This window comes from Calidris pugnax, unplaced genomic scaffold (assembly GCF_001431845.1).
Source record: "Calidris pugnax isolate Ruff unplaced genomic scaffold, ASM143184v1 scaffold17, whole genome shotgun sequence".
In the NCBI taxonomy this organism is placed as follows: domain Eukaryota; kingdom Metazoa; phylum Chordata; class Aves; order Charadriiformes; family Scolopacidae; genus Calidris; species Calidris pugnax.
This window is the reverse complement of record NW_015090794.1, coordinates 1,398,735-1,510,177: the sequence shown is the minus strand read 5'-3', so window position 1 is coordinate 1,510,177 and position 111,443 is coordinate 1,398,735. Positions and strand designations below refer to the sequence as shown.

General features: G+C 53.1%; 8 protein-coding genes across 20 annotated transcripts in view; 4 read left to right on the top strand and 4 right to left on the bottom strand.

Annotated features, from left to right (window-relative positions):
- Window positions 1–17,104: 17,104 nt before the first annotated feature.
- Window positions 17,105–22,743, top strand: GRAP (GRB2-related adaptor protein). Of its 2 annotated transcripts, none has more exons than XM_014936266.1 (5): window positions 17,105–17,182; window positions 18,366–18,463; window positions 20,956–21,124; window positions 21,190–21,191; window positions 22,020–22,743. In XM_014936266.1, the coding sequence occupies exons 1-5, from the start codon at window positions 17,105–17,107 to the stop codon at window positions 22,195–22,197; spliced, it is 525 nt and encodes a 174-aa protein (XP_014791752.1). In that variant the 3' UTR covers window positions 22,198–22,743. The 2 variants fall into 2 exon arrangements, with proteins under 2 accessions (XP_014791752.1, XP_014791751.1); XM_014936265.1 differs by lacking the exon at window positions 21,190–21,191 and adding an exon at window positions 19,722–19,844 and having other exon boundaries at window positions 22,012–22,743.
- Window positions 22,744–23,301: 558 nt separating this feature from the next.
- On the bottom strand, window positions 23,302–66,285 carry SLC5A10 (solute carrier family 5 (sodium/sugar cotransporter), member 10). Of its 3 annotated transcripts, XM_014936229.1 has the most exons (15): window positions 66,156–66,285; window positions 65,371–65,442; window positions 64,493–64,597; window positions 63,827–63,886; window positions 63,539–63,643; window positions 57,396–57,501; window positions 55,714–55,794; window positions 51,526–51,731; window positions 48,835–48,970; window positions 27,356–27,463; window positions 26,813–26,963; window positions 24,578–24,746; window positions 23,910–24,125; window positions 23,645–23,730; window positions 23,302–23,398 (listed from the first exon to the last, which is right to left on the bottom strand). In XM_014936229.1, exons 1-15 carry the CDS (start codon window positions 66,264–66,266, stop codon window positions 23,302–23,304), a joined length of 1,809 nt encoding a protein of 602 aa, XP_014791715.1. In that variant the 5' UTR covers window positions 66,267–66,285. The 3 variants fall into 3 exon arrangements, with proteins under 3 accessions (XP_014791715.1, XP_014791717.1, XP_014791716.1); XM_014936231.1 differs by lacking the exon at window positions 27,356–27,463; XM_014936230.1 differs by lacking the exon at window positions 55,714–55,794.
- Window positions 33,757–51,576, top strand: FAM83G (family with sequence similarity 83 member G). Its single transcript, XM_014936228.1, has 5 exons — window positions 33,757–34,251; window positions 40,801–40,968; window positions 44,860–44,984; window positions 45,774–47,217; window positions 51,002–51,576. The coding sequence occupies exons 1-5, from the start codon at window positions 33,757–33,759 to the stop codon at window positions 51,419–51,421; spliced, it is 2,652 nt and encodes an 883-aa protein (XP_014791714.1). The 3' UTR covers window positions 51,422–51,576.
- Window positions 66,286–68,651: 2,366 nt separating the features above from the next.
- Window positions 68,652–90,244, bottom strand: PRPSAP2 (phosphoribosyl pyrophosphate synthetase-associated protein 2). Of its 8 annotated transcripts, none has more exons than XM_014936574.1 (16): window positions 89,077–90,244; window positions 87,948–88,058; window positions 87,104–87,248; window positions 85,906–85,956; window positions 85,245–85,342; window positions 82,050–82,169; window positions 81,280–81,430; window positions 79,808–79,860; window positions 79,620–79,686; window positions 78,523–78,695; window positions 77,184–77,299; window positions 73,763–73,818; window positions 71,269–71,417; window positions 70,456–70,526; window positions 69,872–70,018; window positions 68,652–69,355 (listed from the first exon to the last, which is right to left on the bottom strand). In XM_014936574.1, the coding sequence occupies exons 7-16, from the start codon at window positions 81,396–81,398 to the stop codon at window positions 69,197–69,199; spliced, it is 1,110 nt and encodes a 369-aa protein (XP_014792060.1). In that variant the 5' UTR covers window positions 81,399–81,430; window positions 82,050–82,169; window positions 85,245–85,342; window positions 85,906–85,956; window positions 87,104–87,248; window positions 87,948–88,058; window positions 89,077–90,244; the 3' UTR covers window positions 68,652–69,196. The 8 variants fall into 8 exon arrangements, with proteins under 8 accessions (XP_014792060.1, XP_014792061.1, XP_014792064.1 ...); XM_014936575.1 differs by having other exon boundaries at window positions 87,104–87,171; XM_014936578.1 differs by lacking the exon at window positions 82,050–82,169.
- Window positions 90,245–92,494: 2,250 nt separating this feature from the next.
- On the bottom strand, window positions 92,495–95,676 carry LOC106884716 (chemokine-like receptor 1). The gene is made up of 2 exons (XM_014936247.1): window positions 95,246–95,676; window positions 92,495–94,825 (listed from the first exon to the last, which is right to left on the bottom strand). The coding sequence occupies exon 2, from the start codon at window positions 94,729–94,731 to the stop codon at window positions 93,646–93,648; it is 1,086 nt and encodes a 361-aa protein (XP_014791733.1). The 5' UTR covers window positions 94,732–94,825; window positions 95,246–95,676; the 3' UTR covers window positions 92,495–93,645.
- Window positions 95,677–95,993: 317 nt separating this feature from the next.
- On the top strand, window positions 95,994–102,864 carry SHMT1 (serine hydroxymethyltransferase 1 (soluble)). Of its 2 annotated transcripts, none has more exons than XM_014936355.1 (12): window positions 95,994–96,071; window positions 97,528–97,652; window positions 98,210–98,355; window positions 98,674–98,789; window positions 98,878–99,038; window positions 99,207–99,288; window positions 99,535–99,747; window positions 100,023–100,139; window positions 100,497–100,619; window positions 100,943–101,059; window positions 101,245–101,355; window positions 101,891–102,863. In XM_014936355.1, exons 2-12 carry the CDS (start codon window positions 97,551–97,553, stop codon window positions 102,058–102,060), a joined length of 1,458 nt encoding a protein of 485 aa, XP_014791841.1. In that variant the 5' UTR covers window positions 95,994–96,071; window positions 97,528–97,550; the 3' UTR covers window positions 102,061–102,863. The 2 variants fall into 2 exon arrangements, with proteins under 2 accessions (XP_014791841.1, XP_014791842.1); XM_014936356.1 differs by having other exon boundaries at window positions 96,020–96,075; window positions 101,891–102,864.
- A 4,286-nt stretch (window positions 102,865–107,150) lies between these two features.
- SMCR8 (Smith-Magenis syndrome chromosome region, candidate 8) overlaps window positions 107,151–111,443 on the bottom strand; it is an 8,642-nt gene continuing 4,349 nt past the window's right edge. Inside the window, exons 2-3 of one of the 2 annotated variants that reach the window (XM_014936352.1) lie at window positions 110,119–110,756; window positions 107,151–107,864 (exon numbers count right to left, since the gene is read on the bottom strand). In XM_014936352.1, the coding sequence (XP_014791838.1) occupies window positions 107,411–107,864; window positions 110,119–110,756 (1,092 nt within the window). In that variant the 3' untranslated portion in view covers window positions 107,151–107,410. The remainder of the gene's footprint in view (window positions 107,865–110,118; window positions 110,757–111,443) is intronic. The other variant, XM_014936353.1, reaches the window with a different exon arrangement.
- Window positions 111,222–111,443, top strand: part of TOP3A (topoisomerase (DNA) III alpha) — an 18,520-nt gene continuing 18,298 nt past the window's right edge. The window contains exon 1 of the mRNA XM_014936351.1: window positions 111,222–111,261. The gene's annotated coding sequence lies outside the window, so the exon portion shown is untranslated. The remainder of the gene's footprint in view (window positions 111,262–111,443) is intronic.

Sequence of the window (111,443 nt, the reverse complement as noted above, 5' to 3'; positions counted from 1 at the left end):
GGGGGGAGGAACGGCGGCCTCCGCCCGGGCGGCACGGCACGGCACGGCACGGTCCGATCCCGGCACCGCTGCCCGCTGAGGGGACAGCTGAGTCCCCTCCCGCCTCACAGCCCGGCCCGGTCTCCTCACAACCAGGCCCGCGGCCCTCCCGGCCGAGGAAGGGTTCGGGGCAGGCACCAGCGGGGAATAAGGCAGGATCTGCCCTGCTCGGGCCCGTTGGCACATCTAATGGAAGGAAAACGCTCGGGAAGCCAAAGGGAGCCCTTCTCCTCGCTCTCCTCCCCAAGGGGAAACCGCTGACCGGGTGGGGAAGCCCCGTTTCGCCGGGATCCCCTCAAAAAGCTGGGCCCCGGGTGGGCGGCCGGGCCCCGGAGCAGCCGCCATTGCCTCAGGGCTGTGCGGTTACTGCGCCGTTCCCCCTCCCGCCAAAGCCACCCATACAAAATAACAGAATATAGGGATGGGGGGACACTTTGGGAGAGTGGTTTCTGGTCGCCGCAACTTGTGATCTTCTAGAAGGGGAGGCAGAGGGGCACGAAGTGGTTAGGAGGAGCCGGGCGGTCTGGGTGGGTGGGAGCCCGCGTCCTTCCCCTCTGGGGATAATGACGGATAATGACTAAACCTGTGTCCGGCGTTGCAGGTTGGAGGAGCCTCGTGGTCTCATTGTCTTTTCTCCCTGGATATATTTGTTCCCTTCGTAAAAAGCCTGAGACAATTGAAGGAAATGGGACATGGCTGGTGGGGAGACGGCCGGGGTCGGTGCGGGTCAGGGGAGAAGCTGGCTCACAGGGCCTTACAGCTGGCTCTGGCTAGTGCTACTGGTCATTTAAACCCCCAAATTCCTGAGTAATCTTGCCGTACTAAAGCATAACAAAACAAAAGGAAACTGGGAGCAAAATCCAGTTTGTAAGATGCCGCTTTTCAAGTGGAAAGGAAGGTCGGGCCGAGCGCTGCAAACTTAACAGCCCGGCCCTTTTCTCCTGTGGAGTCAGTAGCAAAATTCCCGCTGACCTCAATAGGAGACGGATTGAGGTTGAAACACAGAAGAACGGGGACTGCGGTGAAACAGTGAGTAAGCTGCATTAAAAGCAACTTGTTTAGAAATGCTGCAAGTTCAAATGCTTTGAATACCATCTGGTAGCTGGGAAGCCAAGTCTTCTGCCGCTAGCTGCGATGCTGGCTTAGCTGTTAACCTTGAGCTAGGAAGAATTAAATTCTGGGAGGGAAAAAAAATAAAAGGATCGGAACGCATCTGACGCTATCAGCAGGAGCTGAAAGAATACTTCCCTCTTTTCTTCTTTAGAGGAGAACAGCAATGATGGAAACCTAATGTTTCTGTGCACGTTCATTAATCCTAATGATTAGGTGCTGACAGCTCTAAAGAACGAGAAGAAAGCTCTTGTGTAAAATAAAATGGGAAGAACAAGATTGTTCCTGCTGCCTTCTCTCCTGCCTGCCTGCTTTCCAGGTCTGGGCAGACGACTCTCCGAAGCAGGAGGCGGCTTCCTCTCCATTCCCAGCTCCATCCCAGGTGTCTCCGTCTACTGCATCAAGTGTACGGATCAACAAACCCAGCAAAGAGCTCCTGCAGCTGGCATGCCTGTGTCAACAAAACTGTATTTTCTATCAACCAGATCAAGCTACTTAGTGCAAGCAAAACAAGCCAGCCAAGTAAAATTACACGCTTTTTTTTTTTTTTTTTTTTTTATTACACCCGTATTAATGCCTTAAATCGCAGTGTTCTTGTGATACCGGCCCGACTGACACAGCTGCACCAGCAGAGATTTGCCCAGGCTGCAAAGGGACGATCCCATCTGGTGGTCCCCTGAGGATGTCCCCATTGAGAGGGGACTTGTGGCAGTGGATCCCTGGCCCTTGTTTCATATGAGCAACAGCAGGTCACTGCTGTTCATACGGCGATTTTAAACCTAGGAGCTAACGTAGAAACCTTCCCACCCCAGCACTTGCCCCATCCCTCTTTCCATCTGGCTGGACCACACCTTGGATGTTGACCCGAGCCGCTCTATCAAATTGTTCCCAGCCCACAACATTTCAGCTGCGTTGGCAGAGCCAGAGTTCAAGGCCATTATTTGCCGTAGGAGTTCGGCACCAGAAGCCGATAGCCCTGGCACCTCCCCGGGAGCCGCGGAGGAGGAGGAGGATGGTGGCAGTAAATCCAGCGAGTGGGAGTAAGAGGGGCTGTTGCGTGGCAGGGAGGAGGAGGAAGAGGACGAGCAGCGCTGCAGTGCCATGTCTGGTATGGAAGAGACTCTCCCGGCACGGACGAGGCAGACGCAGCCTCCCCCCGGCTCTGCCCGGCCACAGCTGCCCTCCCAACTAACCTAGCGAAGAACGGCTGCCAGGAAGCCACAGGAGGGCCTGTTCCACAGCCATAATGTGAATATCGCCCACACAGCGACTACCGCCACGTGGGGCTGAGCATACCACTAATTAGCTAATGAGTTTGTTCCAAATGTCTGGCCACGGTGTGAGCGACAACAGGAACAGCGCTTGAAAAGCACCAAACAATGACACGTACATTTGTCTCTTCTCGCTGACCCCAGCCCCGCATTAACAAATAGGTCACAAACAACGGTGCTTTACAGTGATCTAATCCTCCAGCCATATGTCGGCTGGCCGAAAAAATACAGAAGGGGGGGGGGAAAAAAAAAAAAAAAAAAAAAAAAGAAGCAAGCTGCACAGAGAACACCAAAAGGCCCTGCAAAATTTCTAAGGAAAACTTGATAAATATATCCCTGCAGTTTGAAATTTGATTTCCTCACTCTATTGTTTCTCATTTCCTGAGAGCTGGCCTGGTGGATCACATTTTCTGCTTCTGTCTCCAGTGCTTGTAACCAAACAAGCCTGAATCTCATTACCCTGATGCACGGCTCTAGCTGTATGCAATCCGAGCTCTAAATCACAGTCATTTTTGCTCCATTACCGGTTTTCCTTCCCACCCCTAACCTATAGGTCTTCAAAGGAATCAATTCAAAAATAGAGACTAGCATCATCTAATGAAGGTGTGTTTCGTGTTCGGCACTTAAGTCCATATTAAGTAGCCAAGTAAGAACCTGCCTTGTGTGTCTCAGGAGGTTGGGCACCCTCTTCGGTGGGAGCTGGCATTTCTCAGCCTCCCTGGGAAGCCACATGCTTTCATATGGGGTAAATAGGGACTTAGGTCCTTGAGTGCCCAATTTTGGAAATCTGCTAATTAAATGAGAATCTGGGCAAAGGCAATCATTATTGTCCTCAGAGCCAAAGCAGCGAGACATTTCTCAACAAGCACAGGCCCGCTTCTGAATTTTCTGAGCCATATGCATGTTGCTGACAGTGATACAGAATATATTCAGATTCATACAAAGTGATGTTCACCCCAGGTTATTCCCTCCTGGATTCATGAATATTTCATTGAAATATGCAAAGTCTGAGTTACGGTCTTGTCTGCTTTGGTTAGACACAGGGATCCACAGGGTCTGCAGCCCTACCACTCATCCAGGATTTACCTACAAGCCGAGGACAACTGAAATAAAAGTTTAGTTCCCATCATATTTAATTTGGTTTAAGTCACTTCTTCAAATGTCCTTAAACAAATGTAGTTACAAGGAACAAAATCCGAAAAGATGATGAATGGGGGAAGAGTACAGCCCAGTAATCCTGTGCCTGAGTTCAGCTGGAAATGACCCAAGTTTAATCAGAACAGAGCACGCTTACCGCTGGCGTGTGGGTTTTAGTTTCATTTGTGATGCAGGCAAACTTGTAGAACTGTTTCCAATGCAAATGTTCCTTGTGACAAGTTCAAAATTAATACACCTCTAATACGGGCTTTCAAAACAGACCTTTCCCAAACACGTTAGCAGATTCATGAAAAGAGGAGAGAGAATGCAAGCCCAGCACATTCTGCCTTTCTCAGAATGAATACGCACTGACAGTGCAAGAGGCAGTGACGTTTGAAATGTGCTTCGTTCTAGTAATTATGAAGTGTTGTGTTTCTTTAGAAGTTAGAGCAGTTCTCATCTGCGGGCACCTTCCCTCATTCCTGTCTCCTTACTGCTCTGTAGGTACAGTTTCTCCCCATGCCACATCGAGAAGCCAAGGCTACTGTGTTGCTTACATTAAATCCCACTGAAGCCTTGGGGTGAAATTCCACAACAGTTTTAATTGACCTAAGTCAGCGTGTTGTGGTTCCTGCCCTTCCTCCTCCACCACCCCCAGCCACCCATTCCCTCCCTACCACCAGCACCAGCTTATACCATCTGTGGTGAAGACTAATCACTTTTTTTTTGGGGGGGAGGGTTACTTCTCAGCCAGTTTAGCTCCCTGAACCAGCTCCCCAGAAGGTCAGATGAGCACCAACATCAGCAGAAAGGAGGACACAGGCCCACTGCAGGGCCCCACTGACCAATGAGGGACTATTTTTCTTGTTTAATAAGATTCAATCAGCACATTTGACCTAACGAGCCTGGCTTTGCTGCCTGTTCCTGAGCTGGGAGCACTCACACGTTGGGACCATCTGTATGGGTTTGAGTGGCAGACTCGGGCCCAGAGTAGTGAAGATGGGTTCCTTTAGTGTTACCATCTGGTTCCCCAAAGCAAGTTGCCAAGTCAGAGCCCGTACTGGAGGACAAGGGTTCTCTTGCGGTTGGTACAGTTTGTACCATCCCTCTTGACTTCCTCCTTGCCGTGATGAGAGGACTTCCTGCCAGGAAGGAGCTGATGGACAACATCACCCATCACAGTTCCTCTTCATCATTCCTGCAGTCACTCAAAGAATGTCACCCAAAGAGTCAGGTCCTCCCTTTTGCCCTGGGCCCATCCTCTGACCAATCAAGGCTTCATAACAACAGCCAAACCTCAGGGTGACTTGTGTTGTTGCACAAGGATCTCACGTGGCCAGGAATTATCCTCACTCCTCCCAGCTGTGTCTCACCTGGAGGGAATCTGCCCTGTGGGGCTCACAATGAGGAAAGTATCAGGAGAGCAAGAGTAGCTGTGCTCCTGGCTCTGTGACATCATCTGGAAGTTGGATCTCCTCTCCTCCTGGTGGGCTGGGACAGTGACTGAGACTGGTCCTATCTGGCTAGAGAGGGAGGCAAAAGACTTTGTACACGAATTGAAGAGAGGGAGGGGAAAAGTGAAGCGTACCTAAAACCGAGCAGCCAACCCATGATCACTGCTGTCAGAGGACATGGGACACCCAAGAACAAGGAACTTCATTTTTAAGCACAAAAATTCAGGGCCCATGAGAAAAGCACCACCTTGCCCAAAAGAGCTGAGTGCAGTGATTCATCCACCTCTTACCTGGGGTGAATCAGGGGTACCAAGACTGCAATCAGCATTATCTCACCGGTGTGGTGCTCATAAACATGGAGACTTGGGACATCATCTGGTCAACAGGAGCTTCCTTCACGCGTGCTCTGCTCCCAGGGCATAAGCCTGGAAAGCACAGGCTGTCTGGGAAGCTGCCTCTGTTTATAACCCTGGGAGCTGTGTAGCTACCATGTATGGCTACAAACATTTTTAACTCAAAAAATTCATAATATTGCTCTCAGTCACGGTAGCAAGATGGGAGCCCCGAAGTAGATCAAAGTACTAGAAGCCACAAGCGTTTTGAGGTCTGTGTCTTTTAAACCAAGGGACTGGTAGCACTGTGCTGCCGTGTCCCCACATGGCAGCTGGATGCCCATCACTGATTAGCACAGCTGAAAAGCCGGTAGTTTTTCCCTTTCACAAATGAAAACTGAGGGCTGTCTATTTGGTTTGTGTTTGCACAGCACCCAGCCAGTCGCTTAATTACTTGGCCCAATTTCTAGGTTTCTGATTCCCACTTCTGCAAGCGACTTCCTCCATTCCCAGGCTCACAAATCCAGTTGCAACTTTCAGATCTGCATTCACAGTCACAGCTCCAAGCTCATCGCTGCTGCTGCTGCTCCGTCACAAAGAGCATCTCATCCTCAACAGGGCTTCCCAGGTGTTTTCATAATGCAGAAAACCTAAGCAACAGTGCAGAGCTGTAAATACACGGTCCCTGTGTAATCAACAGGCAGATTAAAAAAAAAAAAAATCACCAGCTGGGCTGGAAGAGATTCATGACAAGCCATCAGGGCTCCACGAAGCAAACAAACTGCACAGCACTGCAGGCAGGAGTTTCTCAGGAATATGTTCAATTTTAACACTATCTGACCAAGCTACTCCACGGATCAATCCTGCTGGACAACTGCTCGGTGAGCTCCTCAAAACCATAAGGCTTTCTTGGTTAAAGAAAAATGTCCATCTTAAACAACAGCAGGTTTCAGTAGCCATTTGAGCACCTTGGCTAGTCAAACAGGTTATAATTGGCTGTAATTAATACTCCTACAAGCTTCCACATTCTTATGGACTGAATGAGATGGAGAAATATAGGATTGCTCCCTGACCTTGCAAACATCAGAGGAAGTCAAAGGAATCTGTTCCCTTCTGATCTTCAGAAATCAAACATCTCTGCGATCAGAGAAGGTAGAAGGCAAACACCAGTGCTGCTGGGAACCGGCTGTGCACAGCCTGGGTTCTTCTGGGGCACAAACCGCAACGGCCTCAACCTCAATCAAAAATAACTGCAAAGCGAGTTGCTACACACAATAGGTTTCCTCTGTCCCTCAAGAAGGCTCTTTTCATCCTTGCACGTCACTCAGCGTGTTGGGGGGGTGCAAACCGTGGTGCAGCCACAATAGATTTGAGCAATACTGAAAGTGGCCTCCAGTGAGACACGTAAACTGAATAACCCAATCAGGAAGGTTGAAAACCAAATAAGCCTAAACTGTCTGATGTATTGAAAAAACCCCCCATCTGTCACCGGTGGGCCAGAAGAACAGCTCGTGACACCTGCACAGCTAGGCTTAAAAGTGTTTTACACTCAGCAGGATCTTAACCACTTGGAAAGGAGCGGCTGTGTGATACAGATGATTTCCTCTGCTGAAGCCACCAACCTGACCCTCAAAAGAAAATTGAGACGTGCTTCCTCGTGAACACCCTGTGGCTCTTGCTCTGTTATTCTGCTTGCAGTCCTCCATCACAGGCGTGTTGCGAGGAGCAGGTCTGTATCAGCTTTTCCAGTTTGTGCTTGGTTATCAAGAGCAAGAAACATGAGTTTTTTCCAGTGTTTTCCGGTGTTTTCCCTCCAGGCATGGCAAAAGCTCTGCTTTTGCTCTGAGATCCGAGCCTGGGGGCAGTCAGGAGGCTGGAGGAGCTGTCATTCATGGGTGCCTCTTTCAAGATAACATCTTGCAGACACAACTCTGGTTCAGGAGGTGCCCAAGCCCCACACTGCTGGGTCCTGGGAGAACACAACAAGGAAATGTGTGTCTGCTTACCTGTTTCTAGTTCTTCTCCTCCAGCGTTCATTGTGGACCACTGCTGGTGTTGGGGTTCTGGATTGGACACCTTTGGTTTTAAACAGGATGGATGCGCTTATCTTCTGACATGCTGGCTCCCAGCTCTCCACCACTTCAGACCTGCACGTGTATCATATCTCTTTGAGAGCAAAGGCCAAGTGCAGCACTCACGTGCTGTTTCTCGGCTTTCCTTAAAGGGCTATCAGACTTCTCCTGAAAGCTCCATCTCTGTTTGCCTTTCCCCAGACTCTCCATTAACTGACATGTTTTACAGCCTCAAGGCTAAATCCTTTATTAAGCCCTGTAGACTGGTGGCAGGCTTTTTAAGCCCTCAGCACTCAGGGATGCTCAGAGCCTGTCCTACACATATAGATTTAAACATATGCTAAAATGATTTACGGAACCAGTAAGTGTCTCTGCCCTGGGGAGCCAAGAACAGCACAGATGGAAACCGCTGGAGGCTGCATTGCTGGTCCCAGCTGAGGAGGCAGCAAACAGATATCAGGTGGGGCTGCAGATCTTGAGTTAATCCCCTGGTCTCCTAGAGGGAGACAATGCAGGTGCCCAGGCTGGAGAGGGGCTGTAGCCATTTCCTGAGCTGGTTTTGGGGGTCTCCCAGGAGTGACTCCAGCCCTTTGTGCCCTGTGCTCTCAGTCCTGGCCCTCCAGGTCACCTGAGCTCCTCCAGCCATCTCAAAAGTGCCTCCTCTTCCTCTACAGCACTGCCAGCAAGGGCAGGAACCAGCCCCACTCTCCTGTACACTGGCCCTCCGTTCTGCCTGATCTGCTTGGAGCTGGAGCTTGCCCAAGATCAAGCTCTTGCCCTAATTGCTCATCTAAGCCTTTTTAAAGAGTCAGGTGCCCCATGGTGCCTCCAACCCCATGCTTCCAGGCAAGTCCAGAGAGAGTGAAATCCCAGTCCCTGCAGGTGGGAGGACCAACAGAGCCATTCAGCATGATGCACTCAGGAGCCCCCACCCAAATGCTCCTCTAGCCCAGCAGGACACCATCATGGAACATTAATATAACAAGACAACATGTGGACAGAACACACCACTACATCCTGCTGACACCTAATCGTTAGCTCCACAAGCTGGCAAGGTGCTCAGACATGCAAAGCCTGTAATGACCACGACTGTCAGCCAGCCACAGCTCCCCAGCAAAACCCACAAGCCAGCAAAACCCAAACCCAGTTCCTCTTTCAGCCTGAGAGGAGAAGAGAGGGAAGGAAGGAGGGAAAGTAGATAACAAACCTGCATTTCACATGCTTGCTGGCTGTGAGCTGGAAGGAGCACTTCATACAAACACAGACATACAACAGAGTATTTCGTTATATGCTTTGCTAGATATTGCAAGTGCATCTATACGTATGCGTGTGCCCACCTACATGGGAAAGGTTTTTACTACCTGTGCTAATGTTAATGCCATACATCACACAACCCATGAGCCCTGCTGGAGCTGCAGGTTGAGCCCAGCCACGCTCTTCCCTTGCCATCAGCTTCACAGGGAGGTGGCCCAGGTCCCCAGTTTCCTGGGGATCTCATAAACTCTTCCATTGAAACAAATGCTGTAGCTTTCAGCACTGCAGGAACGTTTCTAAAGAAAGCAGTGCCTCAACTTTCCATTTAAACTGACGAATTGCCTTGTAGGAGTGCTGCATTTGCTAAGAGAGGCAGGAAGAAAGAGCACGCATCTTGGAGCTATCCCCTGGGCAGTTTTTCTTTAAAACAGTCAGGCCAACTCCTGGTCTCATTTACTCAGGCAGATATCTGGAGAGGCTTTAGTGAAATTACCCTGGATTTCCACAGCTGACATGTCAGAAATCACAATCCAACACAGCCCCAGGGAAGAATCCATCAGTTTTATTGTGGCCTCCCAAAAAAAAAATCTTTGCTCACACTTTCCTCTTGCCTTGCACAGGCAAAAGCACCACTCAGGAAAACAGCATGAGAGACTGCTGTGCCACCAAAGCAATGGCAGCAGCTTTATTTAGCTTGGTTTTCTGAAGAAGGGAAGCAGATGCAGGAGCACTGTGTGGGTAGGGATGGGCAAGGCCACGCGTGTGAATTCCCTCTCGTAACCTTTGAGGCTGTTTGCTCATTTCAGACCAAGATGATGACAGGCTGGGCAGATTTCTCACAGCTACTTAGTTTCTAAACATTTCCTGAAGATGAGCAGCTGGGGAGGAGAGAGGTTATACTAAGCAGGAACAACTCAACCCTGTATCAGACTTCAGAGAATCCACACAGACCGGCCACCTCAAGGCTCAGCTCTATAGGAAAAAAAGCTGCACCAGACACTGTGGCAGCAGAAATAAATCAGAGTGAAAGCAGAGCCGGGAGCTCTGGGAGCCCATGGGGATTCCTGAGTGCATCTCCTCCTTCCCCGCAGGAACGGGCGTTGCGGAGCAGCCGGAGCATCCGGGGAATCTGCAGCTGCACCTGCATCCGTCACCGGCCGGACACAGAGGGCTTCAGTGCTCCATCTTCCCTCAGCTTCCTCCCTCTTGTCCTCCCCATCTCTCCCTTGAATAGGCGGTTTCAGGAGGAGCACAGTGCCCGGATTCTCTCGGATTTCACAGCGCATCCGGCTCTCCATGCATTATCCCAGCGGGCCCGGCTCCAGCAGCCTCCCTGCCTCCTCCCCGCTGCCCGGCGCATCGCCAGCCTGGCCGGGATGCAGCAACACGCACATCCTCAGCCCGGGGAAGCTGCAGGCCAGCGAGCCTCCTCCCTCCGGCCACTGGTCCTCCACCCCGGGCTGTCCCCATGGCTGACTCACACCATCTGCCCTGGCACTGGCCAAAAACCTGCCACGCGGGGCTCCTCTTCTGCACACCCGCTCCCCTCAGCGCCGTGAGCTCAGCCAAAGGGAGCCAAACGCACCACGGCCGAGTCCCAAATCACTGGTGGTCCCCCACATCCCTGCCTGAGAAGTGTCTCCCCATGGGGTATGTCCCCCAGAGCAGCCCAGCAGTGACAAAGAACCTGCCCAGATCAGCCCCCCACACTCCTCCGACCAGCTACAACGGGGCCGAGCTGGCCAAAGGAACAGGGTGGGTACAGCACCGAAGAAGGAACCACAAACGCTCTTGCCACACTTACAGAGGAAGGCATGACGTGAGCTCTGGCTTAATTGGTTATTAATAACTTCTTTGTTAACAAGCCAGCCCTAAGGAGGAACCAAAATTCAACCGCTCCTCTGGTGGAGAGCTCAGCCACCCCTCCTCGAGTGATCATTCACAATTTCTCCCTACATCCTTTTTGTTCTCAGAAATCGCAGACCTCCCCGGTGAGTCACGGCGGTGACAGCATGGTCCCCTCACCTACGCACGCGCCGCAAGGCTTCTTGGTTGCTTTTTTTTCCTTTTTAAATCCTAGAAAAATAACAGATGTCGTTGTTGAGGGGGAGCTTCTCAGAATCTGTTCGAGCACCAGGCTGTGTCTGGGCATGACCAAACTCACAGTTCCCCTTAAACAAGCCCTTTGGGAGCTGCAGAGCTCCCCTGCCCATGGGTGGTTACTCCTGCCACCCCGTGCTGCCTGCTCAGGGTGAGGAGCCTTCCTCCATGGCAAACACTGACAGCAAATAGCCTCCACACCCAGCTTCCAGTTAAAGGGATCCTTCTGATTTCTCTTCTGTGCAAATTAAAGTGGTGGTGTGACCCTCTCCACCTCCATGCTATGCTCACAGCATGCAGCGTGGTGGGCTTCCAGCCCCAGTTGTCTGAGGATGGTTCCTGAGGACCCACAAGAGATGGCAGAGAAATCCCTACCCACCCATCCATACATTCTGCAGCACCAATCTACCCAGTTAATGTTGGTACAGGGACCTCACCTTCCCCATAACCCATGCAGGCCACCCAACACCAAGGAGGAAGATCAGATGCCACAGCAGCTTCTCACCCCAGAAGCCTCCATCAGACATTTCCAGAGCAGCACTCAGCCAAAAACATTACTCAAAGAGCTTAAAACAGACCTCTCTTGATTGAGACCACCCAGCAGGTCTCAGAGTTACCCTGAGATATGTCAATAACCACAGGAAGGTCCTAGGGCAGAGGCCAAAGACCAGCATGTCACATCCATGGAGCACACAACAAAATCTGCTTCCAGCCAGGCACTGAGTGCATGTTCCAGGTAGAGCTGCAGCACAGCTCAGTCCTTTCCAGGTCACACACAGAGAAGACACAGCCAGCTGGAGGGAGAAGACCTTACAGACAGAGGGACAGTCCACCTCCTGCTCTTGGGGTGTCCCAGACTTCCAAGGAGAACCACCCCAGGGATCTCAGGAGCATCTCCCAGACCCAGTAAAGAACACCCCTACCCTCCTCATCAGACCAAGCCCAGCTAGTGGCCTCCATTTTCTTTTATAGGGCCCAGGGAGACGAATAGCCTTCAGCAGTTGCCAGCCCTGATGATTAACTCATTAACAGTTAACATATCTGTAAATGATCCTCACCTGAGTGTCCCTCACAGCTGTGTCCCTGAGCCAAAACGGAGGCAGCAGGTGTAACTCATTAACAGTTAACATATCTGTAAATGGTCCTCACCTGAGTCTCTATCACAGCTGTGTCCCTGAGCCAAACAGAGGCAGCGCATGACCCCAGAGCCAGCCACCAGCACTGCTCACACCCATCAGCCCAAAACTGAGTCCCAGGGCACTGCGGGAAGCGGTCAGTGTCAGTGTCCCTAAGGCTGCTGCTCGCTGTGTCTGGGCATTACCTCTTCACCAACATGGTGTTTGGCCCTTTCCCAGGAGGCTGGTCCCAGCTGTACACCCCTTGAGGAGGCTCTTGGATATGACCTGCCTCCTCAGTGACCCATTCCTGCAGGCTTGAGGTTGAATTCCACACCTGAGACTTCAAGAATTCTAGTCCTTTTCCAGATCCATCATCAGGCCCAAGTGCTGAAAGTGAGGTCCCACCACCAGCCTCTTGCCCTCAGGCCCCGCATGAGCTAAGGAGCTCAGTCCTGCTTCCCATCCCACCCACACCACAGGCAAGTGGGACCCACTCTGATTTACAAGCCCAGAAACCCTAATATCAGCTCCAACTACTGATGGAGACCCCAAGGAGATGCAGCTCCATGGTTGGAGGCCACTGGTGCCTCAAAGGGCCTCTCGTGGTTGCGTTGGACTGAGTGTGGCCAACTGGCTCTGGGTTTGCTGGCTGACCCTTCTGTAAATGTTTTCCTATGGGTCCTGTGGGCTGATGAGAGGTTCAGAGAGGTCTGATCCTCCCAGTGCTGGCCATGCTCCGCACTCGGTTACACCAGGGTGTAACAGAGCCACAAGTTCCTCTGTGGGAGCTGGGCTTTACCAAGAAGTAGGGTTACACACAGGGACAAGCCTGATGCTCAGGAGTTACCAACATGGCTTCTGCTACAAGAGGGAAAGTGCTGACTCTGAAATCCCCTTTATGGGCACTGACGTGACGTTTTCTAACCCAGGATGTTGCTTCCTCTCCGTGTGGGGCCTCAACGAGGTACCCACTTCCTGGAGAGGCAGAAGATCCCCACCACATCCTGTGCCCAGTCATGGGTCAGTACCGGTCCCCAGCCGCCGTGACATCTCCATACGATGCCTGCATCAGCAGTGCTGGCTGCTGGCCCGTGTCCCTGGCTTTATCCACATGCAGCCCCACAGCAGTGAGCTTAAAGCCAGGCTGAATCCCCACAACCACCCCTGGGCCAGCCCCACTGCCGGGGTGCATCACCCCATCACCTTGTTCTCCATGCCCTGGCATTGCTGGCACCCTGGGGGAGCAGCCAGTTCCCAACAAACAGCCTGGGACCAGCTTTCCCACTCTGCCCCCGCTCACTGTGCTGGTACAGAGCATTTATTCTGGTCTCCAGGGGGGTAGCTGGTGGCCGGTGTGATGGATCGGTGATGAGTGATCGTTCTCCTCCCTTCTTCACCTGATCTTCTCTCCCTTTTCCTCCAAACCACCTCATCTTTCTGGCTCCATCCCCAGCCAAACACAGACCCAGCAGTGCCGTTCGCTGCTGGGGCAGGCAGAGCCAGAGGGGAATGGGTTTCTTCTCAGGAAAACTGCCCGTAAGTGTCACCCCAGTCCCCTTTCTCTGTGGATGGCTCTGGGTGGTGTCACACCGTGGGTTTCCTTGCTGTGCCACGTTCCTGATCTCTGGGCACAGCGTTGTGTGAAGGGGCAGCATCCATCCCTCTTTCTGGAGCAAAGCCACTGTACCCACCGGGGTCTGTGGTATGAGCCACCTCACATTGTCCAGCCCTGCCACCATCCAGGCCCTGCCCACAGCCCCTCCATGGAGGCAAAGCCAGGCTTGAGACACCCCCTCCTCTCCCGTCCTGCGAGGAGCTGCAGGGGACACCGGCCGGAGAGGAGCAGGGGAGCCCGGGATCATCTCCTTAACAAAGTTCCCCAGGCACCGCAGCGGAAAGGGAAGAGGCTCCCCTCCCTCCTCTTCCTCCCTCCTGTGCGAGGATTTTGCAGCCAGGTAAACACAGGATGTTGATGAAACAGGCTTGGGCTCAGCAGATTGGGCAACCCGGGAGGTGCCAGGAGCTCCCAGCAGCTCTCAGCATCTGACACTGCAGCCCAGGGGTGGCCGTACGGACGGGAAGGGTGATTCCAGAGCTCACTGCACCCTCCTCTGCCAGTCCCCAGGGTCACAAAACTCCCCTGCGTGGTGGACAAGGCAGCGTGGGCTGGTGGTCAAACCTTGGGCAGGGTGGGCTCCCTCCCACCCACTGCTGTGCATCCTCAGATGAGCCACCACACACCCTTGGGGTCTCCTTGCAAGCCGGGCTGATGCTCACAGCGTGTAGCACCGAGCACCCTGCTTTGACACCCAACCAACAGCAAGCACATGGACATCTCCTGCGTCCCTCAACACCGGGGAGATGCAGGGCACAGGGAGGGGGCTACGGACCCCCCAGGATCCCACCCTGCCAGGCACCAGCTCCGCACCCACCGCTCACGGCTGGCACTGCAGGGACAGGCTCTTCCCTGCTTCGGTACAGCGTGTGCCGTACAAAACATGGCTGCTTGACAAGGCACAAGAGGGAAGATGGGGGGAAAAAAACCCAACAAGCTTGTTTTGATTTTCCTTGGATGCCTCAGCCGTTGGCTCCCGGGCTGAGCCTGGCAGGGCTCTGCAGTACAGCCTCATGGCTGGCAGCTGGGTATCAGGGGGTTCCCAGGCTTCTTCTGAGGGCTCTGCTGAGCACGGGATGGGAAGGGGCAGATTTTGGGCTGCTCATGAGCAGGCAGAAGGGTTTTCCCAAGGAATAAAGCAACTAGAGGACAGGAGGTGACAGGCACCTCCAGTTTTGCGGTACCAGGATGGCCCCTTCGAGGGGTTCCCTGGAAGCAGCATAATGCTGTTTGGGTTCCTCCTGGGATCAGGGCACCCCATCCCGTCCATGGCAGAGAGTTGGGATGGGACATCCAGAAACTGGCTGAATGCAGGAGCGTTTGGCTCCCAACCCAGAAATGGGGCTGCAACCTGCTCCAGCATCCAGCCCAGCTCACTCCTGGGGTGTGGGTGTTGCTGTCACCCCTGCGTGGTGACCACCTCTCCTCAGCCAGAAGCCAGGAACAGCAAAACACCAGTGTGAGCGAGCTGCTAGCAAGCAGAAGGGACCCAGCCCCTGGGCAGGGATGGTGGCCAAGGCAGCAGGAAGGAGCCAGGCAAGGGAAGGGGTGATGAGGAGTAGGATGTGGTGCTGGAGGTGGCCGGGCAGGGATGCCACAGGGACTGCTGGCATGTGGCACTGTCCCCAGTGTCCCCCGTGTCCCCCTGGGCACTGCTGCCATCTGCTGGCAGGACCCAATCCTGCTCCGGTCCTGAGTCTGGCCACTGCACCACGGCCTGGGGACACTGTCCTGCACCCCACTCTCTGGCACACAAGACAGCGTGTCACCACGCGTGGCTTCGAGCTCCCAAGGAGCTCCCCAAGCCTCCCTGCCGTGAGCCCAAGGATGCTGGGCCCCAAAACTGTTCACAGTATCCATCTGAGTCACAGCAGGTTGTCACCCCACGCTAACCTGCTTCCTGGGCTGCAGATGTCTCCCATCCCGACCCCCTCCCAGTGCTCAGACACCTCCGTGCCCAGCTCACCCCACCACCGCCTTGTTCTATGCCCATTGCAAGCAGGACCCCTGCCTGGGAGCCCAGCATCGTCCAGTTTGTGCTGGTGGACGCAGGGACAGGATCAGTCCCTTGGCTGGCAGCAAGCTGAGAGCTGGAGGTTTCTCCAGGGAGTGTCCAGCTCCGCTTCTCGCCAAGGCTGCCGAGCAGCAGAGGAAGCTCACCCCAAGACAGTCATCTTCCTGCTGCAGTCCTGTCCCCTGGGTCTGGCCAGGCTGCAGAGATTTGCTGAGTCCCATCCTCCTCGTGACAGGCGTGCACATACCGAGCCTATTCCCACGCCCCCCCCTGCCCTCCCCGCCATTCCCAGCATTTCCTCTTCCCCTGGGACCAGCAAGTCCCGGGGCTGTGCTGGGGATAACCGTTGGGAACTGGGGCATCACTGGGTGTGGGGCCACCCGGGGCCACCCTGCACGTCCCTCTCCTTTTTCCATGGGCACCGAGACCCTGAAAATGGCCTCAGTGGGGTGATACATGGCGTTTGCTTTTCGGATTCACTCGGGAAGCAGGGTTAAGGTTTGGAGGAGGTGATTCACGGAGCCAGTGTCCCCCCAGAGGGCCTTTGAGCGCTCCAGCTCGTCCCATCCTGGGGCAGATGGCAGTGGCGTCCTGCTCCTCGCTGGAAAATGCCCAAGTCCATGGGCAGGGATTGAGCTGCAGCTGTCACTGGTTTAATTCCTCGCAGCGAAGCAAAACCAGCATCCGGCGGATTTTGTGTGTGCTTCATGCCACGGCCCACACACACGATGAGAAGGCTGCACAGCACTGGGGACCTTCCCATTGGGAACGAATCCCTGTGTGTGAGCCCTGCAGACTTAGTGCCCAACGCCCACAAGGGCTGCAGGAAGTTGTTTTAAGTCTAAAAGGGATTTTTTTTTTCCCCTTAGCTTTACAAAAAACCAAAAAGATGGAAAAAACCAACACCCAAAGGGCTACAATGCAAATAGCAGGGAACAGCTATGCTGACACCACGCTGTTGGGAGCTTGGACCTTGCAGGTGGCTTTTGGTCTGATTTCCAAAGAAACCAGGTGTGTGCATCCACCCCACCTCCCTGCGCCTCCAGCCATCCCACCCTCCGTGATTTATTTCTGTCGAAACGACCATTCCCACCAGGCCTCCTTTTGATGGCTGTGCCAGCAGCTCAGCCTTTACAAGACATCAGAGACTCCCCCATCAGCACAACTGACCTTCTCGTGCTCTCTGGGCACCCTTTGCCCACATCCTCAACCTGTGCGTTCCATCCCATCGCCATCCTGCTTCCTTCCAAAACCCCGTGGCCACCTGCTGCTGCTGCCCACCGTGAAGGTGATGCCGAATGGGGCCACCAGCCGATGGGTCCCTGGCATCCAGGTGGGCTGGCACAGCTCCCTCCCCCTCCCAGCACATCTGGGCAGCTGTGCCCTCCGGCAGCCTCCTGCGTGGTGCTCACCGTTTCGCCCCGGCAGCGCACTGACATCAGTGCAGCTTCCTGCCCTCCAGCACCGCTGCGCCGTGCACTCGCCCCATACCCACACAGCCCCACAGCCGTGGGGCGGCGAGCCCCAGGCAACCCCGTGCCCCTGGCACAGTGAGCCCCCCCGGGACCCCTGGGGGACAGCCAGCGCCATGGAGTCGGTGGCTCTGTACAGCTTCCAGGCGACGGAGAAGGACGAGCTGCCCTTCCAGAAAGGGGACACCCTGAAGGTACGGGGGGCAGGGGTGTCACCAGCTATGGGGGTCACCAGCCGTAGGGGGGTTAGATGTTGCTGCTTTGGGGGACAGAGTCAACACATGGCATGGGGTGACACTGTCATTTTCGTTGCCCCTGGCTTTGTTGCCTCTTTGGGGCTTTCCTGGGGGGAGAAGGAGGCATCTTTGAGGTTTTTGAGGTGTGGAGCTGCGTCCCCAGCAGTGGTGGGTTCCGCTTGTCTGTGCCACCAGCCACATCTCCAGAGAGATCCCAGCTGGGATGAGGCATGGGGACGTCAGTGCCACCAGCTGTGCTTTGTGCCATCCTCCTGGGGCCGGAACACATTTTCCCTGCCCCACAGAGACATTGGGGACCTCAGGGATATGACAGGAGGGGGCATGTGCCCAAATCCCCACCGAGTCACTGGCATCAGGACGGGCTCTTGGATGCCACCCTGGCATCCCAAAAAGCTTCTGAGGGGTGGGAGGGGACTCAAAACTGGGGGTTGCCACCCTGCCACATGGGGACCAGGGCACCCTGCCACTCTGCCTGGCCACTCGCCCTTCTCTGACGATGCTGGCAGCTCCTCTCGGACCCCCAGCACCCAGCGGTGCCCCCCTCACCCCCAGTGGGTGCAGCCAGCCCTGGGGAGGGCAGGGGCACGGCCCAGCTGTAACCCAGGGCCCCAGACTCGCCGTTCCTGTCCCTGGCGTGTTTTCCCCGCGTCCCCGGCGCCGTGCCCCCGGGGTTTCGGATCCTGTTTGCACAGCTGTGCTGGCCCCCCCCCGGGCCCCTGCGTGGGAGGCTGGAAAATGGTGTTGCACGGAAGCGGGTGTCAGCACCCCCGCTCGCACCAGGGCGCTTCCTCCCACGGAGCAACCCGGCTGCCACCTCCCCGCAGGGACACGGCGGGTCTGGCTGCCACCTCGGCTCCTCCACGGACAGATTTTACCCTTTTCCCTGGTTGGGGGGTGTGGGGCACCCCCCCCAGCTTCCAGCACCCGCAGTGAGCCAGGCCCACCATGAGCTGAGGAGGGAGCAGCCAGCTCTGTTGCTCCCAAACACCCCCAAAGCATGTCAGAGTCCCCTTTTCCCCAGGTTTTGGTGGGGGACAAGGGGGTCTGTGGGTCACACTAAACCCCTCTCCCAGGGAAATGGTGGCCGGGCTGATGCCTCCCTGCTCCTCTCCCACTGTAGATCCTCAACATGGAAGATGACCAGAACTGGTACAAGGCTGAGCTGTTTGGCTGCGAGGGCTTCGTCCCCAAAAACTACATCAAAGTCAAGCCACACCCGTAAGTACCATCCCACCACAGGGAGAAGAGGGGCTCAAAGCCCCTCTCTTTGGGCAGCATCCACCAGCACCAGGACATCCTCTCCCACCACCCAGGCAGTGATCCCAAGGGTGCATCCCAAAGGTCCTCCACGAGCCAGGGTAGTCCCACGCATGGGGAAACTGAGTCACAGAGTGATGGGGCCTGCCTGCTGGGCCAGTCTGCCCTTACCACCCCAGCCAGATGGCACGGGAGGCAGCAGCATGCCCACGTACCCCCAACACACAGAAATTCATCCCTCACACCGGGCTGCCCGCTAAATAAATGATAATTGGGGAACAACAAAGCATTATGGGATTACGCTTTAGACATTACGCATTAGACACAATCCTATTACCGTGTTATTAAAGCCCAGCCTAATCCATCCCTGTTTTAACCTGTGTTTTATGTATCATTATCCCCTGGTAAATCACATTTAAATGCCATAGCAAAACCTGCTCGGGGCTGTGGCTGGGGAGCAGGAACGCGTGGGCTCAGGGCAGCCTGGGGCTGATCCCGTGGCCTCTCCGGCTTCGGTTAAACCGGGACGGGTGAGACGCAGCCTCTTCCAAGCAGCACCTGGGAGATGCTCTGTGCTAAAATCCATGGCTCATCATTAGTGGGGCAATTATAACAGGTGGCAGAGGGTCTCCGTTGCCTGGGGATCCCAAATTCGCAGACGGAGCCTCGGCAGGGATGGGAGATGGGGACTCCTCCAACTCCTTTCAGCAGCTGCTGGCAATGCAGGCAGGAAGGGTTTCATCCTGGCACGGGGGGGTTTTCTGCTCTGCAAACACCCGCCCCCGTAGCACCTGGCAGGGCTGTTCCCATGGGGGGGCCACGGGACGCGGGGGTGAGCAGTAGGGACAGGCAGCAAAGTGGAGGAGGAGGAGGAGGAGGCACGTGACGTGACAGGATGCGGTCGTGGCTGTCGGCGACGCTGCACGAACCCTGCATGGAAGAAAGAGGCAGTGCACGGGGACACCTCTGCACCCACAGCACCCTGTGCTCCCTTCCTCTGCAAAAGTGCTGTGACAGATCGGGGTTGGGGGGGGAGGAAACCAAAGGGAGAAACTAATGGTGGTGGTGGGTCCCAGCCCTATGAGGAGCTCAATGGGGACCCTGCTCCTGGTGGCAAGCGGGGCTCTCGCTGCCTCCATCCTGTGGGGTGGGATGCGGTGCTGGGGTGTCCCCGGGTCTTGAGGGGTGCCCACGCAGCTGAACCCGGTGCCCCTCGCAGGTGGTACGCAGGGAGGATCTCCCGGCACCTGGCAGAGGAGCGGCTCCTCAAGTGCAAGCACCCGGGAGCTTTCCTGATCCGCGACAGCGAGAGCTCTCCGGGGGAGTTCTCCATCTCCGTCAAGTAAGTGGCAGCAGGATGGGCAGAGGTCCCACACAGCCCCCTGCTTTGGGGACTGAGAGCATCAGGCCACCCTCCCCACCGTGGTACTGGAGAAGGGGTGAGCACCCTGCCCTGCCCAGGACACCCCAAAGGGGCTGGGGGCTGTTGAGCTGTACTCACCCTGCATCCAGGAGCAGCTTCACACAGGGTCTTCCTCCTTCCTCCCCTCTGCAGCCTCGTGCTCTGCCATGGTCCCTGCTCCTCTCTGCTCCCTCCCTGCACCGCTGCCTCGCCCAGGGTCCCTCACTGGGGTGCCCCTAAATACAGCCGTGTGGGTGATGGCAGTGCTGGGACCAAGCGGCAAGCACAGCCCGGGTGACGTGACCTGGAGGAAGAAGTTGCCCAGAGCATCCCCACAGATGAAGGGCAGCAGCATCTCGATGCTGTGGGGCCAACGGTTTCGGCACTGGCAGCCAGGGCTGTGTGAAGGCAGCGTGCCAACGGGCAGAGCCTGCCCCCGGGACACTCACCCCATCGCTGCCCCTTCCCTGCCCGGGGCCAGGGTAGCAGGAGCCAGCCCCAGGCCAGCCAGGCACTTTCTCACGCTGCTAAACTCTAATTAAGCATTTAAGGAGTTTCTTGCCCATAATGAAAGGGAGCTGTGTTCTGCCATGCGTCACCAGCGTGGCCAAGGCCCTGCCCCTGCCTGGGGGACCTGGCAGTGGTAGGTCCCTGCAGCAGCCCCATGCCAGCCCTGTGGTGTGGGCACCCCAACCTGCCATCCCCCAGGTCCTCACCGAGGGGGTGACAACATGCAGGGCTGGTGAGGGAAGCCCCAGCCTGCCATGTCCTCCCATGGCTTGGGTGTCCCTGGGGGCACAGAGGATTTGGGAGCCCGAGCCCAGCCTTTGCAGTCTCCTCCTGGTATGTGCTGAGCTGAGCCAGCGAGACCAGGAGTGACCCCGGTGCCACTGTCACCCCTGGCCATGGCAGGATGGTTGTGGTGGGACCCACGGGTGCAGCCACATCCTGCACAGCCTGACCAGCCCAACAAGCAGCCCATGATGCCAGGAGGGGGTCTGGGTGCTGCCAGTGTCCCAGGGCCAGGGTAACATCTATTCTTCTCCCACAGCTATGGGCAGCACGTCCAGCACTTCAAGGTGCTCAGGGAGAGGAACGGCAAATATTTCCTCTGGGAGGAAAAATTCAACTCCCTCAACGAGCTGGTGGATTTCTACAGGACGACCACCATTGCCAAAAAGCAGCAGATCTTCCTCCGGGATGAGGACCAGACCCAGGAGGTACCTTCAGGGGATGGGGACATGGGGATGTGCAGGGCTGGGGTGTGGAGTGACAGCACAGTGAGCAGTAGGGACAGGTTGGGAGCTGTGTCTGACCCGCTTTGGGATCCCCCATCACTCCTCTGGTAGCAGGGCTGCCACTCCCTGGCTATGACCCATGGGGAAACTGAGGCACAGGGTGGGCCCATGCTCTTGCTTCACCCCAGACTGTGCTCATGAGGAGGCGTCCTGGTGGACGGGGATTTCCTCCTGCCTGAACTTCTGCTCCTCCCTTGCTGCCATGGGACACTGGCAACGGCCAGGAAACAGTAGAGAAAGACAAAACCGAGGAAAGCAAACCGAGGTTGTGGAGGTGGCGAAACTGGTCCCTGCAAGCTGGGCTGGGGGCAGCTCTGCCACCCAGAGGGCCTCGGGAGGGAGAGGGGTGCCAGCTGCCTCCGAGGTGTAATGTCCCCTGGGCACCCATCTCAGCTCTCCCAGGAAGCAGGAACAGGGAGCTCTGTGCCCTGGGGTGCTCCCCTGCACCCCAGACTCTTCCCTGCATCCTAAGGTGCTCCCTGCACCCCAGGCTCTGGCTGCAGCCTGGGGTGGTCCCCAGCTTCCCAGGCTCTGCTCCCCCAAGCTGGGGAGCTTCCCCAGCTCCCATGCACCCGGAGCTGCCCCCAGTACTCCAGCTCTTCCCATGGCAGGATTTCCCTAGCTCCCATCCCTTGTCCTCAAAGTGGACACCCCAGGTACCCCCATAACCCATATGCTCTGGACCCCCAGGCTGGTCCTCACCACGTGGTGGCATGGGGGCTCAGGCAGTACAACCCAGTGGAGAGGGGCTGGCAGATGGGGGGGGCACCTCTCCCCCCACCCACCCCTTCCCCTCGACTTTCCTCCAGGTGAGGAGACCCAAATTTGTGCAAGCCCAGTTCGACTTCTCAGCCCACGACGGCTCCCAGCTGCCCTTCCTCCGCGGGGACATCATCGAGGTCCTGGACTGCCCAGACCCCAACTGGTGGCAGGGGAAGATCTACGGCCGCGTCGGCCTCTTCCCCCGCAACTACGTCCACCCCATCCGCAAGTGAGCTGCTGCGGGCGAGCGGGGAGGACTGTGGCCCCCGCTGCCCCCCACTCACCGGAGCTGCTTTGTGCCTGCTTCGTCCCCACGGATGGTGCCTGTCCCCTTGGATGGTGCCTGTCCCCACAGATGGTGCCTGTCCCCACGCTGGGCTGCCAACACATGACATCCCAGTGCCACACGTGCTGTGGTGAAGGTAGAGGCCAGGCTGGCGGTGATCCCCATCCAGGAGCTGCCCTGAAACATCTGCCATGGTTCTCCCTGCTCCCCCGACCCAGGAGACCTTCATCACCCCCAGCCTGGACATCGCCTCTCGCTGCGGGCTGGCAGTGGTGGTCCCCCAGGAGTACCAGGGCCATAAAAACTTCTCCAGAGCCACAACCTGGTGGGGTGACAGCAACGGGGGGAAAGAGCACGTGTGCCCCAAACCTTCACTCCTCTCCAGACCCTGTAAGCGAAGCCCCGACTCCAAGGAGGGCTGGGATGCGGCCAGGTAATGCCATGGAGGGTGCCAGGGCTCGGGGTGCCAGGGAAGGCTGGGCTGGGGGGGGTTCAGTCCCGTAGGTGCTGTTCATAGCTGCAAAATGGGGCTTCTTTTTTATTTTTTTAATTATTGTTTTATTTAGAGATAGTAAAATGTGTTTGGGTGACACCCTTCAGTGTGGACGTGCCTTTTCCACCACCACCACAGTGGCCCCACGGCCACATTCGTGTGCCCACTGTCTCCCTGTGGTTTTTCTTCCCCTGCAGCCCCAACTCACCCACCCCAATACCTCTAACCAGACCCCCTCCCCAGATACTTGCTGCCCCCACAAACAAGCCCCTGTGGTTTTTCTTCCCCTGCAGCCCCAACTCGCCCACCCCAATACCTCTCCCAGACACCCTCCCCAGATACTCGCTGCCCCCACAAACGAGCCCCTCACCTCACAGCCCCCCCCGGGATGCACTCAGGGTCCACGGTGCTGAGAACGCCCACCTCATTGCACCTGTGGCCCTAAAGATCCCATGTCCCAAATACAACAAATAAAAAATATCACCTGAATCCTCATTTCTGCCCACCCCCCCTGCCCCAAGCCCTTGTTCCCCCCCAACCCCGGGGGCTGGCAGGCCCCTAGGCAAAATAGGCATAGCAGAAAATATTAATGCACATCAGGATGATGGCGTTGACGCCGCAGACACGGGCCCAGAAGGGGGGCTCCATGGCATCCCTGAGGGCTGCGGACGGGGATCCCTCGGCCTTTGCTGGCTGCTGGGTGCCTGAGGTGGCTGAGGGGGAACCTGGCACAGAAAGATGGTGAGCGTGGAGGACAGGGTGCCCTGGGGACTGGCCACCTCCTGGCAGGTGGCCTGACCCTGGGGAAACTGAGGCACGGGGCATCCACGCCATCCTGCTGCTCATTACGAGCAGGGAGCGCTGAAGGTGCCTCCACTGCCAGACACCCCCAAAGACACACTCACCATCAAGGTGTCCCCGGGATGGGAGGTCCACAGAGGGCTGAGGGGGCTCCCGTGAGAGGGTCCACCAGGTGAGATCCTTTAGCTGGAAAGCAGAGCGAGATTTGGTGAGAAAACACCCCTGGGGCCAGACTCCCCCCACGGGGACCCCCCGGGCCGAGCTCGGGGTGCACTTGGGTGACACCAACGTCTCTGGCCAAGGAGGTCCGGTGGGTGGCCGCAGCCGTGGGGGCTGGGGTGAGGGGTCCCGGGTGCTCTGCTCACCCGTGCTGGAGGTGGAGGGGGAGTCAGCAGGCTGCCCCCCACCACGACAGCCCCCGTGGCAGCACAGAGCAGTATGGCGAAGTGCAGGTAGTGGATGTCAGCGAGCAGCCAGGGCCGACGGTCGGGGACCCCGCAGTGGGGCACGGGGTACGCCAGCTCCAGCCCCATCCTGGCCAGCCCCAGCGCCAGCCCCACCATCAGACCCCAGAAAGCTCCCTGCAAAGCAAAGGTCCACAGGGGGTGGCCAGAAAGGGACAGATGCCCCACAATGGGGACAGTCACCCCTGGAGAGCCACTCTCTCTGGCCAGCCCTGGGAGAGGGTTGAGCAGCCACTCGCACCCCAGCCAGCCAAGCCAGGGTGCCCAAACCTGCCCAAACCTGCACCCCCTCGGCAGGGGATGTCCTCTGCCAGCCCCATTGGCTGTGCCACATGTAGCAGGCCGTGTATGGCAACATCTGCCTCCTCTTCCTCTTCCTCTTCATACCATCCACCCACCATTTCCCCAGGAAAACACCGGTGAGGCTCAGTTCCTTTCTCCAGCCCCTCCAACGTTGCCTCCCTCTTTCCTCCTCCCGACCCCCCAAGCCCCTCTGGGTCTCCAGGAACAGGACATGCAGGGAGGTGTTGGCATCAGCCCGTGTCCCCAAGCCATCCCCAGGCATGTACCTGCTCATTAGCTCGAGGCCAGAAGACAGCCAGGACGAAGACGGCGGTGACGGGGGGTGCCAGGTAGCTGGTGACAGCCTGGATGTAGACGTAGAGCTGGCCACCACTGGAGCTCTGCAGGATGGGGATCCAGACCACGCTGAGGGCCACCAGCACCACCGTGACCACCCTGCGAGCGGCAGCAACGTGGTGTGGGGTGATGCTTCTGTCCCACCTACACCTCTTTGTACCGGTGGCATCAGTAGGGTGTCCCCAGAGTCAAGGGTTGGGTCACAACACCCGTGCAGGAGAGCTGCCCGGGGGATGCTGGAGGATCAGTGGGAGGATGCTTATCTCCAGGTGACACCCCTGGGGCCACAGAGGATGTTAATTGTGCCAGTGCTGGCTCTATCCTGGGCAGGTAAGCACTTCCCAGGCCACTGCCCAGCTCCAGGGGCTGCTAAGTTGGACACCCCCATGGGGAAACACTGGGCAATGAGCACTTTTGCTATGAAAACCCCCCCAGCCATGGAGGCTGGGTGCTCTGGGTGCTCTGCAGATCTGGGTGATGTTCTTGGCACCCTTGAATCCATCCAAAGCACCAAGCTGAGAGCCAGGGACATGGGCTGAGCTGCAACAGAGGGGTACATCTTTCCCCCAGCACCACTCTGTCCCCACATCCCAAAAGGTGCCATATTTATAGCTCAGCCCAGCTTTGCAGAATTACCTACATCTCCATCTCGAAAAGTGGAAGTAGGAAAAAATGAAAGGAAAACAAGCAATGAAAGCATCTCTAGATGGACTCTGCCCTGCCTGCCTGGCACACTGGAAAGAGAAAGCAGCCCCGGGCACAAAACACAGACCCTGGCCCACGGGGTAGGAGGAAAAACCCCACGTTCGGTACATCTTTAAGCAACAGATGATGCTAAAAGGTCACGGGAAACATGGAGGAGGGTCTGAGCGTGGAGGTGAGCTGGGGGGCACCGGGTGGCTGTGGCCCCCTCCCCAGATTGGGGTCCAGGTGGAGGGGAGGATCGAGTGTTCTCGTCACCGCAGCATCACCTGGGCACAGAGCACCCATCACACACCAGCGGGGATTTCCAGCCAGGCAGCACAGCCACAGCAAGAGCTCAAACCCCCAGGTCCAGGAACTGGGAGCTTTCCCTTGTCCCACAAGGAAATCCCTTCCCACCCCATGCTGAGCCAGATGGGGCATCCAGGGGGTGGCTGAGACCCCCCAGTATCTGCTCAGAAGCAGCCCCGAGCCTCATGTGCTGACAGGCAGGAAAACCTCAAACTCGCAGCTTAAAGAGCTGCTTTTTTTTTTTCTCTCTCCAAAACGTTTATTATTTGCTATATCCCCGTGGGGCTGTACGGCGGCGGCGATTTGCAGCGCCCTGCTCCCACTAATTGCCCCATGCGCTAACGAATTGCCCGGGATCAACTGCAGCAGCGACTCCCGCCCTGGGCGGGCAAAGCCCTTCAACAAACACTCATTAACTGTCCTCGGGAAAGCTCTCGGGTGTTATTACACCCCTTGTCACCGGCACCAAAGCCAGTGTCAGAGAAGGGCGAGGCAGTCCCGAGACAAGCACCCCGGTTCCTATAGGGGAGCCGTGCGGGACTGCGGTTCCCCGGGATCATACCCATCCCCTTTCCACCCTCCGGAGATGGAGGATGCTAAGAAAGAGCTTGCTCCCGGAGCTGTGGGACCAGCCAACCATCCCTGCAGCCCCACAGCAGCCCAGCCAGAGCCCTGACCCAGATTCCCTCCTTGTTATTGTCTGCCCTGAGCCCGAGACACTCCCTCGCACCCCGGCACCGCGCCGGGGCATTCCCCAGCACTGACTCTGCCGCCCCAAGCACTGCACCGCCGGCAGGTTCCGGGGCTCCCCGCTGTCCCCCGTCATCTCCCCAGGGCAGCTGGGGCATGTGCTCCCCTTTACTGCCCAGAGAAGGTCCCTCATGCACTTTGCTTGGGACCTCAGCAGGGAGCAGCCACCGGCTTTTCCCGGGGAACGGGTTGCGGGCAGCGAGGGAGAGGATTCACACCGGGCACAGCCCTGCCCCTCCAAACGCCCCGAACGCCCCGTCTGCCTTTCCGGTGCTTTCATACATAAAATAATCCAAGGGCTTGTTTTCCTTTCATAAACCAGGCTGAAGGCAGGCACTTTGATGGCTTCCAGGCACTAAAGGCAGATCACAGAGGGCCAGACCAGCCCCACCGGTCTCCTCCCCGAAACCCATGGTCCCTACCTGCCCACCAAGAGCAGCTCTCGCTCGCCAGCCCCCGGCCTCAGCTTCCTCCAGATGTCCATGGTGAAGAGGGTGCTGCTGCTGTTGAATATGGAGGTCAGGGATGACATGAGTGCAGCCATCATCACCGCAATCATCAGACCCCGCAGCCCTGGGGAAGAGAGGGACCATCAGGGAGCAGCTGAGCCAGAGGGGATGGGATGGGATGGGATGGGATGGGATGGGATGGGATGGCCCCAATGCTTCACCCAGGGGTAATGCCTCCCCCTCTGCAAGCACATGCTGGGGTCTCCCCTGGGGCAAAGATGAGGTTTGGGGACACCCAGCTGTACCCCAGGATGCTGGGACCCTGCGCTGCCCCAGGGTTACCCACATCCCCTGACCTCACTTCTGGAGTCACCCTCGGAGGGGCTACATGGGCCGTCCCACACACGAACCCACCCAGACCATCCATGGGGACCCCCCCAACATCCAACACATGATGCAGCCCCGGGGTACAGCAAATCCCGGTGGAGATGGAGGTGCACCCTCCCACCCACCTACCGCTGGGCATCAGCTCGACCACCAGCTTGGGGTAGGCGATGTTGGAGCAGCCCACAGCAGCCCCACACACACGGGTGCACTCCTCAGGGTCCACGCAGGCCACAGCATCTGGGGGACAGAGAAGGTGATATGCCAGGACCCCTTGTGGGGCAGGGTCCAGCTGAGAACCCCTTCCCTCCCCCAGCAACCCCCCTCACCAGGCTGGATATTGGCCCTTCCCTACGGCCACGGTGCCCAGACCTCAGCAGAGAACCAGGTGGAGAAGCAGAGAGCACAACCCACATGGAGATCCACCCATGCTTCCCTCCAGCCTTGCTCCCCACCATCAGCCTCAACGCTGGTAGGACCTGTCCCAGCATCATCACCCTCACCTCCCGCTGCCCTGCACCCAGCCCAGCTCCGTTGGAGGTACCCCCACTGAGCCCTCCCCGCATCAAAGGCAGCAACAGCCACCCCGAGGGGGGACCTCCAGAGCTGGGATGGGACCCACCAGGACCTGAGGCTTTGGATGGAGGCAGCAGAGCCCAGCAGGCAGGCGCTGCCCATCCCCGTGCGTGGGGCCAGGCGGGTTCATGCACCGTTGTGGCAATTACCTCGGCATGGGCAGCTCCCCGGGACGCGTGTGGCAGCTCGCCAGGACCATCAACACCCAATTACTCCTCTGTCTCAACGAGCGCTCAACCCTTTTTGTTTTTTTTTATTGTCACGCTCATAAAATATTGAAATGGATGGAAATTAACGTCAGCCATAAATATGGATGGGCTGCCTGGCTCTCCGGTCTGCATCCACAGGGAGGAGCACCAGTGATTCCCACACAAAACTGGGAGCATCACCCTGGTCCTCCTCCACGGTGACCCCCACCGAAGCCCCCCAGCAACAGCGGCTGGGGAAGGGACGTACCAGCTGGTGACACCTTGGGGCTTCCAGTAGAGGACTGTGGGGCACAATGTGGGTTGCAATGGGGATGTGCAACACGGGGTGTGGGCAACGAACCACAGGCAACGCTCCACACGTCCCAAGGACGCTGAAAAAGCCCAGCCTGGGCCACTTTTCCCCAGGGTTAGAGTCAGCGCCAGGGCTCCAGTGACTCTGTCCTCCAGCAGCTGTGAGTAAAGCTGCTGTCACCTTCCCCCCCCCCCCTCTAAAACACCACGTTGTGCGCGGCTCCATGCAAATGGCTGGCGGGTGGAAGACACTCCAGAGGGCAAAGCAGCGTCTGGGTGTCACAGCCCAACCAAAACATCAGCCTGAGGGCTCAGCTCTGCTGCCAAACCCCTCGGTGGGACCCAGGAATATGTGGAAAGCGGGAGCCAAGCCCAGCGGGGCAACCAGAGCCCCCAAGCCGGGAGCAGAGCCCAGCATCATACCCCGCTTCCTCGCTTTATCATTAGGCCCTCTGCTAGAGATGGGAAATTAATTAGGAGCTTGTAATTAACGCTTCCATCTGCAGCCGGGAGGAGCCGGTGCCTGGGCTGGGCACTGCCTGTTCAGCTGGGTCAGCCCGGGGCAGCCAAACGGGGACACCTGTAATGGTGGGGACCAACCTGCTCGGCCACAGTGACCTGTCCCTGCAAGCAGGCAGGGGATTAAAAAGAAGATGCAATTCAGGTGGTGAATTCCCCATACGGAGTGAACACACCTGGGTCCCAGGACTGGGAATGGGGGATTCAGGCATCTTTGCCCCACCTGGGGGTCTGTGGATGCTCCAGGTGTGGGGCTCTGTGGTCCCAATTCCCCCCCTCCAACGTGGCTGTAGGAGCCAGCACATTGCACCGCCAGTGGGATGCTGTGTTTACACCGCTGTGTAATAAATCATAAGCACACACACACCCCGCTAAAGAGACCATAAATCTCCTTGCACAATAAAAACGGAGCCAGGGCAGCAGGCGGTGGCTGAGGTGGGTACAACCACAGCACACTCCACACGCCACGCCACGCCATGCTCGGCTCTGTCACATTTGCAGTCCCAAGTGCAACTCCATCAGCAAAGGGGCCACCACTGCTTGTTCAGCAGGGCTGGGTTTTCACCCAAAATACCCAGTTTTGCTTCCAGCATCCTCAGCCTCCCCTGCGCCCCTCACTGCCCAGGTCACAGCACGGAGGTGATGTCCCACCACTGGGAAATCACCACAGGGTCGGTGCAGCCTTTCCATAAAGCCATCAGCTCCATCTGAAATACCTCCTAAGTCAATATTTGGTGGGAGCTGAATGCTTCCTTCCTCCTCATGTCCTGATCCCAACACACGGCTGTCACATCCCTGCATCCCCACATCCCCTGTCCCCATTTGCCACCTCCTGCACACGACAGACCAGAGCTGAGCACAACCCAGCTTTGAGAAAGCCCCACTGCAGTTTCTCCCTTTTCTGCTTGTTTCCAACTCATTTTTCCTCCCAAATCCTCCCTGAGCTCAGCATTTTGCCACAACGCAAGCCCTGGCTGGGGCGAGGACATCCAGGATGTGGCACGGCCACTCTGGCTACAGAAAGGAGCGCTTTGATGGCCAAGCACTTTGATGGCAGACGGGTGGCTTCGCCTTGGGAGATTGACTCAAGCGGGGCTCTCATTTACCCGGCTGCAAATCCAGATGAGCTGCTCCAACGCGAGGGAGCGAGACGCAGCCCCTGGCACTTTCCTTTTTTGCATCGGCGCAAGAATCTGACCCCGATTCTTGAAATTCACCTTTTATCCGAGTTTCCACGTAGAAAGCTCTGGGCTTCTGGCTTGGGAGCACCAACTGATGAATTCAGGGTGTGGTTTTTTGCCCATCTGCCAGTTATTAAGGCAATCTGCCAGAGCAAGGTCAAGTGCCACGACCATGTCCCTGCTGCAAACCTCATCCAGAGAAGGGGATAGGATAGGATAGGATAGGATAGGATAGGATAGGATAGGATAGGATAGGATAGGATAGGATATTTCAGTTGGAAGAGACAACAAGATAGGATAGGATATTTCAGTTGGAAGAGACTTACAACAATCATCTAGTCCAACTCCCCGACCACTTCAGGGCTGACCAAAAGTTAAAGCATGTTATTAAGGGCACTGTCCAAATGCCTCTTAAACACTGACAGGTTTTGGGGCATCGACCACCTCTCCAGGAAGCCTGTTCCAGTGTCTGACCACCCTCTGGGTAAATAAATGCTTCCTAATGTCCAGTCCAAACGCCTTGGTGCAGCTTTGAACCAGTGCTGCCCCCCAGGACCCACCTGGGCTCCGAGTTCCCACACTCAGCGCAGAAGGGGTTAACCACAAGGCAGAGCTGCTCTCCTGGAAAATATTGATTTACCAGCCGGAAAACTGGGAAAGGGGGAGATTTCAGGGGAGATCAGATATTTTTTAAGACAAACACCCAAACCGTTGCCCGGCCACCCACCCACCTCCCGCACCCCACGGTCCCGGGGGGACTCTGGGGCCGGGCAGAGGTGTGAGGACAAAATCAGCCGAAAGAGTTAAGCGCAGGCAGGGCCGGGAATGTTTGAAGGCAGCATGTGACTGCAGGTGGGGCAGGGCGGAGCCATGAATCACTCTTTTGCTTTTCCTCTTTTCACTTCTTGCTGTTACCTGTCCGGTCCCGGCACTGCTCGCTGGCAGGAGCCCCAAATAATCGCCCTGCCAGCCAGGGCGATGCGCCGGAGCCTGGCGGAGACATTTTCTGCCGCAAAACCCACCGGCTGACCCAGTTCTCCAGGAACGATAACCAGGGAGGGCATTGGGGGGGCCCAGAAATCCGGGGACACCTGTAATGGTGGGGACCAACCTGCTCGGCCACAGTGACCTGTCCCTGCAAGCAGGCAGGGGATTAAAAAGAAGATGCAATTCAGGTGGTGAATTCCCCATACGGAGTGAACACACCTGGGTCCCAGGACTGGGAATGGGGGATTCAGGCATCTTTGCCCCACCTGGGGGTCTGTGGATGCTCCAGGTGTGGGGCTCTGTGGTCCCAATTCCCCCCCTCCAACGTGGCTGTAGGAGCCAGCACATTGCACCGCCAGTGGGATGCTGTGTTTACACCGCTGTGTAATAAATCATAAGCACACACACACCCCGCTAAAGAGACCATAAATCTCCTTGCACAATAAAAACGGAGCCAGGGCAGCAGGCGGTGGCTGAGGTGGGTACAACCACAGCACACTCCACACGCCACGCCACGCCATGCTCGGCTCTGTCACATTTGCAGTCCCAAGTGCAACTCCATCAGCAAAGGGGCCACCACTGCTTGTTCAGCAGGGCTGGGTTTTCACCCAAAATACCCAGTTTTGCTTCCAGCATCCTCAGCCTCCCCTGCGCCCCTCACTGCCCAGGTCACAGCACGGAGGTGATGTCCCACCACTGGGAAATCACCACAGGGTCGGTGCAGCCTTTCCATAAAGCCATCAGCTCCATCTGAAATACCTCCTAAGTCAATATTTGGTGGGAGCTGAATGCTTCCTTCCTCCTCATGTCCTGATCCCAACACACGGCTGTCACATCCCTGCATCCCCACGTCCCCTGTCCCCATTTGCCACCTCCTGCACACGACAGACCAGAGCTGAGCACAACCCAGCTTTGAGAAAGCCCCACTGCAGTTTCTCCCTTTTCTGCTTGTTTCCAACTCATTTTTCCTCCCAAATCCTCCCTGAGCTCAGCATTTTGCCACAACGCAAGCCCTGGCTGGGGCGAGGACATCCAGGATGTGGCACGGCCACTCTGGCTACAGAAAGGAGCGCTTTGATGGCCAAGCACTTTGATGGCAGACGGGTGGCTTCGCCTTGGGAGATTGACTCAAGCGGGGCTCTCATTTACCCGGCTGCAAATCCAGATGAGCTGCTCCAACGCGAGGGAGCGAGACGCAGCCCCTGGCACTTTCCTTTTTTGCATCGGCGCAAGAATCTGACCCCGATTCTTGAAATTCACCTTTTATCCGAGTTTCCACGTAGAAAGCTCTGGGCTTCTGGCTTGGGAGCACCAACTGATGAATTCAGGGTGTGGTTTTTTGCCCATCTGCCAGTTATTAAGGCAATCTGCCAGAGCAAGGTCAAGTGCCACGACCATGTCCCTGCTGCAAACCTCATCCAGAGAAGGGAAGGGGATGGGATGGGATGGGATGGGATGGGATAGGATAGGATAGGATAGGATAGGATAGGATAGGATAGGATATTTCAGTTGGAAGAGACTTACAACAATCATCTAGTCCAACTCCCCGACCACTTCAGGGCTGACCAAAAGTTAAAGCATGTTATTAAGGGCACTGTCCAAATGCCTCTTAAACACTGACAGGTTTTGGGGCATCGACCACCTCTCCAGGAAGCCTGTTCCAGTGTCTGACCACCCTCTGGGTAAATAAATGCTTCCTAATGTCCAGTCCAAACGCCTTGGTGCAGCTTTGAACCAGTGCTGCCCCCCAGGACCCACCTGGGCTCCGAGTTCCCACACTCAGCGCAGAAGGGGTTAACCACAAGGCAGAGCTGCTCTCCTGGAAAATATTGATTTACCAGCCGGAAAACTGGGAAAGGGGGAGATTTCAGGGGAGATCAGATATTTTTTAAGACAAACACCCAAACTGTTGCCCGGCCGCCCACCCACATCCCGCACCCCACGGTCCCGGGGGGACTCTGGGGCCGGGCAGAGGTGTGAGGACAAAATCAGCCGAAAGAGTTAAGCGCAGGCAGGGCCGGGAATGTTTGAAGGCAGCATGTGACTGCAGGTGGGGCAGGGCGGAGCCATGAATCACTCTTTTGCTTTTCCTCTTTTCACTTCTTGCTGTTACCTGTCCGGTCCCGGCACTGCTCGCTGGCAGGAGCCCCAAATAATCGCCCTGCCAGCCAGGGCGATGCGCCGGAGCCTGGCGGAGACATTTTCTGCCGCAAAACCCACCGGCTGACCCAGTTCTCCAGGAACGATAACCAGGGAGGGCATTGGGGGGGCCCAGAAATCCTGCCTTTTTTCTCTGCCTTTTTTTTTTTTGGTTTGTTTGTTTTTTGGGCTGCTCTTTTCATTCATTCGTTTCCCACTTTTCCTTCTACCCGGTATTATCGTCGCCTTGAAAGGGTGGAGGATGAGAAGAGCGTGGACCCGGAGGTAGAGGACCTTCCTGGTGGTGCACGTGTTCCCGGGGCCGTGTCGCAGCCAGCCCCGGCCGTGGGAAGCTCCGGGTTTTCCTTGCCCGGAGCCCTCTCTCCACGCAGAGCCGGGAGCAAACAAGAAACCGAATCCTCCTCCCTGGCGGAGAAGATCTCCAGCCCGGCAGGAGCCGGCGGAGAAGGGAGCGGCGTGTTTCCTGCGCGTTGAGCCAGGGAAGGCGAAACGAAGCGAATCGTGCGTTTAAAGACTGGGGAATAATTAATTCCGTATTTATTGCCGACATCCGGCGCTCGCTGGGGGCACAGAGCTCCCTTCGGAGAGGCTAGCGGCGCGCCTGGTCACCATGGCTTTCTCCCAGGTGCAGTGTCTGGACGACAGCCACGTCAACTGGAGGTCCAGCGAGTCCAAGCCAGAGTTCTTCTACAGCGAGGAGCAACGCCTGGCCCTGGAGGCACTGGCCTCCCGCGGCCCTGATGCCTTCTACGAGGTCCTGAAGAAGGAGAACATCAGGGATTTCCTTTCTGAGCTGGAGCTAAAGAAGATCCTGGACACGTTGGAGACCTACGACCCCGGTTCTGAGTACATCCCGCGCCACGGCAGCAGCACGGGAGAGAGTGAAGGTGATCACAACAGCCAAGGGGATGAGCAGGACGTGGCCCCCTCCCTGGAGTACTGGCCCCAGAGGTCTGACCGCTCCATCCCCCAGCTGGACCTCGGCTGGCCCGAGACCATCGCCTACCGCGGGGTCACCCGCGCCACCGTCTACATGCAGCCACCCATCGAGGGGCAAGCGCACGTCAAGGAGGTGGTGCGGAAGATGATCTGCCAGGCTCAGAAGGTGAGGTGCGCCGCGGGGACAGGACAGGATTTGCCCCGGGGCTGTTCTGCCGAGGGTAGATCCTAAAGTCCTGTGGGGAACCCTGCCAAAGCAAAGGCTGTGGGGTCAAGCGTTGGGGTTTTTCCATGTTCGTTCAGTGTAACCGGTATTTGGTGATCAGATGTCACTGAGGATGCTGTTAGCCTTGGTCCAACATTCCCTGGGAGCAACACGATCCTTCCCATGATCCGTATGGCAGCATCATTAACAAACATTAACAAACCCCTTCAGGGCTGTGGGGAAAAACACCAGGGAGAAAAATGGGTTCAGCTGCTTCCCAGCTCATGGTCCCAGGCATCCCGCCATCGTTATTCCCAGAGCCCTGTGTGACTGCATGTGGCAACACGCAGGAACCGGAGGAGCCAAACGCAGCCCTGGGGCAAAGCAGCCAAAGCCACCGGTCTGGCGCTGACGTATACGAAGGTCAAGCTTGGCCTGAGCTTGCCATGGCACTCCAAGCCGGTCTCCTCCTGGCTTTAAGAGGAAAACGATGAGCTGATGTGCAGGACAAGGCTGGGGAGATGCCAAGGGGTAGCACAGCTAAGGGCAGCCCACCCTCGTTGGGGTTGGGGTTTGGGTTGAGACTTGTCCTCCCTGTGGCATGAAACCAAGGAGTTGGAGCAGATGAGCAGTGGGGTCAGGCTGGTGTTGTGAGGAGGAGGACGAGGGAAGGAGGGAGATGATGGTGTGTGTTGAAGGCTCGTGGTGGTGGGCAGAGGTTGCTGGTATTTCCCAGTCATTCAGCTCCAGCTGGAAAAAGCACAGGACAGGTCAGTACCTGCTGGTTTCGTGGTGCTGGTTGTTGAAGTCCTTTTAGCTCTGCGTGTCCACTCCCTTGAGAAATCCAGCTCCAAGGGAGCAACATCCCAATCCCTGGGATGCTCCAGCTGGAAAATGGAAACTCTGCCCAGGTGGCTGTGGAGCATGGAGAGACAGGCTGGGATGCGTCATGTCCACCTGGCTCTGGAGACCTCTCTGCTGGGACCAGGGGTGGTGCTGGGGTTCACAGACCCTGGCAGGAGAGAGGGAAACCTGGTGGCAACAACGAGCCCCATCTCAGGCAGGAAAACTGATCTCCCAGTGCATCCAAGCCACCTGGCTCACAGCGATGGCCAATGCTGGGAACCGGGGCTGCCTGGTGCAGATGGGAGTCATCTTTGGCCACTGCCAAAAGCCAAGGTGACTTGTCCGTACCTGTGATGTTTTCCCCACCAAAGGGCTTTGCAGTGAGGGCAAAGCGAAGGGAGGGCTGAAATCCCACGGGATGGAGGATGGGAGAACTCCCCCACTACAAATAATGTCTCATCTTCGGGTCTTTCCGGCTGTGTCTCACCCCGGGCTTGCAGCTCCTGCCTGGCTTTGCCTACTCATCGCTTCCCGCCTGCTCCCCCCCCAAAAAACCCAGCATCTCCTGAGTCATCCTGCCACCCCCCTCCTGTTCAGCAGAGCCAGGCGGTTGAGTCAGGCAGCTGCCAGGCCCTGCTGCCTGCACCATCCCCACCTCTCCTTGGAGCCTCTCCAAGCCGCAGGGATGTGGCCGCGGTTGATGCTGCCACGCTTGTCACTCCTCCCTTGATGTCCCATGAGTAGGGCTGGGCTCCGCCTCCTGGTCTGAGTTGTCCTTGCCGGTGGGATGAGATGCGGTGACACCACTGGTGACATGCAGGAGCCTGCTTGGAGCTTATGGCACACTGGGAAACGTAGAGATGGGCACATCCTTCAAACCTGCAGTCTGCAGGGTCTGGGGATAGCAGGAGTTAGAAGATCTGACAAGTTGGCTTCCTCCAGAGGTCTCCCACCCCGTACACGAGGACCACAGTTACTGCAGCTGAACCTGCTATCACGCAGCTGAGCCCAGGTGACCACTGGTGACCACTGCTCCTAAGCATGGGGGTGCTGGGCTAGACCACCCTCCTCTGCACCTGGAGATTTCAGCCGAGGCTTAAGGTCTTCACAGCAGCTCGGAGGTGAAAGAGTTTGGCTGAGGAAGCCAAGAGTGGACAGAGGGATGGTCTGGCAGCTACTTCATCAGATGTCATGTAGGTTAGCCACATGGCTGTCCTTCCTGCAGTGTCCCTTGGGCCACCCTGTGGAAATCCTGGCCAAATTGTCCCATGCATGTCCCGTTGCCATGCAACGGTGGTGCTCTTCATCTGCTTGTGAAGGAGCATGGGCTCGGGAGAGCTTCAGTAGTGGATCCTGAAGGATGACCCTTGCTCCTGCTGTTGTCAGAGACACTTGGGCTGAAATGCTCCCAGACGTCAAACACCAAACACCGCCACGTGGCTTGCTATCTCATCCCCAGAAGAGCAAAGTCCACCCAAGAGACAGTATGTCTGAGGAAAGTTCAGAGCCCGTGTGAGCGTTGCTGATGCTGGGTGGGCTCAGGACAGCTCAGAGCTGGGGCGAGGAAGCCAAGAGCTGAGATACAAGGTCCCTTTGACGGGGCAGATAAATGTACTTGCTTGCAGGAACAAGGCCAAATGCTCCTGAGTTCAGAGATTTTGCTTTGCTCCGTAGAGAGGAAAACCCAGGCGAGGTGGAACAGGGGATGCAAATGATCCCCTCCTCTTTCTGGGAATAAATGGGAGAGAAGAGAGGCAGGATCCCGCAGCCATGTCCCTGCTTTTCCAGAATATCCCCACCTTTGTGACCAATGAACGGTGGTGATCAGGGTCATGGTGCACCACCAGGCTTCACCATAGAGACCTTCTCCAGGTCTGGCCATGACACGGCCGACTCCCCCTCGCTGCAGATCCCCTCAGGCTGCAAAGCTCACAGGATGGGTAGGGAGGAAGACATCCCTCCTCTCTTCTTCTCTAGATTTTGGCTCTTTCTGACCCGGAACCAGAGCAAGCTGAAAACATTGACCTTGGCCAAAAGCCACGGGAGACAGCAGTGAGTCTGACCTCCTCTCTGCACTTGAGGTTCCACATTGGGATTGTGGTGATATAATTACCCTAAGGAACTTCCAGCAAAGGTTGGGAGGCCCTATTAATTATTGTTTACAAAACCTTCTGCCATTCCTGGATGAAAGGGTCGACAGGGGAGAGCAATTATTAATGTTACTTGTCCCACCTCTCCCTCATCCCAACACGCTTCCTCTAATTGTGCCTTGGTGCCTGCCTAATTTATTAAATGCCCACGTGGGGTGCCCCAAAAGTCATTATCTGATGATTCAGAGTGAGCTAATAAAGAGCTGTAATTTCCTCTATAAAACATGATCCTGCAGTTTACGTACCCATCAAAGCCATTCAGAAGGATCCCAACACCATTTGCCCAGTGTCCGAGGGGACGCGATGCTCACCGCTCCAAGGGGCGTCGGGATCGGGCACCTGCACATCCGCGGCATCCAAGGGATCTTGGCAGCTCCTGGGATCCAGGGAAGAAAAGCATCACCTGCTCGGGCACTGGGAGCACCTGGCTGTAGATTTGGGGCTGTTCTTCTCTGCACCCTCCAGATGAACAGCAAAGGGATGGCGAAGCTCCCTGGGATGTCGCGGCGGCAAAGCAGCTATGGGAAGAGGTACCCTCCTTGGCACCAAACATGATGGCACCGCCCTGGTAGAGGTGATGGGGACAAGGATGCCAAGCTCGCTTCCCAGAGCAGGACAGCATGGTTTGCTCCAGACCCTCCCATTCCCCGGGCTGGGAAGTAAATAGCTCACAGGATTTTGCCTCTCTGGGGCAGACAGACCTCCATTCTTTGCAGATTAAACCCTGCACCTGGGTTTGGCAGGGACCCAACTGGTCCCAGCTGAGGTTTGAGTGTGGGCAGCCCAGCAGCAGGTTTCGCTCCTGCCATCCCTGGGCAGTCACCACGTCGGGAGCACTGCCAGCGCAGTCCTTGTTCTCCCAGCCCATTTCATGCCAGGGTAGCACGTTTGGCATGCTGGCATGAGATCCCGGTGACAAACTGAGGCCAAGCCTGTCCTGCAGGCAAGACGCAGTGGGGAGGGAAGCAGAAGTGCTGAGTGGCGACAGGATGCACCAGCCGAGCAGGAGGAATCGGGTTGAAAATGTGGGCAAGCGGGTGAGAGCCGGGCTGCCTCCCCGCTGCCTGAGCCAGCCGCCCTGGGCGACTGTCTGCAGTGTGCTGCCTGCTCACCAACCCTGAGTGAGCAGTGCTGGGGATGGAGGACATCTCTGTGCCCTGCCCACGTCCCTGCAAAACCTCTTCCCTGGGGATGGAGGACATCTCTGTGCCCTGCCCCGTGTCCCTGCAAAACCCCTTCCTGTCATCAGAGCCACGAAGCAGCGAGCCAAGGCCTTGGGAATGCTGGGACCACAGTGGGAAAATGCTGTTTTCCTCCTCAAATGAAGGCCAGTACTATTGTCATCTCCATTTCACAAGTCCTCAACCTTCCCTGGAGAAAACAAGGTGCAGGCAAAGTGACATGACCATGGCTAAATGGAGAATTAGTGTCAGAGACAGGAGCAAAGCATCTGCCACTAAACCCACCTCCTTGAGCCAGAGAGACGCCGTCCTGGCTTAGGTGTCCCTCACCCGGGACTCGCGGCAGACAGCACAGCTCCTCCTCAATTACTTGCTGTAAATGGAAAAGCCAAGCCCTGAGCTTTAAGAAGCAGCTTTGAACTTGTCCCACTTTACATTGTCGGCGAGACGAGCACAGCCCTCGCTGGGCAGCCCATGCAAAGTGGACACCCAGTTTTCTGCCTCAGTTTCCCCACTGGTATGACAAGGATGTGCGAAACACAAGGGCGGGTGGCACAAGGGAGTGAGGATTTGTCCTTTCATGGCAAAGCCTGTTGGTGGGCTTTCAGGTGAGGATAAATGGGAATTCGGTTAAAATCAAGTGGCAGAGTCATAATGTCCCCTCTCTCTCAGCTCGCTGGCACCTCCCAAAAAACTCGTGCACGGCCAGGGCTGGGGAGGTCGGGGCAGCATTGGAGACAACACGGGCTGGGTCTCCCCACACAGCCTTACTTCTCGCCCCATTGCCTGCAGAAAGGGAAGGGAAGAGTGTCATAATGCACGATCCTGCTCTTAATTAGAGCTCTCCATCTCCTGTAGCACAAAACTAATTAAAAGGCAGCTTCGTGCTTTGAGAGCCCAAGACTGGACGTGCCTGAGTGTGCAAGCGCCCGGCACCATCCTGATGCTTCCCTCCGGAGGGAGGAGCATCTCAGGGTCTCCCTGTGTCACCCCGCGGTGCTCTGGTGTCCTCCCCTGGCTCGGCCACGAGCCATGGCCAGCAGAGCCCTCCTGGAAGGGCTGAGAGGTGGAAGGGGTCAGAGCAAACCCCCATCTCCCCCCAACCCAGGGCACCTTCCAAGAGCAGCCACGGCTTTCCAAGCATGGGACAATGACATTCCAGTGTCCCAGTCACAAGTCGCTTTCCTGAGTGGCTGTTGCCACCCAGTTGTAGGATGAGAGGGGTCAGAGGCAGCTGTGGGGGGCTGTTGCAACCCCAGGGACTGCACCGAGATGCTCGGCTGGGCTGCAGGCAGCTGCCTCCACGACTCGTGCTGCGCTGTGGCTGCTCCCCGTTGTGCCATGGGCGATGCAATCTCCAGGAAGGCAAAATCCATGGGCGTGGGGTGAACTTTGTTGCTTAGGCAGCCGTCCCGGCAAAATCCCGGCATGGCTGAACACGGCAGAGATGCACCCTCCTGCCGCATGCAGGACTCACCCCAGCCCCGTCACTGCAGCAAACGCCCTGGGTACAAAGGCAGCTCCGGCTCGCAAAGAATGGTGACGCTGCCCCGTGCTAATCCCTACTGTCACTGCACAGGGCGCTGGCACCGTCCTCCCAGCTCTGTTCCGCTGCCGTACGGCCTGGGAGGAAGGAGGGATGCTCGGGCAGCAAGAGATAGGCGTCAGCAGAACCAGTGACAGAAACATCACCTGGCTCCAACGCTCTGGGCTCACAATGAAGAGCTCAGGAGCTGGGAGCTGCAAACTCCTGGCTGCTTTCAAGCAACCCCACCAGCTCACAGGGTTTTAAAAGGTATTAAAAGTTATTTCAGCTCTTGAATATGCCTCAGGGGTGTCCCGATATTTTCTACCAAGCTCAGAGCCACTTTTAGTTATTTTTTGTACTGTTTCTCTCCATACAAGCATGCATGGTAGCCCCAGAGACAGCAAGCACCCCGTGCAGTGTGCCCTCGGACAGATGGACACAGCATTGTGGTGCAGCTTTGTGTGCCTGGGGCTGCAGGTGATGCCAACAGCAAAGGGACAGCAAACTTCTCAGCCAGAAACCGGACTTAGAAATAGGTGATATTTGTTAAAGGCAAGAAAGTTAAATTCACCCTCAGAAACCAATTTTTCATAAGTGTACCACCACCAGAGACCAAACCTCCCATAGTGACAGCAAAGGAATGGGACAGGGGGCTCCTGCTTTCCACCCCCAGGCTGGCTGGACAAATCCCACCCTTCTAGAGAGAGAGAGCACTTTGCTTCAGTTCTCACCCAAGCACCAGCTACATCTCAGGGCTGTCACCTGGCCGTGCTACCAAGACTCATCTCTCTTCTCCCCTCTCCAGGTCATTGCGGTGGTCATGGACATGTTCACCGATGTAGACATCTTCAAGGACCTCCTGGACGCAGGATTCAAGAGGAAAGTGGGAGTCTACATCATTTTAGATGAGACCAACGTGAAGCACTTCCTTCAGATGTGCGAGCGAGCCCAGATGCACGCTGGACACTTGAAGGTAAGGATGACCCAAAGGTTGGGTGACCTCCTCCAACACAGAGAAATAATCAGAGCTGTCAGCTCTGCTCCCTCCTGTCTTTGGGTGATCACAACCCCCAAACTTTGGGCACTGCTGGATGAGTTTAGCCCATTTTTGCTGAAGCTGAAGGTGATGTCCAAATCCAGGAGCAGCAGGATGGAGGGGGAGGGGGAGGACATGGATTTTCCCCCAGCAAAGCTGGATGCAGAAAGCCCAGGGGAGCTGCTGGTACCCAGCCAGAGCTCACTTTGGGGCAGAGGGGTGTTTGGGGAGCTGTGATCCTGCAGGGTTGGACATGACTGGTGCAAAACCCAGGGCAAGCCTACGTGCTCAGCTCCTCCAGGTGAAGAAGCTGGTGAGAGAGAAGGTGTGAGAGGCAGGACGCTCTGCCAGGGCAAGATCCGTGCCGTCACCAGCCCCACGCCTGCTCCTGCCCCAGAGGCAGGACTGGCAGGAGCAACCACTGGCCAGTTCCCTTGCTTTCAGGCTTTCCCACAAGTCAGAGCCTGGAATTAAAAGGAACAAAAAAAATAAAAAAAATCAATTTTCCCCTTTTCCAGGGCCTCCGCCCCAACACGGGGCTGGGAGTGGAGCAGGGAGGCACCCACACTGCCCGCGGCCCCGGCAGCTGCCAAGGATGCCCTCACCACTCTCGCCCAAACTGGGGGGCCGTGACACTGGCCCCAGCTGGCAACACACTGGTGGGACTGATCTGCCCACACATGCTGTTGGAGGTGCTGGCATCAATCGGTGACATTGCTCCAGCCCACGAATCCTGTCTGAAATGAGGGAAGATCAAGTGGCATCGGGGATGCCTGGCAGCGCAGGGGCTTGGTCTCCAGCCCAAAGTGCCCCAAATCCCTTACACACCCCTGTGTGTGTATAGGGGGCAGAGAAAACCACCTTGCACGGTGCTTGTGCAAAGGTGGAGGTGGATGAAGGGTGAGAGGAGAGGACAGGGGGTTCTGTCAGCCTCAGGAGCGGGGACCCTCGCTCCAGCCACAGGACAGAGTCCCGGGATCTCCGCTGGGCACAACACCCCCATCGCCAGCATTGGATGCAAACAGGCTGGAGCAGCCCCACAATTTCACTTCAGGGCTCGCAGACACCCCTCTCCGGGCTGTACTTCACTCTCCCCCCAGCTGTGAGTCGCTCGGCCTCGCCTGTTGCTTGGCAGAGAAGGGATGTTTCTGCCCCTGACGTCACCGGGCCTTGCGCCTTGGTTGCCAAATGGCTGGCGGGGAGGCCCGTGCCCGGGCAGGCTCGCCAAATTTGCTTACGGTGACGGCAAACCCCGGGCTGAGCAGGAACACGTAGGAGCCACAACACCCTCACACGGGGCTGGGATGCAAGGGGGAGCTCAGGGACCCCGATCCCAGGTAGCCAAAAGCACCGGCCAACCGAGGCTTCCACCTTCCCCAGCCACCAAGCCCGCCAGCCCTGCTTAATTGCTGCTCACGACAATTAAAGCAGACTTAGCCAAGCTTTTACCTAAGTCCAAACTTCCCGGAGAGTCTGGTATCCTGCAGACTGCTGCTGCTCCGAGACCAGAAAAGCCAGAGCTGACGCAGAACCGGTGTTTTCATGCATTAGCAGCCCCGGTGGCAGGACTGGAAAAGCAGGAGAACATCTGCAGAGCTCGGCAAATGCCTAGAAGTTGGGATTTGCCCACATAATGGCAGCCGGTTTGCTGGCACGGGACGCAGCGGGGCAGGAGGCTGCGAGGAAAGTAGGGCAGTGTCTGGGAGCTGCTGCGCGAGGCGGGAGATGCTAACGAGACGTCCGTTGTTATCTCGGTGCCTTCCGCGCTTCGCAATTAGCTTGGGCAAGGCGGTCGCTTCGTTGAGCAATGGCAGAGTGTTTGGGGAGTGATTCACCCCGTCCCCGGGCTGGGCAGCCGGCCACGGAGCTGGCTGCTCACTTACTGCGCGCTCGCTCTTGGGAGTGATTAAATAAACAGATCTTACTTAACAGCAGCGATACGCCGGGAGCCAGGAGGGAAGGGAAAGACAGGCGGCACCTTGCTGCTGGGGAGCTTCGTTCCCCGTGGGTGTTACCTGAGAAAAAACCCACGGCTGCCTTGTGCCTTTTGTGCAAAAGTTTGGCTCCGAGCGGGAGAGATCCGACGCCCTGGGAGAGCTGTGAGCCAGGGGATGGCCGGGCTGGCGATGGGCAGAGGGGGCAAGCGTTAGCCAGCAGTGGGCAAGTGTGTAACCTGGGCACTCCCGGTCTCTGCAACCCCATGTGTAGGGACAACATGGGACAGGGATGGGAATTGCCACCCTCACCTGCTCACCAGCACCCCCAGTACTGCCCACTGCCAGATACTGGGGTGCCCAGCACCGGTCTCCCCCCAGCCATACAATGCAAGAAGGAAAATGCTAGGAAAAAAAATAAAAAATCAAATGGACCAAAAAGACTGAACAAAACCTCAAATTTCTCTATTCAGTGCGTAAAACTTGCCTGGAAACTCAGTCAGGGAAGCCTTTGCTTTTGCATCACACTAAAACCAGCACTGAATCAGCATCCCTCCTGCCAGGTGTGCAACCTGCTCACCAGCACCCCCAGTACTGCCCAAATGGACCAAAAAGACTGAACAAAACCTCAAATTTCTCTATTCAGAGCGTAAAACTTGCCTGGAAACTCCGTCAGGGAAGCCTTTGCTTTTGCATCACACTAAAACCAGCACTGAATCAGCATCCCACCTGCCAGGCATGCGGGAACGGGGACAAGGGGTCCCCAAGCTCAGCTTGCACTCGGGCTTAGACCAGGTCATGGTCTTCAGGGAGAGAGGAGATCCCGGGGACAAGGGGTCCCCAAGCTCAGCTTGCACTCGGGCTTAGGCCTATACCCGGTCATGGTCTTCAGGGAGAGAGGAGACCCTAGGGAAGCAGAGGATGAAGGCTGGAAGTGGGGAAGATAAATACTTTTGGTGCTTTTTTATTTTTTTAAAAGAAGAAAACAACCATAGAGGGCATGACCTAGTGACGACACTGTGCCTTTAGCAATGGCATTACCGGTCATCCCAGCAGGAACAGGAGGAACGCAGATGCTTTCATAAGAAAATATTTTCTCCCCACCCAAAGGAGACCATTTGCAGTGAAAGATGCTATCTCCTCACTGCAAAAATGTGCTTGGTGCCCTCCACGGAGAGGCACAAAGGCATGAGCCAGACTGAAGAGAAAAAACATTTTCTCAGAGCCAGGGCTGCCTTTCCATGCCCAGGTTCCCGGGCAGAGGGCACCCCACTCCCTTGCCACCTCTGCAGGGACCTGCTGCAGGACATACCCTTTGGCCCAGGTCCCCAGGTTTTGTTTTCTGGGGTTGAAAAGGTGTTGCCCCATCGTCTTTTTTCCTCACTCACCCTGAAAAACACGGCTAGATGCTCAGACATAGGAGCACAGCAAGGGGGGAGCCTGGTGGAAGACAAGCCCACTGCCACCAGGTCCGTGTGTGCTGTCCCTGGGTCAGAACCTCCCCCTAAATCTTGTACATCTCCTGCTGGGGAGGAGGTGAAGAATCACCTCTCCCATAATGGCATTTGCATAGATCGCAGGAGATGGAAAGTGTTTGACAGCAGCATGACACGCTGCTCACCCACGGACATGGGCAGCGCCGAGTTCAAGAGGCAGAAAATGCTGCCCGACACATGTGCAAAGCAGGAAATTCTTGAAGGCAAGTCCATGATTTGCTGCGTTACCTCGGGCAAGTTATTTTATCTTCCCATCTCTGTGGCTTCCTCTGAGCTGGCCATGAAGAGCATTTCCCACTCCTCAGAGGGGCTGTGGGTCATCCATGGGGGCATCAGTAGATGGGTGAACTGAAGACCGGTCCTTTGCTCCTGCTCATGCCTCTGCCTTTGCTTTGCAGAACCTGCGAGTCCGGAGCACAGGGGGCACAGAGTTTTTCACCCGCTCAGCCACCAAATTCAAAGGGGCTTTGGCACAGAAGTTCATGTTTGTGGACGGGGACCGGGCTGTATGCGGATCCTACAGGTAATCAGTGGTGTCTCCTCTTGCCCACCCCATGGAGGTGTTGGTCAAAAGACCAACACAGACCCACATGGTCCCAGGACCAGGGGACTTGCTCCCCTCCTCCTAAACTGGGAGATGATTTTGCAACATCAGCCTGAGATTTGGAGTGGGACCTAAGGGGTCCCACTCCATCACCCCAGAGCCAGGTCTAGGACACCCCTCCTTCTTGGAGATGGTGGGACACATCAAGTGCTTCTGCAATCACAATGGATGTGATGAGCACAAGGAAAGACAAAAGCACCAAACTGCAGCTGGTCCTAGCTCTCACGTTGACCTCAGCTTTTCCAGTTAAACATTTCCTACCCAAAGTATTTTCCAATTTGTTCAAGTCAAAACTTACTTAGGTAGAAATAGATCAGTCTCGGTAAGTTTTTCAGCTCTAAAAGTTTCGTAAACACAGAACTGAAACACTTCCTGCCTTCTGGCCACAACAAAAAAATACATGTTTTTTTGAGTTGCTTTTTTAACTAACCCAAACTGAAAGAGTAAAAGCAGCCAAAACTAAAGTGAAAAACTCACTGGCCCACAACAAATACCTTTTATTTTTACTTCAATTTCCAGAGCGCTCAATACTCCAACCCTCCATTCTCATTTGGGATGAGAGCTATTTCTTCAGTCTCATTATTAATGTTTACAGTGAGATCATGTCACTGCCAGCACCATCAGTCCCCCGGGGAAAGCCAGGGTTGGGGAGAGGCGTGTTATTTACCAGCAAACGCTCAGAGAGTTTCCAATGTGTTTCTGTTCCAGCTTCACTTGGTCCGCAGCAAGGACGGACCGAAACGTCATCACGGTCCTCTCAGGTCAAGTGGTGGAGGCATTCGACAAGCAGTTCCAGGAGCTCTACCTCATGTCCAAGGGGGTGAGCCTCAAGTCCATCTCCATGGGTGAAGAGCCCGAACCTGAGCCCGTAACGCTGCCCACTGTCGTCCCGGTGACCCCCGCCAATGCCGTGGTGAAGAAACTGATAAACCCTAAATACGCCCTGGTGAAGGCCAAGAGCGCTGACCAGATCAGCAAGACTTCATCCGAGAACCAGGACAAAAACCAGAAGACAGAAAACAAAGGCAAAGCCCTGCCCGAGGGCCAAGCAGGTGACAGGCACGGGGATGTGGCAGACCTCTCCCTGCTCATCCATCCTGGCCTCCTGAATCTGGAGAAAGCCAACATGTTTGACTATCTGCCCACCTGGGTCGAGCCCGACCCCGAGCCTGGGAGCGAAGTCTTGGGTTACATCAACATTATTGACCCCAAGATTAAGAATGTGAAGCTCTCGCAGATGAATCGCATCAAAGTCTGTGATGTCTCCCAGGCCAGTGCCCAGCACCGGCAGATGCTGAAGAACAGAGAGATGGAGATCAAGAAAAACTTAGACCAAGAGCCACCTCTGGTGTCACCCTGCCAAAGACAGACCTCACAAACTCCCATGGAAGCTCCTGCAGCCCCCGCTACCAGCCCCATTGAAGGTGCCAGCTGGACAACGAAGCAAGCAGGAATGTTTTCCCCTTCACCACTGGGCCACCGCTTGAAGCCAGAGGAGACATTGGAGGACTTCAAGCCCCCAGCTCCAAAGCCAAGGACCATCCCCGTTGGTGTCCTCGTGACCAAAGTCATTACGTCCTGTGACAGCGGCACTGCCCTGGAGGGTGACACACAACCACCACTGGCCGACCAAGTGGGTGTGAAGCGGGAACCAGAAGAGAACCCCAATGGAGCTTCAATGGAGACTTGCCATCTCCAGCCAGACCGGCTGGTGGCAGGGCCACAGGAAGACAAAGGGCCTCCCTGTGCCCACAATGGGCTGGGAGAGGAGGAAGAAGAGGAGGAAGAGGAGTACATCACCCTCAGTGACCAGGAAAGCTACTCCAGCAGCTCTGCTGACCACAGCTACCGCCGGTCCAACGCCTCTTCCATCTCAGATGAGTATTTTGAGGTGAGGGATCGCTACGGGCCGCTCCGGCGAACCAACTCAGATGTCACCCACAACGGTGAGATCCTTCCCATACAGAGGAAGCTCAGTGACCCCCACATCAGCCGGGGCACCTTCATCAGCCCCCTGGGAAGCCTCCCATCCCTGAAGCATGTCCGCGTGGATGACGTGACGAAGAGGAGGAGCAATGCTGTGGAGATTAGGTGTGTGCTGCCCCGCACCATCCTGGACGGCAACAGCTCCTACCCCAGCAGTGCTGCACAGGTAGGACTTTTTGTTATAACCATCCCTGTGCTTCTCCACCCTACAAAGGTTGCAAACCTGGAGGTGACCCAGCCACCTCAGCCAAGGTGTGGTGTCATCCCTAGCTTTGGTGTCGCGTCTTAGATGCTGAGATCAGACTTCCCATATGGGAGAATAAAGCCCTACACGCGCGATGGTTGGAGTCACCTGAGAGGTGCTCTTGGTCAGGAAGGTGGTGGCCATGCCCCAGCTCTCGGTGTCTGGGAGTGCAATAGGAACAGCTGGTAAATGGGAGGTTTTCAGGAATTAAATATTATTTCATGGCATTGGGCTGTCCCACAGCCATCAGCAGCAGCATCATGCCCAGCCAAGGACAGACTGTATGTGCAGGCGTGTCCTTCTCAGGCTTGTTTTCTAGTTCCTTACAAAGGTGATTAGCATCAAAGCAAAGGCACTCGGACACATAATTAGGTAGAGCAAGACAGCGGAGAAACAGGGACGGCAACCTCTGCGGGTGAGGGCTGCAGTCAGCAGCTTCATGGCTGATCCACGGGTGACGCCAGACCTTGTCACCCCATGGTGTGCACGCCAGCATCCCCACTGCTGGAGCACGGGGTGCACGCCAGCACCCCTGCCACGGCAGGAGGGAGCATCACCCTACCCAGGCAGGGTGTTTGCAACAAAATTCCCTATTTTCTACCCAAGCTCTGCAACCTCTCGCACCCCTACCAAGCATTTTGGTTTCTCAAGGCTCCCCACCCACTGTTTTTGGGGCATTCAAACTCCTCAGGGCTAAACCAGCAGCTGAAATCACTGAAGCCACCTGAGGTTACCCCATCTGAGTATCTAATCTGTGTTTACAGGGAATTAAATTTACTAGCCCAGAGTCCACTTGCTTCTCCCCTCCCAGCCACAGAGCTCGGAGCAGGGCTTTACTCCTCTCACATCAAATATCCCCTCACGCCCTGCAGAGCTGTGCAGGACGAGGAGCACTGAGCCCTTTGATGGTCTGTGACCCAGGTCCCACCTTGCCCAGAGTGGCCAGGTACGCTGGAGTTCCTGCAGTAACTTGTTCTGGCCCTTTGATGAAAGGCAGATAATTAACAAGCCATCTGGGTTAGGAAAGCCAGCGCTCAGGTGGTGGAAATGTGCAGAGAATAGTTTCTCCCATGCATAAAAGTAGTGAACCAAAGCAACCCATGATTAACTCTCCAGAAACCTCAAATCTGACAGGAATCACCATCGACCCCCACCAAACATTTTTATTCCGAGTCCACGATTTTTATGTGCTGGCCCGGCGTAGCCCAAAACACAGGTGGAGGCTCACTCGGGGCAAACATCATGTGTTCCATCACATGGAGAACACAGCACTCAAGTTATCCCTGGAGCATTGCCTTGCCTAAATGCATACAACCCTGTTCACACCCAGCTGCACGGTGAGTAGAGGACAGTAGCATTGGATGATACACAGCAGGCACAAGGAGAGGACACTGAGGTCCTCTCCTGTCCCTCTGCCTCCTGCAGAGCCCCCAGGTCTGCTCAGAGCAGAGGTTTCCAGACACATCCCACTCCCTTTCATTGCTTAGTGACAGGTAAAATACCCCCCCTGCCAGCTCCACGTCCACATGGGACCCTTACCTGGGTACAGGACCCTGCTGATCATCCCTGGCATGATGATAACGAACAAGGGCAGCATCTTCAGGTAGCTGGCTAAGATGGAGCCGGCCTTGGCGTGACTCAGGTTCTTGGCAGAGAGCGACCGCTGGACGATGACCTGTGGGAGAGCCGGGATGGATGGCTGAGCAGCCACCAACACCTCCTAGTCCACATCAGCCTCCTCCTCCCCAGACTGCAGCCCAAGCATCCCCAAACACTAGAACCATTAGGCACCGGACCCAAGCACAGTGTAGATGTGTACTCAACCCACAGGATGGGTTTCTCTCCAGACCAGCAATGGGTTAGTGTTATGCCATAGCACCACAAAAGCCCAGTGCAACCACAAAAACACATTCTCCTTCCAGTATCAACCATTCCCGACCACCATCCTCTCCCCTTTTGCCCCTTCCATTCAATCTCCTCCCCAAAGAATGCCCACAATAAAAGGGACACCATGTCCAGCTTCCTCCTGCCACAACTCCACCACCCACTCTGCTCAAACCATTACACCTCAAAGCTCTGGCCAAGCCATGTCCATGATACAGCCAGCCCTTGGGCTTTGAGGTTCTCTCTATTAAATAGGCAATATCCATCAGAAATGCTGACTTTAAAAGAGCCCAGATTCTCCCCAGGGACTTACAGAAAAGCACTCAGCATCCAGGATTCAACCACTCCTCACAAGCACTGGCTTACGCCATGGCAGACAGGAGGGACCAGGTGGCAGTTCTTAGGGTGGGATCCTCAGGGAAGCTGGGGTTTAACTTCTACCCAAGAGCCAGAGCATGTCAGGAGCCACAGAACCCACCACCCAGCTCAGTCACCATGTGCATCACATCAGGCACATGATGACCTCAAAGGGAGAGGGGCTAAGTCAGCCCCAGATTCTCCCCAGGGACTTACAGAAAAGCACTCAGCATCCAGGATTCAACCACTCCTCACAAGCACTGGCTTACGCCATGGCAGACAGGAGGGACCAGGTGGCAGTTCTTAGGGTGGGATCCTCAGGGAAGCTGGGGTTTAACTTCTACCCAAGAGTCAGAGCATGTCAGGAACCACAGAACCCACCACTCAGCTCAGTCACCATGTGCACCGCATCAGGCACATGATGACTTCAAAGGGAGAGGGGCTAAGTCACCCTTGGTCCTCCTCACCTGAAGACATTTCACACCTTAGCACTGATTTTAAGCAATATAGTTAAATCCATCTAGCATTACCCAAGCTCAACTGCTACAATGCAGTCCTCCTGGTCAAAGCAGGAGGTGTCTGCCTAAGGACCAGAGAGTCCATTGGGGTATTTGGACTAAATGACTGAACACTGAGATGATGCCAGCAGCTCGGTGGAGGTGCAGTGCTGGCGGGGGTCGTGGCAGAGGCAGGGCAGGTCGGTGCAGCCGGCTCTGCAGCCTCCCAGCCCCAGCTCGTCCTGCCATCAGCACCTGCGCTGGCTAGATCCAATCTCACCCGGGTACGTCTGCACGGGGTGCAATCACACCTCCAGATTGCGGCGCAGACACACCCGAAGAGCATGATAAATATCTGGTGACCACAGCCATGCGCTGAGGCCTTACCCAGTCCAGAATTAAAATTAATGGTGCTCAGACCCAATCCAAACGTGTCTCTCAACCCAGCTAATCAGAGCCACTCCCGCAGTGGTGTTTGCAGCTCACTGTTGCCTCCTGATCCCACCTCCTCTCCCAACCCTCCATCCTTTCATCTAATCTTGGTAGCCACCTAATCCCACAGGTTGAGTCTGGGTGACTGAATGCTCTCTGGACCTGAAATTAGCACTTAGGTGATTAAGATGGGTATTCAAGCTGAAGCTGGAAAGAAGGCGTTGAGTTGCCCCAGGCAGCCTTGGTCCTGGATCTCCAGGTGGCCATGACTTGGCTCAGGACAGCCGTCGGGCTGCCAGGGCTGCTCAGGAAGCCAGAGCAAGAAACCAGAGGAGCAGCAATGGTTAAGACTTGAGGCAGTTTTGTGCTGCTGTTGGATCTCAAAAGAATTTGTGCAAGGGACACACCGAGTGGCAAAGAGACTTGTCCGTGAGGACTAAGTCCACGGCACAAATGTGTGAAGGGGTGTCCATACAGGGGAACAGCATCCTCATAGCAGCAGTGGCTCATCTCTTTTTCTGCTCTTTAACAAACAGGGGACACACATCTACCGCTACCGACCCAGGAACCCCGCAGGCAGAGAACGAGGCAAGGAGGTCTCCTGCTCCCCAACACACGAGAAACCCCCCGGGGCCACCAAATACAGAGGGGATGGAGCCGAACCCAAAAAGACCATTGCAGGCAGCCAGCCCTACTGGCAGAACAAAGCCTTCAGCTCCAGCAAGCCCACGCAGCACGGCCACCTCTCACCAGGCAACCCCAGAGCATCAAGCAAACGCTTAACCTCCCTGCCAGAAAGCCAGAAGACAACCGAGGAGATGAGGACACCCCTGGGCATCCCGCTCTCCAAACTGTCCCAGTCCAAGCACCTCAAGAACAGGGTTGCGGGAGCCCCAGGTGCTTCTATTGACTCCAAAAAGAAGCCCCCTGAGACCACCAGCCAGAAGGACCACTAGGCACCGATGCAGGTGGACTTCCAGGGCGAGAGTGGTAGCAGAGCGTGCCTGAACCCCAGGCAACGCCACATTACATGGGGCAGGGGAATCTTGTTTACATTTACCTGGTCGGTGCACCAGTACCACGTGGCCATGATAGACAGCCCGAAGGTCATCCCGGTCCAGGGCAGATCTCCAGAGACTGGGTCTCGGAAGAGATGCATTGCATCCGCTCTGGGCAGGTGGCAGGTAGCGTTGGGAACGATCTTGGATGGCACAGCTCTTAAATAGGCCTCTTCCAGGTTGGAGTAACCTCCGATCTCATTAAAAGCTGGAAAGCATCATTGGGGGAGGCTGGTTAGAGTCAAGCAAAAGCTGGTGGCCTCTGAGATCAGCTAGCAAAACGCTTGCCAACTCGTTAACTCAGAAGCGCTGCCCAGAGAGGGAGGGCTTGTTCGTGTTCGTGTTTTCTTGTAGTTATTTAAGAGACTCTTCTATTAACGTTTTGCACAGCAGGTCCCATTACAGTCCACCCTGCCTTTGGAGGGTGACACGTGTTCGGGGACAAAGGCTCCTCAAGGGACCCACCTCTTTTGACCTCGTACTGTAAAAGCAACCTGTTTGTTAAAGCTCCCCAGTCCTAGAGCAGGGGAAACTCACCTAGGACTATTAAAATGCAAGATTAGCTACCCTTTGACTTGATACACTGCAGTTCAAGGTGCTTTAGCACAACTCTCTGGCCAAATGTTTTCTACCCCTCCGAGTGTTTCCCCAGCAACCCCCCCAGCTCCATCCCCAAACCTCCAGCAACCCGGCGGGAGGGAAAAAAAAAACCCCAAACCAAAACAAAAAACCAAACAAACCCCTCCCCACTGTATTTTTCCTAGGAAACGGGCTCCTCAGCCTGAGCCCTGCTGAGGAGTACGTGCCATCAACAAGCCCTAGCAAGCGAGCCCCCGAGCCCTTGGCAGCCACCTTGGCTCTCCTCCCGCCCACGCCGCAGCCACCAGCCCCCCGGCAGCGGCTGCCAACCCCCCCACCACCACCTCCCCGCTCCTGGGGGGCATGCACAGGCTGAACACTCCTTGCAGCTCCCCCAGTACCTCTGGCAGGAGAATTTTGGAGCCAGAGGCATCGCTTTTTTGGAGGAGGCAGGGATGGGAGGCACCTGCGCTGCTCCCCCCCCACATGGCATGGCCACCCACGCAGCAGCTGTGGAGGAGATAAGCGAGGAGGTGTGTTGGCATCTTCATGCCCACAGCAGTCGCTGATGCTCAGGAGAGGAAGCTCTGGGACCCCCATCAGGCTCATGGAGGGGAGACTCAGAAACCCATGAGCATCCCTTGGTGGATTCCATCCCCCACAGTCTGGTCTAGATCTCACATCCCAGCACCCCTTCAGCCCCCACCCATGGGCTACGGTCAGACCCTCAGCTCAGCACCCTCCAAGGCAGCAGCACAGGGTGGGAACGTGTTCCTGAGAAGTCACCCTCTTGCAGGACCGTGCCCACGAGCGCTGCTGTCTTTAGACCAAAAGCACATCTCTCAGGCATCAGGTGCTGGACACCAGGGTCACCATCAGGAGCCAGGTTGAGCAAATCCCTGTTTCCAAGACACCCACCCAGCTCCATCCTGTTCCTGAGAAGTCACCCTCTTGCAGGACCATGCCCATGAGCGCTGCTGTCTTTAGACCCAAAGCGCATCTCTCAGGCATCAGGTGCTGGACACGAGGATCACCATCAAGAGCCAGGTTGAGCAAATCCCCGTTTCCAAGACACCCACCCTGCTCCATCATCCCCTCCTGCCCGAGCTCAGCCCTCTCCCTTGCAGGCCTGCCATTTCCAACACCAACCCACAGCCCTCTCCCCATCCCAGGGCATCCCCCTGACCTGAGGCTTTTGGGGAGTTCTCAAAGGGGCTTCATCCACCGTGCCCCACCACCACCTGCTTTGCAAATCAACTTCCCCCCAGGTATTTCATGGGGAGTCAGCATTTGTGAACCCCTCCTGCTCTTGTGCAAGCAGCCCTGGCCCCCCTCCAGCGCTTGGTTTATCCAGGCACCGGCTACTCCCAAGCTTTGCATGGGCGTTGAGCACCAACAAAGGCTCTCCAGAGGCAGAGGCTGAAAGCAGAGATTCGCGCCCGGGGGTGCGGGGCTGCTCCCTTCCCAAAGGTGTTCTCCGGCAAGTCGTGACACCTACTCTTGCTGGGACGGAAGAGCAGGGCAAAAAAAAAACCTCAGGGCAGCGGGAGCTCAGCCTGCAGACGCTGGGCCGCAGCCCCTGGGCTCCGACGGGATTAACATCCCTACTGTGAACGCTGGGTGGAGTGCAGGATGGCATCATCTATCTTATCCAGGATGCCGGAGCCAAGCAGGGCCACCGCTGGCTCTTCCACCCACAGAAAAGGCCACCAAGCCCTCTGTTAATTAAAGTGATTCGTCTACAACCCCTCGGTCTGCACCCGCTTGTTGCCTGACTCGAGACTGCTCTGCCCAGCATCGCACCGGGGAGGATTTGCACAACCCTCCTGCTCTCCCCTCAGGAGATGCGACCTCGGAGACTAGTAATAAGCTTTGTCATCCCTTCAGCAGCAGCCAGGGAGGCAATGGGCCAGGCAGAGCTTCACAGATGAGCGCTAGCATCACTGCTACCATGGTCTGAAGATACGAACAAGAAAAAACATGGAAAGTGTCCTTTATTAGAGCTTGACAAGAGCTGGAGAAAACCCTTGACGCCTCCCAACCTCCATACTGGCCTCCAGGTCCTCAGGTCTCCTGAGAACCGTGTTAAAAACTCTGTGACCAGCAGCTTGTCTTCTGGCTCCCCTGGACCAGTCCCTCTCCCAAACACCCTCATCTCACCAGGATTTGCAGGTTGGCAAAGCCAAAAAAAAAGCTGGGATCTGAAGTCTCTGGAGGGGATTTTCCAGACCTTGCCTGCTTGTCCTCCTGCTCTGGCTCCGAGCTGCTGCACCCAGCCAAGTTCTCCAGACACAAGCATGAGAGTGCCCCGTGGTCACCTACAACTTCAGACAACCATCAGCAGCATCTGAGCACCTCGTCTAATGCACAGGCTGCAGCCACCGCTCAGATCTCCCTGGACAGGCAACGTGCTCCCTTTCCTCATGCAGCTCCTTGCTCCCGCTGGGGTATTTGGTATCACTGTTACTTCTCCAGGAAGCATCTGTCCTTTCATTTGGTTTTTGTAAATACACTTTGCTGCCTACAGGGCTGGCCCAGGAGCGGGCTCTGCTTTTGCACAGGGGAGCAGCTGCAGGACCGGGCTGGCTGCAGGTCTGGAGCTGCTCCCACCTCCACAGCAGAGCTCCTGCACAGCGTTGGGTCAAAGCCTTTCCTACACTCCCCCCCCAACCTAAGCAGACTTCTCCAGGAGATGGTGGAAACCCTCTCAGGAGTGCCTCCAGAAATCGTCCTCTGTAGTTAAACGCCTGCCTTTGAAGCTGGGACCTGACTTTTTGCCTCCTACTCCTCAGGGCCAAGAGCCCCAGTGGCAGAGCAAGGCTGATGAAAGCTCCCAGCCTCTGAAGGGTGCTCTGCGGCTAAACGTACGGAGACACAACAGTGCTGAGTGTTCAGAAAGGGCTGGTGATGAACCACGCTGGCTCCAGCCAGGAGGAAGGCACGGCACCATGCTCCTCATCCCCAGGCCATGCCCTGCGGTGGTGCCTCACCACCCTCTGCCATGCACGTCCCCGTGCGGTGGGATCCTGTCTGAAGATCCCACTGCAACTCCACTGCAAGTTTCCCGGAGCAAAACTGGGAATGCTGCTTTGCTGTCAAATGTTCAATCGGTCTCTTGGAGTGCATGGACTAGAGGCAAACACAGGAAGGCCACCAGTGCTGGGGACAGCCCCACATGGGGGATCAGGGGGATGCTTCATGGCATCTTCACCCAGAGGAATGGCACATGGGGGAAGAACAGTGGCAGAGAGAACTGTGGTCCTCTGCCACAGACCCGTGTTTCCCGGAGCAAAACTGGGAATGCTGCTTTGCTGTCAAATGTTCAATCGGTCTCTTGGAGTGCATGGACTAGAGGCAAACACAGGAAGGCCACCAGTGCTGGGGACAGCCCCACATGGGGGATCAGGGGGATGCTTCATGGCATCTTCACCCAGAGGAATGGCACATAGGGGAAGACCAGTGGCAGAGGGGACAGAGGGGGACCACAGACCTGCTGGGCATCTTGGCCACCGGATTGCTCAGATTGAGTCTTTTTATTTATTTCTAAGAAAGCCCGAGTGGGGAGAGAATGTCCCCATGGAAAGGGTGATCTGTGCTGTCCCAGCTCTCACCTTTCACTGCCAGCATGATGGCTCCGAGGACCATGATGAATGTCTGCAGTGCGTCAGTGTAGATGACAGCCGCCAGCCCCCCTGTGCAACAGCAAACACAGCGTCAGGAGTGCCACCGGCTTCGGGCTCAGTCATGAAGTCCCAATAAAGCTGCTCACACCCACGGGGATGTGCCTGTCACCAGCCTCGTCCTGCCCACACGCGGTAATGGGGGGCTCTGGCAGGAGTGTGAAGGGGGAGCAGCTCCTCGGTGGGACCCCTGCAGATGGGGTGGGGGGAGCAACCGATAGCCATGGGGGCTGTGATCCCACCTGGGGCAGGGAAGGGCAGCTGAGGGATGGTGGGATCAGGGAACTGTGGTACCATGTCCCTGCACAGTCAGGAGGACGCCAGCCAGCCCCAGTTCTTTGGATGCTCCAGCAAGCAGACACATTCAGGACATTGATCTCATCATTCATCCCACCTCTCCCTAGTGCCACACCACTCCTCCCCCTTTGCACACCCCTCAGCTCTCCTCCCAACCTTATAGTTTGATTTTTCCAGCACCTGACACATAATGAGGTCCCCTCCTGGCAAGCCAGCAGCATTTCTCCCTTTCCATCCCAACCTCTCCCTCCAGACCTGTTGCCAACCCAGGACCTGCTTCCCTAGCCAGAAAGCAATTACTCAGCAGACGAACAAAAGCATTAAAAAGCAGAGGAGCTAGAGAAAAATGGGTCAAAAATTGAACCGGTTTCAACCCCAGTCACTGACTCACATCCCGGGAATTCAGGGCTGCACCCTCCCTGGGATTCGGAGGGATGTTCTCAGGATGAGGGTGACGCAGCGATCACACCCTCTGCCTGAGCTCACGCCGAAATGCCTTACTTCACAACAAGCCTCGTGGGCAGGAAAAAAAACCTGAGATGGGATTTGCTTAAAACCAAATTCTTGCAAAATCCGCCGTGTTTCGGATAGGCTTAGACTGCTGCCCGTTTTGATGGCTGGGACGAGATAGTGAGGGAGAAATTACTGCCAGGTGTCTCCACGGGCACTACCAGGGGAGGGAACATCCCAACCGAAAGGGCTGGCAGGGATACACGGTCCCATGGTCCGAGAGTGGGGCTGCAGGCCATGAACCCCCAGTTTCCAACTCCAGTTCCAAATCCTCCTTGCCTTCATATCACAAAAGAGCCATATGGACTGAGCCTGCACAAAAAGAGCTGGTCCCAAGAGGGGGAAGAGCAGGCAAAAAATATTCCCGAAAGCTTTGCAGAGGGAGGGCAGCAAGTTCCATCGTGGGCAGGGCAAGTGGTTGGGAAATGAGCTGGATAAAGGGCTCTCAGACTGTAAATGCCACAGTAATAGTCCTGTAATAGGAGAAGCCCTGATTATTGCTGTTACAAATAGGTACACACACAAGAAAGGGTTTAACAACACGACGGAGGAGGAGCTATTACAAATGAGAAGCTCTAATGACAAAGGAGAGGTCACGCACTGAGTCATTGCCTGAGCTGACACTCCAGAAGGATGCTGAGGTGCTGGCTGGCTGGGGCAGGGAATATGAGCCCCATTAGTATAAATCCCCAGAGACCTTCCAGGAGAGAACAAAAATAAAGGAAAATAAAATAAAAGCGGGAGTGTAAGTGGTGTGGTTCAACCAAAGAAGAAAGATGGAGGCCAGGAGATGCTGAGCAACCTACCTGCAATGGTGTAGAGCCCCGTGACCACCAGCATCAGGATGGTGGAGAGGTAAAGGTCCCAGCCCAGGCAGACTTGCACAAAGAGAGCCCCCGAGTACAGGTCCGTCTGTGCGTGGAAGAAGAAACACAGGAGCTGGGACAAGTGACATCCACGTGGCTAAACATGACCCAAGGGCTTTTTCAAGAGTGGCACAGCAGGGAAATGGTAAACACCATGGGTACAGCAAGGACATTGCACTGCACACACCAGGAGGACACCTCCCAAAGCCAGAGCTGGAGCCCAGGGTCCCAACACAGGTGGCAATGTCACCACTGCAGATGGGTGTCATGGGCCACCTTCCCTCAATCCCCAAAGAGCAGAGCAGGCAGCTCCAGCAGTCACTTGCAACTGGGCCCAGTTGGATGCAGACAGTGGGACATAAGGGCCAGAGATGGGATGCTTTGGGGCATTAGCACTGCCACCAACCTTTGAGACAAAAGTAGGGAGCTAGAGACACTCAGCCCTTTACAAGATCAGACCCTGACCTGACCTTCATGCCACCCCAAGTACCTCCAGTTCCCTCCACCAATGGCAATGCCCTGCTCTCCAGGTGGCATCTCACCATGCTTTCTGCAGAGCCCTGGAGATGGGGCACTTTGTACCAACCGAGGGGCTGTACTCCCCCAAAACACCAGCACCCTTGGGTGCCTTCAGAGGCAGCCCAAGCCACCCCCCCAAGCCTAGCACACCCCACCCCCCGTGGGACCGATGCACAGGGGCAGCTGTAGCTGGTATTTCACGTTCTGCTTGGCAGGATTCATCTTCCTGGCACCCGTGCTGCCAGCCAGGAGGCTGCCAAGGACCCGCTTCCTCCTCCCCAGCTGCAGCTCAATGGTCTGGGCCGTCAGACTGGTCAGGAGGGCGGCAGCGAGTCTAAAAAATGCTTCTGGGGACAGGAGGGGATCTCCTCCCAGGTGCAGGGACTTTTCAAGGTGCTTGCTGGTACCTGCAATGCCTTCAGTGATGGATGGAGCTGTTCTGTGCCACGTCGCTCAAGCCCATTAGTGGTGCCCAGATGGGTGCTGGTGGGTCAGAACAAGGTGCTGCCTTGCTCCCTGAGGGCCACAGCAGTGTTTCAACCTCGACAGCCACTCCACAGCAAGAAGCACACATGGGCAACCACAGCACAGAGCACAAGACCTCCAGGACTGCCATTCCTGAGCCTTGCCCCAACACCAGGCCACTTATTTGTGGAGGATCTCTGGGAAAATACCTCCTCCTGGTTTTGCAAATATTGGGAAACCAAGGCATGGGCAAATGGCAGAAGTTGCATTTGGTCCTAAACAAGTAGCAGCAGCCCAGAGGTCCTGCACCCCAACATGGACCAGCATAAGTGTGTCCTCCAACACATCCCCTGACCTTTGCAGCCCCCCCTTGCAAAGCCCATGGAAGACACTCAGGGTTTCTGCTTGGCCATGGAAGGAGAGATCAACTCTGCATCCAACATACTGCCTCTACCAGCCTCAGCATCTCCTGTGCGTGTACCACTTCCCACAGGGACACTGTGAGTGTGCCTCTGCCTGGAGGATGATGTGCAGGCCTGGAGCTCACTCAACTGCCAGACTCAGTTGAGATGACTGACACCCCAAAAGCGACCACCATTTCCCACCCGTGGGAGGGCTGGACTCAAACAGGGAGGAATGGTCATGGTCCCATGGAAATGAGACATAAAGCAGAGACTCAGAGGGACCTGACGCACCCTCCTCCAACAAAGCAGCAATACCGTGGGAGGAGAGGACCAGGCACAGCAGGCAGTGCCCATGTCACCACCACATCCCCACCCACAGCTGAGATCCAGCCATCCCCAGTGCTCAGCTGGGGTATCTTCACAAAAACCTTGTTTGGAGAAAGAACCAAGGCCAGAAGGGGCAGGAAGAGGCAAGACGAGATGACTCCACGCCCTCGCCTGGAGCCTTGATGGCTTCTCACAGCCAAGACATCAGCTCCGGTTTGACATCTGTCTTCACACACCTCCCAGAAACCATCCCCCAAACAACAGCTCTGTCTTGCCTGGTCATGCGGGAGCAGTCACTTGGGATTAGTAACGTGGAGGACTGGTGTTATTTCCCATATCGCACCTCCTTCCCCCGGCTCTGCCCTTCCTCCTCCCTCCCGGCACTGCTCCAGCAAGCTTGCTGCGCAGGAGCTGAGGACCATCATCATGGATGGAGAGGGGCTACGCAGGATCACAGGATGGAAAAACCGAGGCACGTGCCACCCAGCAGGGCTCCATCAGCCATGACATCCAGTAGGTGAGCACTCATCCAGCTTCCGCACAACATGAAAGCCTGTTCCCTAGCAGATGAGCCCACACCGTTAGGCATAATGCTGATTAAATCACAAATCAAACCCACCATGAGACCACTTACACCATCTTTGGTGTAATTGGGATCTTGAGGATCCCAATTCAGGGACTCTTCCACAACATCTGCACCAGGCTTTACACCACAGTCATGCCTGGCATTCCCAAGGGAGGTATTACCTGTCCTCAGCTGCACTTGGGCTTGGCCATATCTCTGGGAGAGCTCTTGCCAGCATCAAGAGGCAATTCCATCCCGGAATGTCCTGCTGAAGAGGAACCAACTCGCAGGCTACCATGCCAAAACCTCTACTAGTGGCTCCTCTGATGCTTTTCCACCACAAATGCAATCCAATCACAGCCTGATACCAAAAAGACCACCGAGAAGCCCTAGAAGAGGACAGCTAAGCTATTCAAGCATCGCAAACTTCAACTACCAGGCAGAAAAGCCCCAACCAAAGGGTCTCAACCACCTCCTCCCATTGAAACCTGGAGACCCAAAATATTTTGAGCCTCCCTACCACAGTGCCAGCCAAGCATCCTTGGTGTCTTCTGGAGCTCCCAGCGTCCCTTGGAGGGATCCATCACTTATCACATCAGCACCTGCCAAGAAAGTCATTCCCCCTGCCCCCATGACCACCTGCTTCTCCAGCAGCCCTTCTCCAGAACCCAGCTGCAAAGGCTCAGACCTGGACAAGGTATTTCATAACTGCTTCTCCTGCCTTTCTCAATGCTTAATCATTTTTGCAGTCGTCTGCAAATGAGTCTAAGCCTTTGCTATGAGGAAGCAGAGGTATCTCCACCTCCCTTCCTGGTAATTCTGCTAGGGTAGGGAAAAATAAAAGTGCATGTGACTTGGTCATTAATAAGACATCCCAAATACAAAAACAAGCTAATTAAAAGCAGGCATGACCTATTCATAAAACAAGTCCTTTCAACTGTAAAAGGAGAGGAGAAGCCTTTGAAGTCAGGCCTCATAATCCAGCAAGATCCCTGCCTCCACCAGTGACCTCACTTGGAAACTCGTTCTTACCCAACATCGTTAATGCCTTCCCAATGAAAGCTGGCTTTAGAGACAGCTTGGATTTAACAATTGGTGAATCTAAAGCCTCAGTAGAACGAGTTACCCAGGGTAGAGAGGAGTCTTCAGGGGCTCTTCGCCAAAGCTAGGACGCCTGTGCAACTCCCCACAAGTTCCTAGACAGGGTGGACGCCATCTCTCAGTAGGACTTTGGGCTGCCCTGCTGCACCCTGCCATGAAACACGGAGGGTTGGGGTCCACCAAAGGGTAAATTCCAGACAAGGAAGGAGACTGTCATCTCCCCTGACCCAAAAGAAGAGCCAAGGAAGCAGCAGTGACACTGTGTCTCAGCTCAGGAGAACATGGAGTGGTGATCCACGCATAAACCTAGCATCTGCAGGGAAAGGAGGCAAGAAAATCCCAGATAGTCGTGAGCTTTGAGGCAGCCCCCAGTGAGGACCAAAGGAAACCCCCACCAGGCGACAGCGCTGCCTAATAGCCCTGAGTTTCATGCCCTCCTCCCACGCTCCCGGCTGCGGACACCACCAAGGACAGGACATGGGACCAGTTTGGCAACACCCGGCATGTCCACAGACATTCATCCCAACCCACTGCTGGAAACAACCATTGTCTGTGAGATTTACCCTGAATGGAGCCAGATGCCAAGATAATCCCCTTATTAGGCTGATTCCTCTTCTATTGCATCCTGCATGACTCAGAGATCAGAGAAGACTCAGCAGACCAAAGAAACTATAGCCCTGGCTGAGAAAAGGCACTGGAAGAGGCATTTGGGAGTGTCCACCAAGCTCCAAACACGAGGTTGTGCTGAGAAAGGCCAGAAGAACCGCAGAGGTTCCCATCACAGAGGTCATCTGCAGGCTCATCTGGTGTTAGGCAAGGTCTCCCAAGCTAAGAATGAACTTGAAGGACATCCATCCCTTCTGGGCAAAGCCATGGAGAGACTGCAAATCAAAAGGATCAAGCACATCCCCATGGCATGGTAGGGCACTGTTTTGTAAGAGAAGAGGGGATGCCTGTGATAGTCTGGAAAGAGACCGAAAGCCAACCAGCCCTCAGACTGCTGGTGATTTCTTGCTTCAAATTCTAACCAGCAAGAACAAACTACCCCACCAGAAATCCTACCCCAGCTTCCAACCTTTCCTTTTAAACACCAGCAGGGACTCGCGCAGATCCCAGGGACCAGCACCACAGACACGGATGCTCCAGCATCTCCCTCAAGCTCCTCCCCAGGTTCTTCATCAGGAGCAGGAGAGATACCTCCTGAGCAGCACACAGGAGTGGGACAGCAGTTCACTGGACATTAGCACAATCAGGGAGCATTCAAAGCATCGCTGACCAAACTTGCAAACTGAACTGGTGCTCCAGGAGCCACCAGGCTGATTTCAGGAGAAATGCCATAGGATTTTCAAAACCATAAGTGTTAGGAGTATAAATATCAGCTTTATGGGAAGAGTGCCCTCCAGCACGACAGGACATGGCTTTGCAGGGGGAAATGCAGGTGGCAGCTGCACTCAGGAATCACCTCATGGGAAGGAGATGGGGTCTCCTGGATCTGGGGACATCACGTCATGCAGTGCTGGGCGTCTGATCTGAGGCAGGGACAGCCTCTCCCTTTGCATTAAGCACTGATTACGTGGTGAGAGCTGTTTGCAGGCTGCTCCATCCTCCGCATCCCTCGGAGGGAGACCCAGAGGATGCCCCCACAGCTCAGCCGGGGGCCCGGGGCTGTGAAGCTGCCGGGGAGGAGGCAGAAACTCCACACAGGGAGGGATGGTGTCTCCAGCCAAGCTGGTGTTCACCAAACACGGAGCTGGGGAGTGCAGGGGCAGGCACTGAGCGCCTCGCCGTGGGGAAACGCTCCAGCATCATCCCTCCTCCTGCACAAACAGCCACTCCTTGCAGCCAGCCACAGGCAAAAGCACAGTTCTTCTAGCCAGCAAAAGGCAGAAACCCCAGCAGACCCCGGGTCAGATCCGCCCGCTCCATCGGAGCCGTGCAGGAACGCTCCCTCCGGTGTGTTTTCTGCTCCAGATCATTTCTGAGCTGTTTGCTCTTGATCTGTGTCTCGCTGTCTCCAGCCCCCCAGGGCTGTCTGTGCCCGGCTCTCTCCTGCTTGCCTGGTGTCACAGGCTCTTTAGCTGTTTTACCTCGGATAAACTCTTCCCCCAGTCACCAAGTGGGCAGCAGGAGCCGGGGCTGCACACAGGGAGCTCTGAGCGAGGCCAAAATGGGGCTAAAACATCCCTGTGGAAAAGTCCCTGAAAAATCGGGCAGTTTTTGTACAAGCTTGGGCATCTTATAGGTACAGCAAGGCTTCTTTTCCTCGGGAAACCCAGGTGCCCTACAGCAACGAATGCATTCCCAATTCAGTTCCGGGTCCCTCGGGGAGCGCTGGAAAGCATCACTGCTGGGGCAGGGAGGAAAAACCCAGACGATGCAACCCAGCCTCCATGCACGTTTCATCCTCAACCTCTGCCACAAGCCAAGTGCACCACGAATTTGGGATTCCTGACACCCACCCACACATCCGTCGGGGCCACCCAGACATGAACATCACTGCTGGATCTACCTGCAAATGCACAGGGTGTTGCAGATGGCATCTGCCCATGAATTCCCACCGTCTGTCCTGCTCCCTCTTGGAGCATCCTACAGCAGCTGCTCTCCCCCTCTCTTGGCTACATGAGTTTTGAACCCCAAAATAACCTTTCCCTTGCTGGAAATCAGTCGTGGAGCTGTCACGGAGTCGAGCAGAAGCTACTCACAGAGATTTTGGTGAAGATGGAGAGGAGGAGCGACAGGCTGGAGAGGTACATCCGGATCCTCTCCCCTCCAAACCTTCTCTGGAGATACTCAGGCATCGTGACAATCTGTCGGAGCAAAAGAGAGTGATCACTGCCCTGTCCATGCCCCCTCCTCTGGGAACAGTCCCAGGGAAGGGAAAGGAGAGCTGTATTCCCAGAGCAGGGTTTGGGATTCTCAAAGGACAACGGTGACAGCTCTCTGAGGAACAGAGGACCTGGCCAGGGCAGACTCAGGGCAGCTCTACGTACCCCAGATGAGATGTAGACGGGCACAAACACCCAGGCCAGCGCCAGAAGAGCATAAGTCGCCTGTTGGGAAGGAGAAACATGCCACAGATGGAAAAACCACTGATCCTGCTGGAGCTCGTCATCAATTGCAATGCTGGAACTCATCCACCACTCCTGACCTGGCCCTGGCCCACCTTCAACTGCACATTTACATCCCCAAATGGCTTCAGATGGCACACATGGGTGCACGAGGTCATGGTGGAGAGTCCCCAGCGTCCCCACCAGCAGGAGCTCACTCCCCCTCAGCCCTTCAGCTCCTGACCAGACATTTCCCACTAACTCCTTGAGCACACAATGAGCCAAACGACGTATTTTTGCTGCAGAACCCAAGGACTTTGGAAGCAATGGGTGGGGGAGCAGGGAATGGGTGACCTATTCAGCTGGACGAGGAAACTGCACTGAAATGTCCTTTTCCCTGAGCACATGGACCTGAGTTGTCTCCAAACTCACTGTACATGCACTAGATGTGAGCTAGAGAAGCCGATTTAGCAGGGTCGCGTTAATTACCCCCTGCACAACTCCTCCCAAGCCTTTCGAGACGTGGCGTGAAGCTGCTGTGAAACGGGCCATCTGCTGTGACGCGGCTCGAGAAACTCATTTTTCTTAATAACCCAACATTTTTCTTACGTTCCACTCGAAGCCGGTGACAGCGATTCCCCCGGCAGCGCCGGTCCCAGCCAGCCCGATGAAGAGCCCCGAGCCTTCGCTGCTGGCGAAGAGAGAGGCACCGATCTGCAGAGGAGCAGAAGAAGTCCTGGACCAGCTTTGGTGCTTCCCCAGCTCCCAAGGGATAATTCAGTGAGAGGAGGCAGCAAAAATAACATCTGAACGGGAGCAGCAGAGCGCAGACCTCCCCAGCGCTTCTAAAAGCAAAGTGTGGCCAAAGATAGACCGTGTGGGATGAGGGACGGGGACGTATTTTGCAAGAAAAACCCTTAACAGACTCCAATCATGAGCCCCAGCAACCAGCATTCCCACGCATTGAGCTCATCTGGGCATCCCCAGTGGGTTTTGGATGGACTTTCTTGTCTTCAGGAGGATAAGAAGGAGCCACACGTTGCTGCATTTGCCACAGTGACCATACATCTTGCCCAGAGGTGGCCCTGTGTCCATGGGAAGGACTTACAACCCGTTTGTCAAGATCATACTGAAATAAGAGGAGGGGAAAAAGAAAGATGGGACCCCCATATCTTGTTGGAGGCACCAGGAGAACACGGGGCTGGTGGAGATAGATGTTTGACTCCAAGAAGCCCTCTCCAAGTTCAGAGCAGCCTAGGAGGAGACCCAACGAGCTGGGTGGGCTCCAGCATCCTTTGTGCAACGAGAACAGAAATGGACACAAGGACACAAATCCTGGCAGAAAGAGGTGTGCAGGGTCAGGGGAAAGTGTGGGCAGGCAGTGGGGAAAGCAGGGGCACAGAAGAGGGAATTTGGTGAGAGGGACAGTGGTGCTGGACATCCCTGCTGCCCAGGGTGTCACACGAGGGACAGAGGTCTCTACTTACTGGCCACCATGCCATGTCTCTGCCAGCAAGGAAATAGCCACTGACGGTGTTCCTGTTCACCCTGCACGAAGACTGGGAGGAGAAAAAATCAGCACAGAGCACCCTTTCCCCACAAAACCCAGACAAGACACCAAGAACCGAGTCTCCCAGACAAGAAGCCAAGAGACGGGAGACTCTGGATAATTAATGGGAACTCTGCAGCTCGAGCTTAATTACACGAAACGGTGGCTGCACCCCGAGTACCTGGAGCCATGAATAGCAAAGGCGGCACCCCGAGAGGGGGAAGCACGGAGGGTGCAGCCATCCCGAGCAGACAGGTTGGCTAATAAGGCCCAGCTTTGGCTATGATTTTTCTGGAAGGCAGACGAAATTGGGCTTTGTCTGAAACCGGGGGTGGCCGAGGGCTTCTGCTGTTTAAAGCAGGACCTTTGTCTCACCACCCTTTAATAGAGGAGCGGCGGAGCTGCTTAGGCCCAGCAGAGCGGGGCTCCAAGGGGAGAGGTTTGTGCCCCAGTGAAATTCCCCCTCCTTCTGGGGCTGTGGGTGTCTTTCCACGGCGGGGGGAGGGTGTGAGGGTTTGTACAACGGAGCAAATGCAGCACAACACACATACACACAAAAGAATGCAAACTACAAGAAGAAATTAATAAAATTAATAGAGGCTTTCAAAATATTCCAGGTGAAAAAGGCAGCCCTGGGAAAAAAAAAAAAAAAAAACAACAAAAAAACAAAAAGGACTATTCAAACAGGAAAAGCAGAAAGGGAAGAAGAGAGAAGACTCTTACCCATATTCCCACTGCAACGTTTAAGGCAAAATAAACCACTACAACGACAAGGTCAGCGACGCTGAACTGCTGCGCGGGGGAGAAGGACCCTGCAGTGGAGTTACCCTCCATCACTCCTCTGCCTCCTTCTTCATCCTCAGCCAAAGCCCCGTCCCTGAATCAGTAACTCATTAGCACCTTGAGGACATTGATAATTAAACAAGCCAGCTGTAGGAGCTTGGCTTCCGAAGGCCTTTGGGTGGGAGCTTGGCTGTCCCTGGCATCCATCCCCTCCCAGTTTCCCCACCGCCCTCCCTGCTGGCACCCGAGGGACACAGGGATCCAGGACAGCACCTTTGATTTCCGTGTCACAAAAGGGAGCAGCTGCTTAATCCCCATTTCCTCAGGGTTTCCTGCTTCTTCTGCATTGATCTGGAAGAAGCCACAGGCTCCAGTCCCAGCTGCTCCCCCAATTAATGCATTTCTGCGGCCCAGACTCCCCAGGCGCAGGATCCCAGCAGCCTCTTGAGGAGGCGCCTCAGATCTAGATATTTCTGGACAAGAAACTGCCACGGCTTTCATCTTCCACAAGCTGGAAACCAAACCCCAGCATTTTTCTTGCAGATCCTACAAAGAATTTGCATGATCTCCTGCCTAGTTAATTACTGTAGAAATTGCTGAACGAAGGAAGGTTTTTAAAGTGCTCTTTACGTTTGAAGGATCTCGGGGAAATACCTCCAAGAATAGTTGGCATTTCTGGTGATCTGGTATTTTTGCTTCTGGGAAAAGCACATAGAGATCAGGCAGCTCCACTGTCATGAAAGGGGCATGAAAATTGTCCAAGTGAAATTGTATGTTCTTTGCTCCCTTGCAACCACTACTACGAAAAGCCAAAGGAGCAGAATCCAGGTTTACGACTACAACTCCTACAACGCTCCCACATTCTTGAGTCCTAATCAATACAGTAATTGCACCACACAAAATTAAGCAAAGCTGGGGGTTTCTACACACTAAAGCAATGAGCAGACACAGGGGTTATGTGAACGTCTGAGGTGGACCCTGAACACACCAGCAAAAACACTTGCGGAAGAGATGAGGTTGTTCCTCTAGAGGCCAAGGGGAAACAAGCAGCAGGAAGCAGCCTCTGAATTGAATGGTTTTGGGTGTTTAGCAATCACACCATTTGCCACGCTGCTTGGCTGGTTGTCACCTGGCACACACTCTCCAGCCCAGCCATCACAAGGTCTCACTAATAAAATAAATACACCACAACTAATATGCCCATCGCCGAGACAGGTCAGCGTTGTCCTCCCCTCCCTGAACTGGCCGCTGACACACGGCAGGAGCAGGTCTGCACGCCTGGGAGAGGAACCCAAGTTCTCCCTCTCCGCTGGAATTTAACCTGCATTAACACATTCCAAGTACGTACAAGTGTTAATACATCCTCAGCTTGGTGTATCTATTAACAGCCCTCAACTGTTCAATAACCTGCTGTCATTAAAGTACACCCAGGTTCAGCCTTGCCTTGTCTCACTTCATAGAGAGAGACGTACCTCTCCAGACAGGACTGCAAAAATCAAACAATCTTATGAAAAAGAAGCTCAGAGAATGAAGGAGAACATTGTTTGAACAGAAACGTGCAGTTGCTTAAATAAAATCACACTGAATGTACCAACAAGACCAAGTACCACAGGTATTTTAGCAATATTTGGGTCTTCCAGCCACAGTCCAGTTTGTGCCCAGTGCTGTGCCAACACAGACAAGGGAAGGGAAAAAAATCTGGTTTTGCCCTTAAAAGCAAATCATAGAGTCAAGTCGTAGAATGGTTAGAGTTGGAAGGGACCTTAAAGATCATCCAGTTCCACCCCCTGCCCTGGGCAGGGACACCTCCCACCAGACCCTCCAACCTGGCCTTGAACCCCTCCAGGGATGGGGCAGCCACAGCTTCTCTGGGCAACCTGTTCCAGGGTCTCACCACCCTCACAGGAAAGAATTTCTTCCTAATATCTAATCTAAATCTCTCCTCTTTCAGTTTATAACCATTACCCCTCGTTATATTCCCAACTTCTCCTAAGTCCCTGTTGTTCCCTGACATCCAGCCACAGATTTAGCTCCCTCCCACGTTCCCCGCAGCAAAGCGGCGCGCTGGAAGCGTTCCCCAAACTGCCAAATTACAAACCCTTGGAAAACCTTTGTGACAGCACCTGCAAGTGGATGGTGAAAGGTTTGATTTTGCCTTTTTATAATGCTGAAAAACAACAGGTATCTAAAAAAGACGGGCTGAAAAAAAATGAGTATCAGCACTGGGGAAAAGCAGCCTCTTCTCCTCAACTGCAGGTGCTTCACTGTAACAACAAGCAAAACACGTTACTCTCCTCACTGCCAAGAAGCCTGAATCCTGTTCATATTCCAAAACGACACATTAGCATAAAAGAATCATTTCACCTCTTGATTTCTTTCAGTAACGTCACACCCACAAATCATTTTTAAAGGGACACACTTTAGAAGACAAGCGACTGGTACGTGAACATTTTTAGAAAGCTCACACAAAACAAAGTCTTTATTTTTCGTCGCAGAAAATAAATACAGGTGCATATTTCATATGCTTTTCTATAAAAGCACTCCTACAAAATCACTTAACTGCGTACAACAGTACAACCTTTTTGGCTTTTAAAATGCAAATATTATACAGTCAACTTTATTTTATTATCTTTTAAAGCACTTGTAGCAAGCAGCTTTGGAAAAGGAACGCTCAATTTAGAAGCCAAATTCTTGCCTCAAGTGTTTTGTGGGGTTTTTTTCCATCACGTATATAGTGCAACTAACCTAAAAGCAACTAGAACAGTTTTTTGTAAAATGTTTATTCCCCACCCACCCACCCCACCCCCAAAAAAAAACCCCCGGCAAAGAAAAAAAAAACCAGCTCTTAAAAACTGTTAAACCTTAAACCAAGAGAAAACAAAAAGTGGCTCAATAGAAATATTAAGGTAAGCACGATGCTTCACAGCTCGTTATCTGTTTGCTTCCAGTTTGGCCCGGGTGCTTCTTTAGAATAAAAAGCATTAATCATCCAGTCCTATATTTCTGAAAAGGTACGACATGGACTCCCCGTTATGGATCCTGCGAATGGCTTCCGAGAGGATCATGCTGATATCCACGGTCTTGATTTTAGGGCACTGGAGTTTCTGTATTTCGTGTGGAATTGTGTTTGTAACAACCACCTACAGAAAGAAAGAACGCTCAGAAAGACGTGGCTCAGTTACGTTTTCTACCTCCCATATAAGAACCGCAACAAGGAATGTCTACCCACCAGATCCTATGAAACCCCCTTGTTCATAAAAGAACAAGATTTTACATCACTGTCAGGGTCAAAACCTTAGGAAGAGCCATGGATTGCTACAAGATTGCACATATCCACGGATACTAATTGCACCATCCTTTCTCCCTTTCATTCTGCCACAAAGGTCAAAGGAAGGGATGAAAATATCCCCCACACCAAAGGGAAATGTCTGCCAATACCAGCAGTCCATCATCTCACTACTTCCCTAATTTCCCATAGTTTAGGGACATGTAGATACTACTATTCAAGCAGACAATTCCAGGGTAAAAAAGCCTGAACCCAGAAACCTCCCAGCTGAATTCTTAATGCCGGTATATTTTAATAATCAAGTCAGGAGAAAATTCCTTGCTTAAAAACCCCCAACTCATTTGATCGGGAATTGAGAATCCCTGCTTACTTCATCGATGGCAGATTCCTCTATCAGCCTGGGAGCATCTGACGACAACAGGCCGTGTGTGGCCATCACAAAGATCTTGTAAGCCCCCCTCTCCTTGAGGGTCTCAGCTGCAGCAAGAAAGCTGTCAACATCATCTATGATGTCATCCTGCCAAAGGAAGATCGAGTCAGTAGAGATTCACCGTGTCCTCAGACAAATCAACAAGGCTCTCCAACCTGGCCAAGCAAAACTAAAATGGAAAAAGCCTTCTCAGATCTGATTTCCAGGTCCAAACCAAGCTGGAAGAGCCTGAGGTAGCAGCCTCCAACTCCTGTAACACCTCACCTTCAGAGGGAAGAACTTAAACAGATTTTTATCTGGCTCTATTCATGGGAACAAGGTCCCAATGTTGCTTTTCAGCATGGATATGACTTCATAGCTCACAGTCAGCTTCAGTAAGTGTGCAGAACATGCCTCAGGATATAAAGAGTGCAGTACCGAAAGCCCACCACCACCCAGCTGCTGATACTGCAGAAAATCTACTTGATTTCTGCAACTTGAATATATTTGATGGAATTTATCGAAAGGTATGGCATCTTACTTACCACGATGATAGCTATTCTTCCTCCTACATCTCCAACAACTGTGATGGGTGGTTTTTCCTTGGGAATCAGCACTGATTAATGGCAATTTTTTTAAGAGGGGTAGAAAGGAGAAAGAACATGTTTATACAATTTACTTCAAATGTGGAGAAGTCTGCTTTTGCAGTCACCACTGTTATAGAGACAAGTGAAGCAACAACCATTTCAACCATGAAAGCATTCCTGAGAAAAACCAGCAGTATTTTAATACATAAATGATTTTTTTCAAGTTTTCAAGTTTTCTAGTTTTCAAAGTATTAACTACATTCATTTAAACCCAAATTCTTAACTAATTCAATGAATTCTTTATTTTAGTACAGAGAACAGAGTGACTTGCAGTCACAACCAGTTCAGTCACCCTACTGAGATCCAAGGTAGGTTTATGCAGTGAAGTTTTGTTGGTGCAGCTGTAGATCCCATCCACCCTCAGCAGGGCCACTCTGTCAAGGCCTGTGACATAGAGCTGTGCTCAAACCCTGTGTCAGCTCAGCTTGTTAGCGCTGTCCCCCAGAAAAATTCCAACAGAAAAAGTAAATGGCAAAAAAGTGGGGCCTCTCTGCCAGGGGACCACCTGTAACAACACAGCCCCTCCTACACAGGGGACAGACCCCATGTACAACCTGGCACTAAAACTACAGACAAAGGGCATCAGAAAGGAATCTCTCCCTCCCTCTACTGTTCTCATAAGAACGACTCCTTTTTGATGGTCCAGCACTGCCAGCCCTCAGACACACAAAAAAAAAGACAGGTTAACACTTCACACAAAAACTTACTTACTGGGTATCTCCAAACTGGGATGAATAGCAGCTACATTTTTGGCTGTAGGTGGTGAGTGTCGACCATCCACCATGTCAGACTCAGCATCTTGAGCTTCTCCATGAATCACAGCAATTCCCAACCGTAAGCGCTCAGCAAATGACTGTGCTCTGTAGGGAAAGGGTTAAAAAAAAAAACAGAAATAGATTAGCATTGTATATTTCCATTTTGTTTCAGAGGAAAAATGGAATGATCCTAAAATTTTAGAAGAACTCATGGAAGAAAACACTTGTCCCTCAGCATCTTTTCACCAGGCTTGTGAGTGTCAGAATAACCTTGAAAGTACCCTTTCTGGCCTCAAAGCAACGGGATAAATGCTGCAAGCCATGTAATTCTGATAACTCCCTTTCTGTTTTGCCCAACAGTCAAAAAAACCCATTTCTTAGCATTCGTCATTCTTGAGATCTCATGCTTTAAGCAGGTCTCACCTAACAGCAAACAAGAACAGCCTAGATGTCTGGAGCATCTACATTTAAGAGGAAAAAAAATATTCACATGAATACAGAAATCAAGTGTTCATCTATTTATTTTTAGCAAGATGTGCTCTAAATAAGATGATATCCCATTCACATGAATACAGAAATCAAGTGTTCATTTGTTTATATAGGACTATATCCATGACCACCTGACCTTAGATATTCTACAGAAAAGAGAATCCAGACAAGCATTTTGCTTGACAAACCACACTTCAAAGTTAAACAGCCTGGATTTTCAGAAGCTTACAAAAAATTCCTTCACCACAGAAATGTAAAGTGAGTTAGGGGAGTGGGGAAAGCAGAGAGTCAGGATAATGGGAATCCCACAGACAGTGCTTGTATCCCAGGTACCGGAAACAGCAAGTAAAAATCAGCAGATTGATCCTAGCTTACCTTGCACACCCAAGAGTTCGGTATCTAGCCTAAGCCAGTCACCTAGTCTCCTGGTCAAACTGAGCCTGGCAGGTCCAGAGTGAATCACTTTGTTCTAACTTTAGCATCTGAGACCTGTGGCCTGAATCACCTCCTTTACACTCAAGCCTTGTTTCACTATCCAAACAACTCAAAGTCCAGAGAAGAATTTTCCCATCGTGACGCTCAGCTCATTAAAAATGAAGAATCTTCTGCTCTGAAGTTATCCTAGTTCGGGTATTTTTTTCAAGTAGCTAACTACAGATAAATTATTATTCCAAATATTAAGAGTTATGACTTACAAGTCATAATTCTATCAACGATAGAAACAATAATAATTACTTTCAAATGCAATATTAAACTGAATGAAGTTCAAAGTAACAGTAAAATGATTCATTCATTTTCCAGTGAGCTCAGAAACCACAGAAACATTCTGAACTTCGTCAAGCAAAGGTTCTCTTTCACAAGCAGACATTCATCTGAAAAGTGTTCTTGATTAGGCTGAAGCATTTGATCACCCTTTTCCAAATAGAGTGCACCTCCTCAAATACCACTCTTAAATGCTCACATGTACATGTGAAGAAGCTAAATAATACAGCTCTGGGATCCTCTCCTACACAAATGGGTTACATGGACAACTTATCTGCCTGATCAGTTCAAGGTATTTATGACTACTCACTGGTACATACAATTACTTGACGAGCATGAAAATGCTTCAACAAACGTCTTGCCTACTCCCAAGAGGCAATACTGACAACAAGTAAAAGAAACAAATGTAAGGTAACTGGCCAAGACAAAAGAAATCATATAAAAAGTACTGCAGGAAAACAAAGGTAACAAAAGTTGTTTCCCTCACTATACTTGTACAAATTAAAGCATTTCTGATTTGCTATATAAAATAACAGAAACCTTTCTTACAAAGCATATCACGATTCCTTGGCATGTAAGTCTGATAACTTTTCAACAAATTATTAGTTTGTCACCACAGCGAATACAGTATCTCTTAAACCATCCACCAACTCTTACACCACCTGCGGAGAGCAGTGTAATTCCAAAGAGTTTAGGAACAGTCAACTGAAAGGCTCATGGATTAAGAACAGTCGTTCAGCCAACAAGGACTTCACAGTTAAAATCATCTCCAACATCAAATCCTGTTTCACCACGCTAGATGGTAAGCCATCTGTACCTGGGATCTGATCAACCATGTTCTAAGTTATGACCACATTAATCAATTACTTTGGATTAACAGTGCTATACTTCCAGCCATTTTTCTTCATTTACAGCAGGAAATTTATAATGTAAATGCACACAAATATAATGATGAAATGCTTCCTTTATCCTAAGTGCTGTATTGATTTACCTTATGCTTTTGTTTATTTAGTTTTTACTCTCCTTAGATCTATTATGATTATAGTGATGATGAAAAACTACACATCTGACATGTAGAATTGGGAGGGATTTGAAGGTTGCACCTTCTAATTATTGGATATCTGTCCTTCACTTAATCCTAAGAACAAAATCACAATAGAGATTTCCTGCTCTAACACAAGAGAGCAGATCTTACCCACCTCTTTGCAGACGCAGGTGATTTGGCCACAATTACAGCATTCCTGTAGTCTGGTATCTGTAGTAAATAACAGATAGCAATGTCTACTTCATATCTTTAGAAAATTTAAACTCAGTAAGAATCAGAGAACTTTAGTTTGCCAGAATTTTAAGCATTGAACATTTTACCTAACGTAAGAAAGCACCCTCAAGAATCCATGGTACATGATCAGAGTTCACAGCTTGGTAAAAACAGGTATTTAGAAAACTTAGATTTTAACTTAAAACTGTACCTTTCATAAACACCATGTTATATGACAGATCACACAGAAGTAACTGCTTTAGAAGAATGTCAGTGCTAAATGGACAAGTGACAGAAGAAACAGGAAACCATAAAAATTAAGGTTTCCTGTTCAACTTGTCTTGAGCGTGCACATGGCAGTCTTTATTCACTTGAAAACACAGCATTTCATCTATTTCCTAGTTTTACGGTTGTTTTTTGGAGTACAAAAAAAAGTAACACCATCACTCCATCACCTCATACTGACTCTATATGGACCATCAAAAGGGATAAAAATTCCACATTCACTGCACTGATCCCAGAGTCTCAGTCTAATATTGCTGCTAACTGTCTTCTATGCAGATGAGCACAAAAGGATGCTGCTGCAAATGCCGACAGCAGCGAAGTGGTGAGGCCAAGAAGTCTGGGTTTCGTTTCAAAGACCAACAGGTACATCACTCAGTCTTCACAGGCTCACTCTACTCCAAAGTTTGCTGCCCCTGCCCCATTCTCATGCTGCCTTTTCACTCCAGACTCTTCCTCTTCATTTAGCCAGTCCTCATCTCTCAAAAGTTTCCATTCCTAGTCTCCATTTTCTCTGCAAACAGTGACTCCACATCAGACACATCTCTCCTTGTCCATATCTTCTCAAGCATTCCACCATTCACACTTCCAGTCCTCCTTTCCAACAGCAATCTATGCTCCCTCTAAGATCTCATCAAACCCCCTCTTCCTTACAAACTCAGCATTTTCCTTCACTGTGCTGCCCTGGGACAATCTGTCTGCAGCACCAGGAGAACCTGTCTGTCCTTCTATCTGTCCCCATAACAACAGTCCACAGCCACTCTCAGGTGCAACAGCAAAAGCAGATCCAATCCTCAGAATCCCACTGTTAAGGGACTGAAGATTCTTTACAAAATACCTAGAAATCAACCTGCTATGCAAATCTGGGGACATGATACCCTGACACGCAGTTCATCACCTTACTGTCAGATGTCAAATATCAGTTCCAGAACAAGCAAGGTAAGCTCTTCCACAATCTTATCCTCAAACATCCAAACCACGCTGGCTGAATATTTGCAAAAGCACTCTTTCAGGTAGAGGCATGGGAATTCAAAAATTAAGTTCTAAATTTGGGCATGGGGCTAACCAACTGAAAACAAGAGCTTTTCTGAGGACGTGTCAGGCAACATTAATAATCCACAATGCTATTAACTCCACCTATAATACTGGGAATTCAGCATGTTCTGTCCTTTACAAACACTTAAGTTATACAACAGGCTACAAAGATTAACACGATGGAAGGTATGGACAAGGCAGGGCCTGTCACTTGACATAATAAAGGCTTTGATCTTGTTCAGACATCATTGCTTCATTCTTCCCCTGCCAAATTATCAAATTTGTTCTCAGCTTTTTAAAAATGAAGTCAGAGAGCCAGAAATGTCAGCCAAAAAGACTGTAAGACATCAACAACTCCTTGTAACAAAGAGCTACGTCATTATAAGATTAACACACACACATAGCATAGAGAGAAGACACTAAGTATTGAACGTTTGCTAAGAATACACAAGAAAATCACCAAATTATTCTTATAGCACAGTAATTTCACTGATTGGACTGTCTTCATCACAGAACAGCAAGTAATTCTCTTCACACCTATGCATAAATTCCCAACAGCGAACCACTGTAAGCCCTCATCCTCTTAACTTTCAGCGAAATGCTTCTTAAGTAGCCTCTATTCTTATCAAGCTGGACTGTATTTCATGCTACTCGATATATGCCATCACAGTTCCCATTTGAAACATTTTTCATGCTTTGGCATTCACAATGCAGGATACCGAGAACTTGAGATGAATACAGAATTCTTCCCGAGCAGCACTGGATGAAACTTTGAAGAAAGGATGCTATAAATGACCTGGCTGGTAAAGTTACTTGCCAATATACATCCCATGTGATCAGATACGTTCAGTCAACTCCAGTTTTAGCAAGTCATCTCATGGACAAGCAGAGGAATGAAGACATGAAAAACTGAATGTATCTTTTAATATCTCTCTACACATAATTCAGCAGAACTCCACAAATGTTCATTTCTTAGACCACATACAAAGGCACAACTTGTCTAGTGTCTGTGTATTTGGTTTTCCACATTTTTCCTTTTTTAACTTATGAAGTGCTTACAACATGCAATACTTCTCTCCTGGTGTACCAGATGAATGACTGCGGCAAAGCCAGAGTCTGGAGTTCTGTTTTATCATCCTCTTTGACTCTATTATCAAATGAAATGATAATGATAGATTCAAATGGTGACTGATTCCCCAAACAGATTTTAACATGTCATAACAAAATCATGTTGGTTTGGCTCTGGGTATTTTTGTTGGGTTTTTTTGTTTCATTTGTTTGCCTTTTTTTTTTTTTTTTTAATTGAGGCATTCATAGCTCTGTAAAAAGAATTATCTTGGATTCAAAAGTAAGAGTGAGCTAAACCTTTTCTCTCACGAGGAAGAAAGCATTTGCTTTATCCCCGATTATCATTAGTCAGAGGCATAATATGCATCTTATACCTACAATTATCATTTGCACAATTTGTATATACGAATGTATCAGTAGCACTTCTCAAAGCACTTATAAAAATAAGATGGAGAAATGGACGCCCAGAACACCAGAAGTTAAGCTCCTCAAGTCAAGACATGCTGAACAAACAGCAGGTGAAGATTTCCACACAAGAAGTCATCTGTTCTTACTTTCAGGGTATAATCAATAGGCTCTGTTTACAACTTTGGAAGTTAAGTGTTTTCATAATGTGATATAAATTACACCTACACAAGCAGCCCATCCTATAAATGTCAAGGAAATTGCAAACAGAAAAGGAAGAGGATAACAAGAGCAAGAAAATCCTCTCTTAAAAAAAAACCAAACAACTAGTTAGAGCAATGTATCTATGAAGACAGAACAGCATCACTGCCTGGATAAGACAATGTCAGTTCTTCATGAAAGGAAAAATTAAACCTGTGGGGAAGAAAATAACCAACTGCCCCAACATGACCTTTCCCGCTTTAAAGTTATGTTTGAAGAGTTAAGTCTTTTCAGAGGAATTTGTTTCAGAAGCCTTGAGATGTGACAAAACATAATTTAAAAGAGCAACTGTAATAGCAAGCCTTCCTCACCTCTTCTTGGATGTACTGTAGTAAAAATGGAGATGCTCTCAAGTTATCAACTGGAATATTGAAGAATCCCTGTATTTCCTTCTGATGTAAATCCATGGTAATAAGATGAGTTAGTCCTTAAAAAAAAAAAAAAACAAACCAAAAAAACAAACCAACAAAGAGAGATATGGAGAAGCACATCAAGAAAAGTAACAGAGAACACCACACGCACTCTTTAATTTGCTACTAAGTTCAACTGAAGTTTGTCCAGAGCAAAATCTCTGAGCTGCATTAGAACAAGAATACTATACTTAGTGAAAGTACACAGCATATTAACTATGTCCCTCTTAAATACACCAGCATTTTCATGTTTTGAGATTTCTATGGCATCCTTTTAAAAAGAACCTCAGAACACTCTACATAATTGGCTCAGTAGTGCCACACTGAGGCAGGTAAGGTCTTTCTCCATTCGACATGACAAAATGGAAGCACTACTAAAATAAATTGTCCTATGCCACATAGCAAGACCCTGGCACAGACAACATCAGTTTTGAACTCCTGAAAAATGGGCCCAAATTCTAATCATCAAAACAAGAAACCAGATCCCACTGTTCATCGTAATTGCTCATTTTTCCCAGGGACAGGAGCAAAAGCAAAGGAACAGAAAAGAAAACATGCTGAAGGCTGTGAAAATTGATAATCTCATTCTCCCACATCATCTCAAATGTAAAGTGCATTCATTCAACAGGTAAGAAATTAGCAAGACCCTGGCACAGACAACATCAGTTTTGAACTCCTGAAAAATGGGCCCAAATTCTAATCATCAAAACAAGAAACCAGATCCCACTGTTCATCGTAATTGCTCATTTTTCCCAGGGACAGAAGCAAAAGCAAAGGAACAGAAAAGAAAACGTGCTGAAGGCTGTGAAAATTGATAATCTCATTCTCTCACGTCATCTCAAATGTAAAGGACAGCTACAAAGTGCATTCATTCAACAGGTAAGAAACGGGCCAGAAATGACAAAGCACAACAGTTTGAAAGTGTTGGAAAGGCAAAGAACAGTACGATGAGAGATGGATACCATGGCCCAAAGCAGCAGAGTCCAGCAGACTTCATTTTGCCAGCTCTGTAGGACACAATGTAAAACGGCTGTTACAAGTTTGTTGTTTTTTTTTTTAACTCATCATTTGGAATCATTTCTAATTACATTCTCCTTTCTATGTGGGTTTTAAACTCACAAAAAACTCAGCAGTTCTTTTTAAACAAAGTCCCAACTAGTGCACAGACCTCTCTAAACCTGAAAACTGACAGCAGGAGTCCCCATTGCCCTGTTTATTTCATAACAGCCTGCATTCTTACCAGCTTTGCACATCATTGAAGCCAGTAATTTAGAGACAATGGAGCCTCTTTTCCTCATCTTGCACTGTTTGCTGTATGGGAAGTAAGGAATCACTCCAATAATGCTTTTGGCACAGGAGGTTTTACAAGCGTACACCATGATCAGGAGTTCCATGATCGTAGTATTCACGTCCCTGGAATGAGAAGCATCTATTTCTGTATCTTGTGCATAAAAATCCTATATTCACCACAGAATTCATACCCGTTCCAGGAGCTTCACTGCAGGGTAGCAGAGACTATGGTGACCAAGCAATCTTTACTAAGAATCCAGCTGTGCGCCTCAGAATGGCAAGTGCCTTGCACTCAGCATTTTAATTATTCACTAGAATTACACTTCATTATTTTTTTCATTTGGCTATCTGGGCAATTCAGTAGGTTTTGTTATACCACGTCGCTGTAACAAAGTAGTCCATAATTTATCTATTTCTACTGCGCACAAAACAAAATAGATACGTTCTTCAATATACATCAGCTTTTTATTTTAAAGTTTCAGACTTTACAATATATTCCTCTATTGTTCAAGCCAACAGTAGGCTAAATATTTAACAATTGCCATTTCCTTTCTGCCCTAAATTAAAAGATTGAGAGTGCATCTTTTTAGGTGAGAACAACTAAGAGATCTACTCAAATCTTATCATTTGTAAAGTTCTTTTTGCATTAAAAAAAATATTCTGTTTTCTGAATCACGGGACGCATTGCCTAGGAAATGCTCCTCCTACATTTAGAACTTTGTAATGGTGCTGGAGACCGGTAGCTGAAAAGGGAAATATTTAAAGAGAATGACATAAGCAAAAGAATGCAAAGACCCAGGGGAAGGTTTCACTGACACATTCACTGAAAATGAAAATTACTAAAGTTAGCTTATACTGAAGTCTTCTTTGTGCATATATCAAAAAAACCCCACCAATCTACCCAAAAAAACCCCACAGAGAAGCCTCTGTCTAGTTATTCTAAGCTTATTATACTGTATCATATACACAAAATGCAAAGAAAAACAGAAGCCTTCCTATGGACAGCCCATGTCAAAATGGTAGCAGTGTCTTTAAGCAGTTACTCACTTTGAAACTGTTTGGATGATAAATACATCCTTTCCTCTCACAGACTCCTGAATCTGCACTCTTGTTTCTGCCAAGAAGAGAAATATGTAATATTTGCAATAGCAAAATTAATAGAGTCTAAGAAAAGGGTAGCCAATAATGCACATCATGGTTAGGTAAATTTCCAGTTTGACCAATGAAATGCTCACCTCTGTTTGGCTCTTGATAAACCTGAACCTTCCCCATCTCAACTCCTAAGCGCCTGCAGGAGGAGAAAAAAAGGAAAAATAGAAGTCAACAGGGGAAAATGAAGGGCAAAACAAACACAAAACCCATACAATGCAACAGTTACTGAAAAGGCTTTATTTCACAGAAGACGACCAAAAACAAAACAAACACAAAACCCATACAATGCAACGGTTACTGAAAAGGCTTTGTTTCACAGAAGAAAACCAAAAAAAGAAAACCCAAAACCTTAAAAGCAGTGATTATAGCGGAAATTTCTTAACAAAGCATCTACAATTTCCAGAAGCTGCACTGCAGGCTAAGCTGAACTCATTTTCAAGTCAAGCTCAGAAGAACAAGCAAAGGGAAAAAAAACAATGCTTGATTACTAAATTATGTAACAATTTCTAATTTTTAATATCTATTTATATGTGTTATATATGTTGCCATTTATATAAAAACAATGCTTGATTACTAAATTATGTAACGATTTCTAATTTTTAATATCTATTTGTATATATGTTATATATGTTGCCATTTATATGTATCTACACATGACAACAACACAAGCACAACACTTAAAAGACCGCTTTTAAATCATTGTTCTCTGTAGAAAAAATGCCAATGTAGAGTGAATAGGAAATACTAGGGAGCTCTATTCGATGAATAATGGAAGACTAATGTCTACTACGTTTATTTCGCTTCAGTGAAAACCCCCATCAGTAAAAAAAGGAGACAACCAAGCACTCTATGCACTTAATGCTCAAGTCCCTACAGTTCCTTTGCACTTTCCTTTCTCCTGTCTCTAATTGTGGGTACATGAACCCGCTTCAGTGAAAACCCCCATCAGTAAAAAAAGGAGACAACCAAGCACTCTATGCACTTAATGCCCAAGTCCCTACAGTTCCTTGCACTTTCCTTTCTCCTCCTGTCTCTAATTGTGGGTACATGAACGTCAGGAAGAAACACAGCACATGCAATACTCCTGGTAATGTTACACATCCCAATACTGCTAGAGCAGCATGGTGAAAATTTCCTTAAGTCACAAAAGTTCTGCTGAAGCTACTCATGCATGTAAAGCTAAATGACATCCCCATCTAAAATACACACTGAACAGCAGCTTTGCCTTCTAAGAAAATTCTCCTACAAGGAGAATGAGAAAACGATGAAAACTGCTATGATTATTTAACAGTATCCAAACATCATTTTTCCCACATGTTCTCTACGACATACTGTAGTCAATCACAGCCTCCCGCCAAGCAATTTAAACACAAGTTATTTTCTTTGTTACTGGTCTGCTGAAACACGCTGCAAAATACAGTACATTAGACATGCTTGCAAACCGTGGCAGTTTTCCTACGTAACTTTCCTTAAACAGAGAAAACAGTCTTTAGGAAAGTAAGTCCCATCATAATAACACCAAGATCCAAAGCTGCCCTGCAGGATTTTTACTTACTCAGCAATCCTCTTCGATAGTTCCATGCATGACGAATTGGAATTAGCTGAAAACAGCACCAGTCCACCCTTGGTTATATTCATGATGGCCCCAAATTCAGTTGATGGCACACAAAACATCAAACCTAAGTTGTTTTTCCGCTTCTAAAAGACTGCAAGAGATCAAAGGTCTGTTAAAGCCACGCTGTTAAAAACAAAAAAAGAAACAAAATTTCTCTGTTTAGAAAGTGGCTTCCTATAAGTCTGTATTTTCCAGTATCTTTAATATCTGTTATCACCACTTTAATAGCACCAGGAATATATCCTTACAGAACGTTGTGACTCACAAACCACACTGCTTACTGACCTGGCTCAGCATAAATAATGAGAGGACACAAAGAAGGGGACTTGAGCCTGCCTTGCCTCCCTTCTCCAGCCCCCAAGCTGGAGTCTCCAACCCTCCAGCAGAACAATGCCCTGGAGACCTCCAAAGATCCCCCTATGACAACCTCCTAACAGGTTTTATTCTTGTCTTTTTTTTTTTTTTCTTGTTTGAAATGTTTTCCTCAGGCTACCATCCAGCAACACAGAGTCTCTTTTCCATCAGCTTATTCACTTCATTTTCCAGAACCGAGCAACATTTATTGACTTTTTCAACATCACAAAGCTAGTCAGAGGTAAAATTGACCTAAACAGAGCTCCTGGGTCCTGACTCCAGTAAATTGCCTAGAAAAGTCTATTTTTCCTAGCTGCGTATCTTTTTCATCACTTTGGAATAAATTATAAACTTACAAATAGGGATGAAATGTAAGGAAGAGTTCAATAAAGCTGGCAGCTGTAAATAATGACCTCTTGCACAATGTATCCACTTGCTGAAGCAGTTGTTGGCATTCTTTGATACTAATATTTCTCCTGTGAAAACAGGAGAAAAATATCAAGAGGAAATCTATACAACTCTTTTTTCCCCACCTAAAGGCACAAATCACTAATCCACCAAGGATTTAATGGGATTCCATCCTGACACTTTTTATTCTTCTGTGTAACATCACATTTTCGTGTGATGTACTTCTAGCACAAGTTGTACTTCTAGTACAACTTTTTGTTCAGATAAAAAAAAAAAATTAAAAAAAAATAAAAATCACATTGACCAGCAGCCACTGATAAATCAAAGTAGCATTCAACTCAAAAAGTCTTGGGCTAGAGCACTTCACTTCTCCTGTATAAATAGTCCAATCCTTCATCATCTGCTTTAGCGTTATGCAGGAGACTGAAAATATCAAGTACAAGTGGCATAATTCAAAACAAAGTAAATAGAAGTTTGGATATATCAATAACTTCCTTCCTGGCAAACTTCTCCCTGCTGAGAAACATAATTTTCTAAGTCACACGTAATCTGTTACAAAAAATTGATGGTAAATCAGCTATTAAGTACTCCAATAGCATCTGAAAGAAAACCAACAATTTTCATACTTACAGGAACAGCTGTGTAGCTCTATAAAGAAACTCATTCAGCCCCCCTTCGCAACTAGACATACTCTTGCTCAGTTTGACCTCACCACAGAAACTGTACCTGATTCACTCTCAACTAAGAGCCAAAGTCAAGTCAGGAACTTCCTAACATCATCTTCCTGAAGCATCTGTGCTATGCTCAATTGCTCTACCTGTCATTGAAACTTTCAAACTGTGCAGGAAGAGAGCACAAGCAGCAACAATTTCAGCAATAGTATTTGAACACCTAGATTTTTTGACTCCGCTAGAACCTGGTGTGCCCCCCTACACCACCAAAGCAAGACCCCACCTCTTTCAGCCTTTGCCTACAGAAAGGATTATTTAAAAAAAAAAAAAGAGTATCTCAGAAAGCAGTATGGTTACAGACACCCCCTCTAAAACTCAACTACATCCCTCCCAAACTAAGTAGTCAAAAATTCAAGAACTAAAAACCTATTTCTCAGCTGGTGCTTCTTCCTTTGTTCTGCTGCTGTGCACTTACTCCTGTTGACTAATGGCCATCATCTGTCAAATACTCCTAACAGTGTTAAAGATACATCTTAAATTCAACAAAGTGAGCATGACTAGAAATGCTTTTAGGTCTCTAACACCACCTGAAAACACTCTGCTTCTGCAATTAGATGGGAACAATGCAGAGGCAACTTTCAATGTTACTAAAAGTATCCACATGGTGTCCTGAAGACATGGGGTGTTTTTTTCCCCAATTGTGTTACCTTCTTTGCTCCATGGACTAGGAAATGAGGAGAGTTAAGAAACTGTCTGAAAGTTAAGAGCTGTTGGTTCCCAGCTACTGTTCAGGGTGCATTTCACACCACAGTGAGATACTGACATTCACAAGCAACACTGAACACAGCTCTCTACATAACCATCGGTCATGGACTTTCTTGCAGATGTACTTACACAGCAACAAGTGGGCTACAGAGTGTGTGTTGGGGGAGAAGGTGCATTTGTAGAGTAATATTGATGTCTCAGCCTCAAAACATGTGTTGGGATGACACAAGCTCACAAAACTTTATTAGACGTGTAAAGACATGACTCCACAAGGGTATATGGGACCATAACCCCCTGGCTTGAGGTGGACAAGTCTTCCAAGCCCGCATCAGATTTGGGAGAACACATGCACCACAGAGTAGGATGCAGCCCCATGAATACCTATCCTTTCTTTTGGGCTGCACACAATTACACAGACACATCATGATGAACACAACAATTACTGGAATGGCTACACATGATGCCCTGCTCCCACTGGCTTTACACCTCCAAGAACTGAGCATGTCCACACAGACAGCAACAGAGGCAGGAACAACCATGGTGCTCAAGAATTGATCTCCCCCGGCTGGAGGGAAACTGAATCCATCTCCCCACAGGGAATTTCCCTTGCTCTGAAGGGCCCTCCACACTAACCTGGGCTAAACGGCAGAGGGTCGACCCTTCCACCCCATGCCTCCCTAACAAGTCCTTCAGCTGCTCCAGGTGGGTTACACACGCCCTGGGAAGGGAAACCCGCCCAGGCACTCCAGGGTACCTGAGGATCCCTTCCCTCCTCCCGGGGGAGAGGCCTGGGCACGCCGCAGCCCTCAGCGTGGCAGCGGGCACGCCGCTCCCCTTCACCTGTCGGACCGGCGGATGGCGAGGAGCCCCCGGCAGCCCAGGGAAGGGGCCGCCCTGGAGAGGAGCCCCGCTCCCATATTGCCCCTAAAGGGAGGGCGACGAAGCCCCTTCCTCAGGCGGCGGCACCCTGTGTGGGGATGGGGAGAGGGCGCTGGGGAAGGAAGGAGGGGGATGTCCTGCCCTCACACAGCCGGCTTTGGAAGTGGGCTGAGCGGGCGGGCCTGCCCCTTTCTGAAGGCCTTACCTGCCGGCTCCGGCCCCCCGGCCCCGGGAGAAGGCAGCCCGGCCGGAGGGGAGGGGGAGAGGCAGAGGCAGAGGCAGCGGCGGAGCTCAGCCCCTCCGGTTGTCCGCTGGCAAGATGGCGGCGCCGAGCGAGGGAGGGAGGGAGGGAGGGCGCGCGAGGGGCGGGTGCGAGGCAACGCCCTCCCCCCCCCCCCCCCCCCCCCCCCCCCCCCCCCCCCCCCCGCGCCCGCCGCTCCCCCCGCCTGCGCCGGCAGAGAGAAAAGGAAGGAGGAGGCGCCGGGCCTGGGTCTCCCGCACCGAGCCGCCGCTGCACAACATGGAGGAGCTGGTGGTGGAGGTGCGGGGCTCCAACGGGGCCTTCTACAAGGTACCGGGTGCTGCGCGGCTGAGGGGAGTCGCCGCCGGCGCCATCTTTCCCCCTACCCCTAGTGATGCTGAGGGGGGGTATACTGTGAGGACCCCAGTACCAACGCTGGATTTCAGCATTCCCCCCTCCCCAAAAATAAAAGGAACACCGTGGGTGGGTGACCGCCCCACCAAGGTTGCGAGAGCTCCGGTGTAAAGGCTACAGGGGCATAAACCAGCAGGTGTCTGCGCAGTGCCCAGGTTTGGGAGCTCCCGCACCTCCATCTCTGCTGCTCTGGGCACCAACACCACAGCCGTAGGTCCTCTCCATCCCCGCCTTTGCCATCGGGCCAGTGTTTGTAGAGAAGGAAGCTTTTCTGGAAAGTAAATAAAAAACCCCCAAACAATTAGTGGTCTCTCAGTTCCCTTATACTGTCCAAGACCATATGCTGTTTGTCCAGAGTCCCCTATCGGCCCTCCTTGCAGCATCCTCTTTAAGCCATGGATGAAGATGCATTTGACATCTGCAGGCAAGATGCTGATTTTAGCCACCCGCTTCAAAGCCCAGCTTTGTCACAGGACAGCACCTGTGACAAAAGTTGTGTCCTTTCACTGCTTTGACAAAGTTACAGTCATCCCGTAAAGACTCAGGAGGATGAAGCTCTTGCCAGGCCGCCACCCCCTCCGCCCAGTAAATAAACAAGCACTGTTTTCCCACTAACTGGGTAGCTAGAAGCTGTTTTAAATTAAGCTTTTAAGTATGCCCAAATCAACAGCATTTTATGGATCAGAACTTTAGGGTTTAGCATAAAGCTACAAATCATTTCTGCTGCAGCATAAAAGAAAAAGGCAATTAAACTTCATTATTCCTGGACCACAGGGTGCACTGGAGCAAGACCTTGAGCACCCCGGTAGATACTTGTGTCTGTGCTGTCCTTACCGTGAAAGGGGAAGAGAAGCCACAGCTGCCGGGATGGCTCACCAAGCGTGCCTGCAAAAGGATGACATTTAGATTCATATTTCTGGCATTACGAGGTGTATTTTCCATTTTAAATATCCACAGGCCAGTGTTTCCCTGTATTTCACAACATTTGCATATTGCATTCAAATACTCCATCAATTGTCTCTCTTCCCCTCCCAATTTTTTTTCAACAGACAAGGAGGTGGGGAAGGAGAGTGATTTAACCTGGAGCCATGCAGCAGCTGCCAGATGTAGAGCATTCTGCTGGCAGCCCTCGCACAAAGCAAAGACATCTGTGTGAAACACACGACCAGAGAGGCCATGAGCCTGTTCGTACCCTTACAGAGACACAGCAACGTCCCTCTGCCTTTCCGAGAGTCCCTTCTAAATTACATTTAAGCATTAAAGAATAGACCTCTCCTACCACCTCTGGTCAGTCTGTATTTTTCTGCTTACAGGCTGGTGCTTCCACAGTTGATTCAGGAGGGGTCACTGACCCTACTGGCTTCTTTCTTTTTTGTTTTGGGTCTTTTAGGACAAAGGGGAAGTGGGTTTTGAGCTTTTTGTTAGCCCCTTGGCAGAGCAGCAGAGATTTCTCCCTTAACATCAAGCATTCATCGCAGGATTTCACTACAGAGCAGTGTAAGGCAGACCAGCTAGAAACAACACATGGTGAAGCACTGACCCATATTGCAATGAGCAGCTTTCCCCAGAAGCATTTTTCAATACCCCAGGGCACCCAGAATTTGCTGACTATTTGATTTGTGCTGCCCCAAATTCCTGACATTGCTTAAGCAAACCACAGGACCAGGAACTAAAAGATTCTGTCTTCTGATCCTTTTTAGAAGGCTAGTGCCTTTGTTTTCTTAGAGCAAATCAATTTCTTTCCCGCCTCTGTTTTCCTGGTCAGAGGAATGTAAGTTTAAAGCCCAGCTCCCAAGGGGGAGGGATTTGTTAATTTTACAATATGCTACCCAAATGCTAAGAGTTTAACAAATAGTTGCTGCAAAATGAGCACCCGGATATTATTTCATTTACAGTGATTCAATTAGCAGTCCTCTAAGGAATTCTGAAAAACTGCTGGGTGAGAATATAGTGGCTCACAGAGATTTGTTGTGAGATTTCTTAATCCAGATGCAGCCCTGGCAAGCAGAGATGAGCAAAAACAATCCCGCACCTAGTCCAGCCAAGGTGAAAGGCACTGCTCATCCAACACTCGGTGGGACGACAGCCTGCATCCATCACCTGAGAGAAGACAAATGCTGCTGTCATCCAATCTCCTGAGCTCCATCCATCACTGCTTAGCCAGGTTGGCTTTTTTTCTTGTGTTTTGGGTTGGGTTTTTTTGGGGAGGGAAAAAAAAAAAATAAAAAAATAAAGGATGTTAAAACTAACCTGCCAAACCACCTGACAGGGAGAATTATCAAAAATGGTACACCAAAGAAAACTTTTGATTTGATCCTAATGGAGCCCTGTGAGTAGTTTCGGTCTCTCCCAGTGGTTGGTCCTTTGAGGCATCCCAAAAGCATCCTCTACCCTACATCCTACAGCCCCTCTGAGCCCGCTGGGAGGTTCTGCAGTGCACAGGCACCTCCACACCGAGCACAGCCTCAAGGCCACCTCCTCCATCCCCTGCCTTCAGCTTTACTGCCTCGAAAGAGACTGTTCTGATTTTCAGAAGATGCTGGCTTGGATATTACCCAGCTAGGAAGGGAGGATTCAAAACAGCTGTAAATGCATTTCAGAAGCAAGGGAAGGAGGAGTAATTTTATCATTTCTTGGGAGCAGTCTGGAAAATAACATTCCCTGTGTCTGGGAACCAAATTGCCTTAATAAAGCCCCAGAGCAGAGAACATGTCTTATCTATGTGAGGGGCTATGTAAGTAGAGAGCACTCTGTTATTGTTTTTATCAAATATTACTGCCATGCCACAGCTTGGCTGTCTGATGGAAATAGGCACCGACTCATTTTGTTACAGCCCTCTTCCTCCTGAGTCACGAAGCTTTGACTGAAAGACTCACTGGGTTCAGTTTGTTTTCCTCTTTCTAACCACGCTCTCGGTTCCGGATCACTCTGCAATGACTCACAGATCTGCCACATCAGCTTCAGCGCGGGGTTATCTCCAACCAGCCCTCAAACAAAGAGACAGGCAGCTCGTTGGAATACACAGCATTTAACAGGCCACTGCACAGACAAACATCTCAAGCTGGATGAGAGGGCGAGGGTTCAAGCAAACACGAAACAAGAACCAGCAGTGGCACCTTTTGCTTTGTTTGCTGATTCCCTTCGCTTTGCTGTGTTTGTGTGCAGTTCTCTCCTGCAAAGCCTGCCTAACATCCAGTTAACATCCATCACTGCCTGTTTACAGATGTGGTTTGCCCTTCAAGTCGCCTTTAGACAGAAGTGGTTGAACTGGACAGGGAAGTCTTGTCATTTCAGGGACTTTGAACACAGTTAGTGCCAAACGACCCATTCCTCTCCATCCTACCTACTGGGTCCTAGTCGACTTGCTATTTACTGCACTGAGCTACAGCTTCTCTACAAACAGAAAGAGAGAGAATATGCACCATGCCCCATACAGGCACTTAGTGAACATACAGGAATGGCTTGAGTTAGTCACAGGTCACTACAGAGCAGGCTTAGAGAATTCAGTACAGGAGAAAACATCCCGTGCTTGGCATACACAGCTGCACAGGGATAGGCTGTGGGGGTGTAAAGAAAGATGTGGTACCAACCCTGCCCTGTACAGCTAAGCAGAAGAAGCTGGGAGAGGTGCAGGGAAGGACCAGAGTGCAACCAGCAAAGAGCACCCTGTTCCCTTCCCAGTTTGGTGCCCATCAGGGCTGACCCTAGATCAGCAACAGCAGGTTAACTCCAGTGCTGTGTGGGACCCTCACCTGGCTGCTACACCAGGAAAGGCTGAGGAGACCCAGGTAAGGTTTGGCCTACACCATTCACTAACGCTATTAGCAATACCCCTGCTTCACAGAGAAACTTTTACCAATACCAGTCCTCTAACTTGTGTTGTTTCCTGCCCGATTTCAGCAAGCTCTGGAAGAGGTTCTGCTGTCAGACCTCCACGTGCTGGCTGTTACCTGACCTTATCTAACAAGTCCATTCCCAAGAACAGCATACAAAAATTTTACTCACCAGGAAAGTTTCACCAGGGGGAAGGCATGGGGACTGCTAGCTTTCACAGAGGCTTTTATTGTCTCATTAAGCTCTCCTTAATGAGAACTTCCTCACCTGCTGCAGTCTCCCTCCCATTTGTTTGCACCCACCATCATGCTGCTGGTACTTTCAAGGCTCTCTCAGCTCCTGCTCCTTCCTCCCTCTTTCCTCTCATCTAATTCTGAGCCCAGTTTCTATTTCCATGCTCTTATCCAGGTCCTGAAGACAAAATACCTTCTCCTCTTGAGCTATTCCTGGCCACATCCTCCTTTGCCAGTTTCGTCCATGTTATCCCTGCAGCTTCTCCCAGTTCCAGAGTTACCTGCTGTACTTTCTCCTCTGAAGCAAGGCAGCGACAGCTCCTGTTGAGATCCCTGAGTTACGTGCTTGCTAAAACAGTGTGGAACTGCCGGGCACAGCAATAATCCACAGCTGTCGAGGACCTACTGCGTGCTGCAGTTCACCCCAGGCTTTAACTCCTTGAGATTCTTGATACATCTTCCTCTAAGGTCCTGTCTTCCTTATAAAAGCAGCGATGTCACAAAACCCAGTTACACCATGGCTGTCCCTCAGCATGGTTAAAACACCACAGTTATTTTCTCTTGCACTAAAGATCTAAGAACATCTTACCATCCTGCTAGACCCTAGTCTGACCAAAACCATAGCACTGACCTAGTGCCACTTAGGCCTGTGACTGAATCAGGACAGGACACAACTGGGCTGTAATCGGATTCTGCCAGTTCTCTTTCCAGCACACAGAGGTCTGTCATCCCTCACCCAAACTGTCCCCATGACATAGTTCTTCCCATCTACACCAGCTGGTGAAGTATCACCGTTCCTTGCTACTTTCCTTGGAGGGCAGCTCTGGACCACAGCTTCAGCCAGCGCAGTTTCTGCACACAGAAGGCACAGCCTGTGGTAAAACCTCTCACCAAAAATCACCTGCCAAGTCTTCTTGAGCTCATCACCAAGATGTTTTGGTGATTCCATATTTACCTTGCCCAACACCAAAGTATTAATGACCTTATCAGACTGCTCACCCTGCTCTGCTAATTCAGACCAAATGCTCTGACTATCAAAACTCGCGTATTCTCTCAGCTAAGGCTCCCCCATGCACAGCCTGAACCCCGCACGCCCCAATGGCTCTGCCTGTCCCAGCCCATCCCAGTTTGTAGGAGTGGGGCTGTCGGATCGGCCCCTCCATGGGACCAATGAGGACCTCACACCAACGGGGCAGCAGGGTCAGCACCTTTCTCAATAACTGCAAATACTGCTGGGTTCAGGCTGTTCCTCCCATCCCATCGCATCTGAAAGAGCCTTGAGAGCAAAGCTGCGTCAGAGGGGGACACGGCTGCCAAAAGAGTCGTTCAACCTCTTTGGATTGTTTGCATGCCTTTGGATAAAAATTTCCCTTAGCTTTTTTTCATTCAAGCTTTTCTAGATAAACGCGTGACAAACACAAGTGTCCAGAGAGAATGAACAGCCTGCCTGTTGGGAATGAGGGACTATCATAATTAGTGCTGTGATAATGAGATGGTCTGAACATGAGGGAACTCGATACAAGGGGAGATTTATCTTGGAACTGGTCCCTTGGCAGCCTGACCCCCTGTTGATGTCAGCATGGTTTCTTGTTGCAGAAAGACTAAGGACCAGACCCAGGATGACAGACCCATCTCTATCTCAAGCTCATCTTTTAACACAGCAGTGGCCATTACCATTGATAAAACATTCGCTTCCCCCTTTTTTTTCTCCCAACAGTATTTTGACAAGAGTTCTCAGGAATGGCTGTCTGAAAGCTTTCTCAGCCCCTTCCCCATCATGCAGGAAGACATTCAGCTTTGTAAAGACACCCTGTAAAGGTGTGTAATAACACGCCACTTCGAATGGAAGCAACTTCTGGGTGGGATATTGCAAGAGAGAGGGAGGGAGAGAGAGAGAGAGAGAAGCTTTTTCTTGGGTCTGGAGTTGAATGGTGTTAACTGGTGAACCAGAGCTGCTGTGCAAGAGGCGTGCTGGGCTTGGCTGGGATGTCAGGGAGGAGGTGGTGCTCTGTGGGTTAGTTACCTACTGGTATTCCAGTGGTAGTTCCTTAGGTCACCCAGACACTCTGCTTCACTTAAATTATGTTATCCCATGGCAATCCTGTACCCACCTTGGATGTCCAAATGACCCAGAAAATTGCTTTCCTTCCTACCACAAACCAGGTCAAGACTTCAAATCCTGACCTTCAAGGGGGCTGGTGTGAGGAGAGGAGCACGACAGGAGTCCAAGGCCTTGGTCCAACACTCTGGAAGACTCTTGTCACAAGTGGGCTCTGCAAACAGATAAGGAAAACCAGAAAGAGCAAACGCCGGTCTGCGCAACCTTGACACTGCAATCGATGTCATAGTTTACCACCAGGAGCAAGCAAACAGCCCCGGCGTTGCGTGCTGCACAGCAAACATTGCAGCTTTGTCTGGGTGACAGGCAGCAATCTGTGGCAAAGGGTAAATCTCTCTGTTCGCTCATGCTTGACATATGGACAGTCTCGTTACATTCCCTGTTCTCGGCGGGTTTATGCACGGATTTAAGGTTAAGTACATGCACGCCTGTAGGATCACGACCTTCACTTAATATCGCGTGACCCAGCAGACCCATAATTAATCCCTAACGTGTTCAAGTGACAGCTCTCGCTTGGTGGTGTCATCCGTGCAGAATAGTGAGGTGCATGTAAATTCGTACGTTCAGGCTGGGAGTTAGAGATTTTCCAGCCATCGGAGCAGTGAGGCTCCAAGGCAGGTTTCTGGCAGGATGAACGGGATAAATGGTAGCTCAGGCCATTTTGCAGGGAGACTGGGCAGGAGAGGGAGGTGTGATACTCACCTGCTCGCTCAGCTGCCTAGGATGGGCTGGGAATGACAGCACCTCAACGCTGCTGTTCCCTTTTACGTGACCAACATTTTCTACTTATGAAAATTAAAGTGGTTCAGAGGTTGATCAAGCCTGAGAAGACACCCCCCACCATCTTCATCCTGGGCAGTTTGCACATGTGAAACTTGACCAGACGCAGTTCAGCCCCACTTGCTCTTCTTTCTGCTCCAAACGACTGGTTTTCAAATTACCAAAAGGTCTGAAACCCAACCAGAACTTTGGTCTAGCAGTCAGGTCCACAGGGACAGAGTGCCCCAGGCAAATCCTCACACCCAGGTCAAGTCCCGTGTACTTCAATCATCAGAGTAGCTGCTAACGCCAGTGGTTCATTTCCAAATTCTGGGTATGTAGTCTTTTTATCTAGTTGTCCTTTTACCAAAGATGAGCATGTTTGGTCAGGTGTTGGATCAACAAGTGTTTTATCACACAGGCAGCACAACAGGCTGGGTATGTTTTACATAAGTTTATTGAGATTTAATATTCATTCACCAACAGTACAAAATTTCAGATCTCCACTAATTAAGGGCCAGAAACACGTCAAACATGACCACAGACAAGCCTTGCTCAGAGACAGTTATGCTGTACATCAAACCCGAGTAACTGGAGCACAACCAATAATTTGTCCTGCCACATATCTGGGGAGGGAAAAGATGAGTGTCCTACCAGTTATTACACACCCTACAAAAATACATACAGCCATTTCATTTAACCCTATTTCTTTAAAAGACGCACGTGTAAGAGTGCCTCTGGGGGGATCCCACTGCACGTTCAAGCTGCTTTTTGTAAATTATTTTCTCCTTAAGCTTTAGGATCCCATGCATCAGACTGGAGTGATCCATGGGAAAGGATCTTTGTTTTCTTTACTGATTTAATTACAAGGGAGTTATGGTATAGCTCTCCCCTCCCTCCCTTTCTCCTCTGGACAGCCAAAATGCTGGCACTGCTGTACTCCTCCAGCACAGCCATACACCTCTGGCACAGCTGTACTCTGCTAGTGCAGCTCCACCTGATTTTGCTCCCTGGTGGAAGCCCAGCAAAGATGAGTTGCCAGGAAAGTCTGGCAAGGGCAGGGAAGAAATTCTCCCCTTGGCTCGCCACGTGCAAATGCACTGCAGGTGAACCCAACGGAGATGCAAACAGGATTTGTCCCCAGATGCCTCCCCAGAGCATGTACAAGGTGACCCTGGGCTGGGCAGCAGCATGGAGAACATCTGAGAGCTCCCTCCTTGGGAGGCAGGAGGAAAGTAAAGGGAGCTCTGCCAGCGGAGTCACAAACCCAGCAAATTTTATAAAGGGTCACCTGTTAAAATCTGGAAGCTGTAACAGCTCAGCAGTGCCCAGGCAGGTCACCCTCTCAGCCCATCCAGCCAGTGGGACATTTTGCCAGGTATGATGGACCATAGGAGATGGAAAAGCTACAGGGAAACAAGGCAGCCAAGGAAGGGGCATAAGGAGCAAAACATACTTTGACTTTCCCACTCCGCTGCAGCTCCAGACGGATGTTTAATTTCCATAGTATATTAAGTCATTGTAGGTTTGAGATACCTCCAAAAGGTCAAATCACACTTCGTTAGCACAACCCTTTGTAGCCCGGGAAGTTGCAGAGAAAAGAACTGCCCCCTCCACACCAGGACCCACTCAGATCCTTGGGACCTCTGCTTCCGAAGCAGACCTGGACTTTCTCCTGCTGGTCAGGCTGCCCAGGACCGACTCCTCGCTGAAGGCCCCTTCGAAGGTCGAGAGGATGGACTGGCGAAACTTCTCCTTGAAATCCGGCCCCACAAATACGTACAGGATGGGGTTGATGCAGCTGTTGAAGAAAGCGAGGCTGGAAACCAAGGGGATCCCTATGTAAAGGGCCATTTTCATCTCATGACTGGTAGAGTTTTTGGATATTTCCAGCAAGGAGAAGACATGATAGGGGAAGTAACAGAGGAAAAAAGAGACTGTGACAGCAATGATGATTCTGTATGGTTTGGCAGAGCTGGCTAACTGCCTCCTCTTCAGCTTGACAGCAACGATGCTGTAGCAGATGAGAATCACGGTGAAAGGGATGAGGAACCCGCATAAGAATCGCGTTATGATCATCGCTTTGTGCCGCATCCTCCACAGCCTCCGCGTTGCCTCGGAGGTGTAGTCATCGGAGAGTGCAAAATTATTATAGCAGCTGGTGACATTCCTGGAACTGACCACAGTGTCCCGAAAGACAAAGTACGGGGAGCTGAGGAGAAGAGCCAGGACCCACGTCCCCAGTGCGATCCTGGTCGCCAGCTCCGGACTCCTGCGGTTGTGAGACCAGACGGGAAAGGCCACAGAAACGCAGCGGTCCATGCTGATGACCGTCAGGAGGAAGACACTGGCAAACATGTTGAGGAACGCCATGGTGCTGTTCAGCTTGCACAGGAGCTTCCCAAACGGCCAGTGGAAGCCCAGGGCGGTGTAGGCGATGCTGAGGGGCAGGAAAAAGGTGAAGATGAAGTCAGCAATGGCGAGGTTGAGGAACCAGATGGAGTTGACCGTCTTCTTCATCTTGAAGCCTGCAATCCAGATGACGAGGCCGTTCCCTGTCACCCCCAGCAAACAGGCGATGCTGTACACCACCATGGAGAGGACGTGCATGCTCTTCTGGAGGCCAGAGTAGAGGTCATGGGCAGTGTTGTTCTCAGGCTGCACGGTGGGGAAGCTGGTGGAGAAGGGCCAGGAGGAAGAAGAGACACTCTCCATCACCAGCAAGCCGGAGTCTTCAAATCCTAACACCAGACCTCGCTGTGATCTGCAGCTCCTGCGGCTCAGGGGAGGTGAAAATCTTTGCTAGCAGCTGGATGCAAAATGTGGATGCAAAGCCAGATGATATAAATTAATATACAATTAATATAAAGTCCTTCTCCTACAGCATCTGCACGTCACAGAAACCACCGCAACCAGGGAAACCACCCCAGGTTTTGCTGCTGGTGTGGGCACCATCAGAACATCACCTCCCTGACCAGCCTGCAACAGCCACCCGAGGTGGACCAGCAGCAGAACCAGGGGAACCCAGCTCCAACTGCTGTGATGAGTCCTCTTCGGATGACCGGCCACACGTTAAGATAAGCCAAAACCATCCAAAACCGATAAAGATTAAGTTAAAAGACTGTTCGACAAGTACCTTCCAGGGATGAGCGGTGCCCGAGGTGTGTCCTGGTGTAACCCTCAGCCCGTTACCCACCACCCCCTCACCCCCAGTGCCAGCAGGACTCACCGCCGGCAGGACTCTCCCTCGCCGCTCTGCCCGACCCCTCGGAGAGACGCTGCTCTTCTCCGGTGAGTGACTCAACGCCGCCTCGTCCCATTTTCCCCTTGGCTCGGGATCACGAGGAATTTAGTGGGATCCCTTATTCCCTAATCTTGTTCCTTAATTTGCAGGGCGTCGATTTAACCCCTGAGGCCCCGGCGGTCGCCCTGCCGCTGCCTGGCATGCCTGCTCCCCTGGAGACATGGCTCCAGCCACCCAAGGAGGGGACGGGAAGCGCTTCCTTCCCGCTGCAGGGTGGCCGGGGGGGGCTCCTGTCCTCCCGAGGGAATCCCCCCGTGGATGGTGGGAGCTGGGGACACCCCAGGGCTGGGGGCGAGGGCAGGACAGGCAGCGGGGTGACAGCAGGGTGATGGCAGAGGAGGGGTGACGGCAGCATGGTGACAGCAGAGGAGGGGTGACGACAGAGGCGGGGGGTGACGGCAGAGGGGTGACGACAAAGAAGGGGTGACGACGGAGGAGGGGTGACGACAAAGACGGGGTGATGGCAGCGGAGCCCCCGCCCACCCTCCCCGGGCCAAGGTCACCCGCGCCCCGCTCGCCACGTGCCGCCAGCGCCGCCGGCCCCGCCCCGGCGCGGGCCAATAGGAGCGCGGGGAGGGGGAAGAGCACGGCGCTGATTGGATCGAGCGCTGGGAGAGTGGTTCCCCGCCGCCAGCTTAGCCAGGCGCTGATTGGGCGGTGCGCGGAGGGGCGTGTCTGAGCGGTCTATGCTAGGCGCGCGGGCTCCCGCGCGGTGGCGGAGCGGGATCAGGAGCGGGACTCGGCGCGGAGGGTGGGTACGGGCCGTGCGGGTCCGGGGCGGGGGGGCCGGGCAGGCAGCGCTGTTCCCCACCACCGGTGTCAGGGCAGGGGGGAGCGCGACAGCGGGATATCTCAGGGATGCGGAAGGCAATGGAGTCGGGATATGCGTGTGTGTGTGTATGTGTGCGTGTGTGTATGTGTGCAGAGCTGGGATATGGGTGTGAGGGGGCCGGTGTGCAAAGCCAGGTGGGGATGGAGCCTCAGGACTGGGGTTCATCCCTGCAGCAGGTGAACTGCCAGGTTGTCCCACCACAAGGGTGGAAATGAGAGTCTCATCTTGGGTGGGGAACAGGGTGCTCTCTCCCCCCTGGCCCTTCCGTGGGTCTGTCAAAGCTCTGGGTGCGAGTACCGCTGCCACCCACGCTGGGGGGACACGCTGGACCCAGCTGTCCTGCCCAAAACCAGAGCACTGCACCCTGCCCTTTCCCTATCCCAGTCCAGTTTTCCTGCCAGTGGGGATTCCCTCCAGCCAGTGAGGTCCCGGGCTCGGGGAGGAGAGCAGCGGGGTGTCCCTGCTCAGCAAAGGCAGCAGGCAGCAGGCCTGCACTGAATGGACTTCAGCATCTTGGCACAAGCAAACCAAGTGCGATTGCTTAATAACCTGCTCACGGCCCTTTGCTGGCCTTGCAGGGTTAATGGGTAAAAAGATGCTTTGTTTTCAGCCAAGACAGAAGCTGGGCTGTCACGCCTGCCCAGGAGCTTGTGCTCTGCATTATAATGCAAGCAGCAGTTGCATGGATGGGGCTGGATGGCTGCTGCCTGGGCTTCACACATGCCATGGAGTCAAGCTGAGGCAAAACTGCTGCCTCTCGGTGCCCGGCTCCACAAGCCATGCTTGCTTCAATTAGGGTTTGGGGCAGGACTCTGACCTGCTGGTACTTTGCCCTTATGGCTACGCACCTCATGGCCATGCACAAGGGAAAGCAGCCGAGAGGTCTAAGCTTGGTGGTGTGTACAACTCGCATTAAAATTGAGATCTTGTGGGTACGAGCACTTCACAGAAATTAAACAGCAGTTTTAATAAGACACCCTTGTGTCCATGAGGGCATTTGCTAGCATCTCCTAGAAGCATAAGACTTACGGATATATGGGAGCAAGAAGGAAAGACGTGCTCATGTTGCTGATGCAGTCTGGTCCATGTGCAGGTTCACCACATCCAAGTATCTGCCAGGCACTGCAGAGCTGGGTCAGGGGAGCCCAGGCAGGGCGGTGATGGGAGACTGTCAGAAATGATCAAAGCACTGTAATTAATGAACTGGTCTTAATCAGTGGGGAAAACCTGAGAGCTGTTGGTATTTTCCTCACCTCGTGGGCCCCAGTCCGTGGCTGGTCCCTGTTTCCAGGGAAGACATGGGATAGGAGCAGGCAGGGTGCAGGGAGGCACCCAGCCCCACTGCCATCCCCCAAACTCCCTTCTCTGCTGGCAGGTGACTTTGGACACAGCAGGAGGATGGCAAACTCAGTGCAAGGTGATGGGACCCTCCCCAGCGTGGAGCTCTGGGCCTCCCACAACAAGATGGTAATGGAGCCTCTCGACAGCAACGACCCGGAGGTGAGAGCCCCTTCCTGGCCCCAGCCCAGCAGCTACTTTGTTCATCTCCCGGGGAGCTGTGGGGATGCTGACCTCCTTGAGCTAGGGATGTGGCAGGGAGATGGCCCAAGGCTGAGCCTGTGAGGTCCATCCATCCTCCATGCCCTCTCTGCCTGCAGCAAGAGGTGGAGAGGGAGGGCATCTTCCAACCGTGTGCCCATAACATGGTCATAACTTTGCATCTATTGCTCATACCCCTCTGCTGGAAGCTGTAATGCCCACACCAGAGCAGCTGGCCCATGAGGGCACATGGCAGTTGCTCTTGACTCCAACCCAAATGACAGCTGAGTTATCTGGAAGCTTTCTGACAAGTAGAAACCCAAAACCTGTGACTAGACATGAACATATGAACAGTTTGGGATCAGCTGCACGAAGAAGAGATCTCTCTCCCTTCTCCACCACCTTTCCAGACCCCTATCTGTGCCCTGTCCCCTCTGAGGGTGCATCCCCTACCATAGAGCATCCACGTCTCCATGCAGAACTGGCATGGGTGAAGCTGTTTCTCTTCTCTCCCAAAGGTGTACAGCATCATCAAGAAGGAGAAGCAGCGGCAGAAGCTGGGGCTGGAGTTAATTGCATCGGAGAACTTTGCGAGCCGAGCAGTCCTGGAAGCCCTGGGATCCTGCATGAACAACAAATACTCTGAGGGCTACCCAGGACAGAGGTACGGGGCAGGTGCTGAGTCCTGCCCAACCTTGCAGGGAAGGGGGAGGAACCACCCACGCTGCCAGACCTCACCTCTGGAGAGGAAGCAATGTCCTGGTGCTGGCAGCCAAGCTCCTCCAGGGCAGGATCTGACCTTCTCAGCTTCTATCCTTGGCCACCTATGGGACAACCTCAGCAGGGTCACGTCTGCTGCAGCTGCTGTCCTGGTGGCTGCCACAAACATGGCATCACCCCAGTTTCTCCTCAGCTTGGTCACAGGGACTGTTCTCTGAGTAATGAGTTTGGTTTTAACCCCTGCCCTGTCCTTTACCGGCAGGTACTACGGTGGGACGGAGTTTGTGGATGAACTGGAAAGGCTGTGCCAGAAGCGAGCCCTGCAGGCCTACCGGCTCGACCCCCAGAAGTGGGGCGTCAACGTCCAGCCCTACTCAGGTAACAGGGTGCTCAGGAGATCCAAGCCATCTGCCTGGCCTCTCTGCATCCCAGCACCCGTAACCGGCCCGGTGTGCTCTCGCTGCAGGGTCTCCCGCAAACTTTGCGGTGTACACAGCCCTGGTGGAGCCCCATGGCAGGATCATGGGGCTGGACCTGCCTGACGGGGGCCACCTCACCCATGGATTCATGACGGACAAGAAGAAGATCTCTGCCACCTCTGTCTTCTTTGAGTCCATGCCCTACAAGGTAGAGAGCTGCTCCAGCCAGAGCCACGATGTGGTCCTCATACATCTTGGTGCCTTTTAAAGTTAAAAGCACCAGCAATCAGACTTGTGGCACCCTTAACTGAAGGATGGCACTGCGGCTGATCTTCACCCATGCCAAGGTGGCTGAATCCTCCTCTTCCTCTCCCAGGTCAACCCCAAGACCGGTTACATTGACTATGACCAGCTGGAGGAGAACGCCCGCCTCTTCCACCCCAAGCTGATCATAGCAGGTAAGGATCAAACCCCTACCATCCTCCCTGGGTTGGGGTGGCTCCCTGAAGCCAGTAGCACCCTGGGAAGCCCATGGACACCCATGGATGCTGCAGTGCCAGGAGGGAGACCTCAAACACATCCACACTGGCAAAGCTCGTGTGCTGTCCCCAGCTGGGCTGTCCCCATCACAGGGCTGGACCTGGGTCTGTCCCAAGGTCCTTAAGCATCTGCTCCTGTCCCCTCCACGTGCCATCTCCCTGCAGGTGTCAGCTGCTACTCGCGCAACCTGGACTATGCCCGCATGCGGAAGATCGCCGACGCCAACGGTGCCTACCTCATGGCTGACATGGCCCACATCAGCGGGCTGGTGGCTGCCGGCGTGGTGCCCTCCCCCTTCGACCACTGCGACGTCGTCTCCACCACCACCCACAAGACCTTGAGGGGCTGCAGGGCTGGCATGATCTTCTACCGCAAAGGTGCCTGACTTAGCCAGGGAGCCAGGAGAAACAATCTCCCCAGGATGGGGGGCTGCCAGTTAAAGCTCCTTCCTGCTCTAGCTGGGAAGGAGGGAGGGCAGGAAGGTTTGGGACCTCCTGGGAGCATCTGGAGAACTTCCCAGGGCCAACTGTGGCCCAGATTTGAAGAGGAACAACCACCATCCTTGTTCTGAGAGGCCAGGGTCTGAAAGCAGCTTGTGGGAGAAAAGAGGCTGAAGCTGCCTCGTGAGTGACCCTGCCCTTCCCTCCCACAGGCACCCGCAGCGTGGACCCCAAAACGGGAAAGGAAACACTGTACAACCTGGAGAGCCTCATCAACCAGGCGGTCTTCCCCGGGCTGCAGGGAGGCCCACACAACCACGCCATCGCAGGTACATGTCCAGGCTGGTCGCCAGCTCCAGGATGGCAGAGGGAGCCAGCAAAGGTGTTCTGGCTGGGGCTGACCCCCAGAAGCAGTGAAGGGGGCTCCAGGTGCCACAAGGGTCTTGCAGCCTCAAGATAACACGGCAAAGAGCAGCTGGCTTGATCCAGCACTGCTCGAGGAGCAACCAGGCTTGTCCCATCCTGCCTTCTGGCTCATGGCACTGTCACCAGCCTGGTTAGGGGAAGGGACTGTCTGTCAGTTTGCTCAGCTTCCAGGATGACTTCTGCTGGTGGTGCCACGCATCCCCACCAGTTCTCCTGGTGGGAACCCCCAGAAACTCACCCCTCTCTGCCTTCCTCCCCAGGGATCGCCGTGGCGCTGCGGCAGGCCATGACGCCCGAGTTCAAGGCCTACCAGCAGCAGGTGGTGGCGAACTGCAAGGCGCTCTCGACGGCGCTGATGGAGCTGGGCTACGACATCGTCACTGGTGAGGACAGGTCTTGGCTGTGGGAAGGGGCTGATCCCTGGGGCCCCACGAGGGCAGCAAGGGCAGGGCTCTGCCACCACCGTTCCTCAGGACATCCGCAAAACTATTTTGAGGCAGCCCTCCCCTCCCGATGGCAGGTCCCCTTCTGCACCCAAAACTAGGGATAGGCCCCGGGGCAATCCCAAGCCTGATGGCAGGTCCCCTTCTGCACCCAAAACTAAGGATAGGCTCTGGGGCAATCCCAAGCCTTTTTTGCTGAAGTCCTGTGCAGGAGCAGCATTTACCCCGATCCCACGTCCTCCACCAAACCCTTCTCTTCACAGGGGGCTCTGACAACCACCTGATTCTCCTGGACCTGCGCAGCAGAGGCACGGACGGTGGCAGGGCTGAGAGAGTGCTGGAGATCTGCTCCATCGCCTGCAACAAGAACACGTGCCCCGGTGAGAGATCCCACAAGCTCTGCTGTGTCCTGCCCCCACGTGCTGGGGATCTCCTATGGCCTGTGCTGAGCTTCCTGCAGGGTTCCCAGCTCCTGGTCCACCCTGAGGACTGGGAACCACACCAAGTTGCCACAGGTGGCAGTTTCGATACCTGGTTTGGTCATGCCTGTCTTCTTCTGGTGCAGGTGATGTCAGTGCCCTGCGCCCCAGCGGCCTGCGGTTCGGGACGCCGGCTCTCACCTCCCGTGGCTTCCGACAGGACGACTTCCGCATGGTGGCTCGGTACATCCACAGAGGTGAGGCCCAAGGGGGTGCGTGTGGGGCCCAGTCTCAGCTCCAGCAGCAGCCCTGGAGCCAAGGCAGCCCCTCTGGTTGAGGAGACACAATCTGGGATGCTTCCCCAGCAGCTGGCGAGGGAGCACACACACAAACACACACACACACAAAGTGAGGACGAAGTGCCCCACCTGCACATCTGTGTGGGGGAGAGGACATCTTGGCCACAGCTGGGACCAGCCAAACCCTCCCCACTGCACTAGCAGCAGGTTGAAGGCCTGGATTAAAGCCCAGCCTAGTTCCAGTTGTCCTTAGAGGTCCCACACTGGTTTCCTGGGACAGCAAGCCCCTCGCAGCCCTGCTCCTACCCTCCTGCGTCTCGGGGAGCAGCCCCAGCGCTGCTGGGGGGTGCTGCAGGGATAAACCCACGGTGCAGCCTCGCAGGCTCCCTGGGGCAGGGCTGGAGAGGTGCAGGATGCAGCAGCTGCCCGCTGCGGGCACAGATGGAGGTGCTGCAGCCACCAGGGCTGACCAAGACATCTCCCATCCTGGCAGGGATCGAGCTGACGCTGCGGGTGCAGAAGGACATGAGCCCCAAGGCCACGCTGAAGGAATTCAAGGAGAAACTGGAGGAAGACAAGTACCGTGGGGAGCTGAAGGCCCTGAAGGAAGAAGTGGAAGCCTTCGCAGCGACCTTCCCGCTCCCCGGGCTGCCTGTCCTGTAAGGGGAGGTGCTTGTGCCCGCTCCAGGAGCCATGAAGTACCCAGGATCGTGGCACACTCGCATCTCCAGCCCAAGACCAACACCCCAGTGCCTTCTCCCAGCACCTCCCCACTGGCCCTGGCTCCGGTGCTCACCTCTTACCTCTCCCTTCCCATCTGGGGCACAGGACCCCCCAAGCACACCCCCTCCGGGAGGAAACCAGCCCCTTCACCACTCAGTGTCACAACTGGGACCGAGCACCAGGGAACCCTCAGCCTCACAGCCAGCCTGGGGTTTGATCCAGCTCTGGCTGTGGGAGCAGCAGATAAGGGTTAGGCAGCCCTGCCCACTGTCACCCCAACACCCCCTCACACAGCACTGGGGGGGGACCTGGAGGTCCCACCTGCCATGAGCCACCCCCTGGGGCCAGGCGCGCTGTGCTTGGCTCCACAAGAGACTTCACAGCTGATAAAAGCCTCCCTGGATTCTGCCTCAAAAATTTCCTTTTTGTGCCTTCCAGCCTCCGCAGGCTTTGACAAGGCCCAGCCTTGTCCCAAACCCACAGAGAACAGCCCCCCCGGGATCGCCATCCCGTCCTATCCAGCCTCTCTGGAATTTTCTCAGACCTCTGAGTACAAAGCTTAGGTAGAACCATTTTTTAATAAGCACGGTAAAATTAAGAATTTAACCACAATGTATGACAAGAATTATAAGCTTTAAAAAATACAACCGTTTTTTTTTTTTTTTTTTGTATTTCAAAAATATCTGAACCCAAATAAATAATTTTTTTTTTTTTTTTTAAAAGTACATTTCTCAAGACTAGTCATTTGGTGTTAACATCTGTTAAACTCTTGTGCAGTTAACACTTACGGCACGACACTTAAGACATGCTTCTGGGGTTTCTCCCGGTCACACTCGCCCTAACTACTGACGCAAGCATTCGGCACGCACAGGCACACACACGGAACTCAACATGCAGTAATAGGATACAGTGCTTTAAAATAAGATGAGAATCCATCGCAGCCTCCTCGCAGCCCTCAGAGGCAGCTCTGAGCCCAGCCCCGTGCCGGTGGCCAGCGGGGCCGGGTACCCTGTGTTTCTGCCTTCCAGTTAAAACGTGTCTCGGGGACCGGTGGGTTTGTCACCCCTTCCAGTATGGGGGTACTGGTGGCTCTGGTGTTGTGCTCCTGGGAGCTCCAGCTCGGGCAGCTCGCCGCGTTTCCAACCCCACTTTGGAGCTTTCTCACTGCGCTGCCACAAGCCCCAGCTCCTGCCCAGCTCTCCGAGATGCTGAACTGGCACCGTTGCCACCAACCTGGGGGGCTCAGCGTCCCCCACGCTCAGTGAAAACCAAAGAACAGGCCTGGGGGCACGGAGCCATCAGCTCCCCCCCGTTCTAGCACCTCTCCCACCCCTGACCACTGGTGAATATTGCTAGAGTAGAGGCAGTACTTCCCTAGGCAAGGCTAGACAGCTTCGGAGCTGCTTGGAAGTGATTGCTACTGGATGAAAGTAAATCCGAGCACTATTCTCTGAGAAATGAGACCTGTGTAGGGTTAGTTATCACCTACTCCTATGGCTGACCCTCCTCGGGGTGGGATCGGGAAGCGCCGGGGCTATTGCAGCGTAGAGCAGGGGCTGGCGGTTCGTCTCCAAGCGGAGGAAGAAAAGGGAGACAGAAGGCCAGGGGAGACCTTCGCTGCGACGAATTCTCCGTCGGGCTTTAACGCCTCCTCTCCCTGATGGCCAGAGAGAGAGAGAGGAGGGAGCTGGGGACCACGGGACACGCCAGCAGCACTGATGGAAGCCACGCACAGCACCACGGGCTCCAGCACGGGGAGGGCTGGGGTGAGTATTGCACTGCGGCTGCGAGGAACCTGCCCTGCTCCCGGTGGAAAGGGATGGCTGGAAGGGCGGCGCGGTGCGGGGCGACAGGACACACATGCCAGGGTTGGTTGCAGGAGCCGTTAGTGCGAAGATCCTAACTTGCTGTGAGTCTGCGAGTACCAGAAAGTAGTGAGGTAACACAGTGAGGATGAGGGGAAAAAAGTCTTAAAGTGCCGATATAGGGATCTTTACTGTACAGATGGCAGGTCAGACAGAGAAATGACTGAGCGAAGAGGAATTCAGCTCCCGAATTGCCAGCTCCACTCAGACTCCCCCCTAAATTCGGCCGCCGTGACGGGCGCCACAAGCAGTGAGGGCAGCTGGGCTCTGCCTGCACCGAGGTGCCGCAGCCCGATGTCATTACCCCTTTCCCCCAGTCCGAGCTCAGAGGTGACCTTGCCACGACTTTCTGAGGACAAGCACCCCACGGTGCATTTCCCCACAGCTCCTGCTTAATTGCCGAGTGGCAGATGGCACAGAGCTCCCGTTGGGAAAGAGGTGAGGGTCCCAGCAAAGCCCCCAGGGCACCCTCCCGAATCAGAGCTGCTCTGTGGGGGAGATGAAGCAGGTCAGACAGGTGGTAGTGCAAGTATTGCTCAACACAGCCTGGAACATCAGATACCGCCGGTTTGATAGAGGGAGCGACGAGAAGCGAGTTATTTATCAATTTATGAGCAGAGCCGAAGGCCACAGGCAGAGACTGCTGTGACTAAGAGATCGGCCAACCCTCATCGCGGGTCCTGCTCCACCGCTCTGCGCTGTCAGCCCGGAGGAAGACGTGAGTGAGTCAGCAGGAAAAAAGTCCGTCCCTCCCTCCTCAAACCCAAACAGCATCGGGTTGTTTTCCAGCAGGAAAAAAGCTCCTTCGCCAGAGCCACGGGTCAGGCAGGACACAGGGACCTTCGCTCTGCCCGGTGTCACCTGCACTACTCCTCCACCGAGGAACCTCTTCCTCTGGGGAATCTCACCTCAGCTGTAGAATGGAGGCCGTTTGGGTGCACACACATCGACACGGGGACACCTCAAGTCACTTCAGAAAGCAGGTATTTTTGATGGACAGGGAGACCTTTCACCAACAGACCCAGTTCACATGCGACGGGAGGACACAGGAAAGGAAAAGGCTTTTCCAGGCGTGCAGCCCCACGCACGGGCACACCACCCACCTTCAGCGAAGGCGATGCCGCTGAAGATGCCAACTACGATCTAAAAACACCATCACGAGCAACCCCTGACCTCAGAAATCCCTCTGGAGACTACCAGGAGCTCAGCGTGCCCGGCCTCGCTGCCAGCCACCAAGCAGCACTGACATTTAAAACAGCCTTTCTGCCCTCTTGGTTTACGCCTCCCGCAATACCCCAGGGAGCCCTTTCCAGGCAGTGCAGATGCCTCCCCAGGGAGTCTCCTTGCCTTCGGGGGACAGGTTTCGGAGCAGTGCAGTTCTCACAGCAAGTTTCAGGGGGGTCTCAGCCACGCTGACAAACCCCAGTCCCCACACAGAACCTTCCCCAGGGGTGGAAGGAACGTCACATTCATCTCCAGCACCACCTCACACCAGCACAATAAACAGAGGTTTAAAAAAATGCCCAAACCAAACGCTTCAGCTCGTCTTGTGACAATCAGAAGAGTGATAAAAAGAAATAAAACCAAGGCTATCTTTTCCCAGCAAGGCTTTTCTTGCTTAGAAGTACCACGGGGGGCTGCTACCACCACACGGCACCAGGCAGAGCAGCCGGGGACCGGTGGCCAAGGAGCAGCATCTCCTATGAGACTCCGGAGGGAAGCGCTGTGCCCGGGCACAAAGCTTTTGGCACTAACAGGAATAATCTGGGAGTGTCACCACACCAGTGGCACAACCTTTATGGCACAGGCAGCGGCGTAGAAGCTTTGAAAGGAAAACTCCTCAGCATCCAGGCTCAGATTGTGGCAGTTCTGCCCCGTCCAGAGCTACCCAGGGGCGCCCCGGGAGAGGTAGTCGAGACGCGACAAAGGCTCGGCCAGAAGCAGCATGCGGTGACGCTGACCCTGCTTTACTGCAAAGCACAAAAGTCAACTACCCAACAGAAAAAAAAAAACAACCCAAAACAACTAAATTATTATGGATACGACATAGAATCCAGTACATTCATCCCCGCTCTCTCCTGAGCACTAGTAACCCCCCAGCCCGGCAGCCTGCTCCAACACCTCGCTGAATTGCACTGTTCGTTTCCCCATCACAAAAAAGCACCCAAAAATGAGGGTCCTTCCCCACTCTGCTCAGTTCCCCTTGCTCCGTAAAAGGCCACCCTCGACCTCATGTGATCTGAGGATTCTTGGTCTCCCTCCCACCCTTCTCAGAGGCTGTCCACTAGACGCTGAATTGCACTGTTCGTTTCCCCATCACAAAAAAGCACCCAAAAAGGAGGGTCCTCCCCACTCTGCTCAGTTCCCCTCGCTCCGTAAAAGGCCACCCTCGACCTCATGTGATCTGAGGATTCCTGGTCTCCCTCCCACCACCCTCCACTAGGCCCCCAGCCCGGCAGCCTGCTCCAACACCTCGCTGAATTGCACTGTTCGTTTCCCCATCACAAAAAAGCACCCAAAAATGAGGGTCCTTCCCCACTCTGCTCAGTTCCCCTTGCTCCGTAAAAGGCCACCCTCGACCTCATGTGATCTGAGGATTCTTGGTCTCCCTCCCACCCTTCTCAGAGGCTGTCCACTAGAATGTGACAAATTAACAAGGCACAGTGCTCTACATTCACAGCAGCGGGCGCCTTGGGGCTCACCAGCGTCAAGGAGTCCTTCCACATTCCAGGTTTTAACAAAGCTGAGAGAAACCAGCAAACGCTTTCTGCAGAGAAGCACACATTCCTCCACTGCTCTCCCACCCGCCTGGGGACAGCCCGTCCTGGAAAGCCCCAGGAAACACAGAAAAATGCAAGAAGGGACACCATCCACTACCGCTGCGCACAGATGGGTAACTGCAAGCTGCCACCCTGCCAGGGAGCTTCTGAGCTACACTCACACGAGACACTGGTGGGTTAAAAAACTTCATCTGGCCTTTATATCTCCCCTCTGGTCTCAGCCCTGGCTCCAGGGAAGGGACCAACAGCATTTAGGGCTCTGACAGAAGCGTGTGGAGCACTGCGTTATTGTGGGGGCTGCACACTAGTTAAGTATTGATCCCCAAGACAGCCCACCTCTCCCTCCACGCCATAATCCCCCCTGGGATGCTGCCATGATATGCTTTACAAATTTACAGTGCCCCTTCTAACATTTAAAAACAGAGTGCCCAGTGTTTTACGTGATGGAACATCTAGGTTCTTGGCTAGAGGGAACCGCACAGAAATCCAGCCCCTCAGACCCCGATTTCTGTGGAGCAGAGACAAAACACATCAGCTTCTTCGCCCCTTCCTGACGTATGAGAGCTACTGCAGACAGCATCAATGTCAAGCACGGATGAGCTTTGTCAGACTCTGAGTACGCAGGCAGACGGCCCACACGCTGGGCTAGATTTTATACAAAAAGCTGGGGACATAGTCAAATCTGAGCAGAGGGTTCACCCCCTGGCCGGGTTCCTGAATGTACTGCAGCTTCAGCAGCTCAGCTAAATACTGTACGATTTTGACATCTTCATTGGCGAGGCCCAGCTGGAGCTTCAGAAAGTTCATCCTGCGATTCACCACGGACTCCTCCGGTTCCCTTTCGCTGATGGGAAGGTGCAAATGATGGCAGAAGGTGAAGAGGAAGGCTTTTGAACACAGCTGGGTGAGGATACTTTGGACGTGCATATAGTAGGTGCTTCCTCGTTTGATCTGCGTGCGGTGGTCCGCCAGCCGGGACACCAAGCTGCCTTTGTAAAGCGGGCAGCGCAGAGTCTTACTGTCGGCGTCCAAGATGCTGACGTACCGGCTGTACCGGCTCAGGGCGTGCAGCACGTTCACCCCGGCAGGTGACACCGTCCTGGAAGAGCAAAGAGAGAGTTGAGGGCTGGAGGGGACAGTTAAACAGCAGACTGTGTCCCTGCCCCGGTATCACACGTATTTTCCCTGTGGTTGACGAGCTCGTACAAGAGGTTCTGTGGGCAAACAAAGCCTGGCATGGAAGGGAATGGCTAAATAGTCTCTCCAGCCTGCCAGGTCCCAAAAAATCCTCCCCACGCGCACTGATCTGCTCCATCTGTGCCTCACAAATCACCATGCTGCAGGGCAGCTTCCTCCCTCAGTGACACAAAGAGGAAGCGACAGGACATCTCTGGTGAACAGAAGCAACCCCTGCAGCAGCTGGTGGCTTCTGGATGTGACAAGAAGAACCCAGAAACTCCAACTAGACCCCCCCTTGCCAAGAGCTCCAATTTCCCCTCGTATCGGTGCTTGGGGAGGGAGCTGCTCTGAGGTGGTCAAGGCCCTGAGCAGAGCAAATCCTTCTGCCCCTCCTTTAAAAAGGGAACCAGCCTTAAACCAGAATATTCCCTGGATGAGCCTGGGCATTTTTCACTCAGCTGCAAACCCACGGCACGTTCACAACACACAATTAACCGAGGAGCCTAAATTAATGTTATTTAAATGCAAATTACAAGCCTACGCAAACTCTACCTTCTGCTCCTTGGTTCTGCGTGGTTAAAGTCTCTCTGTTAAAGATAAAGCTCCCACCCTCAAACCAGGAGCCCCAGCTGCTGGTGTCAGGGCTGTCCCAGTGCCCAGGCAGCGTCTGGCCATAGGAGACACAGCACCCTTAGTAGGTTAATTAATTTATCCTCTAAATGCCTTCCCAAAGCCCTCGTACAAATGGTTTGCTCTCAGCACCCACATTAAACTCAGCGCTTAATTAACATTCCACGGAGGAGAACTTACATGACTGACACATGTTACAAGCAGTTCTTAAAAAAACAAAAACAACAAAAAAAAGGACTTCTGTTTATAAAAATTGCCTCTAACCACAAACACTGAGCAAGGAGTAAACACTCGGGGCTTTTAAAAACCTCGCCGACAGACAGAGAAGTCTGGGAGCAGCTGTTGGCAGAGCCATCATCCTGCCTCACGAGCACAGAAATAAACTCACAGATAATTTCACCATCCACAACCCCCAGCAACGCAATACCCAGCAGCCCAGAAAGCAGAGCTCTGTATTTTGATTTTCATGCTGCTCAGAAACACTCTTTCAGGAGCTCTTCCAGCCTGGCTCTGAGCTGCCACTCTGACTCATGTTTTCCATCTTGGTGACAGCAATGGCCATTCCCCGTCATACCTGCACCCAAAGTGCCAAACAAATCCTGGTAACACACAAAGAAAATCCTTCTCACAACAGCATCAAAGGCAGGGCCAAAATCTTGAGAGCTGAGCAAGCGCTATTTGCTAATATAAACTATGAAGCCACATTTCAGGACTGTGTGTCACCAAAGGGGTGCTTGCTTTTGTGACAGTCCTCCCCCTGAGCCGAAGCTTCCTTTGCATCTGAAATGTAATTCCAGCATCACAGCCCCCTGAGCTCCACAGACCCTTTTCCCTGCACTACGGCTGGTTATGAATAAGTCTCTGTCTTTCTGCACCCCCCTCTGCAGGCTCTGTGCCTCCACCCTTCCCCCCAACACCCGGCGAGCACTCCCTCCCCAACACAGCCCAAGCTGCTGGCACTCCAATTTCTGACCTATCCATCTCATCCACAGCACGTCAGCTCTTCATTAAGAGTCCACAAGAAAAAAGAGCTTCCCCATATCAAAGCATCCATCTGAAAACCAAAATTCTAGCTAGAAAAGTCGGAAGAGTTTTGGCAGGAAACAGGGGAAAAGCACACAAGGGACTCCAGGAGCACTCTTATCAAATCACATGTGACTCAGGTGGTTGTTCTCCACTTTTCCAGGCTAAGATGTAAACGAGAAGGAAACCTCCTGGTCAAATAACTAGTACGAGCCAGGCAGGGAGTGCCCAGCTGATGTTTTAAATATTAACTCTCAAGCGAGGCTGGATATAAATAGAGACAAACCTACCAGCCTTCCACAAACAGATCCCCTAAGCAGAAGCCAGCTGATGTTTTAAATATTAACTCTCAAGTGAGGCTGGATATAAAGAGACAGACAAACCTACCAGCCTTCCACAAGCAGAAATTGATTAGACAGAGACCTTCCCCTTCCTCCCATTCCCCTCTGAAATTCTCGCTTAGGAGAAGTTGTTTTTATCGTACACCTCGACCCTGATAAGCAAACAGATCCTCAATTTACCTCTGGAGCCCAATCAGCTTCCACTTCTGGAAATCCACGACGTGCAGAGGGGAAGTGACCCAGTGCTTGACGGGCTTGGCGTAAAGGCCGCAGTTGGGCACGAAGATGGAGAGCGCCGTCACCAGCTTCTTGACTATGGCTTCCTCTTCCCCCAGCACGATCAGGGTCCTCCCGCTGAGCAGGGAGTAGATGGCAGGGTGGGCGAAGGGGTATTGCCTGATGAACCGCAGGGCGTTCTGGCCAGCCTTTTTTTTGTGCCTTTCACTCGCCTGGCAGGCGGGGTGAGCGGGAGAAGGGGTCCTGTCGGAGCAGGTGGAGGCGGCGCTGCTGATATAGCTGGTGGAGTCCGAGCACTCGTCCAGGCTGCTCTTACTGACCTCCCTGCTGCCCGTCAGGTAGCGCGAGTCAAGCTCGTAAGGGAGGAGCCCCCCTGAGATGCCATCGTGGGCAGGGAAGCCCCCAAAGCTTCCACGCAGCCCTGGCTCGACCTGCCGGTACGGCTGCGGGGGGATCCTCACCACCCCGTCCTCGTCGCAGGGCTTCTGTCCCAGGTCAGGCAGAGGCTCCAGGAAGTTGGGACTCTCCTTCCCAATACAACAGGCAGAATCCACCTGCATTAAGTTTTCCTGTTTGGAAATGTCTTTGCGGGAGGCCCCGCCGCAGCCCCGGCCCCGGCCCCTGCCCGCCCGCAGCCGGGCCCCCGTCGTCAACCCCTTCTCCCACCGCCGCCGCCGCCTCACGCCTCCGCCATGGCCGGGAGCCGCCGGGCCCCGCTCAGCCGCCTCCCCTCACGGCCGCCGCAGCCCCGCAGCCATCTTGGGGTCACATGACGCCGCGACCTCTCACCCCGCCACCCGGAAACGGAGCCGCCGCCTCCCCCTCGCCCTTTGCGGTTTGTTTTTGTTTTTTTTTTTTAACCTCCAGCGTCTCATGGAGTTAATTAACCCGGGATGAGCCCGGGGGCGGGGGGGAAAGAGGCAAACCGAGTGGGGACCGCGGGGGGAAAACTGCTGAAGGGCGCCGCGGGGCATCTTGGGAGTTGTAGTTCTTGCCCCCCCGCCAGGACGGCGCTTTACGACAGGACGTAACGGTGCGGGAAAGCGCGCCGCGCTTTGCGACGGAGCGAGCGCGGGAGTGAGGACGGTGGGTGAGGAGAGCCCGGGCGGGAGGGAAACACAGCGGGGCCGGGGAGGGGAAGGGGTGCCCCGGGTGAGGGAGAGCCCAGCCAGCGGGAGAAGGGGCTGTCCTGGGTGGGGGAGAGCCTCGGGGGGTGGTGGTGGGGCCTGTCTTGGCCCGGCCGCGGCGGGCGGGGGGGCAGGCCCGGG

What these genes read in the sequence shown, in the direction of transcription:
- GRAP (XM_014936265.1), top strand. Translation starts at nt 17,105, where the DNA reads ATGGAGTCGGTGGCTCTGTACAGCTTCCAGGCGACGGAGAAGGACGAG. An exon ending in ATCAAAGTCAAGCCACACCC is followed by an intron (nt 18,464 to 19,721) that starts GTAAGTACCATC and finishes TGCCCCTCGCAG; the next exon opens with GTGGTACGCAGGGAGGATCT. An exon ending in ATGAGGACCAGACCCAGGAG is followed by an intron (nt 21,125 to 22,011) that starts GTACCTTCAGGG and finishes ACTTTCCTCCAG; the next exon opens with GTGAGGAGACCCAAATTTGT.
- FAM83G (XM_014936228.1), top strand. Translation starts at nt 33,757, where the DNA reads ATGGCTTTCTCCCAGGTGCAGTGTCTGGACGACAGCCACGTCAACTGG. An exon ending in TGATCTGCCAGGCTCAGAAG is followed by an intron (nt 34,252 to 40,800) that starts GTGAGGTGCGCC and finishes TCCCCTCTCCAG; the next exon opens with GTCATTGCGGTGGTCATGGA. An exon ending in TGCACGCTGGACACTTGAAG is followed by an intron (nt 40,969 to 44,859) that starts GTAAGGATGACC and finishes TTTGCTTTGCAG; the next exon opens with AACCTGCGAGTCCGGAGCAC.
- SLC5A10 (XM_014936229.1), bottom strand. Translation starts at nt 66,266, where the DNA reads ATGGAGGGTAACTCCACTGCAGGGTCCTTCTCCCCCGCGCAGCAGTTC. An exon ending in CATCATGCTGGCAGTGAAAG is followed by an intron (nt 51,732 to 55,713) that starts GTGAGAGCTGGG and finishes GATGCTTTCCAG; the next exon opens with CTTTTAATGAGATCGGAGGT. An exon ending in CGGGGACACCTTGATGGTGA is followed by an intron (nt 23,399 to 23,644) that starts GTGTGTCTTTGG and finishes CGCAGCCCTCAG; the next exon opens with GGATGCCATGGAGCCCCCCT.
- PRPSAP2 (XM_014936574.1), bottom strand. Translation starts at nt 81,398, where the DNA reads ATGTTTTGTGTGCCATCAACTGAATTTGGGGCCATCATGAATATAACC. An exon ending in TTATCAAGAGCCAAACAGAG is followed by an intron (nt 79,687 to 79,807) that starts GTGAGCATTTCA and finishes TCTTCTTGGCAG; the next exon opens with AAACAAGAGTGCAGATTCAG. An exon ending in GAAGAATAGCTATCATCGTG is followed by an intron (nt 70,019 to 70,455) that starts GTAAGTAAGATG and finishes TTCCTTTGGCAG; the next exon opens with GATGACATCATAGATGATGT.
- LOC106884716 (XM_014936247.1), bottom strand. Translation starts at nt 94,731, where the DNA reads ATGGAGAGTGTCTCTTCTTCCTCCTGGCCCTTCTCCACCAGCTTCCCC.
- SHMT1 (XM_014936356.1), top strand. Translation starts at nt 97,551, where the DNA reads ATGGCAAACTCAGTGCAAGGTGATGGGACCCTCCCCAGCGTGGAGCTC. An exon ending in CATGATCTTCTACCGCAAAG is followed by an intron (nt 99,748 to 100,022) that starts GTGCCTGACTTA and finishes TCCCTCCCACAG; the next exon opens with GCACCCGCAGCGTGGACCCC. An exon ending in GGCTCGGTACATCCACAGAG is followed by an intron (nt 101,356 to 101,890) that starts GTGAGGCCCAAG and finishes CCATCCTGGCAG; the next exon opens with GGATCGAGCTGACGCTGCGG.